General features: G+C 37.6%; 2 protein-coding genes and 1 long non-coding RNA gene across 3 annotated transcripts; all 3 read left to right on the top strand.

Moving 5' to 3' along the window:
* The first annotated feature begins 20,396 nt into the window (after positions 1 to 20,396).
* On the top strand, positions 20,397 to 29,096 carry LOC139711189 (uncharacterized). Its single transcript, XR_011709500.1, has 3 exons — positions 20,397 to 20,511; positions 27,640 to 27,997; positions 28,913 to 29,096. It is a non-coding gene; the product is annotated as an uncharacterized lncRNA (long non-coding RNA).
* Positions 29,097 to 29,108: 12 nt separating this feature from the next.
* LOC139711194 (uncharacterized) lies at positions 29,109 to 43,451 on the top strand (the record flags this gene model as incomplete). The annotated part of the gene is made up of 3 exons (XM_071623108.1): positions 29,109 to 29,175; positions 35,348 to 35,621; positions 41,227 to 43,451. Coding segments are annotated over 3 exons (990 nt in total), but the record flags the coding sequence as incomplete, so codon positions are not given.
* Positions 43,452 to 53,570: 10,119 nt separating this feature from the next.
* Positions 53,571 to 88,961, top strand: LOC139711195 (cell adhesion molecule DSCAM-like). Its single transcript, XM_071623109.1, has 10 exons — positions 53,571 to 53,764; positions 55,026 to 55,409; positions 70,206 to 70,514; positions 71,340 to 71,633; positions 74,001 to 74,306; positions 83,353 to 83,487; positions 84,095 to 84,244; positions 85,432 to 85,560; positions 86,497 to 86,606; positions 87,662 to 88,961. The coding sequence occupies exons 1-10, from the start codon at positions 53,686 to 53,688 to the stop codon at positions 87,974 to 87,976; spliced, it is 2,211 nt and encodes a 736-aa protein (XP_071479210.1). The 5' UTR covers positions 53,571 to 53,685; the 3' UTR covers positions 87,977 to 88,961.
* The last annotated feature ends 24,897 nt before the right edge of the window (positions 88,962 to 113,858 follow it).

The raw sequence follows: 113,858 nt of genomic DNA on the forward strand, positions 1-113,858 counted from the left end.
TTTTTTCTTCATTTATTTTGGTATCTTTGGTACGAATTTGTGAAGGGGTCTGGGACATTCCATTTTATTTACAGGTGTGAGCCCTGCACAGAACTCCGTGGTGCAGTTTGCCTACCACGGACGTTGATGGCGTCTGAATTACACAAAATTACCGATTAATTGGTGGAATGTCGCGATTAGTGGACTTTGGCGCGTTGTATTGGGTGCATGCATGGATATGTACAGATGTATGCGTGTGTGAGTGTGGGGAATGCGGACGATTAAAATCGTCCAGTATCTGGACTGTTTCCTTTGCCGGAGACAAGACTATCGAGCTAAACTTGCTACTTCCTTTGTCGTTAGAGAGCGTTAATATTATTGAAAGGAAATTAAAGTAAGCAAGTACGAGCAGACTGTCTGGAAGTTAGACTAACCAACGTCATGAAGTAATAATTGTTTATCTCTCACATGACAGTGCTTTAAGGTAAACATAATCAATGGCTCCAGAACAACGAGCAACTCAAAAAGAGGTTAAGAACATGAAATTACGTTCTAGCAGATATTTCGGGTGCACGTCACGAGCTCGATCGACAACCACGAGTCATACAGCCCACGATCATCTGCCTACGAGTCATTATCCAGTCCATGAGTTATACAGCTCACGAGTTCATACAGCCCACGAGCTGGACACTCAGTTCATAAGCCCCACGAGCTGTACGATCCAGGAGCAATATAGACGGTGGGCAAATAAGGCCCATGAGCTTGACACTGATGGGCAAACAAGGCCCATGAGCCCAAAATATTTATCACGGGGCGTAATGTACGTAGTACTAAAATCAATCGTTTCAATGTCGATTGTCATGCTAAGAATGCTGATAATGCTGATACAATAAAGATACCCCCCCCAAAAAAAAAAAAAAGAACAATCTTAAACATGATGTGAAACAGAACAAAAAGTATGGAGAGAAAAGATAAATGAAAGACTAGACTAATGGCTATGTTAATTGCTGCCCAGGACCTATAGCTTACGATGTTGGTCATGTGAGTGGTATCTTTAATCATTTCCCTGAGCAGTCCACCCCGGGCCTACCGCCCCCCCCCCCCCTCCCCCCCCCCCCCCCCCCCCCCCCTTCCCCTCTCTCATCGCGAACCTGCAATGTGTAGCTGCAGTGGGCACTGGGAATACATCAGCACGTTCGGCAGTAATTTATTTATAACAGTCAAGTAAATTGTCACAGGAGGCAGTACATAATCTTCAGTGCACCGTTTATGTAGCCTACATATAGATTACCTGCACTACAAATGCACATTTATCACACACCGGTGTAATGTTATTGATTAGAATATTGCATGCAAGAGCATGCACCACTTGTAGAGTAATAGTGAACATTGATTTAAAGAATATTATTAGATTCTGCATCAAAATAGTGCAATGTTCGTCTTCATCATGTGATTTCATAGATGAATCATTAAATTTTCTGTAATGGTTGAAATTTGCTCATCGACTGATCGATTGCAAGACAATAGCAGGCGTAATTAGATAAAAGATGGCGCACATGTATTCATAGTATGTTTATGGATGGGATTCCCCGTTCAAGAATCGAATGGTTACTGTATTATATGCCTAAGCTGTTATTTACGCGAGGGTTTAATTTTCGCGATTTTCGCAAATTACAGTTGGACCGCGGATTTAACAACACGCGAAAATGTCACCATGCTCCAAGGTGATAGTGCGCTTAAAATTGATATGAAGGCCTCTGTGTCAAATCATGAAACATCTCGGCCGCGAAAATGTCCGTGATATTCGCGAAAATATCTGTTCGCGAAAATAACAGCGTAATATACAGGTAGTTCACGACCTTACGGACTCAATGAATGTCACATGGTTAAAATACGACCCATCATATCTTATTATGAGTACACTATCACCATACAGTAAGACCTACACTATGAAAACATTGTAGGCCTTCTCACATAGGCATGGGATTATTAACAGAACACTGCCTCGTTACACACACTGACACACAGACACACTGTGACAGAAATTTTGTGCATAATAAGCATTATTTATGTACACACATACAGAAAACAAGTGCGCCAGTAATAGTCTTCATAAAGTCTGGTGGCATTCCAAATCTGTTGATTAATTCCTTTTGTGACGTATGTCATACTCACCATCACAACATTGTACCGAAAGCAATATCGCCGCAAGTACCGGTATAGTCCACACAAAACAGTCCAGGCAGTGGACTAGTACCGGTAATGACATTATATCCATGTGCACACGTTTTGTCGCCGAGGATGCAATCATAATCTCCATGTCTCCCGAAATGTGTTTGAAATTACCAATCTCGTGAGTTTGGCACGTAGTGTTGCAAGCACCCGCAGCCGCGGACAAGCGAGTTCTTATATATGCGCAGCCCCCCCCCCCCCCCCCCCAGTAGGCCCCTTTATTATACGTGCTTGTTGACCAGTCAAAGAGAATAATTGATACCAGACAGACATCCGCCTGTCACACTCAACAACATAATGTCCGACATGTTATTGCGTGAAAAATGATATATTTGTTTTACACGTTCGCTTCTTTTGTTATTGCTGCATTTCGATGCGGAAGTGGGTTGCTGGATTCAATGATTTAGTCTAAGTTTCCAAGCTTGCCTGCTGTAGTAACTTTTGATAAGAGAAAAAAAGATACACCTGTACAATACAGTCGACTGATAAGTCTGGAGATAAGATCGAATGAATCACGGTCAGATTTGGTCTGGTAACGTATTCCATTGAGATATGTTATTTATTTTCCTATTTTGATAATTTCTGTAAGGTTTAAGCCATGTGTGGATACAAAATTAGAAAGCAATAATTTGATTTAGGGTCTATACACTTGAGACTATGCCCCTCCCACAGGTTGTGTATGTCTTGTATAGTCATCTACTGGATTAAAATCAGAGTAACTGATTTTTTTCTCTTCACCCTTGGACATATTCATCATATAGAGTCATTATTTATGAAGGAAAATAAAGATGACATGAAGAAGTGGTTTACGGCTTCTTTAAAAGACGAACAACTTTGCCATCAAGATGAACGAATAAGCCATGCTTAAACAATTAAACGTTCACGTGCCCGCATCAAAATAAACATGCGATGTTTGGAGTCTAGCTCAAGTGCAGTTATGAAGCCATTTTCGTAAAACTGTAAAATATTTGTCCCTATAAACATCTGTAGGTATTTTATTTTGCAAGACACATATGTTAAGAAGAACTCATGAATCACACAGGTTTTGTATACTAGTTGTTCGTCTCTATTTTCAAAATTCGTCAGGGGCACTCCGCCCTCCCTCAGCTATTCTCGATCTATTGCTGCTATAATATAGATAGCTAATACAGTACATAACTATATGCAAGGTCGGCGGAACGGGGGAGGGGGCATTTGCCCCATTTAAAAAAAAACAAAAACAAAAACTCCCCTTTTTAAGTTAAAAAAGTGCTCATTTCTAAGTGCCCTATTTGGCCCTTGAGCCCCCCACCCCCCACCCCCCCCCCAAAAAAAAAAAAAAAATCGTTCCTCCACCCTTTGCTATACCAGCAGTTAATTTCACTAAGATAGTGTGAGAAAAGCTCAGAATACGTAATATGCCGGGTGACAGGACTTTGCTATGCTCCGGCATTGATATCTTTCTGAAAGTCGAATTACCATCATGGGTCTGATTGGGCTTTTGGTTCTTGTAAGAAAGGCAGGGTGAGGATTAGGATTAGGGTCACCGTGGGTGTTATGATTTGGGTTAGGGTTTATGTAAGCTTCAGCATTAGCATTTCGAGCTTGAACATCAATATGTCATGGAACCAATATGCCTACACGTACTTATAAAAATGATTTATTTCATTTCCAGCACCACCAGAAAAAAAAAAAAGAAATACAATGAAACACTCGTATACACAGAAAGGACTATAGAATGCAGTCCCCTCATACAGAAAAAAAATATATAACTGAAAAAAAAAAAAAAAATTGACGCAGTATACTGTATCACAAGGGGCATCCGGCAGTCTAGAGACCTGAAGAGAACCCTTTGTATTGCATGGACCATGGTCGTGTTGATCGGCTTGAAAGTATTACCTCGTTGAGAATAAAGTAATTTTTTTTAATTTTCATTTTCTTTACCACTCATAATAAGAGATTGCTAGCAACTTAAATTTTTGAGTTGTTTCCTTCTCTCATCTCCGACCTCCTCATCTTTTTGCTGAAAGGCAATACGTGTTTGAGCGCTTGTTGTATACGTGTTCACGTGTCCACCACTACTGCGCTGCCAGTAACTGTCACTCTTGCGGTGAGCTCTGAACCCATGTTGCATGAAAAGCTGCAATCAACGATGAGTCACGTATCAGCCAATCAGAATGGAGTGTTCACAGATCTATATTTGATTTCTGACTGATGTTTCACCTCAGATTTATGCAGCAGGGCCCCAGAGTGATCATAACATCACAAGTGGATAATCTTACTGCTTTGAGCAAAATATCTTTCCAAACATGGTAGAGAATCCAGGGCGCCCAAACTCTAAGGGGACAGGTTGCGCAACCAAAGCTAATGAGATAGTCTACATTTCAAAGTTGTACAGGTTTATTGTTATTTTTTTATGTCTCCATTTCAAGCAATTATTCTATGCCACAATATCTCGGATTTTTTAATCTAAGAAATTAATGTACATCATTCATATTTTAAAGAGACTAATGCACAAACAAATAAACACAAACTAATAATTCTCATGAAAATCGGAGCAGATGTGCGATGATTGTTCGTGCACTGAAATATTTTCATTATGTCTGGAACAAAAATCAGCATGTTCAAAATGGTCCCGAATTCGAATTATTACTTTGTTTTGTTTGTTTTGACGCAAAACCCAACAAACGCCACTCACATTTCAGAGCAAAAGGTGATGCGAAATTTGGCCAATCGTCGCATGGCTTTGCGTTCACGCGATTTGACTCATAACCATTGCCCCTTGTATATAATTTCGTGTATTGTTCATTGCTAATTTCGGGTTGAGTGTTAGATTTTCGTTCAGACGTGACCTTATTTTACTCCTTTTTAAGTCAACGCGAGCATTACGGTATAGTGACTGAACATTTCAAGCTGATGGATGGCCCTCATACAGTTGTAATAGCACCAGATTTTGATGGGGGTATAGTGCTAATGGCCATGATCATGTAGATAACAGACAACAAATGCATTGACTCAGCGGGAAAAAAAAGAAACTTTATAGAGCACTGTCATATGCAGTCCGGTATACTTGACATTCTATAAGAGCAGAATATAATGCCGTCATGTGGTAACTATTGCCATAGTATTGACATTATACAGCGTCACAACTTCTTGTGTTTAGAACAGGAGCACATTTTGTTAAAGAGGTTTGAAGATGATGCAATAATATTGCGGTATTTTTTGCAATTGCAAGTATTGACAGCAAAATGTCTCTGTGGCCACTCATTTACTTCTGCTATACATTGCCACAAAAGGTCTCCAGTACAGCTTGACAATGTGAGACAATATTTACCATGATTGTCAGTAGATAGCCCTTTTATTGGTGAACACCAATTGAGCCATTATGAACATGGGGGAGAAAACAGTGAAATTTTAAAATTTTCACTCGACTCTTGACTCCATAGTCCAAATTCTCCCTGCAGAGTTATTGTGCGGTCCAATGCATATAGGAATACTAGTATACAATAGATGACCAACTCTAATTGAGTAAATATGAGTATTTTCTATGGTAATGAGAGAAAATAGTGTAATTTTCGCATCTTAAGCTGATACGTGACCCTTGACCTTTGACCTCATGACCGAAAACTTCCCAAAAGAACCATTGTCAGGCAATACATGTATTAACCCATTCCCGTTACATGGAGGAAAACAGTGAAAGATAAAAAATTTCACTTGACCTTTGACTCTTTACCCCTTGGCCTTAAATTTTCCCTTCATAGAGAATAATTATCTTGTTATTGTATACATCAAGTTTCATGAAAACACCTCTAGACACAGCAAATTATGGTTAAATAGTGAAATTTGGAGTTTTACCTTGACCTATGACCTTTGACTTTAGCATATACGCCACAAGTTCATAGACGGAGCCTTGTCCACCGATCATACATTATGCCAAGTTTCATTTCGATACCTTGATTAGTGATGATTCACGCATGCACGGTGCATGTGACATGGGTCGTGCTCATCATAATCTGTATTCAAGACAAGCGCGTTTCATGGATTTTTGCCCGCGAAGATTGATTTATGGAAATAAATGCTATTCACACACACAGACACACACACACACACACACACACACACACACACACACACACACACACACACAACGTACACTTGTGCGTCCAACACAGAGAAATAAACGTATTCAGTGGATTGACAATTATACCTCAAGCACTTGTAAAGTACATGAATAAGATGAAAATATAGGACACGAAAATTCCGTCAACTTTTACTGCTGAGAAAGCGTAACATCAAGTCCAAAATTCCTCATTATTTTGTGCATATATCCCAGGTAATGCATACAAAAGCATCTCAATATCATGAATACTATTTTAGTCAAACGTTCGAATATGTACGGTATTGATGGTAAAAACTATCATCGTTAATTTTGTGTTGACAATACAAAACCGATCAGAACTATACCATGTCGAAGCCCAATACGTATGCGAGAGAGGAGCAAAATCTTGCATAGGCCCTACTACTTGAATAAACAAAAAACAAAAAACAAACGCATGTGCGTGGGATGCGGTCTCGTTGTTTGCTAGAACAGTGGCGCGTGATTCAGTGAGCGAATGCTCGCCAGTGAATGGGAGCTCCATGGGTTACATACTTCGATCAACAGATGTTACCTTACCTTCTCCTTGTACACAAAATACGCAGAGAAGACCGAACAGGAAGAGTTCTTCATCCATAATATGCGCCATTTCTGTCGACATTAACGACTCCAAAACATGTGTCGGGATAGCATCAATAATACAGGTGCAAAGCGAATGTCTTGCTTGATCGGCAGTATCTTCTCATCTACTGAATTCTCGATCTCCGCGTTTGCATATATTTATTGACATTCTTATCAAGCTGCTGCGTAGCAGTGATAGGCTGGGGGAATCCCCGGTGCAAGTCTCGTGCCGATTACAGAGACAGAAATTTTCCACGTCAAGCAAGAAAAATTCCACATCTCGGGAATGATTGGGAGGAGCTCAGAATGATACGTTTGCCCACCCACCCCCCCCCCCCCTCCATCGACGCCTCTGTTCTCTTATTAACAGCTACCGCAAAGATATCATTATGTTGGCAGGTTTGTAAAGAAAGAGAAGAGAGATCCATCTATACGATCTGTTTTTAATCAGGATTTTCGTTCACTAAAACAAGTTTTATCTTATCCATCTTCAGAATGAATCTCCAGCTTCATGCCCTATCAGTTTTTACCATAAAGTCATGTCCATAGGTATTCCACTATAGCCAGCAAGACTTATCAATATTCGTCATGCCTCGTGCATGCAGCACTCTTAGCACAAAACACTTACCTATTCTGGTCCTACAATTTGGAAAAATCAGCCACACACGCCACTCAACTTTGAATGTGCTCTCCAAACTTTTTGTTTTTAAGCATAGATTTTAAAACGTGCATGGATTACTCTTAGCACACAACACTTATTAATTCTGGTCCAATTAATTTTGGAATAATCAGCCACTCAATTTTGTATTTGCCCTGCAAATCATTTGTTGATAAGCACAGACTAAAACAAATACCTCCTTGCACCCTATGTTTATTGAGAAAATTTGATTTTCAATTGATGGTCATTAGAATTACACGTATTAATTTGATAATGTGCTATCAATGCACGCCTGTGCAGATATATATTTGTGGAAAATTGACTCTCCATTCAATACATTGCCAAATAATTATGTTATGTATTTAATGATATTTAATTGTTTTTTTGTAGTCAATGTGGAATGACCAAAGTTCTTAAGAAAAGGCTCAAAGGCATTGTAGGGGAAAAACCCTCGGACATTAGCATAATATAGGCACTGAATAACAGCAAAAAAATAACACACGTTATACCTATACACGCCTAGAAGAGTTCGTTAGAAAATCAAATACAAATGTAATAAGGTTTTCAGCAGGATAGGCATTTTGAGAGATTTTTGATAACCGGGTAAGTTTGCACATGAACGAATCCATTACAGCTCGTTATTCCGAAGGTTCGTTATTCCGAAGGTTCTTTAGTCCGAAGGTTCGTAATTCCGAAAGTTCGTTAATCCGAAAATGTGATGAGGTTTCTTATTCCGAAGGTTCATTAATCCGAAAATGAAATAAGGTTCGTTATTCCGAAGGTTCGTGAATCCGAAAATGAAACAAAACTTGTTGTTCCGAAGGTTCGTTACGGACCCTAAATCACTTCGGATCAACGAACCTTCGGAATAAAGTACCCTATCTCATTTTCGGATTAACGAACCTTCGGAATAACCAACCTTCGGAATAACGAACTTTCGGAATAACGAACAGCACCCGAACGATTCTCACTTGGAATATAATTCCAAACAAACTTACTGCTGCACAGTCAAGATAGTGTTAACTATTACTGGTCTCCATCATCATTCTCATACCCTTTGTTTTTCTCCCTCCACCCCCACTTAATTCTCATCCTCTTGTTCATCCCACCTCTTCCTTCCTACCTTCCTTCCTTGATATATCACTTTCGCTTATCTACACGATATTCTGTACACTTGGGGCTCTGTTCGACTATAAGACATGCTCTATATATTTACACCCCTCACAACATTTCATGAATATGTTGTAATTCTGTACACTGATACTTGCATATATGTTTCCCAATATACTTGAATGTGCAATCGTTGACTTTGTGGCCCGAATTCACGGAGATGGTACAAAATTAATGAAACCATGGTTTAAACCATGGACAAAAACCATGGAGCGCCAAGTGTCGCACGGAATATTTTGTTACGAAATTGGTCATTTCGTCGACGAAATGACCGTTTCGTTAACGAAATTATAATTTCGTGGACGAAATGTTGATTTAGTTACAAAATGTTGTCATTTCGTTACAAAATAATCATTTCACCGACGAAATTATGTGAATTGTATGTGCGTATGTGAGTGTAACACTGCAAAAGCAGGAAGTTGGAACTGCCTGTAACCTACCTGATGAAAGTCTGGTAACAAAATTAAGTTCAAAGTTCAACTTTATTTTAATTTTAATCAAATTAACTGAGAAAATTATATTCAATGTGGAAGCAGAACATAGTTGTAATGACATATTTCAAAAACGTTAATTAACAAAATACATGTGATAGTAATTAGTAACAACATGATTCTATTCTTTTTATACATATTATATATTATAAGGTATTATACATATGCATAAAATTGAATAAGGATGGAAATGGAAATGAAGGGTCCCACGTCACTAAAAAGCAAAGCTTGTACGATAAAGGACCCTCAAAAATACATAATGGCACGAAAAATGAATTAATATAAGTACAAACAGATATGAAACAAAATCAAAATAGGAAGGAAAAAAAAAACCTTGGGAACAGTCCGGTCTGTTGGTCTCTAAACTGTAAGCAGAAAGAAAAAAACAAACAAACAATGGCCATAAGGGGTCCTCTGCCACGTGCTTCTGTGCCTCCAGTGCCCTGGTTATGATCCACCATTTTCCTCTCCTCTCCCCTCCTCCCCCCCCCCCCTGTCCACCTCGAACTTACTACCTTCTTCACTACTATATCTTTCTATCCTCTCATCAATTTTTTCTATACAAGAGAGCCGCCATGTGTTTGTTAATGTGCGTCCGTATGTGTGCATATATGTGTGTATTACTCTGTCTTTTTTTTTTGCTACCGCTTAGGGAAATTTGTTGTTGTTGTTTTTTTTTTGCATTTTTCTTTTCTCTATGAGGGGACTGCATTCTACAAGCTCTGCTTTTTAGCAGTCCCCTCCATTTCCAGCAATATTGTTTATGCATTTACCACAGTGACGTAACAGTTATTTGTATCTCTGTTGATAATCTACCTATATTTTTCTTACAATGTTATTCTGTTCATCGCATTGTGGTACTGATTTCATAACGTCTGTGTATATGAGCGTTTCTTTGTATTTCTTATTTGTTTGTTGGAAGTGAAATAAATCAACTTGAACTTGAACTTGAACTCTGCCCAGTGTTGTTTCTCCACCGTATATGCCAAATATTTATACTAGCTTCTGCAAATCGAGAAAAACACTCATTCAGAGAATTACAGGATTACCAACATTAACATTTCTTGGTGTAGTTAGCTGTGGCTGATGAGGAGGTGTAGTGGTTTCCTCTATAAAGTCAATTCAAACGCCTCTTTGAAATTCAGGGGCTCCATTGTGTGGTCTCCTCTTCCAAATGGAAGGAAATTAATCATCAAACACATGCAATCATTTGCGGTATCAAATCGTATAGGCTGTCCATTAAAATGTACTCTGAGGTCCGCGTGAACACAACAACCATCCTTCATTTCCTGCGGATTTCAGGATTAAAGAGATTATGACGTCATGTATGGGCAACAATAAAAAGAAAATATAACGGAAATTCCACAAAAAATAATTTTTCATGAAAATTACACATTCTAACAACTTGATACTGACAGAATATGTTAAGGGTAGCAATTATTCCACCTGCTTACTGAAAGCGGTTAGTCAAGTGCTCTTTCATAATGCCAGAAAAGTGATTTTTTTTTTTGGTGGAATTTTCTTTATATTTTCTTTATATTGTTGTCCACATATACGTCATAACTGTAGTAGTCTCCTCATCCAGCAGTTCCCACACCATAACTTTAAAATTCATAACTTTTGCATCGATTGCCTAATTTTCCTCAAACTTTCACTGATATGTTCTACTAATGTTGCTGCAGCTTTCACTCAATCCACATTGCTCTTTGGCTTTGGGTTCCCTTTTTGATAGATTATGATAAACATGTTTGAAACCTTCTGCCTTGCAACTTATTCTTCTATTTAGTTGTCAATTTCAAAATTGCTTCTAAATGCCCTTCCGTTAGACACCGCAGAAACTGATGCACGTCACAATCTCGACACGGACGAGTCATACAGTCCACGAGTCACACAGCCCACGATCCGTACAGCCCACGAACCATACACCCCACGATTCAGTCTCGAGTCATACAGCCCACGAGCTAGACACTTAAAATGAACAAGGCCTTCGAGTTCGACATCAACTAAGATAGGGTCACGAGGGTAATGGTCCACCAGCTATAGACACAAGCCTAATAAGGTCCATGACCTCGCCACAAGGCAAACAAGACCCACGTTTTTGACATTACGCAAAGGCTCATGAGCACGACACTACATCACGGGCTTGACTATACGTATCGTTGAGCTCGTGGATTTTTTTTTTTTTTTTGGCCTAGTCTTCAGCTTGTGCAAGTGGGCCAAGTGTCGAGTTCGGGCCAGCTACGTGGGCCTGTTTTACTTCATGTCTAGCTCGCGAGATGACCGCGTAGACTTTCACCCGATAATCCTGTGATAGTTACGACCGTAAATTATCGAGTGCATACTAAATTATACAATTTCATTCTGTATACTTTCAAACAAATTGAAATATAGTATGCCTCTCAGCATTTCAGTCGATTGATTCCTTTGTGACGTGTGCGATATTTACGACAATTTCCCAATGAAAATCGGATGGCCATGTAGTACCTGTAATATTCATGATACTCGGCATAGCATCCCTGTTATGATTCGGTTAGGAGGATATGAACGAATACGGTGCGCCACAGCACTGCTTAGCTCGACAGTCAAAAATCCACTGCATGTTTTGAATGCAGGTCCTCCGAGCAGACAAAGAAAGCTAGCTGACCTAGGACATTAAACAACATGTATGATCGTGGAGGGACTATTTAGACTGATGCAGCAGGTCTGCGTTACTCGTATATTAGTGCACAGCCCACAGCAGTGAAAGCGGAACAACAGCAGAGGGTCTCCGTGTAAGCATTACCTTGAACATGTTGAAAGAATACGAAGTGGAGACAGGGCATCAGGAATAAGATTCTGGCATCCATACTGCGATGACTGTCGACAGTGAAACCCTCCAAACATCTGCAGTATCAAGGCAATCTCGCAGCGTGTTCCTGTGATTCTGCATGCACTGAACTTGCGTTGCTTCCAACAAGTCTTGACCTTTTATCATATCATAAAATAGTCATCAGAATGAGACATTTCATGCAACGCGTGTCGTCATAATCAAACTCAAACTTGGGGAATCCCCATGACATAATACGGGAGAGAGAGGGTGAGAGAGATGGGGGGGGGGGGAATGGGAGCGAAAGGAGATGTTAGGAATTCTAGCTTAGGATGAAACTTGTGTGATGGAGAGTGTGCTTGGAAGGAGAGGCTTCCCGGCCTGCTGAGACAAGCAAATAGATAATTAGCATATTGAGGAGACTGCGAACCTTATTTATGCGCAGCAGATCTTTCGTTCCAAATTGATGGTGTTATGTAATGGTCTATAATCCCCAAAATAACTACGAAATTATAAGAGGCACCTGTACATTGCTTATAAGAAGACAATAAAGTATGTCTCCTCTTTGCTGTACTGGACTCATCCCCCCCCCCAAAAAAAAAAAAAAAAAAAAAACCAACAACAACAACAACAAATGTGTCATAACACTACCTTTATCCATGTACTTTATGTCTGCTTGAACCTTATATACACTCTCATTGCCCTCTGCCTTTCTCCGAGCCCTTCAAAGGGGGATGAAATCCAAGGATTTAGTGTATGCAGCAATATTAATAGAACACCAGTGAAAGTTTGAGGAAAATCTTGCAATACATTAAAATGTTATGACCGATATTAAAGGGATGGTACATTATTGATGGAGATGAGAATTGGGCTTTTAACTTTTTACGAGATACCAAGAAAACACTTGAAATAGTACAGAGCATACCTTTTTAAATGGAATTCAAAGTTTATTTGATGAAAATCGGGTTTGGATGGACTGAAACATCCAAAAACAAAGTAAAACAGAGAGATTGTAATGAAGTGTGGGTCCCACACTTTATTAGAATCGCTCTGTTTTGGATATCTCAGCTATTTCAAAATTAATTTTCATCAAATAAACTTTGAATTCCTCATGAAATTACATGCTCTTTCAAATTTCATAAAAGGTTTCTCATTATCTCATCCCCCCCCCAAAAAAAAAAAGAAAGAAAAAATGTTAGAAACCTGAAGTTAGGTCTCAACCATAACCACACGATCCTTATCAAGAGAATTCAATATTTCCACCTTTTCTAGCATATTGAAAGAGATCTTTCCTTAACTCTAATGAAAAAAATGGGGAGGAGATCCCTCAGCGAACGGGAGCTAGTTGGACTCGGATAAAGTCAGAAATCCCCGTGACGAATCGTGTACACCTTTATTACTGAGAACCTACACAAACATAGCAGAGAATCTCAGCTGTAGATAGGAGTTGACCGTTGCCGATGAGCGCGTATATATTCTTTGGTGCACATAAACTTATATAAATTCTCTGACGAGAAATATGTTCTAGCATGTCTGCGCTATAAAAATCAGTTGTTTTCGAGTTTACCCCGCTGGCAGGGAAGGAAGATGGATTGAATCGCGCCTACCTTCTCTTCCCACGCTAGAGGATCTTTAACATGATTAAGTCAGTAATAAGTCGAAAGACCTGCTATGTGCATTTCAATGTTGTTGTTTTTTATTCTATGTGGTCCTATATATTTTCTTTGCTGTCTTGTTTTGACGTCACGAACTGGTATAGTCTTCTTATCCTGCGATGGCGGAACCGAAACTCTAGAAATCCATAACTTCTCAACCGGGTTCTATAGTGCAATTACCCCTGGACCATTACCCCAGACACTTCCCCTGACCCTAACCCTAATCCTAAACCTGAACCTAATCCTAACGGATCGTCCAACTATTTTATTCACTTAATTCATTTGAATATTGGGATATCATTCCCCTGTACTAATTAATGTCGCCGACAATCACAAGCGAAGAGAAACAAAGCCATCAGCTGTAAGCTTGACTCCAGTCCCCACCCTAATTAACTGTTTTGAAAACCGATTTTCAACCCGACTTAAAAGTGTTGTTTGTGAAAACACAAACAAACACAATACGTCATGCAGGTACACACCAGCAGATCACTAATTCTTGCGAGTCCCATAAAAAAGAACGCTCCATCATGATATTATTAGGCACCTATATGTGCGTACATTTTTGAAACCCTCTCGATACTTTGCCTTGTATGAACTGCACAGTAAAAACAACAACAGCAACAACAAATCTCATTATGTATCGCCACATTATAGGGTGCCTGCGGTCACGCTCAGGTAATTATTGCTCACGCATGCGCATGATAGTTTGGTATAGCGTGGGGATACCATGCAATGGTAAATTTTAGGCTGAAGCGAAACTTGGTGTCCTTGGATACATGAAATACGAAATAGTGTGTATCTTTCATGCATTTCATAGCTTAAAAACCCCCAATAATTACATGTATGTAATCTGATAGTCCTTTCATCAGTCGTCTTTGCATATTAAAATTAATATTTTGGAGTGCCCCAAAAGTCAACAAACTATCGTCGGTATTCCCCTGCCTGTGTAGCTTATGTTATTTCGCAACATCTCAAAAATGCCATGATAATTTTTCTTATTTCGCAATATCAGGTGGAAAGCATTAATTCCCCTCTTCTTTTCAAACAAGGAGCTCTTATAGCGAAAGTCTGTAGAGCGGTATGAAACTACTCGCACTAGTTGTACACACGCACACATTCACACACATACACACACAAAGTTACAACGTTGATATACGTTACAACATGATATTTTACTTAAAAAGTTACAGTTTTATGGTGTTCGCGGTGTTGCACTCTCGTGGTTTAGGGATTATTTATCATATAGACAGCAATATGTTATACATAATGACATGTCGTCAAATTTTTTACCGATAAAATGTGGTGTGCCCCAGGGCTCAATATTAGGTCCCCTTCTCTTTTTGTTACATATCAATGATATTGTTAATTCGTCGTCTATATTATCATTCATATCATATGCCGATGACACGAATATTTTTTATTCCCACGATAATATAGAAGCGTTGGTATCTACACTTAATGCAGAGTTACCAATTGTATCAAACTGGTTTAAGAATAATAAATTTTCACTTAATATTGATAAAACAAATTATATTTATTTTAAGCATATGAAAACTCACACAGATGATCTTGTAAATAATATTAGGATTGATAATGTATTTCTTGAACGTAAAAGTTCTATTAAGTTTTAGGCATTTTTATTGATGAAAACCTAACCTGGAATGATCATATACGTTATGTTACAACCTGTATTTCTAGAAATATAGGTGTTCTTTCAAAGATGAAAAGTTATCTTCCTGAACATACTCTTTTTATGCTTTACAATTCTTTAATCCTACCATATAAATTGTAATCTAGTGTGGGCTACAAGTTCAAAAACTAAACTCAACCCTATTCATTTACTACAAAAGAAAGCCATTCGCATCTGTACTGGATCCAATACTTATCCCACACCAGTTCACTTTTTTATCAGTTAAAAACACTGAATATATTTGATATAAATACATTACATTCTTTGCTTTTTATGTTTAAGTATTTGAACAACTTACTTCCAAACATTTTTCACGATTTCTTTAAACTGAATTATACCGTTCATTCATATCCCACTCGTAATTCGCAAAATTTTCATTTAGTAAATCCAAGATTATTAATTGCACAAAAATCTATAAGACACAATGGACCAAATCTTTGGAATACACTCCCAGATTATGTTAAATCATGTAAAACTTTATATTCTTTCAAGGCTAGATTGAAAACTACATTACTGTCAGATTACAATCTATGAATATAGCATTTGAATATATATTTTGTTTTGTATGATCACATTTTTTTCCTGTAAATTGGATTTAAAACTACAATAAATATACGCAATGTTTCTGTGTCTATCATTTCATTTCATTCCCATTATCTTCAGCATCACCACTATCACTTTCATCTTCATTATCACATTTTTCTTCATCATTACCCTGTCAACATCATCATACATCATCATCATCATCATCATCATCATCATCATCATATTTCACATTACTCTTATTCGTATCTATGCACTAGGAATATAAAAAACATAATGTATTTACAGTGTTTTATATCTTGTAGTATTTCTCCATTCCGCAAACAATATAATTTTTGTGTATTATGTAGATAGGTCCCTGGGCTGCCACGTGCTCAAGCTTTTGCTTATAGTGGTAGTCCTTCTTCCGCATAATTTCTCAGATAATCATTTGGAAAATTGGTAATACGATTTATATTTTGTTAATGAAATTAATTTACACATCGATTTTCCTTCTTTGAATCATGTACTTGTAATCTGCTTACTGATATTCCATGTGATATTACTGAAAATAATTTTGATTTATGTATGAAAATGTAAGAAAAATAAATCAAACAAACACACACAGACTCACACAGACATATAAACGATTCCAATGGATAGATGAAAACAAATCGATGATGTTACTGTAAAAATAATTCACGAACATTGATTACAAAGAGTCTATCTGGAAAATGATGCGTAGAAAACGTTTTTTTTTTTCTTTTTCATTAGATAGATTATAGGGATTGACATGAATATTTTACTGAAACATGCACAACATCTACTTGAATATTTCATCTCTGCAAAGTCATGGGAAATCAATCATTTCAAATAATCATCAAATAGTAACCTTGTGTCCGACGGACAACCATGCTTCATTTGTATTGCCTCCATAGCAAAACCATGACGTAGTCTCATCTTCAGACGTCTTCATTTTTTCACTTTACCTGTGCAAAAATTAATTGCTATAAAATCTATCTCTGTTACTATCTGCCAAAACAATGATAAAAGCTGTGTGTATAGGACGAGCTAGATAATATTTCATCTCTCGAAATTATACCTCCTGATGAAAGGACGTTCTTACTTGGCGAAAGAAAGAACATCCCATTACTCCACATCATGAATATGTGCACTAATTTCACTTCAAATTTATTTCATATTTTCCATTTTCTCAATGATGAGATTACAAAATTATTGACAACAAAACAAGAATACAAAATATATACAATCATGTCTTTTGATTGTAGAAGAAAAAGAAAAAAATACTTGACACAAATGTACATGGTCATATCGTATGAAAATGTCACTATAGTAAGTAAAAGAAATATGATGGGGCCTACATAAAAGCTTTAAAGCTTGTAAAACTGTAGGTTCCCGAGTTCATAGGCATATAATTTTACACGGAGAACGGATATGTTTGTCTTGACCAACTAAAATTACACCAGTACAAAAAATCGATAAGTAATAAACTAATGAACCACATAGATATCGCACAAACCAGACTGCATACAAGTCTCGCAGTGTTTGAAAAACAAAAATGCTATATTATTATCAAAGATGTATCGGTACTATGAAATAACTTCAATAACTTGGTGCTGCGGACAAGGACAAAAGACTGGGAGCATAAAAAAGCTGCTAAAAGCTTAGTAATGTGTATCCACTAAGTAATCAACTGTTTTGATTTGCGTTTGAAGGTGAATAAAGATAAGGAAGAAGTGATATCTAGAGGGAGATCATGCCAATATCTGGGTCCAGTAAATATAATTGTTTTCTTTGCAAAAATAGTGCGAGTACGGGGAAGGTGATAGGCGTCACTCTGGCGAGTGGGATAACAGTGGATAGAGCGATTCCTTTTGAACATGTGGATAAAACAGATGGTAATTCATTATTTGTTAGTTTATACATGAAAATTCCGAGATTGTAATAAAATAGGTCCGGAATTTTCAGAATTCTGTTTTGATGAAAAAAAAAAAACAACAGTTGGTATGAGCAAAATATCCGGCGTGGTTAATGATTCTTAATGCACGCTTTTGAATACGGAGAAGGGAATCTAGTAATGAGTTAATTGCATTTCCCCACGCCAAAATTCCATAATTAAAGTGTGGAGATATTAAACAAAAATATATACTCTGCAAAATATAAACAGGAAAGAAATGTTTGAGCTTATTCAAAATTCCAATATTTCTAGACAAAATTTTACTTACAAAATTAACATGAGTTTTCCAGGATAATTCTCTGTCAATCCAAAGCCCTAAAAACTTTGTGTTATTAACCTGCTTTAAACATAAATCATTTCATTTCATTTCATGTCTTTTTTATTTCATTTCATTTTATTTAATTTCCTACAAAAGTATACAGTACAAATGACATTAATTGCATTAAAAAAAACAATGCAGCGTGCTTATCACCTACCATTCCAGAAACTCCAACCCTAACGATAATCTCTTACCTAGCGGTCTTGGTCCAGAGGGCCCACTTAATGGCCCTTGTAGCTCCGGGATTATAAATTCTTTCTGACGCTATACCTGTATTAGCCTTATTCTTATTAGGCGGAAGACACAATTAAGTAGAGCGGGAGAAACTTAAAGGTCATGTTTACCTTTGGGGGCAGTGCTTTAAAAAACGTTCAAGAAATCACTTTTGATGCATAAGTGTAGGTTAGTTGTATCACAAAACACCCTACTTCGATATATAATTTTTTTTTTTGCAACAAAGCCTAAGATATAAGGAGATATCACTATTTTTCCCATTAAACCATAACTGAAGACGGTTTAATATAGAAATACATTTATTTTAAGTATTGTTCACATTTTGCATATATTAAAATACTGCTGGTTCAAATTTTTACATTGGTCGTTTCTATCCCTTACTCACATGCTAGAACTATTTTGTAGCACTAATGCTGGGTTTTTGTTTCATCTGCAAATGATAAATTATGCCTTTAAACTCGAGCGGGACCTGAGCAGACGATTGTGAGAAAATGGCCTCAAAGCAGGAGAGATGGAGACTCTGCGATTCAACATTGCAATAGTGAGATGCAAACGATACCACAAGTTTCCTTCTAAAACACAGGAGAACATTTACAAAAATTTTGTGATATCGTCACTACATGCATGTGAAATTTTAAAGGTGACTTTGACCAAGACTATTTTGAAAACATTAGAATATCTCAACATACCATGACTTTCTTACAATGTTTATTATATCCCATTTTAATGTAACTTCCAACATTCCGTTTGAATTTAATCTAATAGAATAACAAATGTCGTCGGCTATATAAACTGACTTGAATATCTTGATTGTGCCATCAGCGGGTTTGACCCATGTGTGTGTAGTGTGTGCAGTGCTATCATTACGAACAACACAACAACAGTCTTGAAGCTAGACTAATACCATGACGGCTGTCCAGCAGTGTCTGGCGAGAAAACGTGATGGCATTCGCTTTTTCAATAGTACTGCAAAGATTTTAGCAGTGACTTCAGGTCTGATTCATCATGTTTATTTGTTTGTTTGTTTGTCTGTTTGTTTGTTTGTTTGTCTTTTCACCAAGCACAAACGCAAACCTCCATCAAATAATACAGGATTCCCACAGCTTTGCTGCCAATACTTGCACAGTGATACGTGTGCTTGCAGAGGGCCTTCTGATCGCACATCTTCCAGTGAAACAACATTAGCAACGGAACTGATAAGAAAAGCCGGCTACCTCAGACAATCGCAATAGCCATGCTATGAAAACAAGCAAGAAATAGTTTCTGAACTTTGAAATTCTCAAGGGACAAAATATCAGCGGTATTCAAGTCTTTTTCACGATTAACTCTCTGGGAATATTATTTCTAATTCTTCTGAAAGGCTGACTTATAACAGCGTTGAATAATACCCTACCCATGTGTAGAATACTGGTATTGGTTCCACGAAGTTATCAGTATAGGCCTACGTGGGACTCATAGCGAGTATTAAGATTATTTTGATATGGATGTCGAGGGGGGGGGGGGGGTGGTCAGCTGAACACAGCTGCTTTGTTGGCAGGAACATGAAACACAAAAGTCAATTTGATATCTTTTACAGACACGCATGGGGAGAAAATATGTAAGGCCTTATGTTGGCCTAAACATAGCCGACGCCTGAAGTCTCGCTAAATAAAACTCTGCCTTGGGATTATAAAAAGAGGAGTTGTAAAGCTTCGAGCGTGCGTATAAATGCAAACAATCGCTGGTGAAGTACGATCAAAGTTCATGAAATTATTTCATTCAGCTCCCAATGGATTAGTAGAGCGTCAGGTTGATTTTTGTCACAGTAATTCAGGCATAGCACAACACATCATAGGACAATGCATATTTGAAGGGCTATTGGCGTTGAAACCAGCTACACGCGTTATTTCGAGCGGGACTTCCCATAGTGTAGTATAACCTGATACGCATCTTCCTTTTCTATCGTGTTTCAATGACTCATATATTTGCAGGTTTCAGGGTTCGACTCAATTTCAGCTTTAAAGGGAGCCGTACTTCTCATTTTTCGTCAGGTCAAACTCACGGCAGCATTTTCCACAGTCTACTGCGTGATTTGAGTGGAGGTAGGTATTATACGGTGTCATTGTAACAGCATGGAAATATTACACAGCATGATATTGTCAATCCTGCATGTCTCTAGCGGGCTGGTTGGTGAACATACATCTTTGACAATTGACACGTGAATGTTTAACTCTTGGATGTATAACTCTGACACGTTTCTGTCTACAATGTCCATACAGTTTTGAGACGGTGGCATTGGGCACCCTGTGGAGACATGTTTGCATTTCTCCACATCTCTTTAATGTGAGCGTTGGTATTGGTTATTCCTAACGTTTGTTAGTCAGAAATTATGAAACGCACACTAACATTTACGTTAATGTTCATTACTCCGGAAATGAAACAGGGTTCGTTAGTCCGAACATACTTATGTTGCGTTATTCCGAAGGTTCATTAATTCGAGAATGAAAAGAGTTGCGTAAGTCTTTACCGAACCTTCGAAATTACGAACCTTCCTTTTGTCATGTTTGTTTTCGGATTAACGAATCTTCGGAATATAAACGAGCCTTTAGAAAGACGAACTGATATAACCGTGTTGGCACCCACCTGGATATAAGAATATCCAGTATAATATGACTGGAGTGTTACTTTCCCCAAACACACTTCACAGCTTATAAACTCGACTGTAAGTGCACTGTGGTGGCTGGAGCAGAGATGCTGTGGTCACTACGGATCGAGCTCTCGAAACTGCAGCGGGAGAGCGAGAGTTCGAATCCTGCCGGATCTATGTAAACATCCTTATATCGTTGGAGATGCTTTGTCCGCGATGCTTTCCATTAGACTGAGCCACGGGTAGCAAACAGAGCTGCATGCCAAATCTGCCTGATACTGCAGAAGTTGCTGTATAGATGCAAAACATTAAAATCGTTTCATATCCTGGAAGGTGAAAAACATTGATAACCTTCCCAGTCTGATTTGTTTGTTTGTTTGTTTGTTTTTGGTGGTAGGTTTTTCCCCCTTTGAGATGTAACACTGATAAGTCTCACCAAAGAGGTAGCTCCTGTAGTATAGAAGAAACTCCAAAATTTATCCATTTCATAAGAAAGAGAGAAAAAAAATCCCTGCAGAACAGTGCAAAGACTGTTAAAAACCGGGTAAGAAATAAGAAAGTTTTGACAATCTGAAGTTCTTTTTTTTTTCTGAAAACACTTCTTGACCAGTCCTCATGAATATTCATATCAGCAAGTTGATGATGTCATGCTCTCACAATTTCTTATTCATTTCATGTACATAAAGAATAAACAGAAATGACAAAAATCTCATATTTCAGCTGTATACATAAATAAGACTTACCGTATCAAAGCCAACCACAATCAAAAAAGAACAAATGTAACTCTGATATATTTTGGCATTGGAATATGCCTTAACCTGTTTTATGGTACATGGGAATATGGTATGAGAATATGCTTTTACCTATTTTCTTTCCGAATTTCATACGTAACATACAGACATACATGAACTAGAGAGGGGCCGTCAAAGGCGGCAGACCCACGCCTAAGTACAAAGTCGGGGTAAACATAATGTGCATTCGGTCATCTACCAGAATTCGGCCACTTAATTGCCAGTGTGCTTTATCACCAGCCAGTGAGTTCTACCAAAGATCGTACACTGAAGTGTACGATCTTTGGTTCTACAGTCACATCACACGCAAATCACATCATTACACATACGGTATTAACACTCATTCACGTACAGGAAAGTCCTTAAGTCTCCTCCAAAAATCCATCGAAAATCCCAAATTCCACAGTCAAAAGTGCAGAATCGGAACTTTTCCAAGCGCGCGCGAATTAAGTCCAGTTTTAAGAGTATTGTCTACGCGACGGGTCGCGGAAAAAGCGCTAAAAATCGAGAAATATGCCGTTTTCTTGCGGGATATTTTGATTATAGCAAGCCGAGAGTGTGATGATATCAAAGGTCGTATGAGTGTACGATCTTTGATGGTATCCACAAAAGCGCAAAAGAAAAACAAAATTTATGTACCCCCTAGGCAATTACCCCTATGATTAGTGTCTACGGGAATTATTCAATGCAAGGGTTTTATATATTTTATTATTCAATATGTATGACATAATATAATGTATAACAAATTAACAGAGTAATGCGCTTAAATATTAAACTGAGGAATACAATCTTTGGTGACAGTTAATTGTGATATGAGGGGAAAACTTGGAGGAAAGCTTTAAAAAGTCTTGTGAGGAAATAAGATCTTAGGTTTAGCAAAAACATCGCAACCAGATATCCTACCTTGAACTTACCATTGAAAGGAACGAATCCAGGATTATTTATTTTTATTCTTTATGATGGGGGTACGGGTTCTTTTTTTTTTCTTTTTTTTTTTGGGGGGGGGGTTGGTTTGGTGGTTGCTTTCTTAAGATTAGAATCTTTCCCAAGTTCCTTTAACCCTCTGCTTGCCACATCATAATACCTGCCCATAGGTTTGTGTATGAAATTTGTGCACATTTGACTTATTGGTACAGAAAAGGTAAATATTTACACCCCATAAATGTGTCGCTAAGAACTGATTTTAGATGAGGAAGGAGTTTCTATTAAAAGTTCGATATAAATGTATTACCACAAAATAACGTTTGTGAAACTAGACTCAGGGAATAACAATAAAGATAACGACATAAGAGAATCATCGCACGCAAAACATATACCTATAACAATGTCTGATGACAAAATCTTGAGACACAATCATTTCAGACCAATTCAACAGTGATAGAACTCATTGTTTGACTACGGGCTTGGAACGAGTTAACTCGTAGTCTTACTTGTTATTTTCTTTTGTTATGCATGATATCAACATTTCACTATCCTCTGGGTTGATTCTTATGACAGCTAACATTTTCTGTGGTTAATGATCAAGCATAATTATATTTTCGATACAATTTCAAACGAGAGACATATCAACCAGTGTGATTTTGTAGATATTCTGCTGTTGTTTTGTCGGTGCGTTCTGTGTGGGAAATAACAATTTACAGCCTGTGAGAAAGACTAGTATTGCATACATATTGACCCCTGGATGGCAGTGCTCTCGCCAGAATAATGCCCGGATGCTGTGAATCGATAATGACAATGTCTGACGTGGGCGGGTGCAGGAATTCCTGTTTCACATCTAGATAAATGTGTAGGGAAACTATAGAGACTGATGCTGGAACAATGAATTACGACACTGTGAACATAAAAGTATTTAAAAAAAAAGGCTTTAGGCGCACAGGGTCGGCCGTTGTGAGGAAAACTTCGGGAAATTCCCGGATGTCAAATCAACTTTACTGCTTTTAAGGGGAATTGAAAGGCAAATACATGTGGATTCAGTAAATGCAATTATCGTAGTAGAACACATCGGCGAAGTTTGAAGAGAATCGGACATTCCATTGAAAAGATTTTTGTCAAAGCTTCCATGCAGACTATCCAATTCGTTACGTCACATATTTTACAGGATTTAAAGAAGACAAGAGGAGAATTCGACAACATTTCATTTTTTTTTTTAAAATGAAAATCACATATTCCCTTCACTTACTACAGATGTACGATAAAGATGATAATATTTTATTCAACCTGATTGCTTTCTGAAAGATGTCATCAAGAACTATTTCACATTGTGCTATCAAGGGGAAAATATGTTGAATTTTCTTTTTATTTTCTATGTGACAATATTGTTGGCCATATGTTGCGTCACAAATTGTATAGTTTTCCTCTTCCGACGATGGCTGCATCGAAATTTTGAAAATCAATAACTTTTGACTTTATCATCCGATTTTCCTTAAACATCTCTCATGGTTTCTTCGAATGATGCAACATCCTCTCAATTCACATGTTGTATTAGGTTTGCTTCTATATTAAGCCCGTTCACGTGTGAAAAAAAAAATGCGGAGATCTATAACAGTATGAGGCTACTCGTCTTCAATGTTTTTTATACCTCATTATTATCACCAAACGGAATAATCATAAGAAGCGCTCTCGGCTGAATGCCAGTGTGGTATTCTAAATAAAAGAACTATGTCGGTCGCTTGGGGAGGAAGATGAACTTACCGGCGAACTCTCTATTACTTCTCCATTCATTTCCGAGAGGCAGACAGCCTATAACAAAATAAAGTTGTCTGCATTGATTGACCTGTAATAACCCAATCGCTGATTTTTCGCGAGAAAGATAAGCTTAACGTAAGTATAGTCTTGATATTTTGGAGTGATTTAGTACTCTTGTGATACATAATAATAGAATTATGCAGTGTTAGCCCCTTTACAGTGAAAGTTCATGGAGTCCAAGGTACTTGGGCTGCTACAACGACCATGAAACTGCGTCACACGGTGTCGACACCATAGAAAGCTATTAACAAGCAAACAAACGAGGAGAATATTATTGCATCGTTAGATATGAGTTCCGTCATCAGACAATTGATAATGCATTTTAATGATATCATGATTACGGTGTTGTACGACTTTGGTAGCCATCAGGGTCATAAAACGATTGACATAATGAAACGAAAACCAAAGTGTCCTCTTCAACCGCTCTCGTAAAACAGTCACAATCGCCAAACACAATGTATTACAGATTACAACAGCTAATGTCACTCTGCCAGTGTGAAGTCACGATTTAACTGTGTCCCTTTTGTGGTAAAAGTCTGACAATTATTTTCTTACTTTTTTTTTTTCAGCGCAGTTTGAGGTTAAGGACAGAATATCCACTAGCGGCGGAAATCACAGAAGAACAACGTTCCTGTCACAATTATATGACTCATAGCTTTTGCCTTCGTTTCTCAATAAAGGGAGAAAACGTGCAGTTTTAGCCCTGTCGTTGATTGAACTTAAAGTTCAGTTCAATTAAGTTCATTTTATTTTTCTCCATCGCAACATAATCAATAGCATCATGCACAGTGTATAATCAATAACATTATGCACATACATGCACAGTGTACGTGAAAGTAAGGAACAGTGATTTAAAAGATGTTCGAGTTATCACATCAAAAGATGCTTGTGCAGGTTACTTGTTTCACTAAACATACCACCACTTAGAAATCTCTCAGTAGAGCCTAGAATACAAGGAGATGTCACCATTTTCTCAACAAACCATAATCTGTAGACTGTTTAATCGAAAATCAGTTTAATTATAATTGTAATAGTTCATGTTTTGTATATCTAATAATACTTGATATTGATGATACTGATTAACATTTTAACATTGGTTATTTTTATTCCTAACTCACATTTTAAAACTATTTTGAAGTTGGGTAAATAGGCAAATGGTTAAAAATGCCTTTAAAGTGAACACCTGATGCAACATTTAGCTAGAAAAAAATAAATAAAACGACAGTTCATAGGAATATCTCAAGTGAAAATGATTAAGTTTATTTCCTTTCTAACTTCTGCTATCTGTACCTAAAATATCGAAAAAGTACAATAGATTCGACGTTTATATAAGAGCAAAAGTGAGACATTGATGTTTTGCTTAACACGAGGCCGTACACAGTCATTTGCGACTACGCAGGATTTGGTGATCAGGGGCCCCATTCATAAAACTTGTCATCAGTGACAAGTTGTCATAGATGTGACAAGCTACTGAAATCCTTGCATCTGATTGGCTTAGAGAAAATTTGTCATAAAACTGTGCCAGTTGTCACGGATGACAATTTTTTTGAAACGGGGCCCCAGAAGAACATGTAAATGCAAAAACAAAAACAAAAAACTAAAGCAAAACAAAACATGCTCTTGTTATTTTGCAGTTTAATACAGGCTTAATGATAATGTGCCGAATGTCTTCACATGAAACTCAAATCCACGCTCATGTCCACTTTAGATTTGTGCCGAACAGACAGGAGCCCTATAATGAAATTGGTGCCACATCATTTACAGATAAATAATCTGTAGCACTTAAATTGTACTTAAAGTAGCACTTTAATTCAGTCTGCCTTGCAAAATCAAAACCAGACAAAACCACAGGAGAATTAAGCGGTTATAATCTATACGGAGATTGCACTTTTAACCGCTGATATGAGAATACAAAGAAAATAAAAGGAAAGAAATATGGATGGCAGTGAATTTAAGTCACTTTATGCAGAGTGATTGGATATGCCATAAGCATTCTGAAGTAGTAATTGCAGACATGATTTCGGTTTAGCATATTTTTGGCTGTTTGTTCCAAGATCTCTTTAAAATATGTTTTGGACCGAGCGATCGATAATATCGCAACCACGTATATGGTTGACTGTTTCATTGATGTGATTATCCATGCAAGATAACTGCACCGTGGAATTCCCCAAACAATATTCCATTGAACATGGTATAGGAAAATATTATTTACGTAATATCTTATTGTATGTACTTATAAGGTGACCATGAAATAATTTTCCGAAACCATGAATGAGACGCGTGACCGTCGGCGTTGAAAATTTGGTTACAGCTCGGTATTCCGAAGGTTCGTTACTCCGAAGGCTCTTCAGTCCGAAGATTCGTTATTCCGAAGGTTCGTTATTCCGAATTTCATTTTCGGATCAACAAATCTTCGGAATAACGAACCTTCGGAATAACACCACAAATGTTCGGATTAACGAACCCTTTTTTCATTTTCGGATTAACGAACCACTAGGTATAGGGAATTTGTGTGTTTCGGATTAACGAACCTTCGGAATAACGAACCTTCGGAATAGCGAACCTTCGGAATAACGAACAGCACCCGAAAATTTGATGCAACGGTTTAAAGTTGTTGAACCCTTTATTACGATCTCTTCTTTCATCGTCAATAATCAATGTATAGTATAATAATGATATAATAGACCTCTACATGCTATCCGGGCAATGTAAGGAAAAATCTGAGTATAAACGTTAATTTCCTGATACATAGTTTTGGTGTTTTCCTGTTTTTTATACAAAGATTTAAAAAAAGAAAAGAAAAAAGAACACGAGTTCATGATGTTCATAATATTCTATACAATTATTGGTTACAGTTTGTTATTGCGAAGGTCGTTTAATCCGAGAATGAATAAGGTCCTTTAAATCCGAAAACGAAATTACCTTCGTAATTTTTGAGGTTCGTTATGTAGTACGAACCTGGTATTTCAATTTCTGATTAACGAACATTGGGAAAAGCAAGCATCACCCATCGTTTACTCGTCTTCCTTTCCGTCTTTTTCTTTAAGAGGGCGTCATCAGATTTTTCGGAGAAATTGAGGAAAACAGCGCGGGGGCCCTGTGTGCGCCTACTGCAACAAACATCGCCAGCCCACGCCTGCCAGTTGCGCAAGTGTCAACCGGGGATTCCCCGCATTCACAAGGCGGCGAGCTTGAAATCTACAGCCAGTGTGCTGGGTCGGGATTCCCCAGCCTGTCTATCGATGTCGACATCCCTAACGGTTTCTGGAGGAGAATCGTTGCATTTCACTGTTAATTCTACGCTACTGCGCAGTAGTAGCTTGCGTGACACTTTCGTTTCTACGGGTGCATCAACGAAAGTCGACTTGCCCAACCGGGGGATGTTGAAATGGATCCCGCTTTGGCGTAAGTATTTTTCTTTTTTTTTCTTACACTATCAATAAGTTATCTTTCTATCATAAAGGTAAAAAAGAATCGTTCTTCACGTACTATACACGGCTTTAGTGTGTTGTATATTCTAGGTGCGTTTGACAATGTTTGACGTTTGCTTTACCATCTTCATCTTTATTGTCAATATTGTTATTTGTCTGCAGACTCTCCGATGGTAATTTCCTCCATATAAGGGACCATTAAAGCAAGAAAATGGAAGAATCGTTAGATTCCACTTCCCTCACCTCTCGATAAATAAGAAAGTGAAATGTCAACACATAGCTAGAGCGGCTTTAAAAAAGAGACAAAATAAAACAGTACAATATAATCAAATGACAATATTGTTTGTGGACGTCTTTATTGTTTACCCAAAACAGGGATACCGAAGGCAAATTGCGAACAAGTTGATAAGTCGACGATTTTTTTTTTATAAACTTCAAGGTCAATGTTTCAGATAACTGAAAATGTAATACCTGCAGTGTCTGTTTCTCTAACAGTTGTTATCATAACTGGATTTCAAAGGTTATATTTATCATGTTATTATTTTATTATTTTTATCTATTTTGATATCACATAAAGAGGACATTATCAATCATTCTGTTCCTTGGATCCGCGGGACTTGTTTCTATAAATTATCATTTATGCCACCCTATTGCAAACGAACTGAACACGACATTGACGAGTACAATGCATATTACCCGACAAAGGGGGATGGACAGAGAAAAAAAAAACATAAATAAAATGTGAACAATTCAAGCTTTCACTCAGAGTCTGTCTTTCGCCATATTCGTTCGTTCGTTCGTATTTATTATAATTATACGAATAAATATTATATTCGTTCTCTATGTCTCACTCCTTTTTCCCTCTCTATTCCCCCATCTGTCACTGAAGAATAATTGAAGACAGCGCCCTCACAGCACTGGCGAAGGAGATCGACCAGTCGTCGTACAATGCGCTGGGGTTGCAGCTACGTTTCGAAAAAGCCGAATTGCAATCTCTCCTGACAGAGCACAACAATGACGTGAACGCATCGACGGGGGCGCTGTTATCAGCGTGGAAGGCGAAACATCAAGGAGACGCGCCAACACAAGCTCAGCATCTGTCGTCTGCGCTGAAAGAAGTTGGGCTATCGTCACTAGAAGAAAAAGTGAAAGGTTCGTTCTCTCTTTCGTGAACATAGCAGGACAGGATTCGAAACGCTTATAGCAGCTTCTGCAAGTTTCAATGCAATATTCTGCATGCTCTGTCGAACAAGATGACATAAAAGGACAATATAGACATGTAATATGATATCAAGACTATTGCTTCACGAACGATGTAATGTCTATAGTCTTCGGCCTAAATTTTGTATTTTGTGTTGATCCCCTTGCTCCATCATGCTCTGCAAAATATACGACAGTCATTATCAACATGTCCATCAAAGACAAACTCAAAAAATATGAACTGTGAAAGCGTGATTGATTCGAGACAATCGAAACAAGATCTGCGTGCGAACTGCCTCAACGACGTCACTATTGTTCCCATCTACTATATACATATGTACTTGCTTTGTGGAGGCCAATAAAGTATTTTTTTTTTAAGATTCCGAGATGCATCCGAGAATGCAGAAATATCCATGGGACACACCTTATGAGAAAAAAAAAATCCCCTAAAATCCCATTTGAAAAAAAAAAACCAGATGAAAAGAACAAATTGTAACTAGAGAGGGGCCGTCAAAGGCGGCAGACCCACGCCTAAGTACAAACTCGGGGTAAACATAATGTGCATTCGGTCATCTACCAGAATTCGGCCACTTAATTGCCAGTGTGCTTTATCACCAGCCAGTGAGTTCTACCAAAGATCGTACACTGAAGTGTACGATCTTTGGTTCTACAGTCACATCACACGCAAATCACATCATTACACATACGGTATTAACACTCATTCACGTACAGGAAAGTCCTCAAGTCTCCTCCAAAAATCCATCGAAAATCCCAAATTCCACAGTCAAAAGTGCAGAATCGGAACTTTTCCAAGCGCGCGCGAATTAAGTCCAGTTTTAAGAGTATTGTCTACGCGACGGGTCGCGGAAAAAGCGCTAAAAATCGAGAAATACGCCGTTTTCTTGCGGGATATTTTGATTATAGCAAGCCGAGAGTGTGATGATATCAAAGGTCGTATGAGTGTACGATCTTTGATGGTACGATTGTATCCACAAAAGCGCAAAAGAAAAACAAAATTTACGTACCCCCTAGGCAATTACCCCTATGATTAGTGTCTACGGGAATTATTCAATGCAAGGGTTGAATGCAAATGTCTACTGCACCAGTATTCGGCCACCAACGAGCGCCGCAACGTCCCCGATGCAATTTTGCACCAACAGTGTAGAGCGCGATGCATTTTCAGCGGCCTTGCACACGCATTGACATTGAGCACGCATATCGTGCAGTGTGACTGCGACCGAGCAAATGCTCCTCCAACGACAAAAACAATCAATGTTAATTTGAAAAATCATCAAAATACGGGCCAGTTTGTGATGACGGAGAACGAACTTTCATAAATCTAGAAGGACATAGTCCCTCAAATAGGCCTAAACGTAAATTTCGGAATTCTTACGAACATTTGAGCAGCGAAGTCGGATCGTTTGGGAGTTTATGTTTTCGTATGGTAGCGGAAAATCGCAAAGTGAGAAACGGGAAATTTTCGGAGTGGTCACTATACCATGGGGTCAAAACTTCAAGGTCACACAGAATTTGCAAGGGTCAACCGATTATCACCAAAATCTAATCGATTCTTTCCTGCCATTATCCAAACATCCCCATAACATTTCGTGCAAATCCGTTTACCCGTTCTCTTGTTATCTTGTACACAAACAAACAAACAAACCAACAAAAAAACAAAAAAAAACAAACAAAAAACAAACAAACAAACAAACAAACAAACATACGGAACCCTTTACATAACCCCCTGCCGATTTTCATCGGCGTGGGTAAAAAGAAAAACAAAATTTACGTACCCCCTGGGCAATTACCCCCCTACGGCAATTATTCAATGCAAGGGTTGAATGCAAATATCTACTGCACCAGTATTCGGTCACCAACGAGCGCCGCAACGTCGGCGATGCAATTTTGCGCCAACAGGGTAGAGCGCGATGCATTTTCACCGGCCTTGAACACGCATTGACAATGAGTGCGCATATCGTGCAGTGTGACTGGGACCGAGCAAAATTATTTCATGATTGAGGAATGCTCCTCCAACAAACAAACAAAAAAAGAATCAATGTTAATTTGAAAAATCACCAAATACGGGACAGTTTGTGACGACGGAGAGCGAACCCCGAACTTTCATAAATCAAGAAGGACATAGTTCCTCAAATAAACGTAAATTTCGAAATTCTTACGAATGGTGTTGAGCAGCGAAGTTGGATCGTCTTACGAACAGAGTTGCATGCAGCGAAGTCGGATCGTTTGGGAGATACGCTTTTGTATATGGCGCGCCGATCGACCAACAACACTGTTTATCGGCGATAAACACTTTATCGAGCGATAAACTCTGTTTATCAAGATGAAGCTCTGTTTATCACACTTTTATCAACTGATAAACTGAATTTTTCTCGATAAACACCGTTTATCGGCGGTCGATAAACAGTGTTTATCACAAAAAACTCTGTTTATCGGTCGATCGATAAACATAGTTTTTCCTCGATAAACACTGTTTATCACTTGGTCGATAAACATAGTTTTTCTCGATAAACACTGTTTATCACTTGATAAACAGTGTTTTTCGTTCGATAAACACTGTTTATCGCCGATAAACAGTGTTTTTTCAGTGTTTATCGCCGATAAACAGTGTTTTTCGGCGATGAACAGTTAATCGGCATTATTGATCAAATGGCGCGCCATATTTGTATGGTAGCGGAAAATCGCTAAGAAACGGAAAATGTTCGGAGTGGTCACTATACCATGGGGTCAAAACTTCAAGGTCACACAGAATTTGCAAGGGTCAACCGATTATCACCAAAATCTAATCGATTCTTTCCTGTCATTATCCAAACATTCCCTGAACATTTCGTGCAAATCCGTTTACCCGTTCTCTTGTTATCTTGTACACAAACAAACAAACAAACAAACAAACAAAAAAACAAAAAAACAAACAAACAAACAAATAAACAAACAAACAAACATACGGAACCCTTTACATAACCCCCTGCCGATTACATCGGCGTGGGTAAAAAGAGAGTAAATGTGCAAAGAAGAATAAAGCTTATCATGATAAAGAATACAGCACTGCTATAGACTGTACAATGCAAACAACATTATTGTACAACTTTACAGCAGTATTCTTATTGATAATCACATTGATAATGATAGTATTGATTGGTATGGCAACAATAGTAACAGTAAGTGATGATTATGGCTCTTCTTCTTGCTTTAATACAGTGGCTTTTCTCCATATCTTAGGGATGACTTGGTTGGTGAAACAGCAGGAATAGAAATCTGTCAACCACTTCTGACATTTGACCCCGCAATGAATAAGGAATTCCGGTGGGATGTTGTCCGGACCTTGGGCCTTTCCACTCCTAAGTAGGGCTAAAGCATTAGCTAACTCCTCCTGAGAGAAGGGGGCCGACAACCATCCATCCACTCCCGGGGCCTGCCATAGGTTGGTAGTCTCCTGTTTCACAGATCGAGTGTGGGCCTTGTCACAGTCCTTGAATCGCCCATTGCTAACAAGTTGTTCCGCGATGGGGTTGGCTGACACGGGACATGTTCTAGGTTTGGTACTGTTTCCAGTGAGGCGTTTGAGAGTCTTCCAAGCAACTCTACTAGAGTGAGTGAAGTCTATCCCTTGCACGGTTTCTTCCCAGCGTTTACGACGCTTCCTGTCTAGACAATCAGTCAGTTCTGAGGCTTTGGTGGATTATGGTGATGATGATGATGATGAAAACAACCATAATCATTATCATAGTCATAATCAAAAACATAATAACAATGACCAAATCTTTCCGACCAAAGTCTGCTCTTTAATGTTTTCTCTTCTTTACCAGTGGTGCCATAATTATATGGGACAAGGGGGTCTTTACCGGAAGAGGGAATTCGAACCCTGTATCTCTTTTTTTTACGAGATCCCCCTCACTTGCCCGTCAATCCTTCATTATATCCAACTGACGATCCTCTATGTGAAATTATAATGATGAGAAATGATACAAGAGAGTGTTCAATAATCATAATTACAATGATTTGATTTGATTTGATTTATTGTCCAATAAGGAAATTCAGTTTTCACACATGGTTTGACAATGAGGATGGTCCCCACATGAATATTACAGGTATTCATCTACATACACATTTCAATGATACATAAACAGAGAAAGTAACATCGAATGACATGACATAGATAAGAATAATACAAAATTAAAGCAATTATTGACTACATTCACTGTATATTTCCTAAATATGATAACTAAACATAACCCTATATTTACTCTCTAAAAAAGAAGAGTGAAAATCTTTACTCGTGAAAGAGTGAATAGAAAAGAGTGATTTTCGAGTGAAATTGGAGTGAATTTGGAATGAAAATGTTCATTTTCACTAATTTTTGGAATGACCTCAGGGATCACTCCAAGATTTTCGAGTGATCCCTGAGGTCACTCCAAAATGAGTGAAAAAAGATATTTTCACTCAAAATTAACTCCATTTTCACTCAAAACTCACTCTTTCCTGTTATTCAATGCTTCAGGAGTGAGCATTTTCACTCTACTTTTTTAGAGAATATATATATATATATATATATATATGTACATGTATGAGGATGATAATAATGATGAATATTGATGATAAAATAGTAATCACAACTATAACAGCAGAAACAATAACAATATAGTGGAATTGACGAGGATATTATAACTGCTCATAATATGCTCACATGATCGAGGTTCAACGAACTCCCCTGCGAGGGACGTTAAGTGTAATTTCCTGTGTTTAGGAGGCGAATCGCCCCTTGCCTTCGGATTATTGGTTGGAAGGGTAACCGCTGTGAGAAAGTATAATCCCTTAATCTGTCGCGGAAATGCGAGTTGGAGAAGGGGACGGCGCGTCAGCATGCAATGCGACTTCTTCAATTCTTAGGTCATATTGTATCGCTGAAGATTCGGCAAAAAAAACACAAACAAACATAGCGACGCGTTTTGACAAAACATCTCATATTTATAAGCATTATTTCATGATACATCTTAATAAGACTTTTCATATAGTTGTGAGTATCTTTTATGCCTATGAACTATAGTCATTTTTCTATAGTTGTGAGTATTCTTTATAACCAAATTGTTATTGCATTGTAATACAAAAGCGGGTCATTTCTTCTCTCTCTTTGCCTTGTCCTGGATCATAATTATGTCAGTTCTTCATTGTTCGAAAAGGATTATGAAAACAGTAAGACATTGTCCCTTTTATCACTGTTCCTAGCCTCAGATTTTGGCAAAATGACGAAGGAATGCTGTTACATAATTTTCAGGACGTTTTGTATATGCTGATTATGTTCTATTCCACCTTTGCAGAACCTGTGGAAACGAATCCGTTAAGCATTTGCCCTTTTGTTTGGCTCGTAAAGAAACGACATCGAAAAACAAACAAACAAACACGGAAATTGGAAAAAAGGAAGATAAATCACAAGAAAATCTACGACTTCCCAAAATTCACTTCGAGATTCTTTCCGTCCAAGAGGAGGGGGGTTGCCAAATGACGCAACGGCGAGCACTTTCTCACACAACCCCTACGCTCTATACCACCCCCTTACACACTTAAAACAAAAATAAACGTGAAATAAAATGTGAAAAGCTTGACAAGTTAACGCGGACGCAACTTATCAAATTGCCTCTAAAAGACATTTTAGCACAACATTGACAGCCGTTGTGTTTGGCGAGTGATGTTCACATGTGTGCCATTCGTAACCGCATTGAACAAAGTTTACGAACGCGCGATTAAATTTGACAGGGGGAATGTGATTAGGAAGTAGCATTAATGAGGGACTTGGCAGTATAAGTTCGTGTGTTTCTCGCAACCCATTGGGGTTACCAAATCACGCATGTGTGTGTGTATGCGTGTGTGCGTGCGCGCGTGCAAACCGACCAGTTGTACCACTGTATAGAGTCGCAACGCCGCGCCGTCGTGTATTAACACTAACAGGTTATCTGGCTAACCTTTATGTATTTTTACCTTTACAGATGGGACTTTGTCGTTTTTGTTTCTGTCATATTTGTTAGTCTCTGAACCTTACATTGAAAGGAGAAGAAGAAGTTTGCAGGTTTCCCCCTTTCAAAACTTTTAAGAATGTCCTCCGATTCTGCAGCGGCAGCGAGCGAACCCACCGAACGCTGCCGGGTCTTGCTCTGGAGCGTGCCAAGGGCCGGGTCGACAGCTCTCGCCAAGTGTTTGACCGCCATCCCGGAGTCGGAGGTGTGGTACGAGCCGTACTTTTACAGCTACACGGCCAGGGCCGAGTACAAGGCCAACCTCAACGAGGAGCTCCCCCTGGACTACGCCGGCCACGAGAAGGCCTTTCAAAAGGTGGTTGATCTCCTCGAAATCTTGGAGGAAAAGAAGCTGGAACCGGAGCGTCTTCCGTAAGTTATATTGCAATACATGTACTATTATTCTCTGCTGCCAAGATGATGATGTCACTATGAATGGTTCGTGCTAAAAAAACATACACAAATAAACAACCAAACAGACGAATCGAATCGAAACGTTATTTTTGCAACATTTATAGGCCCTATTGTCAATTACGCTATAATTACCCCTCTTCGCTTCCGCCACCCCCTCTTCCTCTCTCTCTTAAAGGGATGGTATAGATTGGTGAAGAAGAGAATGAGCGTTTAACTTTTTACGAGATATTAATAAACCATTTATGGAATGTTACAGAGCATAATATTCTCAGAGGGATTCAAAATTTATTTGTTGCTAGTTGGTTTTGAAATGGGTGAGATACCTAAAAAGAATGAAAAAGAAATAAAACAAAGTGATCCTGCAATAAAAGGTGGGTCTTACCCTTTTTTAGGATCGCATTGTTTTGGATATCTCAGCCATTTCAAAGCCAGTTTTCATCAACTAAACTTTGAATTCCTCTTAGAACTATATGCTCTTTCATATTTCATCAAAAGTTTGCTATTATCTTAAAAAAAAAAACATTGTCAAAAAACATTGGAAACCTCAAATCCCATCTCAACCGAAACTGTACTGCCCCTTTAAAGGGATCGCATGGTCTTGGTTGAGACCTAACGTCAGGTTTCTAACATTTTTAGGTAAGGTAATGAGAAGCCTCTTATGAAATATGAACGAGCATGTAATTCCAAGAGGAATTCAATATTTACTTAATGAAAAGTGGTTTTTAAATGGCCGAGATACGTAAACTAGAGCAATCCTAATAAAACGCGAGACCACTTTTATAATGATCGCTTTATTTTACTTCGTTTTTGGATGTCTCAGCCATTCCAAAACCGATTTTTCGTCGAATAAAATTGAATACATATTGGAATGGTGTGCTCTGTACTATTTCATAAGTGGTTCCTTGGTATCTCAGAATTAAGTTAAAAGTCTAATGCTCGCCTTCACCAATACTGTACCATCTCTTTAAGGCCCTATTGTCAATTAGGCCATGATGACCACTCTTCTCTTCCGCCTCTGCCCCACCCTCTCTCCCTTTCTTAAAAAACACTTATATAATATCATATAAAAATTATCATAACTATGTATCATAATAATCTTCCTCTTCTCTAAATCTTCATAATACAGTATGCAGCCCATCACGAAGATGATGATGTATGGGTAAATTATGTATCTTTCTATATTGAAGGGTTTTATTGCAAAATGGGCTAAGCGCCATCTTTAAAACTTTCAAAGAAAGTCCATCAGATAGAGCGAAATTAAACCTTTCCTGTAATACCTCACCTGTGACATTACAAGGAATATTGTAGAAGTTATGATTAAAATTATTTTTTCTTATTTTTTTTTTATTAGCAGTTTTAATAACAAATATCTCAACTTAACAAGAATGGAGTTAGCTCATTTTGCGATAAAACTCTTCATGTAATCATACAGGGTCTAGCTTGAATCTCGAAGGTAATCAACATCGGTAGGCATGCATATAGGCATTATTTTGACACAGTGAATGTACCAGTTTTAAATAATGTAATCTCCATTGACAATGTGATTGATGTCCTTGGTAGTGCTATACACCACAGGCAGTCGACTGCCTGTTAGTTTTCCGGGTGAACTTTTCAGAATGACGACCTTTTGATCTGTTTCCATTGTTACGACATAATACATTCCCAAACTGTGTGATATAGCTGTGAAGTGGAACGGGCGACGCTGCCGTCTGCAGATATTTCCACTTCGGTGTTTAGGCACAAGGTTTTAATCAGTAGTCAATGTCAAAGTTCTTAGTATTACTTGTACTCACGATTAACGTCCCTGAGATTAGATCTGCGTTTTTACAATCATATCGATCCGCTGTTTTTGGTTCTCGCGTATAGGCATTCACAGAAAGGGGTTTACCCTGCATCAGTGCATGCACACCAGCATAATTATCACAAGGGGTTTTAAGAAAGGGGATGTGGATGGCTAGGCTAACTCTTTTCCTATTAAACATGGAGCAACCTTACCAGCGCTTGTCTTTTTCTACGCTATCCTGGATTACCTACTCATTATGGGAAAGTGACCTTTGATTAGACTCACACACACACACACACACACACACACACACACACATTTTTTTGTTTTATGATATTCTCTACTTGAATTTCATCCGATATCAGGTTCATGTTAACATTATTGTGAACAAATATAAGCAGCTGTATTCTTCTCGTGCTGCTGAACCGTTTTTTTCAACATACAGTACACATAGTACACACATACAGTACCTGCAAGCACACACACAAACACACACACACGCTGAACACACACATTAATATGCTGGACACACACATGTTGGACACACACATGCTGGACACACACACGCACACACACAGAATGACTGTCACAATACACACATATAGGACCTAACTGATGTTGTACATCAGCATCTTATATTCATTGGCGTCATTAAGGATATTCTTCTCGACAGTCATTACTTCGCAAGAAGCTTATCACTTGGATTACCCTGAATATTACGGGATTAGGTTCCGCGTTCCTTTGTTTAGTTCCGTCGCTATTGACAACGGGGAAGAGAGGTATTAAAAGTGGAAATGTCTTCCTCAGAATTGGAGGATTACGAAGGGTGATTAAACGCAGACGATGCGTCCTCTACTTCAAGAGCTGTCTGTTATACTCATCGTTTGTAATGCCGCGCGCTTCCTTTTGCTATACAATATACGCATGCCGGGATTATTCTGTATAAAGAGATGCTCAAGCTAGTGAAAGAAGAGGGTTCTCCCCCATGTGACTGTATGTCACACAAAGAAACTGAATACGATATAACTTGCTTATACAAATTTCTTACGGGAATCGGTGTGCCTTATCTTCACTATACATAGGGAATATACATGTACCAATATTTAGGATGCTTAGGTTTAAGACGACACCTTTCTCATCACTTCGAAGTTTTGTTATATGTATTGGAGTTAATGACAACGTCAGCAACTATATAGCAAAGTGATGGAAAACGCGAAGTAGGGGGAAAAATAAAACACAGAAACCTGACGAAGATTATTGACATATCCATTACAGCCACAACGGAAAGAAGGATTAAAAACTCTTTATAGTTTCATGCCAGCAAAATGGGACAAGTGTGTTTCAAGTTTCATAGACTTTTTATATTTTGGAATTGCATTTCAACTGTACGATACTTCGATACTTCGAAGCATTAAAGAGATGGTAGAATTGTGGAATTGTGGTTGAGACGAGAGATTTAGATTTTATCTTTTTGCGAGATAATCAGAAACCACTCATGAAAATAATATAGAAATATAAGAATATCAAAGAGCATACAAATTTAAGAGGAATTCAAAGTTTATTTGATGAAAATCGGTGTATAAATGGCTATGATATCCTAAAAACAAAGTAAAACAAAGTGATCCTAATGTAATAAAAGACGGGTCCCACCTTTTATTAGTTCCTCTTTGTTTTTTGATACTGTATCTCAGTCATTTCAAAACAAATTATCATCAAATAAACTTTGAATTCCTGTTAAAATTGTATGCTCTTTAATATTTCATAAGTGAATGTCTAATCTATCTCGGGGAAAAAAAATGATCTGAATCTGAATCTCTCATCTCAACCAAAACTATACCACCCCATTAACCTTGTTATTTAATTAAGGCGCGCTTGTCTATAACGTTTCAGTCACGAGTGCGGAGAAAGTCTTTTGAGATAGAGTCCGCAACCTGATACAACATATAATGCCACGATCCATGATTAATTACAAGACTCGTTTTGTCAGCCAGATTGAATAAGATTGATCGCGGTTGGAGGCACGCCGAAACTATTTAAGCGGTTGATAAGCCGATCGGACACACCATGACAGTGTGCAAGTGGTTCCACCTATACCAGCGCTAATTGATTCACGATCGGCCAGAAGTTTGCCCAATTTGTCACTCGTATATTACAATGGCCGTGACATCGCTTTCAATCTCAGAGCTATTATATGATTTATCTGATTATGTTGGATGTGCTGCTGTTGCTGCCTCCTTATACCTGGGCGAAGATTTCCTCTACGTAATGCTAATCACACTTCATTAAAAAAAAAAAAAAAATCATTTGCATTCGCAGGAAGAGAAGGTAGAAAACCAAAATGATATCTCGCAGGGAGACGAAAGTTTGAAAAGTAAAGGATTAATGGAAAGGCTTTGCTAACTCCAATTTCGAAATTTTGTCTTTTTTTTAAAAGAAATATATTGGCATACTTCAACTTTCATGAGAGAATGACGCCACTCTCTCACAAGATCACAAATTCGCTGGCTAACAAATCCTCACTACGATTACTGTAAGATAGCGTCTACCGGTAACTGTACTGTAGAGTTTCAGTCATTGATTTTCTATTAGGGGGTGGGGGAGATGCAACATGTCATATGTTGCATAATTACCGATGACGAATTTAGTTATGCCTCAGCACAACAGCACCTACAATACGGTACCTTCCTTTGTGACTGTGGCCAGTACATGTATTTCTATTTCGCAAGAGCATTTTCCGTTAAAGGGATGGTATAGTTTTGATTGAGACCTAATTTCAGGTTTCTAACATTTTTTTTTAGATCATGAGAAACCTCGTATGAAAGAGCATGTAATTCCATGAGGAATTCAACGTTTATTTGACGAAAATCGGTTTTTGAAATGGCTGAGATATCCAAAACAGAGCGATTCTGATAAAGTGTGGGACCCACCTTTTATCACGATCGCTTTGTTTCACTTTGTTTTTGGATGTTTCAGTCATTCCAAACCCGATTTTCATCAAATAAACTTTGAATTCCTCTTCAAATGGTATATGCTCTGTACTATTTCATAAGTGTTTTCTTGGTATCTCGCCAAAAGTTAAAAGCCCAATTCTCATCTCCACCAATACTGTACTATCCCTTTAACCTTTGTTGTGCCAGGGACATTGGAACGATGTGGGGTTTCTCAAAGCACACAAAGCCCACAGAGGGTGAAATTGGTAATCATGTGTCGTTCTCAATACCAATTTGTATGCAACGTATGTCGCTTTTTCTAAACTAACTCCATTCATGTAAGTCAATACTTAAACATGGAATTGAACATACACATGAATACTGTAGTATAGAGTACAGGAAATGAGTAGATGTCTTAACCTTTATCAGGAGACCATCTATCAACGAATAAGTTCTATTTAATTCATTTTGCATTCTGTACAGAATTATTTAGCGGAACCAAGCAAAGTTTTTCCTATTTGGCCATTTCCGAAATAGAAAAAAACAAAACGGTATTCAAGTTTTGTGCATACTTTAAATAATAACAAAGGCCATTCGCGACAGATCAAAAAGCTTGTCTGAAGCTTGCTCGACGGAGTATAAAATAATGCGTATAACGTGCATTGCGTATGAGCAGGTGGACAGAACATTTTGTTACTAGTGTCTTGTAGTGCCATGTATATATGTTTATATTTATCAATTTGAATAGGCCTACTTGTTTGTGCCAGGCTCTTGTGCAAAGGTCTCTCTTCTCCTACGGCTGTTATATGCCTTTTTTCATTTTCCATTTTGTTGTGTTTTGACATTGTAGATACGCTGTTGTAAAGCGCCAGCTGGAGTCGACAACGAGTAAGCATGTCATCGTGAAGGACATAGGCTTAGCAGTCGCCGAAGGCCTTTTTGACTACCTTCCCGATGGCTTTAAACACACCTTTCTGATACGACATCCTGTGCGCTACATATCTTCGTATCGACGGGCTGCGTACAAACAATACTGTGAAATGTCCTTTCTCGACGACACAACCGCCGACGAAAAGAAGTACGACGTCGAGCGCGACGACAGGTTCTTCACATCCGGGGCCTGGATGAAGGAACTCTACGATCTCTGGAACTACGTGAAAGAAAATGTCGACAGCGATCCCGTTATCATTGACACAGACGACCTTCTGACCAAGCCAGCGGAGACGCTACGCGCTTACTGTAAGGCCGTGGGGCTCCCGTACAGCGAGTCACTGCTGGAATGGAGCGCCTCCACCGATTCGCTGAAGACATGGAAGGCGGCCGGAGATAGCCTTGTGACGGGTCTTGTGAAGGCCCACCGGGCCGCCATGAAGAGCAGCGAATTCCTGCCGCCGAGCAAGTTCCCGGATCAAAGTCAGCTGACCCCTGACGTCATCAGGTGTACAGAGGGGGTCATGAAATATTATAACGAGATGCATGAACATAGGTTGAAAGTTTAAAGGAAACATCAAGAACTTACTAACAGACTTGAACTTGTCAGAATGATCAATTCAGCATGCAGTTGTGAGTTGTGCCTATTTCTGACCAGAGAATCACGAGGTAAAGAAGACAAAGTATAACAGTCACGTAGTCGCAGAATGAATGTCATACGATTATGTTCTAATCTCAATCACTTCTTAGCATTAACGGTGAAGCATTTGTTACATCTCACTGCTAATCACTACCTTGCCGTATTCTTTACTGTCATTGTTAATCAGAGTTATATAGGCCTGCCATATCTCTGTGTTCTTCATTTTGAGAGTTTCATAATTACAATATTTCACAATCATGCCCTTACCACTGCATAAGTGATCAAACGGTCGTGGTGCTCTCGGGTTTGTTTTTTTTTTAACGGAAAATGTTAACACTATTCTCTTTATTTAAGTCTTTTAGATTTTTGGAGTCGCCATGGTTAGAGATATGGGCCCATTCGTCATCGTTCGTTGTTTTTTAGTTGACCCAATAACAAAATTGTATGGGAAACTCTTGCGAATAAGAGTTTTAAATCAATCTCGACATCAAGATGTGTGCCCTGATCCGTCACCAACCGCCGAATTAAAATGAAAATCGTCGCTCATACGTGAAGGATACAAATAAAGCGTGGATAGGTTTTAATTTGCCAATGTGCCCTGCACTTAACGAGCACTTCTTGACAATTTTTTCCCGTTATGGCTGAATTTGATATTGTCGGATATGTAATCATCCTGCGAGTTGAAAATGTGACTCCATATTTTTAGCATGCGTATTGATTTTTAGGATGGCTTGATTTGGTGCATTTCTCCCATAATTGATAGGGAAATCAATTTTCATTGTTTGTAATATGAATTTGGGTTTCAATGATTTGACATGACAACTCAGAACGTAGATACAAGTACTCCGAATATTAATTCATGAAAGTATATCAAAGCTGCACCGTAAGAGCAGTAATCTGAAACGACTGGAAGGCCTCCTTACAGTATGTTAAAATTATAACAAGTGAATAGAATGCCTCTGTCATTATTTACTCAATCTGTTTACTTGACTAAGTCAAAATAAGTTTTCGATGCTAATACATCATAGATTACGCACTATTAGGCATGACATGGTGTATCTATTTGACATTTTGATTCAAGTTTGTTTTGGGAAGACTGATTTTAATGTTACTTTCAAGCATGGACTGTTAGAGGAACTTTAGCCTTGCCAAATATTATTCTATTCTGCGTGTTTTGGTTCAATCTGTTTAGGCCTTTGGGCGTTAATGATAATTTTGGGTTGTTTTTTACTTATTTGTTTTTTATTTTTTTGCGAGACGCGCATCACTCAGTATCTTGTTTGGTTTTTGTTAACTATTGATTGATGTATGATATTACACAGGTAACATACCTCGTGCGTCGATGAAAACCTCTTCATTATGGTCAGAATGAATGTTTAATAGAGAAGGGATCTAGAAATGGGTATATAATTATAAGCTTTATACGTGTACGTCTCGTGTGGTTTCGGGAAACCATAATGCCAAACAAGTATTCAAGTGCCCTAGTCTTTTTATAAACAATTTGACACTCGAACATTATATCATGAGACACACATTTAAATGTAAAGCTTTTCACAAATTCTCTTTCTCTTATTATATATATATATATATATATATATATATATATATATATATATATAATTTGGGGCATAGGGGGAATATCCAAGTGAAAATCAGGTATCTTAAGGGGAATCCGTCCTTTGGGCAAAATATTCGATTCCCCTTAGCGTTTTCAATGCTTGTTTACGAGTGTAATACATATATATATTATATAAACATATAGTGGAGCAAGACTGGTAGTAAAATGTTCTTTGTACTGGGTAACTCATAGGTGGTAAAATTATGTAGGGCTATATGCGATAGAACTCGATGGACTGACGGGACTTTGTTGTATTCTGTTATTGTTCTCGCAACCTATATATTTTTAGATTTATACATTAACTTAGTCTCTTATAAACACTTTTGGACTGTACGTCTCATTGCTCTTGTGACATTATGCTTAAAGAGGAACTCCAATCCAGTTGCAAGTTATTCTGATTAGAAAGTAATAGTAAAAAATTGATAAAAATAGGACAAAAATTAGGGTAGTTTGACGATTTTGTGAGGTTTCGCTAATTTCTGATGAACCGTTCTCGTACAGCTGATATGAATATTCAAGTGAGTGAGCTGATAATGTCATTACCCCACAATTTTCCAAAATCAACGTTTATGTTGTTAAAGTGTAAAAAAAAAATGACGTCATTCTTAGTTGAATAACTTCAGAATATTGATCACTTAGATATACAAGTACCAGGATTTGAGACTGGGCGTAATTGCGTATGAATGAAAATTCGGAAATTCACAATTTTATGTAAAAACTACTATATAGGCAAGTTTTGAGGGTACGACATCATCACTCTACTATTTGCATATTCATAATAGACTGTTCCGGAACTGTTTCCTGAAAAATTGATTAGCGAAGCTTCAAAATATCATAATTTCCTTATTTTGCATCCGATTTTGAAAAGAAAAAAAATAATTTCCGGTGTTGTGCTAAGATAAGTTTACTCCTTTTCAGACAACTTTCAAATGCAGGCTGGAATTTTCTTTACTGAATTTTAGTAATACTTCGGATATCGTAAACAGAGACGGTAATTATTCTGTTAAAGCTGCCAGTGATCCGTGTGTATTTTGATTTTTACTGTGTGCACTATAATACACGACTTTGTATTGACTGATTATGTGTATAGAAATTCTTTGGTTTGTTTGTTTGTTTTTTGTCCTGATTGTCATCTTATCAATGACGTCATACAACCTATACGCATGTGCACACGTACCTATACAGATACACGCGGACAAAGACATTTATACACCGATGACTCTTAAAACCTCTTCGCTTGGTGACAGAACTTTTTTGTTGTTGTTTTACTGACTACGTTTTCGTTTGTAAAACCAGAGTAAAATAATCTTTCAATCAAAATTTCTTGAGTAAAAAAAAAAATACATCTTGAATTTGAAAAGCAACAAGAATCGCCCAAATTTGTTATCATGCACGTTATCAATCTTTAATTTTGTTTTATCTGCTAATTCTTTTCCTCCTCCAAAGTTTCCCTCTCGCGCTCACCTTTGTCAGGGTCTCGTTGCAGTCGTTTCCTTTGAAATTACGATGCGTGTATTTACAGAATTAAAAAAAAAATCCAGAAAAGATGTATTGAAAGCACACGCTTAGTTGGAATACGGTCGACGTGAAACACCCGAGTCCAATGTCCAGATAACCTTGGAAGCAATACCATTCCGGTATCTCAGAGATGACATATGAAATCAAGCCAATGTCAAATCGGGCTTCCCTCTCACATCTTGCATTCTTCCACTTCCTCGTCAGAAGCCGGTGAGCCTCATTGTTCCAAAGACCCCATGTGATTATTATTTTCATACGACATCATATATATATATATATGTATATATATATATATATATATATATATATGTGTGTGTGTGTGTGTGTGTGTGTGTGTGTGTGTGTGTTTGCGCGTGTGAGTGTGGTGTGCGTGTTAAGTAATTTGTAGTTCAAGTTTGGGTACAATATCAACAATTTGAACAGAACTCAAGAAATGCATCATGCTGTCAACACCAACATTTTTATATTTGAAGAACACAAAATAAACTGTTGGCATTGACATCAGGATAATTTCTTGAGCTCTGTTTTCTTTCAGCTCTATTATATATATATATATATATATATATATTATATATATATATATATATATTTATATCCGTTGAGTATATATATCCGTCGGGAATATATAGTTTGTTGAGGATTGAAAAGTGCTCAATGCTGTAAAGCAGAGCATATTAGGCGTGTTTTGGTGCCTTGTCTGCTACCAACGGTTTCACGCTGTCTCGATCTTCAGGCAGACTAACAAAGTGGTGTTTCTGTGCTTATGTGGTGCGGTGGATCGGTTTGACACATGGATTATTTTTTCTGCTCCGGTGTCTACATTTTGATATAAGATATATATATATATATATATATATATATACAATATATTAATATAAATATATGTATATATATATATAATATATATATATATATATATATATATATATATATAGATAAATATATATATAAATAAATATATATATATATATATATTTATATATATATATATATATAGATATATATATATATATACTATGTACATTTTGATAATAACTAAATGTACGGCTGACAAGAGAAAATACTCCCGATTTCAGAATTTTAAGATTTAAATGACATGTCCGTCTATGTGTAATATGACCTCGATGAATAGATTGAAAAAAAAATGAAGTTTCAATCATTGAGATCTGATGCAGTATCACCATGTGGAATATTGAAACTAAGCATGTCTTCACGGAATACTCTCTGTACTTAGTAGTTTCTTTATGTTTGTTTGTTTGTTTGTTTTATTTTATTTAATCACGGGATAAAACGCCCTCGATCAGCCAGATGAGGCTGTTTTTCAGGGAGGCCGTGAATACAGTGTTACAGCAACAACAAAAACAACACAACAGTTAACAAATCAATCAAAGTAAATTAACAATTACACAAAAACACATAGAAAACAACAAGCATAACATAATGAAATACATTACAATATAGCAGAAACTAGATACCAAGAACAAAAAAAAAAGAAGAAGAGGAATATAAAGGTATACCCACTTAACACAAACGCTACAAAAGAGGGTGACACAAACAAGTTCACGTAAATTCAGACAAATTAGCTCAAACATAGTTATGAAATCCACACTATAACACATACTCTAACTGTCTTTCAAAAGCCTTCAAATTACCTAGTATTCTTACATTTTCGGGGAGACTATTGAATATTTTAACACTGGAATAAATGCATCCAAATTTCATGAAATTTGTTCTGGGTTTTGGAAGTATGATAATATTACGTGAATTACGTAAATTATATTTATCTATTTTGATAACTACTTTTTTACAGATAAATAATGGCAATAACTTGTGTAATAGTTTAAAGATAAATATTGCCGCGTGTTTTTCCCAGCGATTCATAATTGCTTCTACGCCAGTTCATTCATATAAGGCTCGGCTACTGAAACGATTATCTACTAATAGAATGGTGCGGAGAGCCCTCTTCTGCAAAACACTTATTTGATTTACTTGACTTTTACTGGCGTTCCTCCACACAATTGAACAATAATCCAAATGGGGCTGAATTAACCCTTTGTATAAAATAAGGGCGGTGTCTTGCGGAATATATGGCCTTATTCTCTTGAAGCAGTACAACGCAGAAGAGAGTTTGGCCTTTACATTGGCAATGTGATTGTTCCACGTCAGGGTGTCGTTTAAGGTCACACCTAAATACTTACAGGAGCTTTTTTGTTGTACGCAAAAATCATTAACCGTAACCTTAACGTTATCAAAGAGGTGTTTTTTCCGCATAGGTGTGACAATAATGTATTCACACTTTTTCTCGTTTAGCAGCAGTCCATTGTACCTCAGCCAGTTCGTTATCGCCCTTAAGTCATGATTTACACACTTTTCTAAGTCATGGGGATTGTTTGATGGGTAGTAAAGGCAAGTGTCATCAGCGTACAAAGAGACAGTACAATGTTGTACAACTTCAACAACGTCATTGATAGTTATCACGAACAGAAGCGGTCCGAGGATACTCCCCTGGGGAACGCCACATGTAACGAGACGTTGTTCAGACATATTTCCGTTAACAACTGTGATTTGCTTCCTAAACGCCAGATAATCTTTGAACCAGGCTAAACTGTCGGATTCTACACCGTATTTTCGCAGCTTCTCAATTATCACATCATGAGGTATTAAATCGAAGGCTTTTTTCAAGTCGAGTGTAATGAGTGCTACTGCACGCCCTTCATCTAAAGCCTTCCGGATATTTTCTGTAATTGTTACAAGAGCAAGCAAAGTTGAATACTTAGGGCGAAATCCAAATTGATTATTTGTTAAAAGATTATTTTCATTGAAATACTTGTATAATTGTTTAAAAACAACCTTCTCGAGGACTTTCGAAAGGACTGGAAGGACCGAGATGGGTCGATAATTTTGTGGGTCGGTCATGTCGCCTCCTTTGAAAATTGGCGAAACTCGAGCTAGTTTCCAGGCTTCTGGTATTCTACCCTGAGCCAGAGACAAGTTTAATACATGACATAATGGTTTCACGATCACAGGCAGAGTATCTTTCAACACACTTGTTGGTAAATTATCTAAACCGGCTGCCTTATTTCTCGGAATTGTATCAAAAGATTTCATGATTTCACATTCGGTGACAGGATCAAATGAAAATTCGCAGGTTACTTGTTTGATGTACTGAGCGGAACTGCGATAATCTTCTTTCGGCAAACTAGACTTAAGACGTTTTGGCGCATGCACAAACAAATTATTCATAACATTGGCAATATCTTTGTAGTTATGAACAACCTTTCCTTCGGATTTGACATGGTGCAATACATGTCCCTTTCTCCTAGGTAACAGTGTATGAAGAAGCTTCCAGAGAACGGACGAGTCACCCTTATTTTTCAAAATACTTTCATTTATATATTTTCTTTTACATTTACGAATCAAAGAAGTTACACGATTTCTCAATTGCTTATATCTATTCCAATCAGATATCTGTTTGGTCTTCAATGCTATCTTTTTACTTTTATCTCTTTCAAACATAAGCGACTTAATGTCATCATTCATCCATGGGGCTGATTTCTGCTTAACCCTTCTGCGTTTCATTGGAGCAAATTTATCTAATACAGTCACATATTTAGAAACCATCATCTCGTAGGCGGTATTGGTGTCTACTTCACAAAACACTTCATCCCAACATTCACTGCGTAGCTCATTACAAAATGTGTGAAAATCCAGATTTGCTAAATTGCGAGAGTTAACATATTTATGATTTGATGTGGCTGTTTTCACTCTACCAATGGCTGATACCACCATATAATGATCACTGAGTGTGATTGGTGCTACGTCACAATACTGCATATGTTCATGGTTAGATGAGAACAGTAAGTCAATGGTTGTAGCAGAGAGTGGTGTAATTCTAGTGGGCTTTGTCACAAATTGTTTCAGACCATAATCTGAGGCAATGTTTAACAGCTTCCTAGTATGATTAGATAACACAGGCTTCGTTACATCACAATTCAAATCACCGATCACAATATAATCAACAGATTTAGCATCTAAACACTGAAGAATATTGTTGCGTTATATGCAATCACAACACGAATTGTTATAGTCTTCTTATGCAGCGGTGACGGAGATGGAATTCTAGCCCATGGATTGTCGAACTTTCCTCAAACTTTACAAATGCGTACGTCTAATCCCATACATTCACATAATTCACGTGTTTGTTGAAAATGAATTCCCCTTCAATGGACGTTCGAATCCGCTTTAGCAGGACTCCTAGCCAGGATGTCCTGTTCAACACTGTTTCACGTGCAATTCTACACCATGGTCGCGTTGAGTCGATTATGAGAGTTAACTGGACGAAATAAAATGAAATGTCCTATTGAGATCTGATCTGAGATCCTCTTGAGATCTGATTTAAAAAGCACGAACAAAAAAAAAAAAACCCCAAAACAAACAAACAACAACTATTTTTCAGCGTCCAATTCTATTCAAATTGCCACCACTCTGTTCGCGTGCATTTACTTTACTCATCATCATTTTACGTACTGAACCACACTTAACCTTTTCGTGGAGTTGCACTCTTAAATCCATTATTTAGCTTTTGCAGATGACACAAAACCAAGATTTGATGCTTCAAAATAGCTCTAATTTAATGTGAGTTAGGAATAGAAACAACCAATGCTAAAATTTGAACCAGCATAATCAATGTTAAGTATTGTTTAATAATATACAAAATATGAACAATATTCATTATAAGATTGTTTCTAGACTAAACCGTCTACATATGGTTTAGTGAGAAAAATAGTGATATCTAGGCTTTATAGCGAAATGTTTACATGGTAGGATGTTTTGTCATACAACTAACCTACACATATGCATTAAATGTGATAACACGAACTTAAAAAAAAAAAAATCAGTGCTCCCAGTGGTAGTAACTTCAAGGTGCGAAGCCTCATCCGGTATAGCCTATACAATGCTTACCCGATAGTTTGCGTAACTAAGATGAAAGCGAATTTCTTTTCCTTCTTCTTCTTCTGCTTATTTTTCTTCTTCTTTTCCTTCCGGATTAAAGAATCTTCTATCCTTCTGTCTTTGTCGAGAATGTTTTCTAGATTTGTAATTTTTACCGCGTTTGTCTCGAAGTGAATCCGTTGGAAAACGCAACTACTCTGCTGCCCTCTTGGAAGACAAAGCCGATTGGAAACATTGATGTTTATAGGAAGTATCTGGATATCTCATAGGCCCATTCACGCTGTCAGTTGAAGACGTAGCGCCGCCATCTTACGAGGCACACTCCATAGGGACTTACACGCATTTCCCAACAGAGACTGTCACCAAGATCACGTGATGTCTAGAGCAGCATATTTCAGTACTTGCACCACTTCAAACACTGCTGCAAGACTTTAACATAACTGAACGTAATTAGTCCAACGAGTTTTGAACACATCACTCCTATACCAATGTATCTTCATTAGCTTGCCATGAATCATTGTTTGTGATAATCTTCGAGATCCTTTTTACCAACAACCTAATGATTCACAAAAATGGTCCATGCTTCTTAAAAACCAACATTCCTCTTTCTTCTTTTGCCCATATGCGAGAATCTTGAACCCTCTCCAGGGGCGGATCCAGGAATTCTGTAAAGGGGGGGGGGGTGGGGGCGCAACTAATATAAACACTAAACAAAAAGTAAGTTCCCCCTAAAACAAACCTGTGTAATTTATGAATCGGGAACCTCTGAGGAAATCTGAATACAGGATCATGTAGCTGTATTTCTCGGCTACCTTTCATGTGAAATTCAGTGGATATCACTGGGTCACGCTTGAGTGAGCATGACTTAAAGTTAAAATGGTCACTTTTTGAAGTTCACAAGCCCAATTTTGCAACTTTGATTTGGTGATATCGGAACAAATTTCAATTTTCCAGGATGAAAATGCATGCAACGTATAATTTATGTGCTTCTTATCGTACCATGTGACTTGTGCACAAAATTTTACGGTTGAGTGAACACGGGGTGACAATTACCAAAATGGCCGATTTGACATGTTTCTCGTGGTAATTTCTATCAATTGAGATTGAATTCGTGTGTTGAACAGTTTTTACTAAAATCATTACAATTCACGTAATTTCACGGTTGAATGAGCACATTAAAAACAAAGAAAAATTACAATTTAAATTGTGCAGTAAGTATTGCGATAATTTTGCGCACTGAAATCAATTGTTTTAATGCTTTTTGTATGGTGTTTAATACCACTGTGCATACAGTGATCACCTGACATTTTAGTCACGCTTCAATGAGCATGTGGGACTGGAAAACCCTTTTTTACCCTATATAATAAGAAATATTCATTGTTTTTTATGTTTTAGTTGAAATGTTAGGAAATTACTCTGAATTCAATGAAAAAAATAACATTTCGATAAAAAATGACATTGTGACATGCTTCAGTGAGCACATAAGATGAGCAAAGTGTGCAGGTCAAAACCATTTTCGTGGCTGAAATTCCCATAAGATTTACAATTGGTTGGTTTTGAAGACGTGTTCAGCGGTGTTAGTGGGTAGAGCCTAAAAAGTGAGTGCAGATGCTCCCCAATCTGTGTTATATTGCCATAACGATCGCATAATATTCACCCAACATTTTAAGCAACTATCATCACCATCACAATCATCAACACCACAAGAACAATAAAGGCCACTACATGTTTCTCACCACAATCAATATCTGTCTCCAGACTCTCCATGCATATGTGCAGCACGGGAGGATATTGATGTTGAACAAAAGTGAAATTTGGTACCATGTCAATGATTAATTGCATTTATTGTCCCTTTCAGTTAATGCATGACTTCATGACGTTACAAAGATCAAGAACTTAATGCCAAAATTAGTATTCAGTAGCGAGAAAAAAGGCCCGAAGATTTGATTTGCATAATTTCTCATCTTTGCTCCAACAAGGGGATTTCATCAAACTAAAGGCAGACCAATTTCCCCACGAATGCTTCAATATTTAGGTTGATTATAAGGAGGGTTTCCGGCACCATGTACCCTTTGACTTGTAAAATTTTGAAGGAATACCAAGGATCACTGAGACATTTATATCGGTCCTAAACGCAATAATGAAATGTTTTTCAGTTGATTTTAAATGCAGAAGATCAATGCAACACCTGCTGGATGGTTTTAATAAGATAAATCATTGTTTCATAATGTGGTCATTCAACCGTAAAATAAACCACATTGCATGCAAAAGCCATTGTTAGCTTTCTAAAGCATAAATTTCTCCTCTTCACATGAACTTACCATGGGGATTATGGCCAAACTGCCAATTTTTCATTATGTAGGTTTAAAAAAAAAAGGGTTTCAAGCCTCACATGCTTATTGAAGCGTGACTGAAATGTCAGGTGGTCACTGATATGCGTTTGGGTATTAGCACAATATAAAAAAGCATCATACAGTTGATTTCAGAGCGCAAAATTATCGCAATTCTGACTGCACAAGTTAAATTGTTATTTTTCTTTGTTTTTAATGTGCTCATTCAACCGTGAAATTACGTGAATTGTGTGTAAAAACTGTTCAACACCCGAATTAAATCTCAATTGATAGAAACTGCCACGAGAAACATGTCAAATCGGCCATTTTGGTAATTTTCACCCCGTGTTCACTCAACCATAAAATTTTGTGCACAATTCACATGGTACGATAAGAAGCACATGAATTATACGTTGCATGCATTTTCCTCCTGGAAAATTGAAATTTGTTCCGGTATCACCAAATCAAAGTTGCCAAAGTGGGCTTGTGAACTTCAAAAAGTGACCATTTTGACTTTAAGTCATGCTCACTCAAGCGTGACCCAGTGATATCAACTGAATTTCACATGAAAGGTAGCCGAGAATTACAGCTACATGATCCTGTATTCAGATTTCCTCAAAGGTTCCTAATTCATAAAATATTGATGTTTGTTTTAGGGGGAACTTACTTTTTGTTTAGTGTTTATATGGTGCCCTTCCAGGTTTTATTTCATTTTTTCTTTTGTTTTTCTTTTGTTTTTAAGGAAAAATAAAGAGGGGCGTGAACCGGTTGTGCCCCCCCCCTCTAGATCCACCACTGCCTCTCGAAATACATTGATGGAGACTTCAGTACCCTTAATCAAGTGTTCGAATGATCATCCATGATTGCTATGCCTGTACCTTAGCATCCTTGGAGAAACTAACCACGAAACCTATTTGTTGAAACAAGCCCTGCAATTCGATCCATTATGAGCGCCCAGAAACTTCCGTTGTAAAAGTTCTATCACAAATCTATTGCGTTGTAACTTTCATTGTATCGAAACTATTGCCAAGAGAAAAGCTCCTGCTATATAGTGGTAAGAGAATATTACCTTGTACAGTTTACATTAATTCCCAGGGAGGTGGTTTTCTGAATGACACCTCCATCAGCCCCAGGGTTCGCTTCCTTAAACATGAACATTTCGCCAAGAGTGCAACACTTTTCCTGGTACAAACGTTGAAGGATTGTCTTCGCCAAGAGGGCAACACTTTTCCTGGTACAAACGTTGAAGGATCAGATGGATAGACGTTGGGTATAAGCTTCCTTGTCTTCAGATCTTGAGATCCTATTGGGAAGAAGGAGATGACATTCGAAATGGCGACTACATTTGAAAACTTCATACTTTTCATTGTCCTTTCAACAATAGTCAGTGAAACTTTTGGTGAGTGCGTGTCTTTTGTATAATACCTTTAACTTTGACAAACGTCTTTTCATTGCAACTAATGCCATGACAGTATCAGAACACAATGTTATTTCTATTTTTTTAAGTCTTTCCTCGCTAAAAGTTGAAAGCAGAGGCATTTTGAAGTATAGTTATATATTGAGAAAGAAGAAGAAAATGTTCTCCTTCTACGAATACTTGTATATAATGTGTTCCAAGTTTAATAGTACGTTACCAGAAACACCAAAGATTCTGCATATATTACCTTATTTTTCTTTCTTTGCAAGTACTCTTGACAAATTGCATTCTTATATTCTGATATTAAAAAGCAAAATAAACCCCATGAAGACGAAACAGCAAGGACAATTCACACATTGGAGTTGGGGTATAATATTTTGTTCTTGTGACTTTATTAATTTGTCACTGAATATACAATTTTAAAATCTAAACAAATAGTGTTTGTCCTGAAACTTTTTCCCGTTATACACTTTCTTCGTAGTTGTGTACACATTGCTTATTCACATATTTCGGTTTTCACTTTTCTTCAGTTTCATAATCCAATCATTTGGGGAAAATCCCTTTCACAAAATATGTTACAAATAAATTCACAATTGAAAAGGGAATGAGTCATTAAGAGGGGGAAAAAGAAGGAAATAGAAAAAGTGAGACAAAATTTGTAGGCCTATTATCAAGATAGAAATGTATTAAAGTTGTAGAATCAAATATGGAATATTAGATCTGTTTTTTGTACAAATGTATTTTTCTTTGATCAATTCGTTCATGATTATGTAACTGTAATTGTTGACATTTGTTAAGTGTGTCCTTTATATGTAAGATGTATTTACATGTTATTCTGTATTGTTCTTTGTGCTTACCTTTAACTAGTCCTTTCATGTCACACTGTTTATTTATGAAATAAGGAATGCTGAATATATATATATATATATATATATATATATTATATGATATGCATTTATCGTAAATTACGATTGCTTTGGGACGAGTCTCTAATGTTGGGCAGTTACGATAAACAAATGTGAGAAAATATCAAAATGTACGACCTACCTAAATGTATAGCAAAGAGACACTCAGCCGACTTCTGTTGGCCCTTTCGATTCCATGAACTGTACCATCCATGAATGGGTCTCAGGCGAATTCCTCATGAGATAACCCGCATCCGTTCCGATATACGGAAATTCAAGGCAATAGTCATTTAACTTGAAAGAGTCTGCGGCGCGGTTTCTCACCACCCTACATGCAGGCAACATGGCAGGATCGGATCCGGGGCCCGTCACGACTGATAGCTCTGACGTTGTCCAAATCGGCGAAGACGTCAATATCTCATGCACGTACGATCCAGTCGACGTTATGGACCTCGGATCTCTCACCTGGAGCTTTTCTCACCATGATGAAGGCGACGTCGAAGTCCTCGTCAAGTACATCTGCAGTTTCCGTACCAGCGGTTGTATGACAATCCGTTCGCCCATGAAGTCAGCTAAGTACGATTTGCTGGTCGACACTGTCGGTGGATTCCGTGGCGTTTTGGCAGTCAGTGACGTAACGAATGATGACGAAGGAAATTACACCTGCTCCGTGGTGACGCCGATGGGGAAGTTTGAGAGCACTGCGCGACTGACTGTTGAAGGTAAGTTTACTCCGTGACATAAAATAGTTATGTGAAGAGTTCGCTCACAAAACGTCTTAATTTCCGTGTTTGTAAAGTTGAGATATTCGCGATTAAAGCTACTTAATACAAAGGAATTGATAAGAAATCAAGGAATATTTTCAATCGTAAGTTCAGAAATATTCCTCATTATGTTTCAAGTGAAGTATCACAGGAAAAGATTTGTTTTTGCTCTTTCTGATAATGGCTCTACCTTAGAATATTTAAACATGGGGCTTCGCCCATTTTGCAATAAAATTCGTCATTTTATAAGGCATAGGTAGCTTTCGCGTGTCTTCAAAAATGGCATGATAAAACCAAACAGTCCGTCACCCTTACTGTGGCCATACTTGCTGATATTTTGCATCTTCTTGCCTTTCACTATGTCTTCTACTTACAAAATATCCAAAAGTTATGTCCTTTTTGGTCGCTACTGGCAAGGTTTCATTTTATTGTTTTGTTCTTTTCCATAAAAAATACAATGGCAACGAATACGACATACCTTGTCAGCATTTGGAATCAATGGAGCGAAAAGAGAACTTGAGACAAGATATGTTTATAAAAAAAAATAGCGCAGGCATAATTCTCGCTATCGCCAATGACGTAAAAAGTACCCGGATGTGGCTTTTTCGTCAAGATTTAGTGCACTTGGTAGCAAGGGCACTTCCGGCGCGGGGCATAATTTGCACAACGCTAGCGTGCGCGTACGTGTACCTTACCTATAGCGCAGCGCCGACCACGGATATTACAGTAGGCCAATAGGCCGCTGTACCGCCCGAGCTACGAGCCAGCGAGTGGCCAGGCCTGTTACTGTAGTCCCCGCCGGCGGCCGGCCTTGCATTAGCATTCACCATAGACAGATAGACAGAAAGATCCGTCTGTCCGGAGGACTCTTTTATATTTTGCCATTAACGCTGTCCTCCGTAGACGGAGGGGATCGGTGAAGCCAGACGCAGTCTCCGCGGAACATTCCCCGACGGACAGATACAGACCGATCTTTCGGTCAACATGCACCACACTGCACGCAGCGCATAAGCTAATTACATAACACATACCGGTACGGCGTACTGCTTGATCATGCGATCGATGAGCACATCACAGATCAGTCATCTCTGCATACGCTGAAAATATGCTGGAAAATATTCACCCACCTGGATATACAGTATATCGTCATGGAATATGCCCATCTTTTCTTTTATTTGTTCTCTGTCGAAATGTCACGAACACAATCGGGAACGAACAGTGATCTCGAACTTATCCTGTCTCCGAAGCAATTTCTTCCAAGTAAGTACGTACAATGTACGTAGGCACTAGGCCGCTACTACCTAGTGCTACTATAATACTACCACTACTTGTAATTCGCGCGTGCACGTACTGCGCTGTGGAGTCACCCGCAAACTTCACCCACGCGGCCACGTCACGTCTCGCATGCCAGTAAGGGTCCTATTTCTGCAGATTTTTTTCATTTATTGTCGTGCGAACAACACATGGCAGCTTCGCAGCAACAACCAATAGTCGTATTAACAGCAATTTCTTAAGAATGGAGAAATTTCAAATCATATTAAAGCTGTAATTCAAGTCGAGAAAACCGGAAGTACACGTAGAATACAGTCGGTTGTGTGTGTAAATAGCATTAGTCACGTATCACGCGCGTACGAACGGAAGTGACTTTGCTACCGGACTATCCCATAATGCACCGTAAATGACGCTTAAATCAACATCCGGGTACTTTTTACGTCATTGGCGATAGCGAGAATTATAATAACTTACAATATCACACGAAAAACAGAAGACATATCACATCACACGCTTCAGCGAGATGATTAGAAGATAACATAATCCGTATTTGAGCAAAATAGAACATTAAGGTATTCAACCACAAGGATACGAATATCATGAACATGATGACGTCTGAGCATGCTGAACATAATCCTAATTTGTATAAAATTCCAAACAATGGGAAACCTGAGGCATAGAAATCTATGTGAATAAGACGAATCAATTTTGAATAATTGAAAATTGTTACGTGTGCGGATGCTAACAATCCATAGAGATAGAACGCTATGTTCATACTAAATATCACGATGTTTTCGTATATAGGAGTCATTTTTTCTAAGGCAGTTGAAAAAATATTCTTAGCATAAAATCTGACTTCATTATGAGCGTTGATCATGTTAATTTGACTATCATACACTTCTTATAATAACAAAATGTTCCAGTGTAATTTAGTTTGAAGTTTTGTTTTGTTTGTTTCTAAGCATCTTCTGAGAATATGATTTATGACAAACATTGAACCTTTGAACGTTCTATGATTGTGGTTCAGTTTATCACAACAACAAAAAAATGAATAAAAGTGGCAAGAAAAAAAAATCTTTGTTTCTTTTCCTTACTAAATTTCATTTCACTCGAAGGATTTTTTTAAAAGAAATATCTTTCATACAAGTAGTTTTGTTTTTGTGATATACGCCCAATTTCCAAATTTTGGGAGTCCAGTGTGGTTTCCATACATATTTTTTTAACCTGAAATAAATCTGTTTTCCATCGTGACAAGTACTTATCCAACAAATGAATAAATATATTACATTTTTTTTTTTGTAAACATCAATGATTGCATCGCCAGATGCATAAACAGAAAACCAATCTAAGTTACACAGTTTGTGATTCATTTACACCAATGCCCTCAGACCAGTGCCATTATACTGATTGAACAAAATGAAAGCCCTGGTACAATTTTTGTTCCTAAAACATCTTAATATTCATTACTCATCATTTTCCCATATTGATTCCTTCCCTAGGTTAATGTGCTGAGTGTAAGTTAATTATTGTTTGTGTTTAATTACTGGTACACATTGATTTATGTCATGTTATTCTTACTTGTGTTTTGACCTGTCTGTTTTTCCTCATCTTTCCTTTCATCTTTTCCCTGTGCGCTTAGAAACATTGTATTAAGCGCATTACGAATGTAATGTATTATTATCATTATTATTATTCGTGTAGTCGAAACCTATGATCCCGAAGGATAGAAATGACCATGTCGATAAGTGTAATGAATCATCGAAGTAATGCACTTTTTTGTATATGTAATGAATACAGATCAGTCATTTACTGATATTTGTAGGGGACTTTAGGCGCCGACAAAACAACGCTTAAACGCAGCCTCAGTCTCAACCAGGTCCGGTTCAAACTCAATGTTGAACGTCAATACCGATCACTTTCGGCCTCGAGACCACTGTACACACTGACCTTTCTGCAAGACGCAGGTGCGCTTGTGGGTACAGGTCGAGATTAGGGGGAATTTTCTTGGGACTTCGAAGTCGGATGCGCTGAACAGCATGATGGAAGACATCCCATTATAAGGGCATAAACGATAAAAGGTTATTTAAAGACTGATTAAAAACTGAGTCTTCTCAAAAGGTCCACAAGACCAGCATAAAATGATGCACGTGACGGAGTGAATCGAGCTGTTTACATCCACGAACGCAGCGACTAGGTTTTAGACTGTTTCCAAAGTTAAACGAGAGCATCCCATTCTCACGAGTCCGCGAAATAGGCCTCTGCCCAAGTGCATAATTCGTGAAATACACATACAGCACTAAGGCTTAGACATGCGCTGAGATTTTAGCGGATGTATGTGGCCATGCGTTCAGATTTTTATTTTCATCGGATGCCTGGCTCAGTGTGGATCAGTAAAAATAGTCCAGTCAAAATATGAAATGACCCACAACTAATTGCAACAGAAACGATTCCACTTGCATTTGACCCGGAAGAGCTATCAAAATAACATATTAAAAGTTCCCTAAAATTCGAGTGGTGGATCAGTGTCTAATTTGCATAAATTCAAAATGGCCGCCATACAACCTATTTATGCCTATATCTGGGGATATATAACCCACAGAAAGTAAATTCCGGTGTCTAATCCTATGTTTTTTAGGTCAAGGAATACAATTATGTTATGTATAGCAACTTTCAAACATCCTTTTATATAGTTTTTGCATATATTTGCATATAATTACATGCAAAATGGCCGCCATATTTCCTGCGCAAGCCCGTATCTTCGTATATCATTAATGTAGTACACTCAGGAATAAGTCGCTATATATCTGGACATAAAACCCGCAGAAAATAGATTCTGGTGTCTAAAGCTATAGCTGTTTTTTAGGTCAGGGAATACAATTATGATATAAGCAGTAACTTTCAAACTTCCCTTTATACAGTTTTTGCATATATTTGCATTCAATTAAATGCAAAATGACCGCCGTAGTGCCACTACAGGCTTATATTTCTATCTGTAAAAGGTACCTAGTGATGGTGTCTGTGGTCATAATTTTACTGCTGAGAATCACTGATGTAGAATACGTTCCACTCAGGAATAGTTACCTATATTTCACTAAAAATTTGCATATATTTATACATAAATATATTCAAATTACTACCGTGAATATGATTTCAGATATACGAATACAAGCTGCAGAACGTTAATTGTACTGTAATGTCTCATCCGTGCAAGATATCAAGGGAAAATTGTTATAATACCATTTAAAACCTTGATGATTATCCTACTCCTAGTGTGTATATTCTTGCATTTATCAAAAGTATTGTATTACATTGTACTCACATTTTCTTGAGATACAGCCTCAAAACAGAAAACAGCTGTAAGTAGCATCGAATAGAACATACCTTTATTTAACTGTAAATTCAACTTATCTTCCAAAGTGTGCTCAATAGGTACACAAATATCAAAGTCTGAAATTATGTAGTAGGAATCGTTAAAATATTTCATGATTGCATGATATTTAATGTATTATGTTTTGTAATTTGCCCTCATGTTTATTACTTGTGTCTATGTTGCAATTCTTTATTTCTTCTCTCTCTTTTTTTTTTTGCCAAAGGGGGGGGGGGGCATATCATCAAGTTCATGATTATCCATAAGCTACTCTACAAAAGTTTCATGAGTTTGGACATATCTCATATAGCTTTCAAAGTGTGCTTACGGTACACAAAAATTGGTCTTAAATCATTCAGCAGGGTTTTTTTCAAACATCTTTTTTCTTACCTGCGATGATTTACATCCATGTAAACGGGATGACCATGAAACAAGAGAAGGAATAGGCAAACGTGACAGGCCGTGATTGTCGTGGATACCGTGTCAGATTTTCGAACTGTCAAAAAATTTGCCACGGCAGTCCCGATGCTAATGAGGAATCTTGTATGCCGTGATTTTTTCAAACATCTTTTTTCTTACCTGCGATGATTTACATCCATGTTTAGTTGATACTTGTGTCCTTCGTTGCAAAACTTTTGGTAAAGGCATGTTTATCAATGAGCAACATATGACCGTGATAATTTGTATGGAAGTGGATTTTGTCATATTCTTGCACGGTTTCACCCAGTGACTCACTGAAAATGTAAAACATTGTGATTTACAGCCAGATACAAAGAAAAAGAAAAAAAAAAGGAAATGCCTTAAAGGAGACCTCCGGATGACTTTCAGATTTTTACATTTGAATAACTATTAGTTATACAGAGGACAGAGTTTCAGAATTTATATGATAACTGGGTTGAAGAATAAGAATATTTTCAAAATTTAGAACAAATTGAAATGAACAAGGATGATGACATGGCAGAGTCACCGTAAGAATGCTTTAATTGGGGCTCAAGGAAGCAGAACAAAAGAAGAAGGCATGCATAGATTATACACAGGTGAACTCGCAAGCAAGTGGTATTGTAATGGAATTACACTGCTACATTTCTGAAATATGTGAACCTCCAATGTCATCATCCTTGTTCAGTGTAATTTATTTAAGGTCTTTCAAAGTATTGTTTCTCTGATCAAGAACCACAATAAATTCCACAAATCTATACATGGAGTTGTCGATTTATGTACTACATGATGTGAAATTATGAAAATCGTCTGGAATGTCCCTTTAACAGTTCTATTACTAGTACTCTGGATTCATCAGTCGATCAATACAAACAGCATCCTTCTCATTGGCTTCAAGCTCATACAACACATATAAATTCTTGTAAGTCTTACTTTTACCATTTTTCGTGTTGTATCTGCAGCTTTATTAAAAGAAATGTTTCCTATTGCATTGAGGCTTCGCACTAATAACATTTTCACCAACACACAGTTGTTGTTTTTTAGAAATGCGAGCAGCATGAAGGCTGAATTCAATTTTGCTGGTGAAAAAGCAGTCTTAAGTCAGATAAAAAAGAAAATACATAACATCATTTTCTGTTCCTAACCCTTCCAAAAGGTCCCTCCCTCCACCTCGGTAGCAGCTTTTCTTCAAGTTAAACAGTGGAAGGGAAATGACATACAATCATTGGAATTGGGACGATTTGAGGAAGATGTTTAATCAAAAAATCAAATATGTTCTGATCACTACAGACAAAGCTGCAGCTATTAAGGAACTCCTGAAGAAAGTCTGATGCAACTGCAAGACAGGATGTTAGCAACTGGCAGTGTATAGTTGCAGGGCAAGCAGATTTGACTGCACACAACCCATACCAGTGTCAGATGCGGGCCATATATCAGACACTTGTAATGTTGTATTTCTAAAATATGTGAGGAGTGAGATTATGCTGTTCTAATTGGTGACTAGGAATAAGAAGCATTCTCGAAAGACATCGACACAGTGTGCAACAAACTTGAGACTTACCACGCTTCAGTATGAAATGGAGCCGAGATCCTGTTTGCTTTAAATTAATCAACTGCAATTTCACACCATCCTAGTCCAGAATTTGTGGTAAACACATAAAACACTGTGAGTGTAAGCTATACTCGTTTTTCACTTTTATCATTGATCTCTATTTTGAGAGATCACATTACATACCTTAGTATCTGTATTATCACAAGCTAGAAAATGAAAATAATGTACAGGAAACGAAAGAAAGTTTTCTTGAAATCAAGTGACTTTGATCCATTAGATTTTAAACTCATCTTAACCAAAGGTTCAAGACAGCAAAAAAGGTTCAAGCTAATATTGCAAATAGCCATCATTTATATTCTACTGTCCGGTCGTCGGTCATGCATACATTTTCAAAAACCATTTCCAGGTTCTCTTTAAAAAACCCATGTAATGACAGATTTTCAACAAACTAGGCAAGTAGCATCCCAAGGATGATAGACTTTCAAGGTGTTCAAATAGACACCATGTCCAAAAGGTCCCAGAACCCCGAAATTAAGGAATCTATTATAAAAAAAAAAAACTCCCCTCACACACATACACCCTCACACGCACATACACGCACACACACACAAAAGTAGAACCAAGTGTAACAGATCTAGGTATAATTTACAAAGTTGAATATCTTGGAGATTGCATATAGATTTAAGTTTACTTTCGCAGTTTAACTTGTTTTCGAAATATTACACATTGTATATATGTATATATATATATATATATATATATATATATATATATGATACTTGTAATCCATGTGTTGGTACCAGTACGGAAAAGATGACGAATTAGGGTGGTAATGCATTTCAGTGCAACAGTGTTATTTATTCAGACCAAATTTTCGACGAAAACATTCGTCTTCCTTCACAATTGTCATTGTCGATCCTGAGGAAGACGAATGTATCCGTCGAAAATTTGGTCTGAATAAATAGCACTGTTGAACTGAAATGCATTACCACCATACTTCGTCATCTATTATATATATATATATACTCCAACCCCCCCCCCCTCCACCCCAGGCCACAGGATGCCCAAAGGCACCTTAAATATTACTTATAGGTGCGGACGCCTTGGGGCTGGGACCAAATTATTGGGGGCCACTTTTGATTTTTGATCCTCTTTTTGAAAACATATATGGTCAAATTTTCAACAAACTTATTACTGTAGGTGCATTTATTGCTAGTGTCATGAATATATGAACATCATGCCTCCCTGGACCATGGAGGTCCCTAAAGGCTTGTAGATATGGCCCTAGAGGTTCCCAAAGTCTTCCAATTTCCTCTCTCCCAAGTAAAAGTCTGTAAGAATGGATGGAAGGTGAACTTGAGATACTCAGTGAGGGCTGGACCCCTGGGTCTTTTATTCAGAAAGTGAGTGAGTGACATGGTACCCTGATATGACAAGAACATTCTCTAAACAAATGTCCAAACTCATGAAAATTTTGTAGAGTAGCTTATGGATATAAGCTACTCTTAATTTGAATAGATTTATGTATAAATATATGCAAATTTTTAGTGAAATATAGGTAATTATTCCTGATTGGAACGTTTTCTACAACAGTGACTTTCAGCAGTAAAATTAAGACCATAGACACCACCACTGGGTACCTTTTACAGATAGAGATATAAGCCTGTAGAGGAATTATGGCGGCAATTTTGCATTTATTAAATGCAAATATATGCAAAAAATGTATAAAGGGAAGCTTGAAAGTTACTGCTAATATCATAATTATATTCCCTGACCTAAAAAAAACATAGGTTTAGACACCAGAATATATTTTTTTTGTGTGTTTTATTCCAGATATGTAGCGACTTATTCCTGAGTGTACTTCATTAATGGTATACGAAGATATGGGCTTGCACAGGCAATATGGCGGCCATTTTGCATATAATTATATGCAAATATATGCAAAACTATATAAAGGGATGCTTGAAAGTTGCTACAGATAACATAATTGTATTCCTTGACCTAAAAAACATAGGTTTAGAAACCGGAATTTACTTTCTATTGGTTACGTATCCCGAGATATAGGCATAAACAGGTTGTATGGCGGCCATTTTGAATTTATGCAAATTAGACACTGATCCACCACTCGAATTTTAGGGAACTTTTAATACATTATTTTAATAGCTCTTCCGGGTCAAATGCAAGTGGAATCGTTTCTGTTGCAATTAGTTGTGGGTTAACCCACTTTTTGTCGTATTTTGACTGGACTAAAAGTCAATGTATGATAATCTTGATCAATCAGATTGCAGGGATTCTATTTAAAGCCCATTTCATGATAATGCACAGTCCAGGATTGTTCGTTACCCTGTTGGTGCTCCCGGGTCAAAATCAGTTATTACTTTAAAAAAGCATGATTTACCATTTGCACATAAAACAAAAACCCAGCATTAGTACTTCAATATAGTTTTAAAATGTGAGTTAGGATAGAAACAACCAATGTAATAGATTGAACCAGTATGACAGATTTTAACAAATATACAAAATGTGAACAATAGTTGTAATAAAAATGTTTTTAGACTATACCGTCTACAGTTATGGTTTATTGAGAAAAATACTAATATCCCCTTATATTTTAGGCCTTATTGCAAACATTTTATATGGTAGGATGTTTTGTCATACATCTGACCACACATATGCATCAAATGTGATAATATGAACATTCTTAAATCACTGCTCCCAAAAGTAAACAGGACCGTTAACCCGTATCCCACGGGAACCGGTTGGTGCCTGCACAAAGTCAACAGTAGTCATGAAGGGGGTTCAAAATCACGCAGGGGATTGGTTAACCTGCAGCTTCTGCAGTTTGAGTATAGAAGGAGGGTTTACTCCTTATTACGCTTAATCCTTCCAGTATCGCCTGAAGCTGGAACCATTTAGGGGATGTGATGCTGCCTATAAGCCGTGGACATGTAACGAAAATGGATATATTTTGTTTATTTTCAGTGTCAATTACTTTACGGAGTACGTACTCCGATAGCGTCTCATGTGATGTCTTGTGCTACATCAGATAACGAGGAAAATGATTTCTCTTTAAGTACAAAATGTAAATCTTAAGACTTATTTTGCGCGCCAGTGCTGATCGAAAGTTGGATCAAGACTCTCTATACAAGTCATCCGATAGGATGAGGAACAAACATACTTCTCGAGGAAAGGATATCAATCGAAGTGCTCCAAATCTATTTTGAAAGGAAGCGATACCATTAGGGTATAAGATTTATTATAGTTGAGCTTCTCAGACTAGAACGTTTTGCTAAAATTACTCTCACGTGGCTGAGGAGCAACAACGAGCGCCTGTTATGACCGGAAATCAAAGGAAGATTCAGATGGGGTATAACGTGCAATAGAAACCTTCACCAAGCCGGGTCCTTGAAGAAGAAGAGAAAAAAAAAACACAGAAAAAAACCCCCGTATTTCTATGACCTTTCACCCGTGAAATCTTTTTTTTTAAAGTATAGTCTAAATAGAAAGAAAAGATTTCATAATTCCAACAGTGAAAGCTGATCGAAATCGGATAGAAATTAAGGAAATTATGGAATTATGGTTAATTCTCACAATACACTTCTTGAACCATTAATGCGAAATACAAATGAGTGACTTGTTGATGATGTCATCACATCATAATTTCCAAATATTTTTGATACAAAATATTGAATTTTCATTTTTTTTTTGGCTCAGAGGCAATTATACATCAGTATCAAATCCTAATATATCTGCTTAATCAATTTCGAAGGTAATCACCCAGGAGAAAATTGTGTTTAACACATTTACTGAAGAAAAACCTGTGAGACTTCGTAAGTTTTCTGCACACGATGGATAAAAGATAATTGTGCGGTGACATCATCAGATCACGCTCTGGAATATTCATATCAACTGCATAAATTAGCAAGATTTATCAATCTCATAACCTCTCTTATTTTTACCCAAGTTTAATCAAATCTTAGCTGATGTGACTTTAATGTTTTTTTCAGAATATATCATAACTGTACTGGAATTCTCCTGTAAGTTGTTGATGCACGATAACATTTCAAAGTCAATATCAAACTGTAGCCAACAGCAATGAAAACTTATATTGAGAACATTTTTTATGGAGAGTGTTTCATATTCACTGTGTGTTAATGGCGAATGTACGTCATAAGCCACGAATCGTACAGCACACGAGTCAGCCCACGAGATTTCTGCCCACGAGCCATACAGTCCATCATTTATTCAGCTTAGGAGTCATACAGCCCACGAGCTTGTAAGTTGACAAGCCCACGAGCTCGACATCAGCTTAGATCATACAGGCTCACGAGCTGTATACGAGACACTAGTCTAAGAGAGGAAAATTAGGAACAGCCATCATAAAGCGATACATGCAGCTATATATAGGCCGATAGAGTGACAGCAAGAAAAAAAAAAGACATTCATTCAGAACGTCATACGCGTTGTCATAAAAATAGTATCGTATGATTAAACAATCTTACAAGATGAGATGATTCTTTAATCTAGCACTTGTCTAGTTTTGAAGTTGTTAAGCGAACTGGCAGCTTTTATGAGGGGTGTCAACTCTTTCAAGATTTTTGGGGTAGGTCAATCTAAGACAACGTTGATATGAAAGCGTGATGTGATGTGGTATGTGCAGGTGTAAAGAATAGAGAACGGGCACTGTACTGACAATAAGAGTGAGTATAATTTGTTGGTTTAGTTTTTGTTTGTTTGTTGTTATTGGTCCATATTCAACATTTCAACAAATGAACCATAAACATAACCAAAAAAAAAAATGCATCGGTGAATATTGTCAAATACAGCATTTAAGACAATTAAACGTGTGAAATATGAGGAATCTACATAGAAGGAATGCTTGTAGGGTGTAGATTCCCAGATGCTGATATGAAATTAATTCTTACTTGATATTTACAATTGAAAGGAATGACAATTACTAAATTGGGGAAATATAAACGTCGAAGAATACAAAAAAGACAAAGAGAAGACAAAGATCACAATGTCCGCGGCACAAAACTTCTGGAGAGTTGCGTGATCACCCGAGTGAGGTACAAGTCAGATACAGTGTACAATGGCAGAAATACAAAATATGCACAAAGAAGGTCCAGGAGATAGAAGAGATCGCGAACGAGACACATGATAGATACAATGACAGAAATACGAAGTGTGAACAGAGAATGTCGAGGAGGACTGAAAAAATAGCTATAAGTAAGAATTCAGAAAAACTAGTTTAAGTTTATGCTTAAATGAATTAAGAGACTGAGATTGGATCATTTCTCTATCCAAATCATTCCAAAATTTAGGTCCTGTAGTAGTTATTGCTTCTAGAGCACATTCGGTTAATGAAAACAGATTATAGAAATGACTCGGCAAGAAGACCATTGACCTATTGATAATAAGATACCCACTTGGTACTGCATGAGCTCAGTCACATTGAGAAGTTTCAATTCCTAATAGCACTTGAATAAAGTGGTTTAACACGCTCTGATCCTGGCTGCGCTCTTGAAATTATTCGACTGAATTTATTTTGTATAGCTATAATGTTTTATATTTGAAGTAGATGTGTCTGCCCATACGATGCTACAGTACGAATTTAATGGAAGAACGATAGTAAGCGTAAAATAATGATATTTGTAAAACGCAACTCGGCAATAAAATTATGTGAAACTAGAAATTCTCCTTTGAACTTCAAATATAAGTTAGGATACTTCCATGATCTGATGATAGTCTATATAATCGAGATTCATTCCAAGAAATGTTGTTACATTGAATTTGATTGATTGACTGAATTTCGTCAGATCAGCATATTACTAAATAACATATAATTACATTTATCAATATCAAAGGGATGATACAGTATTGGTAGAGATGAGGACTGGGTTTTTTAACTTCTTGTGAGATACCAAGAAACCACTTATGAAATGATACAGAGCAAACCATTATAAGAGGAATTCAAAGTTTATTTGATGAAAATTGGTTTTAGAATGGCTGAGACATCTAAAAACAATGTAAAACAAAGCGATGGTAATAAAAGGTGGGTCCCACCTTTTATTAGGATTGCTCTGTTTGGATATCTCAGCTATTTCAAAACCTATTTTCATCAAATAAAAGTTAAATTCCTCTTGGAATTACATGCTTTTTCACATTTCATAAGAGGTTTCTCATTATTTCACCAAAAATGTTAGAAACTTGAAGTTAGGTCTCAACCAAAACTATACGATCCCTTTAACAGAGAGTCAATTTGCATTCAACCACTTATTTATTTCAATTAAATTATGATTTACTGTATCACAAAATGAGAATAAACCATGATAAGAGCAGAGGATGTTTGTGTCATCTGCATATAAGATGTAAGAACATGCGTCAGTGGAATTACTTATGTCAGTGATGTAAATAATAAGAGGCGGGGTCTTTATAAGGATTCTTGTGGGACACCACAAACAATTCTTAAAAATCCGATAGAATAGGCAATTTTCGATGAGATAGTAATAATAACAATAGTGATGAAATAATAAAAAAAGGCTGAATCTGATGAGTTATACAAAGCAAATCTTGTGTGCTTTGACCCCAAAAAGGAAATTCCACTCAAACTTGAATAATACGTACAAAAAAAAGAAGTAATGATTTTTTTGAATAAAATCTAATGATGTAAAATGATATGAAATAAAATGAAATAAAATAAGATACAATGTAGTTGAATGAAAAAAAAAATGGCGCAATATAGTTTGTATTGTTAACAGGTTTCGCATTATATGTTTATCAAAATTAGCATCCAGCATTCGTTGGAAGATATTTTTATTATTTCTACCCCGTTTATCCTGTAAAAACTGAATTGATAACAATTATTTAATTTTTATTGTCGCAATATTGAATTGTATTTGTTCTGTATATTTCTAAGCTTGTTAATAATGTTATCTGTACTGTGTAAATTTACCTTTTGATATTCATATAATACTTCATACATATTAATTTTGAAAAAATCATTTGTAATTCAGCCTCGGGCTAGGATGAATAATGATAGAAATAAAGATATACCCCTAATAGTAATGATGATGATAATAACAATGATGATATTATAATTGACAAAAATAAATGATTATGAATAATGATAATGATAATAATAATAATAATAATGATGATGATTATGATGCTATACCAATGATGCACAGGAAAGAATGCGTTAATGGAGATGTATGGAGCGTACTCGAGGGTATTTACAATTGTGAAACATGCACGAGGCGAATCTGAGTGCATGTTGCACTACATTGTAAATACCCGAGAGTGAGCTGCACCTCCGCTAACGCCACGAAATAATCCTGAGCAACATTTGTTTTATAAAATGGGTCGAAAACTAACAGCATTTTTCACGTACCTTTGTGGATCAAGGGTGGTATTCTGAAAATCTTCCTAAGTTTCTTCCTAAGTTTCTTCCTATTAAAGTCAGAAACTTAGGAAGTGCCTAGGAGAGACAAAATTGGTATTGGTAGACGAAAAAAGTGCATTCTAGAATACCAACTTCTTCCTAAGTCAGAAATTTGCATATTCCCTCCCCCTTCCTAAAGTTTCTTCCTAAGTCTACTTAGGAAGAAACTTAGGAAGATTTTCAGAATACCACTTAGGAAAAAATCCTGACTTAGGAAGAAATTTCTTCCTAGGAAGGATTTCAGAATACCACCCCAAGATGTCCGAAGATGTTCGTCCCAAACATTTACGCACGTCGCACTCGGAAATCCCGCACATATAAGTACTGTACGTATAAGAGTATATGTACGCCACACATGTTATGCACACAAGAAAGGCCGGCCGGCAGCCCGAACTAGAAGTTGCTTACAGGCTTGACAGCGCGTATAGTAGCGCGCGCGACGCACTTGTAACAACTGATTGAGTGCGCACTGCTAGAGCAAACATTGTGACGTCGGCCGTGGATGTTAGTGAGAAATTAATACAAGCACACGTGACTCATTTCAGCGCTTCCAATTGGCTACATTCTTGAACCCATTTTATAAAACATACTTACACACACATACACTCACACACTTGTTACGTGTAATATTTACATGGGTGCATGTCTTATTGCACACTTCCTGTTCCTTTTCCATTGCAGACTTTTGCTCAAGGTCTGTAATGATGTCCCCGTGCGATCCTGTTCGAGCCGGCGCACCCGCAGGGTTGTCTTGCAGTGCAGAGGTCAAATCTCCGGACCGGATACCTTCCCTGCTGATGGCCAAAGATGGGACGCCCGTACAGGCAAACCGAGCCGGATCGGATATCCGTCGAGGCACAGAGCCCCTGACGATTTCTTACGACTTCGTGCCCCTGGTCGACGATCACGGTTCGCAGGTCACATGCTGCGTGCAGGCGAAATCCGTCTGCCCGCAAGTCTGCGCTGAGCCCTGCGTCATTGATGTCCAGTGTACGGACGCAATCTCATACTATTACATCAATTTGGTTAATGCTTGTCTGTTTCCATAAATTTCGAAACACCAAGTATACATTGGGACCTGCAAATATAAAACATTATCCAGCCAGTTTTCAGATTATTCCCATCATCATTTCCTTTAATAATATACAGTGCACTCCCGGTATATCGAACACAGTTATGACGAAATTCTGGTTACAACAAAGTAAAAATTCAGGTCGCCACATGATCTACTCTATGCATCTTTATTGCTTATTTGTTCGGTTGTAACGAAATTTTGATATTACGAAAGAAAACTGCCGGTCCCGAGGACTTCATTATAACGGGAGTCAACTGTTTACCTTTGGTCCTCCTCCGTTTCTGTTTCATTGACCATTCGTTCACTCTACGGTCAGTAAAAGTATCACATATGATGCATGGTATTTTCTATCATAGTTTGATGTACCTCCTTTTTGGCGAATACAAAATTGAACGAAATGAAATATATTTTTTTATCTACTTCACATTCTACTTCTTCCTCAAATTCTAAGAATGACCTTGACAGCCTTCTTGTACCATTTTTGTCTTTCTGTGAAATATTTCTCTACTTCTACGTAAGTGTTCAAGTATTTGTTGCTGTCTTTTTACCCTTTCTGCATTCTTTTGATAACCCCTTCTTCTCAGCTTCGTTTTTAATTTCTCATTCATGTTTCATATATTTATAATTGACAATGATTGGTAGATGGGGCAAAAATCCGGCGTTCCATTCTTGTGTTCACATTGATTATAGCCTTAAATCCACCGGCACCACTTTTCTATCGTTATGTTCCAACTTTCCAGATCCACCATCAACGCCGGTCGTTGCAAGCAACATGTCCCAATTGACCTTTAACGAAGGTATGACCAATGTGCGCGTACACTGCTGGGCAGACGGAAACCCGAAGCCAGAGGATTTCATCCGGTGGTCAAAGGTCGGACATGTCCACGAAATTCTTGCGCAGTCGGCGCTGCGCGCTGGCGAGTCTGTTCTTGAGTTTACCGCCCTCTCTCGTCGGCATGCCGGAAGGTACAGGTGTACCGCCGCCAATGGTGTCGGCTTGTCGACTCACACGGACCTGGAAATCTTAGTCCAGTGTAAGCACATAATTACACCCCGCTCATTAGTAACTCTTATTGCAAGTTAAGTTCGCATGTCAATAGAATTTTGAAGAGTCGGTTCTTAAAGGCAGTGCTGAACACTAGTAGACCTGCAGTGTTTTCCCATTATAACGAAATTCTCCTTACAACGAAGTAAAAATTTAAAAAATCATCCCTAAATCTTTATGTGCTTAACTGTTCAGCTATAATGAAATGTCGATATAACGAAAGAAAAACGCAGGTCCTTTGGACTTTGTTATAACGGGAGTTGCCCATGTAGAGTTTCCAGTCGTAAACTGTTTCACCATTACATTAACTGGGACAACTTCAAGGCTCTTTCTGTAAACTGAAATGTCAAATAATGATTAAGTGGCACATTGTACTCATTTGTTAGGGGTCTGCACTGTGACATGTTTGATTAGACTCTCGGCTTTCAATCGGAGGACCCGAGTTTGAATCCCTTCCAGTGCTTACGTCCTTAGAGACAGAATAGTTTTACCCACCATGTCCCTTTCGATCCAGTTGTATAAATGGGCACCTGGTAAAGCTATAGCGTAGTAATAGGCCTAATTGCAGGACACTTTGGTAGAGCAGTGGCAGTAGGGTTCATCCTGGATAAAAAGACCATATAATTACTACTATTGGTATTATTATTACTGTAATAACAATAATAATAATAATAATGATAATTGTAATAATAAATGTCATTATTATTATTAGTATTATAACTACTACTATTATTACTATAGGTTTTCCCGGTCAATTTCATACTTTTGTCACTCAAGTTCATTAATGTGCATTCAAATTCACGCAGCGCACGCACGCGAAAATATTGGGGCATTCAAATTCAGAATCCGAGCGATCAGTTTCATTTATGAGCGTTCTTTTTCGTTTTCGTGAAATCAAATTCACGATTGGGCATTCAATTTCAAAATGCGAGCACCGACTTTCCTACTCGTGCATTCAAATTCATGCGATAGTCACGTGATAGTCCCAATGAGCTTGCTTGAAGCGTTCAAATTCATTTTTAGGCGATCAAGTTCCTACTTCGTGCAATCAATTTAACGAGGAAAATGGAGGAGACTTTTAAGAAAGGAAAAAGGGCCAACACAACCAATGAATGCTTGCATATAGTGTAATTAGGATTGTTTACATGTTCTACATTTTTCTCTGTTCATGTATTCTTTGTTATTCATCTCAATCAATTTCAAATTGCAATGTCCAATCAGCAGTGCATCCAAACAACACAACGACTAGTAATCATATTTCTTGATGATACTGCAACGCCCCAACACCAACCACATGAGGACAATTCATCAATTTAAGACAAACTGACACACAATGATCTCACATAGTCCCGCAAAATTAAATCAATAAGACAGCAATACACAACAAACAACACGTATAAAATGCTCATGTATTAGTTCCAAAATAGTCGAAATCGTGTTTTTTTTTTCCTCGAAAGTGTCAACCAACCCTCCGTATTATGCTCGTCTGTAGGCCTATACAGTGCCTAATTTTTGTTTGTTTGTTTCATTTTCTATCAAAGAAGATGACTGGATAACCAATATTCAGCTGCAAAAGCTGGTCTTCCATATGGGGTCCAGTTAGATGTTTTGCTCTTTGCGATGAATAAATGAAGTAGGATCTTTTACGTGCATGAGTTGTGACTCTTTTACACGTGGGACCTCCATTTTATGTCCAATCCCAGGGACATGTGCCTGTATATTCCTATTTGCTAAGCGCGAGTTCAGAATTGTCAATTATTAGGTGGACCTCTACTGCAAAATAAATAATCATCATAAATCCCAATATATTCAAAGCCAGCGTGAGAAACACATGCATACACGGCCCCAAACTAACTAAATTCATGACTTCTTTTAAATTGAATGCAGTTATTTGGAACATGGTTGCCTATTCACGAATTTGAATGACCGACGAGATTCCGTTGCCAGCTTGACATGAATTTGAATGCTTATTGATGAAATGCGTGCTCCTCTCTTAAATTTGAATGCTCCGATAGTGAATTTGAATGTTCCGATAGTGAATTTGAATGCTCCGATAGTGAATTTGAATGCTCCGATAGTGAATTTGAATGATCGGATAGTGAATTCGAATGACCGGATTTTGAATTTGATTGCTGATTCAGTGCTGCGAGCGTAGAATGCGTGAAATCGAATGCTCGGAATAGGAACTTGAATGACAAAAGTATGAAATTGACCGGGAAAACCTATATTATTATTATTACTACTACTACTATTATTGCTTTCATTACTATTATTATTATCATTATTATTATTACTACTATTATTCGTATTATTATTATTATCATCATCATATCATTATATTCTATGACGTCACCAGACGCGCCAACCGTGGTCACGGGAAAGAAGCAGACGATCACCGTGAACGAAGGTCAACAACTCACCCTCACCTGTACCGCCGAGGGTTACCCGGAACCGGATATCAGCTGGCTGACCGCAGACAGCCAACCGATCACGTGGGGCGTCACGTCGCTCACCAGGGTGCTGGACGACAAATACAAGCAGACGGTGGTCGCCACGTTGACCTTCGACGCCATGGTCGCCGGCCGAGACTTCGGCAGTCGGTGGTGTGTGGCCAGCAATGCGATGGGGCAGGATAGGATGGTGATCGACATCCACGGCAAGCGTGAGTTCTGGGACCCATTTCATAAAAAGATGATACGATAGCAGCTCCTGCTGGAATGGCCATTGTCATGGTAACAACAAGAATCCAGCTTCCTGATTGGTTGCTGCTATTGGAAGTTGCCATTCCGGCAAGAGTTGCCATCCTAACATTTTTTATGAAATGTTGCCCTGCTCTCTTATACCTCTTGATTCTCTCATGAGCGCTGACCTTGTTTGCTTCATTTTAAATACGATTTGCTCACTTAGGCCCGAATTCACGAAGATGGTAGAATTGAAACCATGGCTTAAACCTTGGACAAGACCCAGATTTTAATGGGGTGCCAAGTGTCGCATGGCCTATTTCGTTACGAAATCAATCATTTCGTCGATTTGAGTTTGAGTTTGAGTTTGAGTTTATTTATAACAACAACATATGTACAGGAAAGTTTGAATACATGTTTATGCATCAATATCAATACATACTACATGTAACAGTCTAAACGATCTAAACAAAACATATTGAATATAATCTATAATATAAAATTATAAATGATTATGTAATCTGAAACTATTAATCTAAAAAAAAAAAAGAGCTACAATATGGCAATGTTGTACACAATGAGGTTGCTAAAAGAACCAAGAGGTAGCACAGGTGCTAGTGGGTGTTGGTCCTTTTAAACACGTATTACATAATGAACTATTGAAATACATTTAAAAATACTGTTATAACATTATTAATTTGTAGTACCATTGTCTATACAGATTTAATGTGTTTTGCTAAATTACTTCGGAAAATTGGTATTAATAACTGGTATTAATACTCCTTAATTTTTTTTTTTTGGCAAAGCATTCCACAATTTCACTCCTATATAATAAAGTGAGAGTTGGCCATACATAGTTTTGCATTTTGGTAGATAAAGTAAGCCTTCTTTTTTTACCCGTTGTTGAATAAGAATGTTGGATGTTTTGACAATATTCTACTAGATCATGTGGCATATTTCCCTTTGATAAATCAAATATAAATGTACAGATGTAAAGTCTATGCAGTTCAAATACATCCATTACTCCCAGTTTTTGAAATAGGGGATCTGAAGGTGTTCTGAGTGGACTGAAATTGATAGCTCGCATGGCCATTTTCTGACTAAGACGAAGGCAGTTTAGATAAGATTTGCATGTACTCCCCCATACTTCAATTCCATATGTTATGTTGGATTGGATAAAGGATTTGTAAAGTAGAATAAGTGTATGTTGGGGGACACAGTGTCGTAATTTAAACAGAATACCAACCTTCCGTCTTACACATTTATTTACAGCTTGTATGTGACTTTTCCAAGTCAAATGACTATCAATGCATATTCCAACAAAAGATGCCTCATTCACTCTACTAATGACATTATCTGATAGTTTCATTGTTCCTTTTACTGTAACTTCCCATTTGTTACTTTTTATAATAATATAATTTGTCTTTTTCAAATTAATTGTCACTTTATTAGAATTGCACCAGTCTTGAATTTTCCCTAAATGCAGATTGATAATCCCCATGTCAACTTCCCTCTGGCCAACATTGAATGTATGAAATATATTTGAATCGTCAGCAAATAGTCTAAAATTAAAAAATGAAGTTGAATTTGGTAGGTCGTTTATATATATTAAGAAGAGCGTTGGCCCGAGAACTGATCCTTGTGGTACACCACACTTGAAGGTATTCGGACTACTGACTGTTTCCTTGTAACATATTACTTGTGATCGATTAGCAAGATAACTCTGAAACCATTGTAAAGGTTTGCCGCGAATGCCATAAAAACTCAACTTGCTTAAGAGGATCTTGTGGTTTATTGTGTCGAAGGCCTTTTGGAAATCAATAAATACACCAATAATGTGTTTACCTTTATCGATAGACGTTAGAAGTGAATTCACAAGGTTGATTACAGAGAGCTTAGTACTGTATTTTTTACGGAAACCGTATTGATGTTTGTATAAAATACTGTGTGTGTCCAAAAAATCCACCAACCGCTTGTTGACAATTTTTTCAAAAATCTTAGCAATTACTGGCAATACTGAAATTGGTCTGTAATTGCCCGGGTCTTCCCTAGAACCTTTCTTGTAAATTGGAGTAACTTTTGCTATTTTCAGAGCATCTGGGAAAACTCCATTTTCGAGTGACAAATTGAAGATATAAGCCAGTGGCTCAGAAATTAGATGCGCTGAGTCCTTTAGCAAACGCATTGCAGATTTCCCCAGGTGTAACTGGTGCCCAAAATAATGATTTTTCATTTCTCAATGAGAGATATTCCATATGATTTCCACTCTCTGCTGGAATCACTTCTGCTAACTTTGGGCCAATGTTCACGAAAAAGTCATTGAAGGTCTCAGCTATATCTTTTTCTGTTGTGATAATCCTTTCTACTCCATCAGTATTTGTTACCAATTTATCCACTTCAGTATTCTTTTTACCTCTATTTCCGCCATTTAGTAATTCATTGACGGTTTTCCAGGTTTTGCTAGTATCATTCTTATGCTCATGAAATAAATTACTGTAATACATTCTCTTTGCATTTTTCAAAACAGTTCCAAGAGTATTTCTGTATCTTTTATACTTTGCGGTATGAATTCCTTCAAAGTTTAGTGCCTTGCATGCCTTATATAACTTATGTTTTTTGTTGATAGATTTTAAGATTGCTGAAGTCACCCATGGTTTTCTAGGGGAGTTTCTCTTTTTGCCTATAAAAACATTTTGAATCGGCGCATGCTTGTCACATATGTCTTTCAGAAATTGATAAAATGTAAAGTAAGCAATGTTAACATTACTACATCTATAAACTTTACTCCATTCTACTTTGCCCAAATCCTCACAGAATGAAGCAGCATCATAGTTTCTATATGACCGTGTAGTCCTTTTAGTTGGGCTTTTCTTGCTTTCACTGGAAAAATGTTCAAAAACGACAAACACAGGAAAATGATCGCTTAAATCACTTTCTATGATCCCTGAGTGCATTCTGAATTGAGAGATGTTGGTATATATGTGATCAATAAGAGTAGAGCTGTCCCTAGTCACTCTGGTGGGAGATGCGATTATTTGATGTAAACCTATGCTCTCCAGGGAGGTCAATAATTCGACAGTTTTACCATCTAAACTTGTTGGTATTAAATTCACATTGAAGTCACCAACTAATATGACATTCGACTTGTCAACTGACAAATTGTCAAGAACACTCAACAAGCTATTCTGGAATTGGTCCAGATCTGTATTTGGTTTACGATAGATAATGCCCACTACAATTTTGCGCTCTATGTTAATTTCTATCCATAAACTTTCTGCAAACATAACTCTATGATTCAACAGGTTATATTTCTGGGAAATGTTAACATTATGTCCACGAAATGATCATTTCGGTAACGAAGTGCTCATTTCGTCGACGAAATGACTGATTTCGTAACGAAATAGCCCATGCGACACTTGGCGCCCCATTAAAAAAAAACAACAACTGCGGTCTTTGTCCAAGGGTTTAAACCATGGTTTCAATTGAACCACCTTCGTGAATTCGGGCCATAGTGCTTAGTGAAGCACGAAAAAGTAGATGCTATAAAAATGAGCACATACTCGTACATCACACATACCTCTTCACGTCACATCATCCATCTGCCAAAAGCATAGCATATGAATCATCATTTGCTCCTTTTGAGGAATCAAACTACTCTTTGCGTTTTCTATGACCGTCTGTCTATAATCTCCTCCTGATTTTCCGAAATGATCTGGTATCTTGTAGCGTAATATTTTTGTTATTATGATAAAAAGTTGACATGTTCCTTTTTATCGAATCACATCTATAGTGGCGCGCCATTGCAACAAAAGTCATCAGTGGAGAAAGCGCAGTGTAGAGATCAGGCATGTCAGGAGATTTCATCAAGCGTTTTATTAGATATTTTACCCTACAAACTGTTATTAGGGACGGATATCCGTGCATCTGGTTGGCTAAGGGCAAATTGTCAGAAAAAAAAGTATCTGACAAAACGCTTGATGAAAATATAATGACCCATAGATCTTGATATCGGTATGAATGTGGTATGTGATATGATATGTGGTAGAAAACTTCAGTGGAGGTTTGTCAGAGCATAACTTAACTATGTAGGGGCTGGCGGTATTGCTTTTCTTTTATGTGAAAGTTTATACAAAGTAGTTGTGTACTCGTAACTTCATAAATCTTAAGGGGATGTCATTCCAATACCTTAAAGGGATGGTATAGTATTGGTGGAGATAAGGATTGGGCTTTAAACTTTATGCGAGATAGAAAGAAACCACTTATAGAATTGTACTGAGCGTACCATTCTAAATGAAATTCAAATTTCATTTGGTTAAAAATCTGTTTTTTGAACGGCTGAGACATCCACAAACAAAGTAAAGCAAATAAAAGGTGAGTCCCACCTTTTATTTGGGTTGTTGTGGATATCTCAGCCATTTCAAAACCAATTTTCATCAAATAAACACCGAATTTTTCTTGGAATTACATGCTCGTTTATATTACATAAGATGCTTCTTGATATCTTATCCAAAAAAGTTAGAAACCTGAAGTAAGGTCTCAACCATCCCTTTAACATTTCATTTGAGGAGTCAGAGAGTGCAAAGGAAGAACTAAAATGAGGTAGGCAAAGAGGGGAAACTTCTCGTAGTTTTGACAACAGGTGACTGGACTTTTCTATTAGATGAAGTCTCCGTTCGCAGATCAGTCTATGAACTCAATGTTATTCACACAAAGCACGTTATCCTCGTATTGCATTCCCTCTGATGTTTTTATTTCATTTCATGTAATTTCAAGTCATTTCATTTCATTTCATTTCATTTCATTTCATTTCATTTCATGTCATGTCATGTCATTTCATTTCATTTCATTTTTTCTGCATAGCTATGGCCACTTTCAGAAATATACATAGTTCGTGGCCGATTTAACACATGAAAGGTTAGAAAATCATTCATCATCGTGACAGAGAACTAGACTCAGTATATAGTAGAGGCATCGCGGTGGATTTTAGTGGGCCACGCCCTCTCGAATTTTGACGTCACCGATTTGACCCTCTGGCAGCCGCTGCTGGCCCCTGTGGACAAAGCACGTTATCCTCGTATTGCATTCCCTCTGATGTGACTTATAACCGTTTGTCCAATGTATCAACTTGCTCAGAGATATTCAGCTGCTTCTGCGGTTGCCACATAAAGTAAATCCAACACAAATTTGATATTGATATCATCATTATTATATACTTAGGCTTATCACTTTAATTTCGATACAGTAGATACACATTTAAAATAAAATACAACGAGTCCGCCAATCCTAGACATGTATCTTTTAGACATATATCTTATTTGTTAATCCTCCTAACCATAACAATTATTTTTTCATGCGCACTTCTCGGTAATTAACACCACCCGAAAAGAGGACTACAGCGCTACCGCGTGACAAATATCAGAGCGATCTGTAGTTTCGTTTGACAATTATCTATTCATCAGAAATTACTTTCCATTGACTCTCTGTGGCTCTATAATTGTGATAATAAACATGTGAGAAATCGTAAATTGTAACCGAAGACATATCATCATAGTTAATGAAACTTAAAAGATGGTTTCAGCCTATTGTCGGGTCTCGTGGCGTAGTTACGGAGGTTTTAAATTCCGCTCTAGTGACCAACACGAAACTAGCTTCTTGCGCTGGGGAACGGTGGGACCTTACCGAATGTGGATCTGTCTCACCTCGCTGTATGCTGCTATGCTCGCTAAGTTGACAAGGGGACAATATTGTGCGTGGTTTTTTTTTTTTTTGTTTGCTTGCATGGTAATTCAAACGGCGGGTCAGTTAGCCTGATCAACATGATCAAATTAACGTATTTTCTTCAAATCATCATTACTTTTTATTTCTCTTTCCCAGTCGCACGGAGGTATTGATTTCCATAATTGTGAATAAAAACTTAATTTGGCAATCATAATCATCTGGAAAAAAGAGAAAAGGTCTACGTCTCTTTGATTACACACACATTTTTTTTTTTGGAAAAAAAAGAAGCTTTTGATAGGTCTACGACGTTAATGCTGCGACGCACTTATAGGCAAAAATGCTGTTCTGCGCCTCCCCAGCTAGGGATAGATAGATAGATAGATAGATAGATAGATAGACAGATAGATAGATCCAGATAGATAAGTAGATGGATGAGTACATATATATAGATGTAAAGAAGGAAAGATAAATTGATTGGTAAAAGATAAATGGATAGACAGATAAACAGATGCATATTTTACAGATATACGTAACAAAGATACGTACAAAAAAGGGACAGACAGTCGAATAAAGCTTTTTTTTTATCATTGTGATGTTGTCACTATCTTGTATTATTTCATTTTTAAAACCTGACCATACTTCTCAAAGCTGAAGTAACATGTAGAGCTGTCATATGAATATGATTTATTAAAATTGTATGTGCATATTTTATGGACCAAGATGTATGTGTCTATTGTCCGTAGGTTTCTTTCTTTCTTTTTTTCTCCTGGAGGAGGTATAGACGGACGGCCACTCATCTTAACAACATAGAATGACCTTGCTGGTTCATAGTTCCATTGTTCTAACAGTGAATTTCTCGGCGGAGCTATCAAAAAGTGAAATCATCTGACGAGCCATAAGCATCGTTACCAAGTTCCGTTTTGTCTTGCCTTGTCTTTTCGATGTAGAATCTTATAGAAAGACTTCATTAAAATCAAGTTGTCCAAACCGGAAATGAAAACGACACCGCAGGCCTATCAGATGGCTACTCCATAGTTTTAAGTGGCTCTGTGGAGACATTGTTTTTACAGAACAATGGAACAATAAACAGGGATTAAAAAGGGAAAACAAAGCAAGACACACAAAAAACCCCACCAGTACCTCAAGTCGATTGTTTCAGAGTAGATTAAATGACAACTATTGTGGCTTTTAAGGCGCATGCGCATATCCATTGGTCTTTGACATTATACACGTAGAATGTCCATGAACTGTAGATGTTCTCCGTGATGCCGGGTTTTGTTTTTGTTTTTAATGTATACATTGTTTAGTTCCTATCTACGGATTTCTCTAACACTTTGGCTTTCCAGCACCACTAGTGTGCCCACCGACCCTTTTCAGCCTGTGCTGAAGGTACTTGTCTTTCCAGAGCGAGAGTTGTGTGTGTGTGTGTGTGTGTGTGTGTGTGTGTGTGTGTGTGTGTGTGTGTGTGTGTGATGTGCGATGTTCTACAGTATGCAGAACCGTGACACGTGAATTACAGGGGAAATCCAGTCCAAATATAATTTAGTTTGATAAAAAAGAGTAAAATATTTCGAGTGCAACGGTATAATTTTGATAGAAATCAGATGAAATGTAAGGAATTAAGTCATGACATTTTGAAGTTTCGCTATTTTGGGGCGAAACAGTTCTTTTATGGTCAATATGAATATGCAAATGTCATCCCCTCTCAACTTACCATATAGTTTGTACATAACATTTTGAACTTTCCAGTTTTTTCATGCAAATGCAATTATGCCCGAAACTCAAATCCTCGTATATCTAACTGATCACTATTCTGACGTTATTCAACCAGGAATAACATCATGTTTGAGACTTCAATGAAAAAAAAAAATGATTTTCGTCATTTTTATTTTGTACACGATCAATAGAAAATAGTGAGGTTATGACATGGTTAGCTCACTCATTTGCATAGTCATGTCCACTGTACAAGAACTGTTCTGCAGTAATTAGCAAAACTTCAAAATATCATAACTTCCTTATTTTTCATCTGATTTCATTCACATTTTTACCATTAAACTCCAAAGATTTTCTCTTTTTTATCGGACTTTCATATTTAGACTGAATTTCCCCTTTAAAGCTTAGGGGCACGAAACTTATGTTTATCCCTGAGAGTAACTTACGGATGGCAGTCCGAGACACATATGTATATTACCGGCATATGTGAAGTATTTGGTACCTTCAGGGCCCCATTTCATAAAAGATGTTAAAATACCAACTCTTGCTGAGATGGCAACTTCCCATAGCAACAGCAAATCAGGAAGCTGGATTCTTGTCATTACTATAACAACTGACATTCCAGCAAGAGCTGCTATCATATCAGCTTTTTATGACATGGGGCCCTGGTCTTTTGATTTGATTTTAATTTGATTTGATTTGATTTGATTTATTGGTTTCTGTATCATCATTGTATACATGCTCATACATGTACATGTATACTCATACATAAACAAAAGTTGTTAGCAGAATATTTTTTTCTTCATTGCCTTTGCACAATGTACAGCAAAACGTATAATACAACACTGAATAATACAGTGGGGCTACAGCAAAAGCAGTATAATATTTTTACGCATTAATTGTTTTATACATCTGAGATATTTACTCATAGAATGATTATTGGCTATCAATGGTAAAGATAATGATGATGATGATAATGATGACAACAACAATAACAAATTTAATACTATACAGATGATGATGATGATGATGATGATGATAACAAGAATAACAAATTTAATACTATACAGATGATGATGATAATGATGATGTTGATAATGAGGATGTGTGTGGTCTTATTCATCCTGGTATGGCCTCTCAGTGTTCTCCCTGTTCTACAAGAGGGCCCTGCCATTATCATCATTATCCCACGCAGCATTGCAAGGTGTACTCACTTATAGTCCTGGGTCGAGAGGGACATGGTGGGTAATAACATCTTGTCCAAGGAAGTAAGCACTGGGCGGGAACCGAACTCGGGTCCTCCGACTGGGAGTCAAGAGTCTTATCCACTATACTACAGTGCCCCTTCCCCCACAATAATAGCATGTCATTGTAAGTTTTATCATTTTCATAATTGGTAATTTATGGAAATATTGTCTAATTTGTTGTGCTTATCATATGCGTGGAGGCCTACATTAAAAATTGTCATGACTGATCTTATCTGCGGAATTATTAGCCCTATATCACTGGGGCTATAGACGTGTTTTATCAGAGTATGCATGACTTATAGCTCTTGTGTTTGTTAAGATGTTATATATTACTTGATCTTCTGTACAGAGCGCCCCGATCCACCGACCAACGTATCTGCAGATGCTAGCCATCAATCAGATTCCATAATCGTAACCTGGTTCCCGACCGATGATGGTGAAGCTGATCAGCACTTTTTTGTCAAACACTGTCTCTATCCAGAAGGTATCATCCTCATTATTCAATTCTGAAACGATTCAGTTCAATTCAATTCAATTTAATACAATTCAAGTGAATTTGCTTTGATTTAATTCAACTCAATTCAATTCAGTTTACACATGTGTTTTCATTTTCTTACGCAGAACATACCGTAAGAAAGTAACAAGATCTTGAGTACGCATTGATTGAGTGTAAGATGAAAACACTGTCACACTTTACGGATGTAACTTTTAACCTTTAAAGGTACCATTTTTGCACTTTTTGGTCTCAAAGGTGCAAATTTGCACCCGTGTAGGTGCTCCCAGTATGACAAAAGGTGCAGTTGAACCTATTTTTCTTAGAGTGTAACATCCGTTCACTAGTTCGCATATCTTGACAAAATGGGCGTTGCATACCTGTCCACAGCTTTACGAGTGGTAAATTTTTACTATGAAAGAAATTCTGTCCATTGCTTTTGTCCACCGCATAACAAAACACGCGCTGTATTGTTTGCTTCAATCTATTCTTGCAGCCAAGTCAATTTAAAGCTTTGACTGAAGTCTTCTTTTCATAACCCCTGTGACGACAAACGTGACGTAATAATAAATCTATACCGTCAATTCTTTCTTGATAGGTTCACCATGCGGGGAAGTGGCAGGCGTAACGAGAGCTATCTTAATTCTCAGTGGGCTACAGCCCGATACGTGCTACTTCATATCCGTTGTAGCGGAGAATGACGTGGGAAGAAGCGACCCTAGCAATACTGTGCTCGTATGCACAAAAGGTAAGGTTAGCAAGGTTGACAATGACTTGGTCTTGCTATATGGCAGATGCATCACGTATGAACATACGTATATCGCAACTACTTTAATCCCAAATATTCCTTTCTGTTAATCAATATGACAACACCTTTTGTGTATTCATTCACTTTCTGTAACAATAGTTACAGTCTGTACTCCCAATATAACGAAATTCTCGTCACAGCAAAATAAAAATTCAGGTCCCCCCCCCAAAAAAAAAATAAAATAAAAAATAAAAAAATAAATAAATAAATAAATAAAAAATAAAATAAAAGCTCCACATCATTATACACTATGCTGTTCTGTTATTAAAAAAGAAAAAAAAATCGCAATAATAAACGAACGAAAACAGCCGGTCCCGAGGGCTTCGTTATAACGGGAGTCCACTGTAATCGTGTCTCGATGTGACGTAGACCGATACATTGCTGGTCCCTGCAAGGAACTGGCCGTAACCACAGCGCTTGCATGCGTGAGGATATACCTAGTCTATACCTACTGCACGTGCGTGCTGCCGATGTTTTACTGAAAAAGATGAAGTTAATGCCATCCACATGCAATGAGCTCTGAAATTACGCGTATCGTTAAAACGCGCAGACCGATGAAAGTCACGCACGGAATTCATAAGCTCGTAAACGCCATGATGATTTCATAGTTGTTTCTTCAAGTTTATACAGAATATTTTCATAAATACGTAATGTTCCTGTTTGGCTCCCAGTAATTTCACGGGTAAATTATTTGGGTGTAGGTCTGTCGCCATTGATCTATGCAATGCGCGTATCGGAGATCACGTGGTTTGCCGAATTAGTGAAATCTATTAGTATTTTTAATATTTCAAGTTCATTCAATTCACATCCATAAATCATTGAAGACAGTCACCCCCTAATATCCTGACATACTAGCTGTCATAATATCTATCGTCGCCGAGTCTTTGTAACGGCTCATAGAATCCGGGGATCATGTGATCGCGTGATTAACAATTAAAGTGGCTCTTACAAGAAGAAAGTAAAATCTAAATTATATCTTTATAGTTTACACTGCATGCATGGCAAGAATGCAGACATGCACGTCACACTTTTTCGAATCATAATCATAATTCTGTAAGCAAGAAGATAGTTCAAAAGAAATCTTTCGAGATTGAATGATCATGACACATTATGTGCTTATACATCAGCCGCACCCGAAGTCTTGGGATTCACCAACCTGGTTGTCATAGGATCTGGTGGGACCGTCATCTTCGTTCTTCTCATTACAGTGACTCTAGCCCTCTACTGCAGGCGCCGCAAGAGGGCGCGTGGCGTTAGTAAGTCATCCCTTCTCCCATCGCTGACGATAGAAGCTTCTATGTTTTTTCTTCTGTTATGTGTGCAACAAATCACTTACAGTTTGAACATTACTATTTTTATTCTCTCTTCTTTAGAGGGTCATTTCCCCCATTTTCTCTTTTGTTTTTCTTGTGAGAATTGAGTTTCGCGTGCACTATTTTTTTTTCTTAAATTCAATTTTACATTTTGTTGTTTTCTTGTTGTTTTAAAAAGAAAAGAAAAGAAGTGAAGACAGGGAGAGAGCGAGAGGAAAAAAGAACCCTATTCAGCAAATAATTTATCCTAGACATGGCATAAAATCAGATCATAATAGATCTTAAACAAATCAAACATTATTATTAGATATACAATAATCTCCAAGAGGGAGCTCATAATGAATTGTCTCCACAAGGGAGCTCATATTAGATGTCCCCACGAGGGTGCTCATAATGAATGTCTCCACGAGGGAGCTCACAATTAATATCTCCACAAAGGAGCCCATGGAAATGTGATTGCTTCAGGACGACTTCTGAGCACACTTTTCTCAGTCTCGAAGGCTTGGGTCATGTTGACGAAATTTCCGTTCAACTTTATTCCTTACTCTTTTCTTTTTGTTACTATTGCCAGTGAATTTCTGCAGTTGTACGAAGTGCCTTTAACCCTATGCGCATCTTGTAATAAATGGTGTTAAGATTATCGATTATCCTTTCTTCGTTAGCTTTGTCGTCACATCTATGGCATTTTTTCCCTCTAAACTTGCAATGAATTTTTCAACTGTTAGATTTGTTTTTGTTTTAAAATTTACCGCTGGTGCGGGCTAGAGGAGGCGCTATTCACCACAATTTTGTTCATCGTCTAATCACTAGCTATAAAGGCAAGAAGGCAAACGCCATTATGATATTTTGAATCCTATATTTTGTTTTGTGAACACATAGTTCAGCCGGCAAACTCCGAGAGTCTCCCTCCTTTACCGCCAGTCCGTGACGTCATCGTTTCTCCCATGGATGCCATTCCATTTGTCTTCCAATCTTCCGTGAGCACAGAGGTAGGACTAAAAGGTGATAAGGTCAGCACAGCGAAGGATTATTGGAGGCCAAACAAGTCATCTCCATTCTTATCAATTTGAGATATTTGCCATTAAACCTGCTTAGATAACAAAGAAAATTATAAGAAAATATTGGAGACCTTTAATCACAGCTCCAAGAATAGTCCATGTTGTGCAACATATAATGAGGTATCATTAGAATGTTCCATGACATTTGCTCTTGAGACAACTATTGTTCTCATGAAATAACTGCACGCTTAGGCAAACATAAAACCTACAAACATACGTAATCCTAGCTCTAATAATCCCAATCGTAATCCTAACATCAAACTAAACCTAAAACCCTATTACAGCCCTAACCCTAACCCTAAGTCCATGGAGAAAATAAGACTGGAGAAATTGTCGAAGGAGCAAAATAATTTCATGTTACTCATTAGAAAGGTTTTATTTTGCTCTATCTGATAATGGGCTTACTTTATGATAAGAATGGTGCTTGATTAACCTGTCTTGCAATCAAACTCTCTACATCCGCCTCAAATAAAACTTCTTGGTTTTCATCAGCTTAAAAGTGTTGTTGTAGTCTGTATTCAAGTTGACATAGTATTAAAAAGTTACTGGAAGTAATTTAATTTGACAGAAAAACTGAGGAAGCTAGAAGAAATTTTGAAGTTCAACAGTTGTTGTTTTGTGGTCATATGATCCGTTTGAAATCACATACACATGAAAATTAAGCAAGGTAAGGCTCATGTCTCCTGCGCGTTAATTTGTACCTAAATTCGATGATTTAAGATTGATGTTCTTGTTGATAAGTCTGTAATTAGCCTTGTAACTTTCTGTACTTGTGCCGTATTTTGACTCCTGCCATTTGCCTGCGAGCAGCGTAGTACCGAATGTAAAACCAGCCTTGCTTCTACATACAGCTGACATAACGATTAGTATGAAGTGTCTGTGCTGAAGCGTTGGGCTGTTCATCCAAAAAATTTGCATAAATTACCTCGCCATCCTCATTTATCTATATCTTGTCTTTTTGCTTTTATTTTATTTTGGTATATCAGGCTGAAGTCGGGTGCGAGTCCACTTATGCATCGATCAACGACATGAAGCACGAGCAAGGCGCCGCGGCCGCTTGGTCGCCAGAAGACTGCAGCCTGCATTACACACCAATGAGCCCCATCGGGGCTCGTACCACGAGGATTCCTGATCCTTTGGATGTCTATAAGAATGGAAACTTCGCCCAGGAGAACGGATTCGCCGAGCCACGGGTCGCGGGGAGTGCCGCATCCCCACCTCCCTACGGAGACCAAGCGGATGGGTTCCTCTACGTTGGGATGAAGGGAGGAATGAACGCCCGCAGCACAACTTACTTTTGACTTTCACTACTGCAAATAATATCCGTGGCAACCGAATTGCCGTAGTCATCAGTGCTTGTTTTTAAGCAACACGTACGGACCTCTGCTCAGGCCGTTCAACCCCCAACAGTAATATCAGTGCTGTGGCTCTAGTGAAATGTGCTTATACATTATATGGACAGAAAATAAACAAGTATTTAAGAGCGCCATCATAATCAGAGGGCTTGTCGGGAGAGGGGGTAGTTTGCGCTGAAAGATGCCTCTATTGACAAACTTTAGTTTGAGGTGGACTGTAAGCCAGTTCGGGTTCCACTTTGCTCATGAGCACACACACAAAAAGGTCATTTGTACCAAAGGGTACGAGTTTGTTATCAAAATCGCGGGATAAGCATCTGTTGTTATGTAATTATTTTTCAAGTAATCCTTATAGATGGTGCGCAGCACATCCACCAGATAGAAAACGTGGTATTTGGTAGTATATGATAGAAAAAAAATTGTTAATTCATTCAATGCAAATTAATGAAATAGATGCTCTCCCAGGAGTTAATTGACGGACCATTCTGGTCACCCGGACAGACTTTTATGAAAATTGTCAGTCACTGACAACGTCCTCATGCTAATAAAACCTTGCATCTGATTGGTTGAGAGCAAATCTGTCAATGACAAAACACTAAATAAAATGCACCCTGCATTGTCTGTACGCAGGTGTATCTTTCTTTTGTCTGAACATGATTGATGAATTCCCTATATTGTTATGTCGGGCAAGCCTATGCATTATGCTGCTTTGTAAACGAGTGGAGTGCCCAAAAAACTGAGAAAAAGAAAGGTCTTTGTACCCGTGTACACATGAGCTAACTCCGAACTGGCTTATTCATGTAAGAGATAATGGATCTATGGGAGAAACCTACAGGCTAGGTTTCAGTGAGTTGGTTACATTTTTTTTTCCATATCTTTTTTATCTTTCTTTGTGCATATGTGTATGTGGATTTCTCCGTGTGTGTGTGTGTGGGGGGGGGGGGGTGCATGGAATTTTCATTGCGTAATATGCTACACTATTCCCCCTATTTTTATTATGAACAATCATCGTACTTTCTTTCGGATTAACGAATCTTTGGGATAACGAACCATGCTTCATTTTAGGATGAACGAACCACAGGAATAACGAATCTTATTTCATTTTCGGAATCAGGAACCTTAGGAATAACGAACTTTCGGAACAACGGAATTACGAGCCTTGTTTCATAATTATTATGTGGATTAACATACCTTAGGATTAACGAATCTTCGAAATAACGAACTGTAACCCCCCCCCCCCAATTGTGTATGTGTGTGTATGTGTGTGTGTGTGTGTGTGTGTGTGTGTGTGTGTGTGCGGGCGTGTTTGTGTCAGTTTTCAAAGATCTATCAGACATGCTTTCCTTATACTGTATGTAATTGTTTCATGTCACAAAAAGGATGAAATTTGACGAATAACCGTCACATTTGGGCTCATCATGATTGCGCAAGACAGCATAGGCCTATACACAAAGATGGGTTTGTGCAATCGCTTCAGTGACCCGCACAAGTATGGATGTATTTGCGCATAAGATACAAAAGGTATTATTCCGCACACAATCATGTGAAAGTAAGGCAATCTAGAGAAGAATCACGGAAGATCATCCTATTTTGAAACTCCACACACAAACTATGATTATGCATGCATACTAACTGTCTATTAGTACAGGGATTGCTACATTATTGCGAAGATTATTAAATGTGTAAAAAGTGTAAGAAGTGACGCAAGTTGGTAAGAATATCGCTACAGAAAATATGACTCTGACCAACGTTTATTTTGCATAAATAGGTTGTTATTTTTTATTACCAAATCATATTCACGAACAGCATGATATGAAACACATGGAATATCAATTTAAGTACAAAACGGGCACAAAATTAGTATATCATACTAACACATCGGCACTGTTGCGTGTGTAATTAGAGTGGGCATAATCATGCATCTTAATTTTACACTATAACACTGCATTATGTCTTAAATGACTTATATTTTGATTTTATCGATAGTATTTGAAGTGACGTTTACAACCGGTTTTCACACATGTTTTCTGCGAGGAAGATTCATTCCTGGAAATTTAAAAAAAGAGATACTGACTTCTCTAAAACCTTGAATCTCACAACATCTTCAATATGATGAAACTGTCACGCAGATAACAAATAAAGATTTGTCTACAATTATGCTAGTACAATTTGTATTGTAAATATTGTACTTATTTACTATAATCAGTAGCTATATTGTCATTATACAATTCAATATTTCTCTTACTATCATTATTATCCTTGCTTTCTTTTTTAGGTGGAAAACGTGTGATACATAGGTTCTATATTTTCGGAACGGACTAATTTCATTGTATCGATATAATTGTTATATACCATTGCCTATCTTGATAATAGTTAAGTCTGTGATCCACTTAAGAGAAATCTGTAACTCTCTATATATTTTCATAATTTATCACTACATAATAATTATACGATTGTGTAGTACGTGTACTCGTTTCCTGAAAAGTGGGTGGCGTATATGAAGGGACATTGCATTGTAAATCTGACTGCACACATGGAAAAGCCTCATGCATTAAAAGTCCAAGTACTTGGTATCAAGTAGAACATTGCACTGGGAGTACTCGAGCAAGGAAATTACCCGGTTTACACTGTAAAATAGACTATTAAGACATAAGTGCAGTACAGTTGGGAAAAGATAGTATAGCGCAGAAAAAAAAAACACGCTATAGCTATTCCATAGCACGAGACTGGAAAAGTGCAGTGTTCATAGTGTAAAGAGTTGGTAGCACATATCCTGAGGAAAACATATAAAAGTCAGTACAGTATTTATCTCCTGGCAAAAGATGGCGTTCACAGCTGCGCACACATCTATTATAAATTTAGGAGCAATGAGATTGAACGAGTCTATATGTGGTCACCTAAGTAACTCTATGGCACATGCGGAACGCGTGCGTTTCCTTTTGAGTAGAGCTCGATATGACGTCATCAATTTACGATCATGAATCCAAGTCTGAGTATAATACGTTGCTCATGTGACGTTATACATTGTATTTGTGTCTGAAACTTGCAATTCTCGTTAATGGTATAGTTCAGCTCAATGGACTCGATTTATAATGGCTGCAGTAAAAGTACGATTTACGTGTGAGTATCTTTTTGGTTGCTTTTGTAAGTTACAGTGTAGACCATAGAGTGAAACACATTGTATGTAAAGAAAGAATGTCAAAAACACCTATTGCATGGTTATAAAACACTGAACATCCTTATGGTATAACCACTGTCATAATGAGTTTTCCGTGTCGTTATTTGTGACATTTTAACGACTCATTCTGCAATTTACTGCATGAACAAAATCCCGCCCAACCCCAGTTCCTTGTTGTTGTTGTTTTTTCATATTCAGCGGAACTCAACATTAGAAAAGTTTCGTCCACCTGAGCAATAATGACTTGTCTACCATGTATGTCACACATTCAGCCAACGATAAACATTACTTAGCAGGACAGGCGCCGCCATTGTTGCTTCTGCAACATGTCAAGCACAATATTGCATTCTTATAGCTCCGTAAATGATATAGTAGACACCTCAATCGTGTCAGTGGAATAAGAACATGTAACCATTAAACGAAGTACATCCTGTAATGGGATGGCATGAAATCCCTCCTTTCTCAGTGGCGGATCCGGAGGGGGCGCACCGGGCGCGCGCCCCCTCTTTATTTTTTGTTGAAACAATAGAAGTGCAAAGAATAAAAAAAGGGGCTCTTGCGCCCTCTTTAATTTTGCAAAGGCGCCTCCCCTTTACGGAAATCCTGGACCCGCCCCTTTGTTGTGTCCGAAAGTTGGTAACTTTCCGAGGAAAAAGCATAAAACAAACGTCAGGATACCAAGTTGGCATGGTTACATTCTCAGAGATGACACGCCATGTTTGCAAATAAGGCCATGAGAACTTTGATACTCCTTTCATGCTAAAATATGATTATCGATTCTCTGTTCCTCTCTCTATATATTTAATACTATAATCTCTCCTTTGCATTCAACTCACACTGGCCTTTTATTTCTCTTCATCCAAACCTCTCCGAAAGTACATCTGAAAACAAACTGTAAATGTCCACATCGATACCCCCCCCCCCCCCGTAAATAGTATGACACCAATACACTACATCGTATAAATTATGCTGACCCTTAGAATGCGAAACATGGTGTCAACTAATACTGTGATATAGCTATATTCTGCGGATGCAAGCTGATGATAATGAGCGTAGTGATGACGTTACTTTATATTACAATACAGTGCTTTCCCGTTATAACGAACACGCTCTAAATATCGAAATTCTCTTTACAACGAAGCAAAAATTCAAGTCGCCAAATCATTATCTATAATCTTAATGTCCTTTACTGCTCGTGAAAAACAAAATTTCGATATAACGATAGAGAACTATCGGTCCCGAGGACTTCGTTATAACGGGAGCGCACAGATATGTACTATTATTTCTATTACAACTGTTATCATTAATGAAGTTCATGTCAATTACATGGCTGCATATAGAATCACTTCGCAACGCTCGTTTAACATCATGTACTTGAGCTAGACGCATGTATAATATGAGTAGCCAAACAAACAAGCAAACAAACAAAAAAACCAAGCTTGCGACTATGTTACGATCTAATTTTTCTTCCACTTTGGTTGGTGTTGCTTTTTTTCATTTATTGTTTGCACTGTACACTCAATTTACCTGCAGCAGAATTCATCGAATAGTATACAGAATTAGGAATTCTTATCGTAGCAACATATGAATAACCTATAATTCCTACGGAAGTGCTAATATTGACTTTACAAGGTCTTGGTGATAATTCATAACAACATGAGATCGTAGTAGTGATATTAAGTGTTGTGACCAGGCCTAAAGTCACGCAAAACACCTATCAAATGTTCAATCAAAAAAAGTCGGGTAAGGATCAACTATTTGACATAATGGTACATCTACATCTTAAAAACCGCCAAATGCAAAAGAGCAATGCTTACAGCAGGTGAAATAATCTAGCACATCCAGAAAGTTGGATACATTACGTCATCACAAGAATCTCCTGGCAATTGTATCGCAATAAGTATTGGCTAATAGAGCACTTCATGAGCAACTACTTAAATAACTATAATGTAAGCTGTAACTATACTCACATCACATGGTGCGTTTGTAATATGATGTGTAAGAATAAATAATTCGTAAAAAGTCCCTACAAGCGTATTGCACAACTGAACTACATACATGTATAAATAATATCAACTGAAACGCATATAAGAGGCACGATTTTGTATACAACAGCAGAAGATTAAGACACGAAACAAAGTAGCGTAAAATAGCATTAACTTTTCCTTTCCCCTGTAGATGCGCGCTACTTTATGAGGCAACTGAAACAAGCTTAGATTAGCACATAATCATGATAGTAAACTGGGTTATGAGCAAATTAGACGATATTTCGTCATTATCCATAGATGTATAAATGTAGATACGCAGAGCATGAACTACCCCTGCATATCACATCAATATACGGGAATTACACGCAGAAGTCGCCGCAGATAGATCTGAAACAAACAAACACATCCTCACATAAACAGACAAAATTAAAACACCAATCTCCTTTGAACCCATCGAGTGTAACGAAAATTTCACAGCTTCATTTTGACAAGAGACCCGCGGGTCTAGCGCTCACCTGAGTATCGCAAGTTCACCTTTCACGCAGTCACTAATCTAAATTACACACAGCTCTACCAAAATTTGACCAGGCATTCTCAAGTAGAAGATGAAAATGTACAATAAGGGCCCAATTTTTTAAAGATTCCTTAATTTGGGGGGATTGGGGCCCCCGGGGCCCTCTGGGTGGGGCATGGTGCCCATTTTGATAAATTGAGATCCTGACCCCCTAGGGATGCTACCTGCCAAGTTTGACAAAAATCCATCATGAGGTTTTCAGGAGGAAGATGAAAATGTACAATTCAGGCCCCCATTTGGACCCTTCCAACCACCCCCACCCCCCTACCCAAGAGGGGCATCCCTGGATCTCCTATGAACAAACTTGAAACTACAGTCATTAATGCACTCACTCATAGTATTATCTCAGCTCTATAACTTCTGATTCTAGAGAAGATTTATAAAGATTCCTTCATTTGGGGGGTTTGGGACCCCTGGGGGCCCCCTGGGCGGGGCATGGTGCCCATTTTAACAAATTGAGATCCTAACCCCCTAGGGATGCTACCTGCCAAGTTTGGTGAAAATGGGTCATGGGGTTCTCAAGAAGAAGATAAAAATGTACAATTTAGGCCCCATAAGGACCCCTCCTCACCCCCTCCCCTGGGTCCCAAGGGGGGCACCCCTGATTCTGCCATGAACAAACTTGAAACTACAGTCATCAATGTACTAACTCATAGTATTAACTTAGCTCTATCACTTCTGGTTCTAGAGAAGAAGATTTTTGCGGATTCCTTAATTTTGGGGGGGTTTGGGCCCCCTGGGGGCCCCCTGGGTGGGGCATGGTGCCCATTTTAACAAATTGAGTTCCTAACCCCCTAGAGATGCTACCTGCCAAGTTTGGTGAAAATGGGTCATGGGGTTCTCAAGAAGAAGATGAAAATGTACAATTTAGGCCCCATTAGAACCCTTCCCCACCCCCCTCCCCTGGGTCCCAAGGGGGGCACCCCTGATTCTGCCATGAACAAACTTGAAACTATAGTCATCAATGTACTAACTCATAGTATTAACTTAGCTCTATCACTTCTGGTTCTAGAGAAGAAGATTTTTACAGATTCCTTAATTTTGGGGGGTTTGGGCCCCCCTGGGGGCCCCCTGGGTGGGGCATGGTGCCCATTTTAACAAATTGAGTTCCTAACCCCCTAGGGATGCTACCTGCCAAGTTTGATGAAAATCGGTCTTGGGGTTTTCAAGAAGAAGATGAAAATGTAAAAAGTTTACGCACGACGCACGACGGACGACGCACGACGGACGACGGACGACGGACGACGGACGACGGACGACGCACGACGCACGACGGACGCCGGACGAAGGGCTATCGCAATAGCTCACTTGAGCCTTTGGCTCAGGTGAGCTAAAAAGAGAGATCACATGATTTGTGTCTACGAGAAAAACATGATTTTTGCAAATCAAATCCAAAACATGAACGGAATAAACGGGGAACAGGTTTCAAATCGAAAGAAATTCAACAGTTTTGGAAATCACGCTCTTACTCCGCATGCATTTAGTCACATGTGACGATAACACTCAATAGGCCATACTCGACTCCATATTCATGTTGTCCTTGAAAAAGACGAGGAAAGATATCACACGAAAAGAAAAGTGCAAGCTGCATCAGTATCGGTTCAAAACAGGAATGCGGGAATCGAAATATTTTCGAAGATAATCAGTAACAATGACACAGGTCGATATGAAGTCAGGTACATGCAAAGTCTCCTACAAGCAAGCACAAAAGCCTTTACTAAATTTCCTTATCCATATCAATCCATGAATAAACAAACGCTTTCCTATATTTTCTAATTCTAATCAAACGTTTATTGCTGCTTTTGTTTGTTTTTTTGTGCTGTATTCTTAAGTTCCCTTGTGTGACGCTATTCCAATTTGTCCGTGTGAGGGCGCCACTGGCCATATAAAACAATAAATTGTTTGAAATTACATCGTCTTGTTTTACCACATTTTCTATGATCGCGCAGTACTGGTGACAGCGGAAGGTAGAATTCAAACCGCATCACTCTACTCAGGCTTAAAGACACTGTGTTTCCACACTGTGAAACGCTAAGACACACATCAAATGCGTCATACGAAATACTGCGCAACACTCTGTGGAAGCGTAGAACACCGAAGACTAAGCCTCCACTCTGAGAACAATTCACACACTTTTGCTTTTAAAGTTGCATATCATAATTTTCCACATACCCTTCAAACAGTCACAGACAAACACTTCTGTCCTCTCAATCAATATACCAGTTTACTACAAACAAGATTCGTTACTATAAAGACGTGTTACCTGGTAACAGAGGGTTGTACCCGACAACCAAAAGTACCTTGACCGAAGCCTTGCCTGACAGGCAAATAACTAGTGGGCCAGACCGAAGTTTAAAGGCGTGAAATGTGCGTTCCTTAACAGCACTAGGTGAAACAAATGATGAGTCTGACTGCAAACGAGTTAAGCGCCACTTTCAATTACTATTGATTAAGTCCATCATCAGATAGAGCAAAATAAAACCTTTTTAATGATGCCGCACTAGTTGCATAACAAGGAATATTCTTCAAGTAATGGGCAAAAGTATACTATCCAATATTTTCTTCTTTTCTTTTGCAGATTTAATTGCGAATATGACAATGAATGACAATATGAAAATGACAAGTATGGAGTTAACTCGTTTTACAACCAAACTCTTCAAATTGATCCTTATCAAGCCTGTCATGTCTTCGGAGAGGAAAGATACATATCCTTATATTCTGAAATCACAATACTGGCCTTGTATATTTTCATAGAGTGTTCTTATGTGCAAAATGTAACAAGTTCCTGCTACATCTTAAAAATCTTCATAAAGATAACTATATACTAGTATTATCAGCCACAGACGGCTACTTGGAAGGGTTTGAGCAGAATCGTCCTCACACAATCGTTGGACATGCAGTTCCATTCCCGAGTTCGCGGTTGTCGAAGCAAGTAAGCACGACCACGAAAATTTGCCCGCTCATGCATGGAACACTACGAAGTAAATCTATATTGTGAAGTCACTCCCATATTCCGTGAGGAACATTACGAGTTAATGACTTCACCATTACGTCACACACCAGCTTTTATACTATGTTTGAATTTGATGTTCTACTAGCAAGTCGTAGAAGACTGGGATGTCTCCGCTTCCATAGCATAATCACTATTTATATCCGCTTAAAGTACAAGGGCCTTCATTTACACATTTTGATGTAGTTCATTGAGCTTGACCCCTAATCGAGGATTGACTCTAAACCCTCTCTGCACTCAGAAAAAAAAACCTTCCCAATTTGTTTCTTTACAAAATCACATCAACTTTGGTCTTTCTTTACGTTTGTACAAAAATATAATGTGCATTAATTCTGCGTAACTATGATTTTGCCGACCTTATGCTACTGTTTGTTACATTTTATTGATGATGGAAGTGCAGAAATAAAACTGTGAAATGAACGACCTGGCCAGAAAATGGAACTTTGGCTAAATATCGATGACCTTTGACCTTGACCATTCCAGCATGAATTTCAGATAGCTAATCTCTCATTCATTACTATCCTTCCTACAACACGCAATTGTTATGACCAGAAATTACACTTTAAACGACTTAACAGTGACCTTTGACCTTGAACATGACCTATCATGAATAGCGTGTTCTTGCCCATCGTTGGTCAATTGACCTCCACCCTATCTGATCATTACCACTTTACGCATGGACACTCCTCGCAGAAGTAAAGGCTGGAATTGACCTTTCTTTTGGGCAAAAGTAAAGTGACTGTGACCTTGAACATTGACCTTTCACAACAATCAAGCTTTGAATATAATTGTCTATTCACTTTTACCTTGCCATTTCAACCACATCAAATCACTACTGGACATACATTGATGAAGTTAAAGCTGTAAATGCCATATTATCTAGCCAAATTTCAATGACGTTTGACCTTTGACCGTGATGGTGTGTTGCAAATGGTTAATCAGTATGTCTACGCAAGATGTGAACAAAACGGGCCACGTATGAAGAGAATCCACTGAACGGTATTTCGTATTACAGGGACAACGAGATCTGGGTATGTGTGACGTACGGACAGACGGACGGACAGATTGACGGGCAGCTCGAAAACGTAATGCCTCTAGCACCATTTGAGGCCAAGGCATCAAGAGAGATTGTGACAAGCGCTCATGATTCGGTGCTCAGGATTCAGAGCGCGAATTTACCGATGACCTTAGTGATAACCACGGCGCGTACACTGAAATAGAATCCGCACATGGTTTATTATAGTGATGCATAATTATAATCTGAATGTGTTGAGGAACTACGTCATCATCCTCTTTGGACTGTCTGCGATATGTTAGCAATGTATTTAACGTCTTCTCACGATTGTGAACACATTAATATCCAGTGGCGGATCCAGGCGGGGCGACCGGGCGCGCCCCCCTTTTTTTGTTAAAACAAAAGAAATAAAAAGAGAGAAGGATGGGGGGTGGGGCGGCATGCGCCCCCTTTAACTCTAAAGGTGCCACCCCCTTTACGGAATTCCTCGATCCGCCCCTGTTAACACCGATGAACACACAATGTTCAACAGCTATAAGGTCAACGAACTTCTTGTCTGTGCAGTTGTGACACTACGGTACATTATGTCACATTCGTAATAGTCGGCAACAACAATTGCTTGTCTAATAATGACTTTCTCTTTTACTGGCTGACTAAAAGACACGGAAGATTTCATGCACACTCCCCAGAAATATCGAGAAATTCATGTCAAATAACATATCCAGGAAAAACAACAACAACCCTGCCCTGACGTAAATCACCGTTATGGAATGTCTCTTTACGATAACACAAATATCGTACATTATAGTAACGGCATCGTAATAAAAATGATGATAATGATGATGACAATAATGAGTATGATCAAATAACATTAACATAAATAATAATGATAATAAAACTAATAATAAAACTTAATATAGTAATTACGATATTCCTTGAACATCAGCACGGTAGTACATAATATGATACTGGATATGGTTGAGGAACGAACTACTATTAAGAAAATAACTTGCTGCAATTTTTCCTGCAATGGATCACATTGGTTCTGGTAACATTGCCGCGACGTGAATGTACAGAGAAATCGAGATTGTTAATACATAGACACACACAGTCATGTAGTGCACAATTCAAATCTGCAATATTTAGAAGAGAATGGCTGATTTTCCATGATTATTGACACTTTGTAATGTATCGACGAAACGGATGCATACTTATAAATATTCATGAATGATATTCATATCCACTTCACGCTGGAGATATCTTTTTTTTCACAAGGAATAATTAATTTTAGCTGGATTACGCGTCAGTTCGACATGTCCACTGATGCAAACACGCTTAAAACTACGTTCGGGGTCATTCTGTAATAGACATGAGTCTTATATTATAACTGTGAGGATAATTACTGTGCTGATGATCAAAACACAAGCTAACAAAAAGATACGAAAACAAAAACAATACACCAACACGAAAAGGTAGAACTAGACTGCGTCGCAGACCTACTACATCATGCTGATGTTTACATTAACAATATATCAACGATTTTCCAATTCTCCGCTCCTCTCCGCTATTTGAGACTAACCCTTTGAGTGTGTTTAGTGCTGATTGGACAGAGATATCCCATAGTGTTTTACACACTGTTCAAGGCATACGGCACAGAAAGGGCTGTAAGTAGAGATTGCTTTCTCCGCGTGGGGCGTTCTCCGATAATTTTCTGTGAACGAAGTATTCCTCCGTCGATCCATGAATTTCATGTAGGTCTGATGCTTAGCCACTTTCTTATCCACATGCTCTACCACGTACCTCTCAACGTAGCCCTTTCAATCGAGTCAACCACGTGTTGCGATTGATTTAAGCGTATTATGTCGAGAACTCGGGTGATGCGGGGCAATGCTGTTTAAGCAGACAACACATTTAAAGTCACCGCGCACGACAACATCAGCGGTACTCATATTCTCGTTTTACCACTTAATCCAGAGGGTGCATACACAGGGACAGTCAGTCGAAATGCCACGTATTGTCCACGGTATATGACATAATACCCCCCAAAAATAAATAAAGGCAAGAGGCGTTACTCGGCACGGCAAGCACAAACTGTCGTCAGGCCCATATAATGTGGACCACCTCCATGCAGTCGCTCATGCTTCGTGCCGAACGAAATTGTGGACCGTGTCGAACAAGTTACCCAGGCCCTGGAGAATACTGTTGAGCGGTCCCTGCCTAGGGGGACGCGGCATAACTATGTCGTCTGCTGTCGCGTCCTGAACCATTGTGTCGTCGACTTGCACCCAGCTTTGTTCAAACTGATGAGATTGTTCCAATGTTCCTGCTGCAGAAGAGAGTTGAAACAGATGGTACTCTAATTAATACTCTCCTACAAATCTTCACCACGTTCTAGTTGGCGTGAGCAAGGCATAACCTGGCGAACAAACTGATGGAGCGGGTTTTGCAAAATCGAAGCTATAATGAATTACAGCGCCATGGATTTTGAACATTTGACACATTGCGATGAAACAGTAATAGTTGAAATACTTGAGCAAAATAACGGAGGTGTTCACTAGTCATGATCACCTTTCAAGTTTCCCAGTGACCGGTACTTAGGGCTAATTTGCATGTTGGTTTGAACTGGCAATGATGAGTTTGGGAAAGGACTTGCAGGTGCTAAATCCTTGACATTATTCAACATGATTTCTGTGACAGGTTTTAGCACAGAATAATTTGATAATTGTGAAGTAATGACATATCTGCATGGTTTCTGCAGAGTTTCTCCAGCCATTCTCGCTATTAGGAGAAAGTATCGGAAACTTTAGAATTCTATAACTTTCTACTTTGGTCAGATTTGATAAAAGTTAGAAAAAACACAAATAATCTACTCTATGTTCAGAGTTGGAACTCTCGCGTAAAATAAAGCAGAGAAAACAGTGACAGTTCTGCGTAAATCGAACAAAAATATGAGGAACACTATAATGGAGTATAACTTGTACACGTCATTCTTCGACAAGAATTCAAGATGTATTTGGGGAGGTAGATACAGCAGTAGAATTATTGTCACACAGAATTATTTATATAATGTTAACCGATAATAAGAGCTGAAAGGTGAGTGCATCTGTATATTCCTTGACTTATTTGAAAAGAGGATTGCTAGCAATATGCCCTTTGCAATAAACAAATTGATCTCATTCCATGACCATCAGAAATTGTCGGGATTGGTCAATGTGGTCCCGTGATCTCTGCGGCGCCATGTCGTTACCAAAGTGCGCTCATACGCAGTGCCCATTGTTCACTACCCCTTATTTGGTAGGGTTTCATTATTACGTGTAAGCGTACACGCTTGACCTGTACCGCGTAATACGCTGGGAAACGACATGGCGTCCAAAAAGGGTCTGTACAATACCTGTCGAGCTTGACTGGCTGTGGAGAAGCTCTTCTGTCTGTTCTTGCTCCTCCCTGCTGGACGTGCTCTTTCTCTCATTGTCATCTGAAAGTTAAAGGGATGGTATCGTTTTGGTTGAGATGGGGCGACAGGTTCCAACTTTTTTTGTGAGATAATTAGAAATCTCTTCTAAAATATCAAAGAGCATACAATGATTTTAAGGGGAGTTCAAAGTTCATGTATTTTGAATCTGGATATCTCAGCCATTTGCAAACAAAATTTACAGAAGGTTTACGTATAGGTCAATGATTTAATAATAACTATGCGCTGACATCATCACCTCGTATAATTTGAATATGTGGTTGCCAATGATATAATAATTTCATGAGAATCATGAAACTTCCAAATTCAAATGTTTTGTCATAAAAATCCGATTTTTATAAAGCCTCTACCCTTACTATATTTGATTAGATTTTGCATTTACTAACCATGACAGTTAACTTGAACATGTTGGGGTATTGCACATCATGGCATTAAACCTTATCACGTCCGAACATCATCTGAAAACTCCCAAAGTGGAGCCAACTGACCCTCATTATTCTCCACAACGATTTCCGGTTCCGGTATGTTGACAGTTGGCGTGCCTTCGCTCTGTGTCGGTGCCTCCTCCTCCTCCTCCTCCGGAGGTTCATCCGTGGGCACTACAACTGTAGATAGAGAAGTTCGACAAAAGAGGGCGCTCAACTTAATTCCAAAAATCTGCAACCTGTCATCGCAGTGTTTTAAAGGTACTGTTTACCATTGGAAACTGTGATTTAAAAAATGTTTATCACATTATGCATTTGTGTAGGTCAGGTGTACCACAAAACATCCTACCATATGAAATTTCGCAATAAAGCCTAGAATATAAGGGATACATCTATTTTTCTCAATAAACCATATTACTGTAGACGAATTATTCTACAAACAATATTTCATTATAACTACTGATCATATTTTGTTAATCTAACAATATCAAACATTGTTTATACTGATTAATATTTTTACATTGGATGTTTCTATCCCAAATTCAAATTTCAGAACTATTTTGAAATACTATAGCTGAGATTTTGTTTCATCGACAAATGGTAAATGATGCCTTTTATGTGCTGTGTAGGTGCCATAGCGAGAAGGTGTGGCCGCGAGAAACAGGCAATGCTGGGGCATAATAATAACATCTTGCGAAAAATAATGCTAATCATCGCAACGCCACGGCAACATTGTTAATGTTTACCGCACCAGGATCCTCTAAGTATACGCTATCATCGTGTGACCGGAAGAGGAACAGGGGGGGGGGGGGGGGGGCAGAGAGAGAGAGAGAGAGAGAGAGAGAGATGCACAGAGTCAGAAAACAATGTGGCTCGTCAGTCACATGCGCGTTCATGTATAGTCTTGGTTCAAGGCATTTTCCTAACCCTATGACCGGGGATTTGGACCGGTCTTCCTCCTACACTGATACTCCATTAAACAACTCTTCATTAAGCAAGGAAGCATTCAGAAAATGTCTTCAAATACCTATGTGACTTTAAAAGAATAACATCTTTTTTTCTTAATAGAGTACTGAACACTACATACATGAGTTGCTCCATAATATTTCTTTTCACTATACATATCAGTGCAGTTTATTTCATGATATCAAGTTTAAACGCTACGACTGTCGTTTCCGGTTTTGCGCGGGAAAACGGGTTTCCTTCAACCGAGCCCTGGGAGCTCCTGCATGGTTCATCATTATTACATTCTATACCCGACTGGAAATCGAAAAGATGCAAATTCTTTGCTTTGACAGGAAATTTGTACAATTCTGACCTGGCCAGGTTCAGAAAACATCAACAAAGATTTGAACTGACTGAAGTATGTACTGTATATTATGATATTGTTAGAGGGGAATTTATTCTCAAACATGTTTGTTTGTTTCATTTTTTCATCTGAGAAGATGGATGGATAGCCCATATTCAGCAGCAATAGCTGGTCTTCTATGGGGTCAAGTTGGATGTGAGCATGTGACCACTTCACTGGGTTATGCACCCTGCTCTTTGCGATGAATTAGAAGCGGGATCCTTTTACGTGCAAATAGTCTAGTGGGATTTCTGAAAAAGGGCTCTCTAAAATGGTGTTAGAGGCATTTTTTAGTAAAAGTTGGAAACCGGTCTCTTTTACCTAATTTGAGTACGCTGAATCTGAAAAATCCGGTTCCCAAGCGAAATTCGCCGATCTTGACCATCCAATTTGCATAAACAAAATGGCTGCCAAGCCACAGAAATGATCAGTTTCAGATACGCATTTACTACGAATTCTTTGCAAACGAGCGGGAAAAAAGTAACTTGAAATGTTTGTACAAAGAATATAATTACCAATAAACGTTTCTCAGGTGGTACTCGAGTGGATCGCACCACCCCCCCCCCCCCCCCCCTCCCCCCTCATTCCGGTGTCACGGTCGATCCTTCGACGAGTTGTTCTCGTCCATTGAGCTCTGCCAGTGGAACCTTCTTCACATTATGTTCAAGCAAAAGCTATTACCCACTTAGTCAAGGGCATCAAGGATTTTGTGTGTGTGTGTGTGTGTGTGTGTGTGTGTGCGTATAGTATGTGTGTGGAGGACGCCAGATTACGCGGAACCCTTGGATGCCAGCGAGATGCCGCTTTTTGTGACCACGTGATCATAAACGCGCGGGCTTTCGCTCGTCAGCCTACTCCCCATATGGTTTAACATACAGCAGTGCACTCGCCTGGATTGGAACCCCTCCCCCCCCCCCCCCCCCCCTGCTGAGTACACAAAAACCTGGCCACTAAATGTTATATCATGCTATCATCTGTTCGGCAAGGAAATGCCTTCTCTTTATCCTCGGCGCTGTTGCATTTCCGACCTTAATTTACTTTGCCAACTCATCGCGGATATCTTAATCTACTTCTCCAGTGTACTTAATTGTGCAATTATGATACTCAATGCTCTAAATGCAATATCAACTTTTTACATACAGTAATTCTAAACGTAATTATTGGCGAACGTAGTATTTTTTTTACAGAGCAAAGGTAAAAAAGTGACTGTTATAATTTTTACCCCATCAATAGGATTTTTTTCTCCTTTTTAATCACTTGAATTGCTTAAAGTTTTTCGTTGTTGTTGTTCTAATTTGATTTTCGTTATATAGACGAAGCTTGATTCTGCCGAATGCAGATCTGTCATTTACGTTAAAGATAATTCATATTGTATTTTTTCTTTTTTGCAATTAGAAGTCTGAAATTGTTACTGCCTGGGAAGAAATAAGGCTACATTGCTGGGCACTACAACAGTTATCCCAGCATTCATTTTTACAATTTATTCCTCGTACCAGCTTGATAATATATATTTGTATACTTTAGTTAACAGTAGGTTTTTCTGTACGTGAATGTATGCGTGTGTGAATTGCAATGCTTCTTCCTCTACTCAGTCATGGTTGTGTGTAAACTGTGTTTCAGATGCCCTGCCATTTAACCATATTTCCGATGATAATGAATTCTCTCTATCTTTACGCAGCTTTTTTCACTTGTCTACTGAGATTGATATCAGCAAAATACAGTCATTAAAGATTAACCCTTTTACTATTAATTCCGTACATCATACAGACAATAATGAAACTGCTGACGCACAGAACTATTTCGAAAATAATTGTGAATATATGTTTACTGAAGACTTTCATACAAAATATGCAAATAAGTGTTCGGATTTTTCCCTTTTCCATATAAACGCAAGAAGCCTTCAGAAAAATTTTGATTCTTTTAACACACTTTTATCCTCCCTTGATTTTAATTTCAGTGTTATAGCAGTTTCTGAAACATGGTTTAACACAAAAGTGAATTTAGGTTTGTATGATATTGATAATTATTCTCTTGTTCATATTTGTAGACCAGCTGGAAAGGTTGGCGGTGGTGTAGCCCTTTATGTAAGAAATGAATATCAGTTTGCATTACGAACCGACTTATCATGTATATCAAACAATTATGAAATGCTCTTTATAGAAGTTAGCCTTAATGACAAATCTATTGTTGTTGCATGTATTTATCGTCCACCAAACACTGACATATCAGATTTTACTTCCAGAATTAACGATATTTTTGAAATACTGGAAAATGAAAAGAAAGAAATCTATCTCCTGGGCGACTTCAATATCGACTTACTAAATTCTGGTTCCCATCACAAAACAAATGAATTCTTAGACATGATGTATTCTTTTCATTTTTTTCCAATGATCACAAAACCAACTCGCATCTCAGCAAATAGAGCCTCTTTAATTGACAACATATATTCTAACACCCCTGAAAAAAAAATTTACAGCGGAATCATCTATGATGACCTTTCTGATCACTTTCCAGTATTTGGCATAGTAAAAAACAGAACAAGTATTAAACATAACATTTCAAAGAAAAAAGAAGTACGTAAAAGAATTATCAATGATACAAACCTTTTGTCATTTCGTGAGAAACTAAAAAATGTCGATTGGTCAAATGTAAAAGAATGTATAAATGTTGACGAGTGTTATAACACATTTTTTGAAAAATTTTATGATATATATGATGATTGTTTTCCTTTTAAGACTATTCATGTGAATAAGGTGGATAAGTGTAAGAAACCTTGGATTACTAAAGGTATTCTTAAGTCTATAAATCGTAAAAACAGATTATATAAGGCAAGTTTGAAGAATCCAGACACAAAACATAAGACTGCTTATAAAGATTATAAAAACAAACTTACAAACACCATTCGTTATTCTAAATATAGATATTATAATGAATTGTTCTCGTCTGTAAAAGGTGACTTAAAGAAAACATGGTGTCATATAAATAGTATCTTAGGTAAGAAAAAACATAATTTAATGCCAAACAATATGTATTTTGATAATTGTAAGTTTTCCTCAAAGCAAGATATTGTGAATCAATTTAACTCTTATTTCATTAATGTTGGCCAAAAGTTGTCAAAATCGGTATGCAGCCCATCACATTCATTCCAAGAGTTTGTTTCATGTGAGAACGCTGAATCATTTTTTGTTAAACCCACCACTATTTATGAATTGTTAAAATTGTCTTCTTTTATAAAAATTTCAAAGGCAAGTGGGCCTGATGATATATCCCCTCGTGTTGTCAAGGATTGTATACATTACATAGTTGACCCCTTATGTGATATTTTTAATAAATCTTTAAGCACTGGTTTTGTACCTGAAAAATTAAAGACAGCGAAGATTGTACCTTTGCATAAAAAAGATGATCCAAAATATATTGATAATTATAGACCTGTTGCTCTTCTTTCAATTTTTTCTAAACTTCTAGAAAGACTTATGTATGACAGGCTCTATGAGTTCCTTACTAAAAATAATATATTAATTTCTGAGCAATTCGGTTTTCGTAAAAATTATTCTACTTCACTCAGTGTTATTTGTTTTACTGACTACATTCTTCAAGAAATTGACAGAGGTAATTATTGCTGTGGTGTATTTATGGATCTCTCAAAGGCGTTCGACACCATCGACCACCACATCCTGCTAACGAAACTACATCTCTACGGAATAAGAGGTTTACCTCTGCAATGGTTTGGTAGTTATTTATCAAATAGACGGCAGTATGTGGTGGTCGATGGTGTCGAATCCACTCAATTAGATGTAACTCTTGGCGTACCGCAAGGTTCTGTACTTGGGCCCCTTTTATTCCTTGTATATGTAAATGACATAATCAATTGTTCAAAAATTTTGAGATTTTCACTTTTTGCAGATGATACTGTGGTATTTTACTCTCATGAAAATGTTACTTCACTTGTACTTACATTGAATAAAGAACTTTGTATGTTAAATGAGTGGTTTAAATGCAATAAATTGTTTTTGAATTTTAAGAAAACAAAGTATGTTTTGTTCCATTCCAAAAGAAAGAAAGTACCACAAAATCTTTCTCCAATACAAATAGAAAGTGCTGTTATAGATAGAACTGAATCAATGAATTTTTTAGGTATTTTAATCCATGAGTCTCTCGATTGGAAGTGTCACATTACAAACATCACCGCTAAAATATCGAGAAGTATAGGAATTCTATCTAAACTTAAATCTTTTTTACCAAGAAAAATATTGCTTTTTATTTACAATGCTTTAATACTACCTCATCTTAACTATTGCAGTGAAATTTGGGGCAAGACATACAAAGTTCATATTGACAAACTGTTCAGATTACAAAAACGTGCGGTACGGCTTGTAACAAAAAGTGATTTTCGAAGTCTGAGTCTACCTCTTTTCATTAAAAATAAAATCATTCTATATTTGAACTTGTGCAACTTAATGTATTGGTATTCATGTTTAAGTATCATAAAGGGATACTCCCTTCCATTTTTCAAAACATGTTTAGAACAAATTCGTCATTCCATGCATACTCAACCCGTTCTAAAGATAATCTTCGAGTTCCAAGTTGTCGCTTAACAACAAGGTCTCATTCTATTCGATTCACAGGGGCTCATGAATGGAATTTAATTTCTTCTGATCTTAAATCCAGTACTACACTTACTCGTTTCAGAACCCTATTCAAACGTGTTACATTTAAAAAACTATCATCCTTGACTGAGTAGACTTCAACAGCTGTACTTTTTCTTCTTTCTTTATCTTCGTTTCTTCACCCTCTTACCAATCTCTTGCATTGCATTTTTTACTGAGTGTATGCTTGCGTATGTCTATGTGTATATTGTAACGTAATTCTGTATTTTCTAATTTACTACTTATGACAGAAATTTCGATATATGCTTAATTGCATTTTTGTTATTGATTGTTTGATTGCTGCAAAGGGGCCCCATAACAAGCACTAGTTGCTTACAAGGGGTCCCGGCCTTTGAATGTTATGTCTTTTATAATGTGCACTTTTTTATGTTGTATCAATCAGTTGCCGAATAAATTGAAATTGATAAATTGAAATTGATTGTAGTATATTTTTTTATAATTATGCAAATTAGGACTGAAATATGCAGATGAATGTATATATATATATATATACATACATTAACACTGGAAGAGTAATCTTAACCTTTATTTTTTCTTGAGAGGCAAATTAAATACTAAATATGTAAACTTTAAGGTTTTGAGGGTTAGGAAACTCCGGTTCCCAAGCGAAATTCACCGATCTTGACCATCTAATTTGCATAAACAAAATGGCTGCCCAGCAACAGAAATTGTCAGTTTCGGAGACGCATTTTCTAGAAATTCTTCGCAAACGATCTGGGAAAAAAAGTGATTTCATATTTTGAACATAGAATAGAAGTAGCAGTTTGAGGGATAAACGTTTCACAGATGGTAAATAGTATATTCTAATCATTATTTTGCAAATTAGTACTGAAATATGCAGATAAATGTATATTAACACTGGATGAGTAATTGTTACAATTTTTTTCTTGAGAGGCAAGTTAAACACTAAATATGTAGACTTTAAAGATTTGAGGGTTAGGAAAACTCCGGTTCCCAAGCAAAATTCACCGATCTTGACCATCTAATTTGCATAAACAAAATGGCTGCCCAGCCACAGAAATTGTGAGTTTCAGACACGCATTTTCTAGATTTTTTTTTTTTGGGTGGGGGGGGGGGGGTGGGGGGGGGAAACGAGCTGGAAAAAAGTGATTTGTAATCTATGTACATAGAATGGTATAAGCAACTTGAGGGATAGTTGTTTCTCAGGTGGTAAATAGTATATTTCTTACATAATTATGCAAATTAGTAATATGCAGATAAATATATATTAACACTTGAAGATTTTTTGTATTTTTTTTCTTGAGAAAGCAGTTAAAAACACAAGATATAGAGACTTTAAGGTTTTGAGGGTTAGATAGAGACCAGAATCCCTTCTCAGTGGTATCAAAATAAATGCAAATATTGTAATTGGTATGCAAATTATATGTAGGCTTCATGAGTTTTAGATGCATGCAGTTCATTCAATAGCCTATATACCCTGGTAAAATTTTATTTTTTCAAATCCTCTAAAAAGGTCCCTTTGGATCTTTTTTTAAAGAATTCAAGTTCGGAACCCGATTCTTAACCAAAATTGATTGTGCTACGCCAAAAAACAAAAAACAAAACAAAACAAAAAACAAAACAAAACAAAACAAAAAACGGTCGTTTTCAAGCGAATGAACTTTAACATGCAAATATAGCTGCAATATTGCCATAAAATTGTTAATTCCATGAAAAATATTTGTAGTACATCGATAATCGCAAAACAAATTGATGAAAACTCTCTATGCGGATCATGACTCAACTTTTTAAGGGGGGATGCCATCGATCAATGCCATTCTGTTCATGTGCAACATCCTTAATTGTATTGTTCCAATATACAAATCTGTAGCATTAGCACGGAAATTCTATTTCCCAGTTAACCAGAGCATGGTAATCGTATATATAAATGATTATATTTGATTATATATAGTAAACATTCGTTTATAGGTTGAAATGGGATAGGTGGTTTTATTCTATTTTCTCTTGAAGCGTTTTATTTTTCTTGAAAGTCGACGAAAAATACCTTTAATGTCACAACAAACGTTACTGATGCCCCAATTATGTTGTAAGACCTTTAGTCTGTTAGATGAGTTAATTATCTATATATAAGACTGAAGAAGGATCCACTGGAAAGTTAAGCTTGTAGAATAGCACTGTATGGCTAAAGATCAAGAAGTTTAAGATCGCGATCTCCAAGATCTCAAAAGGCGCGGCCAAATTGGCAAATTATCGAAAAGTTTAAGATCGTAAGTTTTTCAAGTGCGTGAGACTGCAAACTTTCCGAGAAACTTCCCATTACAGCTAGGGATATTTCATTTTATAATGCTGTGATCGCCAAACTTCTCGATCTCTTGCCAGTGTGACCGGACAACAAAAGATCGTGATGACTTCGCGATATTAAACTTTGCGATCTTTTGCCACTCTGACCGCGCTTTATCATGATAAACTTAAATAACGATGTTAGAATAGCAGTGAGGGAGAAGAAATGGAAAAAAAGATGCGTGGCACTCATCTACCTATATTTGATCCGTATACATCTGTTATAAGAATGTGACTTAGTCAACTTCCAAGACAGATTGAACTGTAAAATTGCCTCGGCCAGTGCAATCTGCGAAATAAGGGGTTTACACCTTCCTGTTCCTTTTTATTTTTGTTTTCAATATACGTAGATAACATGCCGCCAGTGACAACCACCAAGTATGATGCATTTTAATCTATTCCTAACTGGACGACGCCACGCTCCCTTGTCTGTCTGACTTCTGATATATCTCACCAGGTGTGATTCAGATCATAGAAATGACACTCTCAACAAACAGGTCATCTAACTTTAAGGGCCAGTGGATTGTAAGAACTAAAGAATAATGGATACTCGTTAGAAACCATATTGAAACATAAAGAATAGATTCCACTTAATATCAGACGTAATAGTCGGTATTTTGCCTCTCATTATATGCTTTATCAAGTATAGTTTTTAAATATCCACGTTTCATTTGAATTTCTGCCCAAGAATTAGGATATGGATCTTTTCATAGAGGACCTGGGTTTTCCACCACCTTGCGAACATGAAGTTACTTTTGTTCCCTTGAGAGATAACATCGATCCTATAGCTACCTTACAGAGGCCCTCTTCCGTAGGTACTGGAGTTGTGCTTTTTCTGCCAGACTGATACTGACAGTAGCACTCTTATTAAAGCAAGTGATAAATGACTCACAATCATCAATGATGCTGCTTGTACGAGAAGAAAACTAAAGGGTTCAAAGAACATGGTTGTTACCAGTCGTCTTTATAAGAATAAACTTATATTCGATTCAAAAGATGCATCACACAAGCTCGTTTGGCACAAATATGTTCCGCCATTTTACCGACAAAAGTATAGGCCTACTGAACTCTCGCGGAAGCAGTTCAACGACAATACTCCTGTATTAAAAAAAAAGATTATAAAAAGAAGAAAATCCTGCTCATTGTGCCAGACCTGATCTTTCTTCACCAGTAGACAATGGGTGGGAAGGTTTTGATCTACAGTCTGTCTACAGCCTGTACAACTGATATATCTAGCTCCAATCCTGCAAAGTTACCTTGATACCTTGAGATGATTTCATGTGCATGTGACAGCAATGCAGAATTTCTCGATGCAAATGTCACAAATCAGGCCTACGATGTACAGCAGTGTGTGCATGTTAGCAACAATGTGATGATGCAACCCTTGCATGAATGTAGATCAATTTAGCTCGATTGAAAGAAAAAGACTTTTCGACTCAGATTATGTTTCTTTTCAGCCAAAATATAAAGGTGTTGATGACTAGATTTACAACGTTCATCCTTCGTTTCTGTTTCCGACACTGTCCGCGAGATACCAGGATTTTTTTTTACATTTTTTTTTTTTGCTTGAGCCAGCAGAGTGGGTGAAAAAACATAAATTATGACGAGATTTATGAAAGTTGCCACTTGATTTTAAATTCAACAGATTGAAAATAATTATAAACCAATCTATCCAATGAAAACGACAAAGTACATGCAGGGAAGGATAAAGTGACATTGCACTTATCCATAGAGTACTGTATAGTGATGTGATTGCCCGATAACTTTGATGGCAAGACCTTGTTTTGGTGGTAGATATGCATAGAAAATGGGTGAATATTTGCATAATTTATCATGCAAATGAGATCATAGATGTGTGTTGTTTAGTAGTTGCTCTCTCTCTCGTAATCACACCAGGAATCAGTAACAGGTCTTGATGTAATAACTGTTATGAAACATATTCATATATTGCGGCAGTGTGTTGTAGAATCTCGAAACCTGCCTGGTCTACGGCCTCTTGAATATCAATTTGCAAACATATTTCCCTTTAGTGTCATTCAGTTCTCCTTTATTGATTGATTCCAGTAATTGATTTACTTCGGACTCTGACGACATCATAATGTGCAACTTTTTTGACCGATAACTTAGCTGTATTTTAGGACGCCAAGGTACATTTTGATAGCAAGACTTTGTTTAAGGGAATATATCCATAGAAATGGCAAAGTGTGTGTATAATTTATATGCAAACTAGATTATTAGGGTATTTCTAATAGTTTTTTTTCTTGTATCTCCTTATCACAAAAGAATCATCAACTTATGTCTTGATATCATTACTATAATGATTCAGATTCATAAATCGCGGCAATGTGTTGTAGAATCTTGCATACCAATTTGCATACTTTATTGCAAATATCTTTATTCATTTTTTTATTCTGAATTGGTTGATTCCAGTACTTGATTTTCCTCGGGCTCAGATGACACCATGTACACTTTGTTTGACCGATAGCATATCTAATTTTTCACTATGCCAAGGTGCATTTTGATAGCAAAACTTTGTTTTAGGGGGGAAATATGTTGAGAAAATTGAAAAATATTTGCATGATTTATTATGCAAATGAGATGCATATTTCAATACTTTAAGTTGGTTCTTTATCACACTAGGAATCGTGAACCGGTCTTGATTCAATGAAAACAATCATCAGATTTACATAAATGATTCAGATCCATATATTGCGGCAATGCGTTGTAGAATCTAGAATCCTGCCAGTTATGTATCATCTTGTATACCAATTTGCATCTAGATATTTGCATAAGTGTAATTCAATTCTTTTGAATTTATTGAATTCTTTTGAATTGATTAATTTTGATTCGACTTTGGCGACACCAAATACTTTTGGTTTGCCCGATAACTTGTTAAAATGATTAAAAACAGAAGTGAACACGTAGGTATATATATGCACGTGTATAGTATACTATACATGTGCATATATATGCGGTAATGCATTGCTGTATCAGCGGCAACTCCTAATTTGCATATTTCACTTCTTAATTTGCATATATAAGTAAAAGTTATGAACAATTGATGACCTAGTTATTGTCTTTGCACCTTAATTTCTGAAATTATTACTATTTCTGCATGTCTAGGGAGATTTTATGAAAATTAGAACATCGAAACACCTTAAAAAGCAATGAATTGGCGGCCATTTTGTTTATGCAAATTAGATGCTCTTAGACTCAAAATTCCGCTTGGGAACCGGAATTTTTGGATTACTTGAATTATACAAAATAGACCGGTTCCCAACTTTTACTAAAAAATGCCTATAACAGTCACATTTTCCCCAAATCCCACTAGACTATTAGGAAGGAACATCAACTAATGATGCCGCCGTCGCCTTCGCCGCCGACAACGACAACGACGACGACGACGACGGAAAAGAAACTCCTATGTCTCGCTTCTGCTAGGCAGTGAGACAAAAACTGAATGTGCGGTCACTTTGACTGCATGGGTATAATGCTCACACGAACTTTTCTCCTTCAAGTACCCTGGAGTACTTACCCGCCGCTATATCTATCTCTGAGAAGAGATTTGGCACATTCTGCGCGCACTGATGCGAACTTTTGCTTTATATTGTCTTTGTGTGAATGGGTGGTGACCCATAATTATGTTTTTCTGTACATAGATAGCGACCCATAATTATCCTTTGTCTACACGTTTAATTGGGGCCACAACATTATTGCCTTCCTATGACTAATGACCCCGCCATGAACACCGGAAGTTATTGTGGGATAGATAACGTCCGCCGATACACTGTGTATCTACTTGTTTATGTATTTCTCTATCAGCCATCCATCTATCTATGATGTCTATCGG

This window comes from Diadema antillarum, unplaced genomic scaffold, assembly GCF_040938485.1.
Source record: "Diadema antillarum isolate AM-2024a unplaced genomic scaffold, OU_Dant_1.0 seq00001622_RagTag, whole genome shotgun sequence".
Lineage (NCBI taxonomy): Eukaryota > Metazoa > Echinodermata > Echinoidea > Diadematoida > Diadematidae > Diadema > Diadema antillarum.

Bases quoted from the DNA above. Each gene is read 5' to 3' on its own strand.
- LOC139711195 (XM_071623109.1), top strand. From the start codon at position 53,686: ATGACATTCGAAATGGCGACTACATTTGAAAACTTCATACTTTTCATT. The intron at 53,765-55,025 runs GTGAGTGCGTGT...CCCTACATGCAG, and splicing joins AATAGTCAGTGAAACTTTTG to GCAACATGGCAGGATCGGAT. The intron at 55,410-70,205 runs GTAAGTTTACTC...TTTCCATTGCAG, and splicing joins TGCGCGACTGACTGTTGAAG to ACTTTTGCTCAAGGTCTGTA.